Source organism: Diabrotica undecimpunctata, chromosome 3 (assembly GCF_040954645.1).
Source record: "Diabrotica undecimpunctata isolate CICGRU chromosome 3, icDiaUnde3, whole genome shotgun sequence".
In the NCBI taxonomy this organism is placed as follows: Eukaryota; Metazoa; Arthropoda; class Insecta; order Coleoptera; family Chrysomelidae; genus Diabrotica; species Diabrotica undecimpunctata.
Window position 1 is genome coordinate 83254270 of NC_092805.1, and position 144179 is coordinate 83398448.

General features: G+C 33.3%; 3 protein-coding genes, 1 long non-coding RNA gene and 1 other non-coding gene across 10 annotated transcripts in view; 3 read left to right on the forward strand and 2 right to left on the reverse strand.

Moving 5' to 3' along the window:
- Positions 1-10984: 10984 nt before the first annotated feature.
- On the forward strand, positions 10985-11833 carry LOC140435930 (uncharacterized). The gene has a single exon (XM_072524640.1). The coding sequence runs from the start codon at positions 10985-10987 to the stop codon at positions 11831-11833; it is 849 nt and encodes a 282-aa protein (XP_072380741.1).
- A 7668-nt stretch (positions 11834-19501) lies between these two features.
- On the reverse strand, positions 19502-90353 carry mxt (Eukaryotic translation initiation factor mextil). Of its 4 annotated transcripts, none has more exons than XM_072526162.1 (11): positions 90195-90353; positions 89888-90025; positions 89720-89832; positions 75908-76120; positions 73385-73574; positions 70086-70157; positions 62994-63054; positions 57476-57752; positions 57164-57347; positions 30664-30869; positions 19502-24429 (listed from the first exon to the last, which is right to left on the reverse strand). In XM_072526162.1, exons 2-11 carry the CDS (start codon positions 90003-90005, stop codon positions 24331-24333), a joined length of 1533 nt encoding a protein of 510 aa, XP_072382263.1. In that variant the 5' UTR covers positions 90006-90025; positions 90195-90353; the 3' UTR covers positions 19502-24330. The 4 variants fall into 4 exon arrangements, with proteins under 4 accessions (XP_072382263.1, XP_072382264.1, XP_072382265.1 ...); XM_072526163.1 differs by having other exon boundaries at positions 73385-73570; positions 75904-76120; XM_072526164.1 differs by lacking the exon at positions 70086-70157.
- Positions 34994-35100, forward strand: LOC140437937 (U6 spliceosomal RNA). The gene has a single exon (XR_011950419.1). It is a non-coding gene; the product is annotated as a U6 spliceosomal RNA (small nuclear RNA).
- Positions 90354-91214: 861 nt separating the features above from the next.
- LOC140435672 (uncharacterized) lies at positions 91215-92100 on the forward strand. The gene is made up of 3 exons (XR_011950223.1): positions 91215-91674; positions 91753-91846; positions 92012-92100. It is a non-coding gene; the product is annotated as an uncharacterized lncRNA (long non-coding RNA).
- Positions 92101-131298: 39198 nt separating this feature from the next.
- Positions 131299-144179, reverse strand: part of LOC140436975 (uncharacterized) — a 91191-nt gene continuing 78310 nt past the window's right edge. For all 3 annotated transcript variants that reach the window (XM_072526166.1, XM_072526167.1, XM_072526168.1), the window contains 2 exons: positions 141921-142210; positions 131299-140656 (listed from right to left, as the gene is read on the reverse strand). In XM_072526166.1, coding sequence (XP_072382267.1) covers positions 140489-140656; positions 141921-142210 — 458 coding nt within the window. In that variant the 3' untranslated portion in view covers positions 131299-140488. The remainder of the gene's footprint in view (positions 140657-141920; positions 142211-144179) is intronic.

The window sequence follows — 144179 nt, forward strand, 5'->3', positions numbered from 1 at the left end:
ACGCTAATGGTTGTAGGTTTTAATTACAAAAAAAAATACGAGGAAAAATTGCTCTCTTTGTCTGTCATTCGTCTTCTTCTCTTTGTCAATTCATAGAACGCAGTCACCGACCAGCGATTGAACATCGTTCTCATTGGTTACGTTGACGTGTAGCTTCGTTATTATTGGGGGGCGTCTTTTCGGGGGGAATGGGGGGACTGGGGGCGTCTTTTCGGGGGAATGGGGGGGACTGGGGGCGTCTTTTCGTTAATATTGTGGTACGACTCCACCATTAGTCGATGCACGTCTTTCTCATTGGCCGTTGATGCACACCATTGGCCTCCAACGTCACGAGGATGTCCACCATTGGTCGAGGACACGTTTCTGTGGCATCATTGGTCGAGGAAAACGTTCTAACGTCACGAGGAGGGTGTTACTATGTCACCATTGGTCCCTCATCGCTATACCGCCATTTCTATGTTGTTTATTCAAATTCTAAGCTGTCATTGGTCGCTGGGCGTGTTGCTATTCCCACCACTGACGCTGCTATGCTGCCATTGGTCAACGACACGTTCCGACGTCACGAGGACGTCCACCATTGGTCAGCAAGACATTGGGGGACGTTCCTATGCCACCATTGGCCTGCTATTCCCACCACTGACGCTGCTATGCTGTCATTGGTCGACAGCACGTTCCTACGTCACGAGGAGGGCGTTACTATGTCACCATTGGCCTGCTATTCCCACCACTGACGCTGCTATGCTGTCATTGGTCGACGATACGTTCCGACGTCACGAGGAGGGCGTTACTATGTCACCATTGGTCCCTCATCGCTATACCGCCATTTCTATGATGTTTATTCAAATTCTAAGCTGTCATTGGTCGCTGGGGGTGTTGCTATTCCCACCACTGACGCTGCTATGCTGCCATTGGTCGACGACACGTTCCGACGTCACGAGGACGTCCACTATCGGTCAGCAAGACATGGGGGGACGTTCCTACGCCACCATTGGCCGAGGGGCGTGGTCTAGAGACACGAGGTACGTTCCTACGTCACCATTGGTCGAGGGGCGTGGCCTCGAGACCCTAGGCACGTTCCTACGTCACGAGGGGGGCGTGGCCTTGACCCATGAGGATACGTACGCTTGACGATCGACGTGTGACGTCACTTCCGCTCCAGAAGGAACACTATCTATCTACTTATAACATAAAACAGTTGTTTCAGATATCTTCATGGCGTTTCCTTTTTTTATGGATGAATATGCTGCCGTTTTCATCTTCTACTATTTCATATGGAGCTACACAATTAACAATTCCAAATCAAGAAAACTCAAATAACACTCCGAATTATATTATACAACTAATAGTCGAAAAATGAAGAGCAAGAGGTAGAAGCCGAAATCTTAATGACGAACACAAATATAATCGACTAATCAGACAATTAAAATCAGCTCTACATGATGCACGCAATGCCACATTTGAACACTACATTAGTACATTGTCTAAAGAAGATCATTCAGTATGGATAGCTTACTTAAGGAGACCTGAACAACACAACCCACCAATTAAGAAAGATGACGTTAGTTGAGGAAGATCAGACCAGGAAAAAATGTCAACATTTTCAGAATACCAGATAATAATAATCAAGCAATACAACACTGAAAACTTTTGTTTTTAACTGTACGCCCGTGAATGACTTACCATTTTTTAAATAACACTTAATATTGTCTTTTTTATTGTATTTTTTTCATCTTTCAAGATAATTCTTATAGGGATATATTTATTTATAACATACGGTCTTATTAAGGCTTTAACATTATACGACCTAAATGTATCTTGTACCGCACTGCTAATTGAGAATTATGTTTGTAATGTGAGAAGAGGTCCGGATATACGAGACACCAGTGACTCATGCCGCACTGATAAAAATCCGACAGGAATCTGCATTTCTATAAAAAAACATAGATTAATTTGTTTTGTGTATTAATTTAGTTTAGGTCGAACAAGAGTTGCAGTAAAAGATTTTTCTAAATATAGAATGTAAACCATATTTCCAATGCTTTGTGAAAGAGAACCAGTTTATAATATTCCGGACGACGTAAAAACACCTTATTTTAGAATATTGGTCGATGAATTGAAATCATTGTTCAAGAAACGAATTATTCATGTGCAGATGTTTTACTATAAAAACATGTAAAACTAAAATCTCGATTAAAAAAGTTGCAACCAGTTACTCACGATGAAACTTAACCCCATTATTGATTTTACAAGTGATAAAATGGGTCGACAAAAGACCAGTTTTAATCCTTACAACATTTAAACATAATAGTTGTAACTTGGTTTAATCAAATAAAAAGAAAAATTATACACAAGTACTAAAACCACAAACTATTCTCAATTATAACTTGGTGAAAAAGAGTGTTGATTTTAGTGATCAAGTGGCTTCTCACCAAAGCCCAATACGCAAAATTCTGAAGTGGTACCGGAAAGTGGCAGTGGAATTAATATTTAATACCGCAGTAGTCAATGCTTAGTTGCTAAATAATAGAAAACGTAAAAAAAGCGACAACCTATCCTTGAGTTCAGACTGGAGTTCGCGAAGGCATTTGCAAATAAAGAAATTATGTAACCCTCACGACCAGTTACACCCAAAAATACCATCTCAGGCAAAGCGATGTAGATAATACAAAGAGAAGAAAGTGTACAAGATGTTACAAAATTTTAAGAAGAAGCATGACTAGTAGAAAGTCCGATAGAAAAGTTAAAACATACTCTGAAGAAAGTGATGGCAAAACTGCAATATGTCTAGTGTGCTTCAATGAAGCACATTAAAAAACAATTTTACTTATACAGGAACTATTATTGAGTAAAAACGTATTGTGCCTCAACTGGCCTCATAGTATTGGAAGTCGTAAGTTGATAGTTTCTAGTAGAACGTTTTTATTGTTAATTACCTCCGTAAAAGTGAGTTATAGTATTTATAAAAAAATGGATGTAAATAATATGCCTTCAACATCTAAAAAAGCTAGATGTGAATGAATTACAATCATTGTTAGAAGCATCTGGCGAGGACGATGTAGATTAAATGAATGGTGGAAGTGACTCTGATTGACTCTGACGAAATATTTGCACAAAGTCGTTCAGAAAAATCGAGGATTGCGTTTTGGAAAGAGACAACACAAACAGAATTTAAGACTTTTCTCGGGCTTATGTTCCATATGGGGACAATTAAGATGAACCGTCTGAATGACTACTGGAAAAGTATGGGTAACTTCTATAATAGTGTTGACTTGACTAGACAATTGCTCAGAGCCCATATTAAGAAATAACCGAATAGACAATCCTTACTTGTCAAAGAAACTGAAAAAACGTGAAGTGGTCAGTATTTACAGTTCTGAAGGAATATGTGTGACCAAGTGCAGAGATAAAAGAGACATTATACATGATATATTCAGAATTTGGTTATCGGTTGGTTAGAACTAGGTCAAGAAGGGGATTGGTATCTGAGAAACCTAAGTTAATTGCTCAATATAATAAATATAAATGTGGTATAGACTTAAGTGAACAAATGCTGAGCTACTCTTCATGCGAACATAAGAGTCTAAGGTGGTACAAAAAGTTAAAAGTGCATATTTTTCAGCTCATCTTGCTGAATGCATATCCTATATAACGGTAAATATCAAAAGAAGATGTCCCTTTGCGATTTTAAATTTTTCGCCATTGAGAGTCTTTAAGGACCAAATCCCAAGTATCTACCTGTAGTATTAAAAAACCGGTAGTTAACCATTTAGAGATAGTGCAAGCACTCCTGACCACGGCGCAGTAGACGAAATTTGGTTTAGTCCCCACTTTCATGCGAAACGCATTGTATTATGCAATGTATAATTCCACTTACAATAGAACCTTTCTGCCTTTACGTGAATTATGACTGATGAAATGACTTAAGTGTAAAAATTAAATATATAAAAAAATCGAAGTATTCAAAACCGACAACGGTGTCAAGACTAAAAAGATACACTAAACGAATATACACTACTTATAATTAAAAAATGATAGCATTTCTTGGTGATGCTAAATTACTGCAACTTGAAAAGAGTTTAAAATCATAGCGAGATGTATATATATATGTATATATATATGTATATATATATATATATGTATATATATATATATATATATATATATTTATATATATATATATATACAGGGTGTCACCTAAGAAAAATTATAATGTTTTTTGCAATGTATTGAAATATGGCATAATTTTAAACGAATTTTTAAAATATCAATTAATTAGAATAAAAAACACTTGCTCTTTTAACCGAACTAGTATTATCTATTTATTAAGCTTTAAAAGTGTTTAATGCCGAGAGATTTAACTGAATAACATAATTTACAGTAGAGATTACATACAACAGACAACGTTTAATAATTCTAATTTGTTTTTTTACACTACGCTCTGACTATCAATAATTTGTTTACTTGTGAACTAAAATTAAATTAGATACATGTACTTACTTGACAATAACTACATATTATAATAAACGTTCAAAGTAAACTCCATGCGCGAACACATGCATTGATACGACGAATCCAATTGTTAGTAATGCCATAGTTAACTACATTATATCGGATAGTTTCTGCAGCATCAACAATTCGATTCCGTAATTCAGCTTATGTTTTGATTTCATCTCGTTTGTCAAAAAATAACGATTTCAGGTGTCCCCAAACATAAAAATCTAGTACATTGCATTCGGGACTTAGTGATGGACACAGAATGGGTCCATTTCTACCAATCCAACGACGAGGACAAGTGTTATCAAGAAAATTTTTAATAGCTCTGGTAAAATGTGCTGGGACTCCGTCGAGAAGATACTACATTTCACTGCGTGTTTGCAAAGGCAAAGTCTTCAAGAAATTATAATAAGTCTCTCCATTTAGCGTTCTGGGTAATTCATATGGTCCTATCAAACGATTGTTAATTATTCCAGCCCATAAATTTAGGCTAAATTTTCGTTGAAAATTTGACCTACGTATTAAATAAGGATTCTCGTCACCCCATATGTGGCAATTATGAAAATTATACACACTATTTCTCGTGAAACATGCTTCATCCGCACATGACATAATCATCATAACACTTTAGATGGAAGGAAGTTTAGGTTCTCTAAGGAGTTTATCTTGAAACCACCTACAAAATGTTAATCTTCGAAGAAGATCACCTTGGTGTAAATCTTGTACTTTCTGATAGTAGTATAGATAATAGATGTAGAAGTTGTTCCCGAAATGTTATAATATATAATTATAATAATTAAATGGGATACCGATGCACATAAATTTGAACAGCTAAATTACTGTTACACAGCGCTTCTCCATAAATAATCAACATATCATGGTACCCACAAGTCGAAAACATTTTCGCGGTAAACCAAAATATCGGTTTACCAAAGTTGTGACTATCTACGTTTATATCTTCGTTCTGCGCGTAGTTAACAGATTTCTTTTTGCATACCAAATTGTATTTTCGTTTTTTGGTCAAACTGCTGAACTTAGAAAAAAATGTTATAAGACTTTTTGCTATACATGGTGCCTTCTACCTATACCTTTAAGGAACGCACTATTTTTAGGGACACCCTGTATATATGTTATATACATATGAAGGACAAAATTGGTATTTTGAGCGAAGATTATAATGGTTCGAAAACTGAATCTCATGAACAAGATGGTTTGTTTGAAACTGATATTTTCAAGTTATATGTTGACTAATAATTTAGTTTTAGGCATGCGGGTTGAAATGGAAACGCCAGAAAATTCTGCTTCAGAACTAGAACAACCTCAGATGTTCTTTGCAGGAGAAAGCTGAAGTAAAGATCGAAATAACAAAACGTGGCAATGAACTTCACAAGGTTCCAAGAGAAGTATTAAAACAGAACCGAAAGCAAATAAAACCGCACGTGTAAATATTTACGCAGATCTCATCACTGCATATTTAATAGCTTCTTCTCACCCTTATGTCTCTTATTCAGCTCCTCTCTGTTTATTGTGATATAGTAGAGTCAAATATTTATTGTTCCTTTCTTGATATGATTTCTCTTGTGATGTTATGTATCTTTTTGTGTTGGAAATGTGTATTCATGATCATCATGTTACTGCCTAAACAAAATTCAAGTAATAGTTTTCCATTATTGTTGGTTTTGTCCTCTCTGTATGATCCTATAACATCGTTCCAAGTGTATACTTCTTTTCCCTCTCTAGCATTCACATCTCCTGTGATTACTATTGTCTCTATACAATCATTTATTACTTTTTGCAGTTTGTCCCAGAATTCATTTTTTTCGTTTTTTGATACATCTTCATACGGTCCATAGTATATAATAATCATAATAAGGTTTTTAATTGCTTCCTTAACTATAAGTATACGCTCATTAAAATATAGGGTAGCAGCACCATTTTTGGCCACTTCACCGTTAGTGGCCACCTAAACCAATAATCTAATATAATAAGGTCCGAGTTTGCCGCCTTTATGGAAATCGGAAGAATTTCGACTATATTCGTTCTAAAACGATGGCTCTACAATTTGCGACTTATTCTGATTTACAGGTTAGTTTCTACTTATTCTTGAAGTAGGTGACACTGTGTATTAGACCTTCTGTTAACGATATACGTAAGAAAACAGGTAAGTTTATTTAAGCTGTATTTAAGCCAAATATTAAAATTTTGTGATCAACGTATGATTTTAAGTTTTGGGTATGATTTCTTTACGATTTCATCTGTTTTTAAACTCCTTATTTTATCTCGATACATTATTAAATTGGGTGGCCACAAATGGAACACTTATTTTTGTATTCACACCATCAATGGCCATTTGCTGGCTACTATTAGAACACTTCTGACCTATTTGTGGCCACAGCAACTGTTTAATAGTGGCTACTAATGTAACAGTTAAATCCAATTTTGGTCATATGACATAATTTACTGACTACTTTAAAAACACGCGTGTTCCCATAGTAGCCAGTTATACTCTACAGGGTGTTTTACTCGCAACGGACCGTTCGTTAACAAAATGATTTAAGAATATTTTGTAATAATCAAGGTATCCCAAAATGGGGTTGTAAAACAAAAATATAATTTTTTTATGGAGAACCCTGGAGTATGCATTTACTATACATTGACATTTATTTAAAACAAATAAGAAACCTTAGACCATAAAAACTGATAGACACGCCTTGTACCGAACCGATGAAGCAAACACCTTCCGCGAAAGTGACGTCACAATGCGGCAAGAGCCCGCTTGGATTCTTAGCAAAGCACTAGTAAAATTACCCAATTTTAGATTAATTTTAATATAACTTCAATATTTTGTAAAAAATATGAAAGATAAATTATTTAGTAAAGTAATTAATAAATATTTTTGCCTTACATTGTAAATATAAATGTTTTATTTGAATGTATTATATTATTATATTATTATATATCGTTGGTATATCTCTTCTTGTTTGATATTCAAAAATAAATTTAAAGGAGAGTAATTTTCTTTTGGGTGGAAGTTTCAGGTTAGGTAAAAAAAATATGTAGGCAATCTATAAATTTATTGACCACAAAACAAAATAGCTTTTGTTAACTTACTTCTAACTCGTATTACATTATTTAGTTTTTCACCTTCGTGGTACAATCTAATGTTGCAATAATGGAAACAAATGATCTTTATTAGATTAAACAAATGGTTTGTTTCAAAATCATGATCAAACATATGTTCTTTGTATGCGTTAAACACAGAACCATGCACGTTACTCATGACGTTTAAGATCAATTTTGTCATTATTTTGGAATCGTTTAATTTTTTTGAATTGTAAGTACATAAATTTAATTTCGCTTTCAGCAATTTTGCAAATATGAATGACGTCTTTAGAAGGTTGAATAAAAAATTTTTTTGATATGCTATAATTTTTGTCTTTTATGAATGGAGATTGTAAATTATCACATTCAATTGCACACAAACATATGTCACAATCTAATGTTTTCTTAACTTTCTTAACGACAAACCCAGCGATATAGTCAACAACATCACAAACATAAGATGACAATGTTCTTGAAAAACTTAAATTATTTACAGTGTAATCCTGATCCTGGTTACTAGTTATTGTTTCCCTATTATTTTCATCACTTATAAAGTTGTCAATGAGTTGATGATCAACAGTTTTCATTTTCACCGTATTTGTTGTGCTCATTGCTAATATTATGGAAGGTGCCTGTTCTATACAATTAGCCTGGGTAGATCCTGTAACACTTGTGTGCATTAAGAGTCTTTTATATGCAGCTTTAAATTGTTTTGCCGTTGGGTTGTTGTTGTAACCTCCATGACTCCTAATAGAACTAAAGAAAACTTCTAAGTGATCTTGAGAAAGTTTATAGGCCGAAAGATACTTCAGACCTCCATCCATATCCTCCACGTAATTTTTCCAAATTCCCATTAGTGACTTTAAACTAATGATCATACCAATAAAACCCGTCTTTCTTTGGCTTAGATATAGGGGTTCGCCATTTTTGGAGTCCTTAAGTGAACTAAGAGACTTTATAGATTCTTCAGTTTTTTGAAAAATCGCTTGTTTATTATGTTGCTGTAAACTAGATTTTAGGTGTTTTGCCAATAAATTTCGGCTATTTAAAATATCAAAAATATCATTGATATGTTCAATAAAATTTTGAGTAGCTTCGCTATGTACAAATTCTTTTGAGCTTTTATTTCTCAAATAATGTATTGCCTTAGCAACTTTTTGGCTGAATGTTTGGGCAGCTAATTTCACTTTCATTTTTTCCTTATACCAATTTAAATGCCTTCGCGTTATCCTAGTTGCAAGATGAAGGCCTTCCTTTTCTTGAATGTCTACTAATTTTTGCAAATATTCCCATTTAATCGCTTTATTATTCCCGTCAAAAAAAATTTTGTAATAACCTAAAGTATTGCGAATAAGTTTCAACATATGTGGAGGGTCAAATATTACATATATTGGTTGATTTGTTGCTGGATGTAGAAAATATACTTTATTGGAATTAATCGATAAATCAACTCCAAGTTGTTTAACCATGCTAATATTTGATGCTGCACCATCAAACGTTAAACTGGTAATTGTGACATCAGCTTCGTGCATTATTTTTAAGCACATTTTTATTAGATTACTTTTTTGAACACCTGATAACCCAGCGATTAAAAAGTAGCCTATCGGCAGCTTCCATGAATCATTTAAACTATTAATTAAGAATACAATTGCTTCTTTTGCTTTAATGTCGGAAGAGTCGCTTTGAGGTTTACTTCCTATATCAACATACCTAAAATTAATGTTTTCAATTATTTAAATAGAAAATATAATGTTGATACTTTTTATAATTGCTAATAAATATTAAGCTACACTTACCCTAAAAACTTTTCACCATCCCATTCTATTTTCTGGTGTATAGACATTTCATCGACCATCAAAGCACAGATCCTACATGATTTTCCTTTATTTCTAAGTTCAACTACTTTTTGTTTTAATACATTCACTGCTTCTTTTTGAAATCCAGGCTCACAAGCTACTACTTGATACCACTTTTGAAGAGTTCGTGGATGAGGCAACATGTTAGGAAAAGTTTTTCCGACATACAAGTAAGCTTTTGGTGAATAGAAATTAAGAGTGAGCGCAAAGCTTTTTAACTCCGGTGGATATGTTTTAGTGCTCTTAGATTTAAGTAGCTGCTTAAAGATAGTTTTTGCAGAAGCATGCATCGTATCCTAATAAAATAAAAAGCAATAATCAAAACTTGATCGACTAACTACAAACAATATAAAATAATACACTGTTATATATGCCAAAGCTAAATAGATCACTAATAATAAGTATTAATAATTTTCCTTACCGAAAGTTTCAGAGAGGAATCTTCATCGATCATCTGTTTTTCTTTAAGATGTTCTAATAAAGATTTTAAGGTATTTACTTTTTTAATAAGCCTTCTATTTCGTTGTTGCAACATTTTGATTTGTTTGTTTTTCCTTTGAATTAATTTGTTTACTACTACTTTATATCCCAGGTCTCTGTTAGATGATTCTTGTTCAAAGTCACCAAGGTAATGTCTTCGCTCTTTCAAGGGAGGTTCTAAGGTAGTTTCGTCTGAAATTTCTACTTGAGTCTTTATGGTGGTAGATTCACTCGTTACATTTATATTTTCCCTTTTAGATCCTGTTGGTTTGACTGAGACAGTTTCTCTTTTTTTTGGAAATTTTCTAGTTGTAACTTGCTTAATTAAATGGTTTGGAAAATCGAAAATGCTGGGTACAGCATCTTTTTTTAGTTGTTTTTTTGAACTCCAACCGCTAATAATATACGAATCCGCTGTGAAATGTTTGGAACAAATTTTAGAACTCTTTGTTGGTTTAAAATTTTCACGGCGCATCGCTATAATCCATTGTTTTTGCAATGATGAATCTTTAGGAAATCTAAAACAATTTATTTACTGAATCCTTTAGTTTTCAACCTAATTATAAAATGAAAATTATATATAAGACTCTCTCTCATATGTATCTATTTTAAACAATTTGGGAGGAAAAAGTAAAATAATAGGTGCTAAATTTCTGGTATGTTTTTCAAGTTTAATTTGTGAATTTACTTACCCATGAAATGATATATCTGTCCCTTTTTTTTGTCGCTGCGTACAATTAAATGCACTGCAAGACCCCACCATAATTAAAATATTAATGTATCGGAAAATTTTTAAATTGGAACACTTTAAAAAGTTTACAACGCGTATAAACACTTCTAATCTCTACCGTTTCTGCCGCACACTGACGTCACCCACAGCTGTGTGAATCGTTTTATGTTGGCTTCACTCTTCGAGACGAGAGAATAGCATTACGGCGTGTCTATCAGTTTTTATGGTCTAAGTAAGAAACCATACCGTTACCGGTAAAACGTCATGTACATAAAAATATAACTAATAATTTATTTATAAATGTTTGTTATTATTACAGATAATGGCACGGAGTAAAAAGAAAATTGAAATCAAGAAAAAAAATAATAATGTACGACAACGACCAAAACGAACATTTTTTCAATACGAACCTCAGCAAGTAAAGAATGCATTGGAAGCTATTCGAGGTGGAATGAAAGTAAGTACAGCATGTAATTTGTATGAAGTACCCCGTTCCACAATACGCAATAAGTTAAGTGGAAGAGCTCCAGAAACATCAGGCAAAGTCGGAAGAAGTCCAGTTTTAGGGAAGATCATAGATACAGCTAAAATGGGTTTTCCTATTTGTCGAGAAGGCCTTTATTTTTCAATAAAAAAATTGGTAGAAGACAGTCAACTAAAAACCCCTTTTAAAGCAAATACTCCTGGGAGGAAGTGGTTTCATCTATTTATGCGTAGATTTCCAGAACTCTCATTAAAGCAGTCTGAATACATAAATAGAGCCAGATCATTAATTACTGAAGAAAAAATCCGAAACTGGTTCAAAGAAACTTTGGATTTACTTGGAGATGATAAGCATGTTTTGGATGATCCGGCAAGAATCTGGAATATGGATGAGACGTCTTTCTATTTATGTCCAAAAGGCGGTTTAATTTTAGCGGAGAAAGGTCTTCCAGTTTACAATACTTCATCCTCCTCGGACAAAGAAAATATAACCACTTTAATAACAGCAAATGCTTTAGGGAAAATGGCACCACCCCTTACACTTTTTAAATATGATCGGCTTCCTGAGAAGATCTGCAAAAATATTCCAAGAGACTGGGGAGTTGGAAAATCACCCAAAGGATGGATGACATCAAAGTGTTTTTACGAATACTTTTCAAATGAAGACTACAGGGGAAAAATGCTGTAAGTCAATTTTTATCGATTTTTTGATGAATACATTTTTCGATACTTGGATACATGTAGTACAATCCACAAATATCAAACAAAATAAAAGTGCAATAAGTCAAACGGTACAAACGAATAATATAATGCTATACAATGGAAGAGCGCTGCAAGTCAAGGTTAAACTGGGCAACAATGCTGTAAGTCAGATTTAGGTGCTCAATGCGCCTGTCCGTGGGGACGATTTACAACGGAAAATTACAGTCAGTATTCAGCATTCATACAAGTTGTTTATTTTAGTATCATTATTATCATAATCACAGTTTGTTTTTTAACGTTTAGTAAGTTTGAACTATTGTTTATTAATATGGAAAGTGAGGACAGTGAAATTGAAGAGGCTTTACAGTCAAAAACTTCAAGAAAACGAAAAAGTTTTGGGCAAGTACAAGATGTAGCTAAAGCGCTAAAAGTGCAAACTCACGAAACAGGCAAGGACTGCCGTTGCAAACATTATCAGTGTTTTAAAAATATAACGGTTGAACACAGAAATACAATTATTCGTAATTTTAATTCTATGCTGAATTGGACAAGCAAAGAGTGTATTTGGGTAGTGTAATACCAATACTTCATCAAGAGAATATGAAGTCATAGCCATGGACTATAATAAAAACCTCCCAATGCCTAATATTACAAGTAACGACATGTACTATAAAAGGCAGTTGTCTTTCTACTCCTTTAATGTCCATCAACATGTATATAAAAAATTTTTATAGAAAAAGGAAGAATGTATTTTGATCAGATAAAAAAACATGACTTATTTTGTATTTTAAGAATTTTACAATGTTATTGATTCATTTAACAGATAATATTAATGTTTTTAGCTTTAGTTAAGTTAAACAAGTCTAGTTCTGGTTATTTTCTTTTTATTTCTGTTTATTTCTTTCGTTGAATTAATATTATATTTTGTCAATTACAGCGTTTTTGCCTTTTTCCTCCAGACCTTTGGTTGTTTTTTTTTTAAATTTCTCTTATTACCTACTGTACATGACAATTTTAGTTTTATAATATCATACTTTGTATATATGGCTTGTCAAATACTTAATACAACAGTGTTTTAGCATGTTTATTTATGAATTATGAAGTTTTAAATCTAAAAATCGCGTTTTCCAAAAATTTAAAAAATTGACTTACAGCGTTTTTCCCCTGTAGTCTTCAAATGTGTTTATTCCTTTTATTCACGAAAGTAATATTGCGTTGCCGATTATAGTTTTTTTGGACGGACATTCCTCGCATTTAAGTTTGCCTTTAAGTCGATTGTGCCTTGAGAATAAAATTATAGTTGTGTGTTTACATCCAAATACGACACACATCCTTCAGCCGTTGGATGTCAGTTTCTTTTTTCCGTTAAAAAGTAAGTGGAAAACTGAAGTAAAAATGTACAGATTTCACAACGGCAGAGATGTCAAAAAACATGACATTCCACAACTCCTTCAAAAAATTATGGATGAAACTGATTTTACTAAATCTCTACAAAATGGGTTTAAAACATGTGGACTTTTTCCGTTTTCGACTAATAACGTAGATTATTCTAAAATCACATTAAAGAAAGAACCCATAGTAGTCTCTAGCAAAACGAAAACTTGTCTGACACATTTAAAATATTTGGAGTCTAAAATTCATCCCGACGTTTTAAAACAATTCAAACAGTCCAAATACGATGCTTTTGATGAATCATTGTACAATATATGGGTACAGTTTAAAAACGAAGAAGATTTATTACATGACCCTATTGAGAGTGTCAGCAAATTGTCGACTGAGGAAATTCCTAACCATTATATGGTAGACAATTCCATTGTAATTGAAGTGGAAGATAATAATGTACTAACATCAACTCCAACAGTCTCTAATATTGTAGAATTTGACTTTCCAGAGTATAATAATCCTTCCTTTAAAGAAAGCAGTTTCATAGACAATGCTACAGAAATGTTAATAGATAAAGAGTTAGCAAAAAATTCTGATGTGGTTATGGACAATGAATCGATGGATCTATTGGAAAATAGCAGTGTTATTAATAAATTGACGGACTCGCCTATACCTTCAAATGTTGACTTAATGACTTCATCTGTTGGTACTACCATTGTCTATACTCCGAAAAGAAGGCCTGTAGACCTATTAAGTAACATTCTTATTTATCCCAGTGACGAAAACATTTCCAAGAAAACCAGAAAGCGTGAAATCTTACCTTCTGTGCTAACATGTAATACATGGTTGGAACTTGCGGTGGCTAAAGAAAAAGAAAAAGAACTTGAAATGGAAAAAAAAAGAAAAAAAGAAGCAAGACAAAGAGGCGAAAAGAGCCTGTAAAGAAGAGAATCTAAAAAAAACTTCTAGGAAAAATGGAATTAAGATAAAATCTAAAGAGACTAAAAGAAAAACCGAACTAATAAACAAAACAGTTTCCGTGAGTAATGTAAAGGCTTCTGAAGATGTAAAACAAGTAATTGGAAACGGGTTAGAAAAGACCAATCTCACACAAGAATCAGGGGAGGAACCTGTCTGTGAGGAGGCCAAAAATATACAGAATGTAGTTGAAGAGAACCCTCTTGACATATGTACTGCGGACAAAGTATCTACATACGTAATTGTACAGTACGAAAGTAAGTTTTTCCCAGGAATAATTACTGACGAAAAAAATGGCAAGGTTTTAATCAGCACAATGGAAAACTATGGGAATGATTGGAAGTGGCCACAAAAAAAGGATGAAATTTGGTATGAAAAGGATGAGGTAATGGAAGAAATTCAACCACCTTTAAAAAAAAATTCAAGGGGTTACTTTTTTGTTGAAGAGATCAATAAATATTATAAATTTTAGTAATTCGTGTTGATTAAAACTGTTGTAATAACAATTTTTTTTCTTAAAACTACTATCCTTTTCATGTAATTTTATTAACATTTCTAGTAATTAAATATAATTTTTCTACCTTTAGTAAAAAAATGTGTTAGGTAACTAAAAATACTAGAAACTATCATCCTTATCTATGTAGAATTAAACAAATGGCCACAAATGGTTTCTGAATAAACCACATTAGGAGCAAAGTGGTCACAAATGGTACAAAGTTAGTTTTTATATGCTTTCTGAATTAAAAATACCTAACAAAATGTCCTTATAATTTAACTTCAAACGTAAGTGGCTATTAAATCAAACAAAGTTAACGTCATACGTTTGCTCAATTACAAGTCCGCAGCTCTAATTTTTAATGATTTATTAAGGCCAAGAAATTCCTTAAGATGGCCAAAAATGGTGCTGCTACCCTACCCATTCCTTACTTTATTGATGATACTTTTCTTTATCATGCATGCTACCTCTGCTTGAGCTCCCCTTTTCTCTTCTACACCACTGTACATTAGTACGTTTACGTTTTCCAAAGTCATGGTTTCTTTTTGTTTCTGTTATAGCTACTGCTTCAATCTTCTTGTCTTTTATTTCTTTCCCCAGTTCTATTTCTTTTCCGCTTGTGCCTCTTACATTCCATGCTGCATTTTTAAAATGCTCTTCTCCTTGTTACCCGTTAAATATGGTTTCTTTCTGTTTGTGTTATCATCTTTATATTCACTCATGTCCTTATTTCTGTGCTTTTTCGATTTCCTGTTCCATCCACGTATTTTCTTTCACTAGTTTTTTGCCTGCACTGTATTGTTTGTAGCTTTTTCTATCATGTGTGTTTTTTGGTAGCAATTCCATTTCCCGTTTGAGGCTATGTTCCCAAGTTTTCTTTGTATTTCTATCTCTTTTAGTGCCACGTCACATTCTATGTATACTCGGTGTTGTTTATATCTTGTTAATTTACCTTTCGCTTTCAATACTTCTAATTTATCTTCAAATTTATTAAATTCAATAACACAAATTATATTATTTATTTTTTTTTGCTGTTTATTTTTTTTACTAGCATCAATTTTTTGTTTATTAAGTTTTTTATTTCGATTTTTAGTTGTCCTTCATCTGGTGTATCTATTGGTAAGACTCTCACTATTAAATGTTTTCTTCTTTTCTTTTCTTGCATACATCCATAGTTAATTCTGTTTTCTCCATTTGTTGTTTCATGATCGCCATTATCTTTTTAAGATTTTCGTTTTGTTGTATTTTCTCGTTAATTTGTAGTTTATATTTACTATTCCATATTCATTTTTTCAACTATATTTCCTATAATATTTTTTATATTATATAGTATCGTCACTGTCTGACATGTTTTACTTCCTCCTTTTTTGAATATTAATCGCATTAACTCTTAGTTTTATTTTGATATAAATACATTAATTTATTTATAACAAAACTAAAGCATCTTTGGAATTTGTAAAGCGTTAATTATGTCACTCTTCTCGAATTACATCAGATTAAAAAAAAAGGAGTAAACTGCTACATTGGAAACCGAGAAAATACATTTGTTTTACGTTTACCGATTTTGAACTTTGAAATTTTATTTACTTCAACCTAGTCTTTTGATATTTTTCACGCACAATACCGATCGTTTTTATTATACGTTAAGAATATCTTTAAGATATGAACAATGAACATTTTTATCGAGAAAGAGGTAAGTTTAAAGACTACATCCTATTGTTTATAACTTCGTCAAAATCCGGTTAATTTTGACTGGTTGTATCTCAAGATGCTCTTAATGCAACGTTTTTTCTTTTAAAAGAAGCATCTCGCCGAGTCTTTTCCAACGCCGTTTTCTGAATTTAATTTAAACTAATAGTTACCGAGATATTCTATTTGTTTATATGCTAAAAAATTGTTTATAATTTTAAAATATTCCTGAGGCTGTTCAAATATTTCGATTTCAATTCTATAAAATACGTTAGATAGGTGGAGCGTTTTTTTATACAGTGTGGAAACCACTTATGGAATAAAATTGTTTGTGTCCTTATTTTAGAAAATAATAAAAAACGTTGAGATACCTTAAATTTTAAATTCGCGATTGAAACTAAATGTAGAGTGCAGGTCGATTGCAGTGTCACGGTCGATATAAATGATATAAACAAACATAACAGTCGAATGTTTACCATTGCTTTTGCATGTTTAGTTTGGTTTAAGACGAGTTATTTTTATCATTAAAATATGGAAATTAGCCTTAATGATAGCTTTGGGTTGTGGTGAAGCAAAGAGACCATTGGTTGAAGGGGAAGCAGTTTTCAATGCCAACCATATATTTATTTGTGGCATTAAAACAAAAACCAGAACCACAGTTCAAATATCTTTTGTCGATCTTGAATTGCATTGAGGAACAGAACAATATCGATTTTATTTAAAATACTTTAAAGTAGTCATAATGCTGAAATTTACTAAAAAGCTTTAATAATTCTCTTCAAATCAACAGCTGTCTGGTTTGTTTATACCACTTTTAGTAGTTTAAATTTATTCCGCCAGAGGTCAGATACTTTGTTTTCAATCGCGAATTGAAATGTCCGCTTTTAAACATAAATTTGAATGTACAGGGTGATCCACGCAAGTCTGGCATAGCCCATAATCTGTATTTTAAATGAAACACCCTGTATATTTTTGTTATTAAAAGCTCCTTAACAACCTGATCTCAACGAACTATATCATGTAGGGTCTATTATGGTTAATACAAGGTGAAATTTTGAAATTAAGTATAATTTTCTTCAAGACAATTAATTCATAGAATACCCGAGGTAATTGATTGGATTACATCACTCAATTACAATACTCAAAATGTTCTCCACCTTGTTGGGAATAACATAGTCTCCTATAAAACTCGTCCCGAACTTTGTCTAAAGTTTGAGGTGAAGTATTTCTGTAGTTATCCTCTCTTTGAGGTCTTCAATACTAGTTGGTTGTGTTGCATATACTTTGTTCTTGAGATAACCCCACAGAAAAAAATCCAAAGGCGTAAGATCTGGCGACCTAGCTGGCCACTCAATAGTACTCCTTTATCCAATCCATTTATTGAAGAAAATTTCATTCAAGTAATTTCTCACCATTAAAGCATAATGGGGTGTTGCACCGTCTTGCTGGAACCAGACAGTTTCATGCGGTAGGGTCGGATCTATTGGATTGGGATATAAGTTAGCCAACTGAGAAAGAACATCGTCTCTTAGCATGCTTAAATATTTTTGCGCTGTCAAATTACCATCTACAAAAATATAGGACCAAGAATATGATCTCCCATAATACCTGCCCAAACATTCAACTTTTGAGGATACTGAGTGTGTCTCACGCATCCATTGAGGATTCTCCGCTGACCAATATCTACAGTTTCATCGGTTTACCTCTCCGTTCAATGTAAATATTGTTTCATCAGAAAAAGGAATTGTGCCAAGAGCTATTTCATTTGTGTTAATTTTATCCATCATTCTTTCGCAAAAATCCATTCTCCGAACTGGATCTGCTAGCTCCTGCACAAAAATCAATTTATATGGATCAAGTTTTTCTTCATGGAGACACCTTAGGACAGTTGTGTGACTAACATTATTTTGACGTGAACGACGTTGGACTCTCTGCGACACTTAATAAAATATCCACTTTCACCTCATCTTCAATGAAGTTCGGCTTTCTTTTTAATGGTTTGACGTGTCGAAATTCTCTGAATTGTGCACAAATTTTAGACAAAGTACCTTGTACACTATTAGGCAACTGAGGATACCTCTGATTAAATAAGTTTGCTACTTCAACTTGACTTCTACAATTCTCCCCGTAACCCATCATCATTAAAATCTCAATTCGTGGGTGTCTTTTATTTTTATTTCTGCAAGAAATTAGATTTTAATTAGGAATTTATTATTTTAATATAAAATGTCAACACACCAACAACTGATTGATAACAATCCGCATTATTTACCGATTTAGTTTAATTAGCAGACTATCTAGACAGTTTTTACCTATTCATGCATTTAGCTAATTTAAAATAATACCATAACACGTGATAAATTATTAATTTCAAAATTTCACCTTGTATTATTCATTATAGACCCTACATGATATATTTCGTTGAAATCAGGTTGTTAAGAATCTTTTAAAAACAAAAATATACAGGGTGTTTCTTTAAAAATAAGGATTATGGACTATGCCAGATTTCCGTGGATCACACGGTACATTTAAATTTATGTTTAAAAAGCGCACATTTAAATTTAAAAGTTAACGTGTCCCAGAGTTTTTTTACTATTTTCTATAATAAGGACACAAACAATTTTATTCCATAAGTGGTTTTCACACTGCATGTAAAAACATTGGCAAACTTCTATATGATCTAGTTTTTGTTTTGCAAGATTTTAAAGCATTTCAATTTAAAAAAAAATAGATTGTAAAATTATTATGCGAAAACTATTAAATCGATTTTAATAAACTTGGTGGACCGAGTCTTGTTTCCCCCCTTTTTTGTATTGATTTTTTTTGCAGCAAAGGCAATAAATTAACATTTTTAACCAGTCGTATCTTATAAAAAATTAAATTATCGCTATTTTATTGCATTAGACTTTGCTCCACAATGAATCGTTTTAAAGTTATAAGCAAGTAATTTTTTTATTAATTTTTAAATATTTATATTTTTTTATAATATTCCCGACCTATTTGAGAGGGAGATTCGACAATTATTATTACTCACATCCAAATGTAGTCGTTTTTTCACAGAGATTCGCCCTCAATAAATTAATTGAATACATACAGTAAAAAACAATGTTTAAAAAATATTTTTATTGTAAGTATTTGTAACACATGAACAAAAAAAAACAAGCAATGAAATAAACAATACAAACAAATAAACACTGGGAAACTACTTGAACTTTTAAAAACAAAACTTTGCATTCAAACCTTTTCAAAATTTCGCAAGTAGCACTAACAATTTTAAAGCATTTACAACAAATATGTAAATAACATAGGTACATACAAAACAAATTCATAATAACACAACTACATGGGCGCTCATTAGATAAAGTGAGATTATATATATTTTTCACTTCGAATAGACCCTCCGATTTTAAGAAGAGATTTTTTACTAAAAAATATCATTATGAAATATTTTCCATATATATATATATATATATATATATATATATATATATATATATATATATATATATATATATATATATATATATAATTGTATATAGAGCAGTCATAAAATTCAGCTGCATGAATCTTTTATTGAGAAAATAGGTGAAAATCCTTTAAACTAACAGAAAAGCAACATATATTTTGTAAAAGAGCCATTCTTCTATAGTCCGTTGTACGTCAGCGAGATTTTTACTTCGTCACAGTACAAAATTTTAAATAAAATAACATCATAGATTTTTATCAATACCATAAAGCTTTGGGCAATATAGATAAAACATAAAACACTAAATAAGCAATTATTTTTTTATTTCTTAAAATTATTTGTGCTTAAAAATACTACTAAATTTTAATTTAATATCTACGATTGATTTTTATACATCTCTAGAGTCTTAAATGAACGAAAAACAGTTTCAGTCCTATCGTATACTTAAGAATAAAATAAAGTATACGAGATATGCGTACTTTTTTTAGCAATTACGACAATCTTGTCAAGTAGCAATTTATTTTGTATGTAAATTTAATAATACAAATGCTAAATTAAAATTCATTACTTTTGTAGTTACAATATTTCATCATGTACCTAACTCTGAAAACATAAACTAACATTACATTTTACTATTCCGATAATATGACAATACTGTGCGAAAATGACGTAAACTTGTATGACGTGCAACGGATTTAAGAGGAAACAACCAACAAAAGACCTAATCTAAAGCTGCACAACTTCAACTCGAAATTTGGACGGTAAATTATTTTTCATTTTTCTTTTAAATTCAATCCTAAGCCTGATCGAATCGTATCAGTTTTGAAATGGACACATTCAGATTAGAGGGGACAACCAATCCAGTACAAAAACATAGTTACTTTGCCCCCTTCCTTCAGAATAAGCTCTCACTACACGAAAATATATTTGAGTATAATTATTCGAGGAACAATACAACATGCAGATGACACCGTCGTTGTAATACATTGCTCAAGAACAAATTTTCTGCAGCCTTAGTCTCATAAATCTCTAGACCATTTCACTACTGCATTCACTGGTATTGCGTAACCAAATTAAACGGTGTAGACCTATATATATATATATATATATATATATATATATATATATATATATATATATATATATATGTGTTTGGGAAAGTATTTTTAGTATGCATTTAAATATTTTGATTTTAATACCTTTTATTATTTCATTAAAAATATGACCTTATTTAGAATACCCGAACACTTAAAATAAAACATTTAAAAGACAAACTTTTTGAGGTCTTATCTAAATTATTGCATTTCTTGAAATGGGAATGCATTTCGTATTTATGTAACAAAGCTAGGGCTGACAGCTTTATGTATATGTAGTTATGATTGTGTTTTATTTATTGTTTTATTTTACTTATGTTTTTAACTTCATACTTTTTAATTAAACTAGATTGTAATTTTAATTTGAGTTAATAAAAAAAAAACGAACTCGAGTGAGAAGCAGTGTACGGTAACGTGTGTAGTACTAGTGAAATGACCTGGAGGAAACACAACTCAGAAGCTCTGATGAACACTCCAAGAGGAGACTCGAAAGTCGGACTATCAGTTCTCCGTGAGAAACAAGACAACTTTAAAGAAAAATAAAAAAATAAACGAGAGATATGGATAGAAGAAATCCCCCAACAATGTAAGAAAAGTATAATCTGCCCTATTCATAAAAAAGGAGACAAACTGTTGTGTAAGAATTATAGAGGCATCTATGTACTTTGTTCGGGATACAAAATACTAACAAACATCATTAATCGACTACTGCAACCTCTCACGGAAAAAATCATCGGGGAATATCAAGCAGATATTCTACCATTGACCAACTATTTACAGTTAAACAAATACTAGCCAAAGCATGGAAATATAACATGGACGTTTACAATCTCATTGTAGATTTTAAACAAGCCTATGATTCAATAGATAGAACAATTCTACCTAATATATTGGAAGAATTTGGCATACCATCAAAATGAATACGACTAGTGCAAATGACAATGACAGAAACAGAGACACAGGTATGTATTCAGGGATAGATCACTGATGCGTTTACGATAACGCAAGGACTGAAACAAGGCGACGGACTGGCCCCAACGATTTTTAATCTTGTTCTTGAATATGTAATTAGATGGTTGACGGTGAGCGGAAATAACCTACTTACAAACAAATCTACCCAATTAGCAGCATACGCAGATGATATAAACATAATGAGCAGAACAGTGAATGCAACGGAAGAAACCTACGTTGAGTTGAAACAGAGTGCAGAAGCAGTAAGGCTAGCAATAAATACAAATAAAACAAAACTACTCATACAAACCAGATCAAATAGACCAGCGCAACAACACTTTATTGACGATATAGAACATGTGAATAGATTCACATACCTAGGAATGGATCTGGTTGCAAGCAATGAAGAAGAACCGGAAATAAATAGAAGGCTTATGCTGGCAAATAAAGCCTATTTCGCGATGGGACACATATTCAAATCGCGAGACGTACACTGAAACAAAACTCCGGGTCTATAAAACAATAATCAGGCCCATAGTAAGTTGTGGTTGTGAAACATGGGTGGTGACACAGAAATCTGCCAATGCATTAGATGTGAAAGAAAAATATTACGTAGGATACTGGGCCCAATAAGTGAAAACAACAACTGGCGAATTAGGTATAATAGAGAAATATACTAGCAATACAGCGAACCAACTCAGCACAATACACTAAATTGCAGAGATTACGGTGAGCAGGGCACGTGGTCCGCATGCATGAGAATAGAATCGCCAGAAAATTACTAAATACAAGAATGCAGGGAAAAAGACCTGTTGGAAGACCTAAAAAGAGATGGGAAGACGAAGTCGATCCGGATGCCAGGAACTGCATGGGAACGCGTTCATGGAAAAGAACAGTGGTAAATCGAAATGATTGGAGAAGCCTGTTGAAGGAGGCCAAGGCCCAATTTGGGCTGTAGTGTCATTGGATTGGATGGATGGAAAAATGGCGCCACAATGTCATTTGCATTTTGACCTGATTACAGATAACTCAAAATAAGTTATAATTCTAATAATAAACTACTAACCTGACGCTCATTCTAGCAATATACTAGATGGCATTGCACACGAATATCATACTGGATGTTAATTAGCTTCTGGGAAGAAAATCAACAACTAGAAACACAGTAAAAAACAATCAAAATTGTTTTCATTTGATTTCCATCAAAATATACCGTTTGTTAGCTAGCTTCCAGCTTTGTAAGAATAAAGAAGTATAGGCTAAGTCAGTGTATTTTCTTTCTCTTCACCTTTAACAAACTGATGGGGGGGTCAAAACAAGTTTGACATTGCAATCTTCGACTGCTAGGATGTTTTGGTTCACCTATTTTATAACAGCCCACGAGTTATAGAAATGAGCGGCCATGTATATTTCTAAATATCATCAACTATGTAAGTAGACTTATAGTAAATAAACTAGAAAATGTTAAATGTTAACAAAAAATTCTATACTGGGCGTTCCTTTTACCGAAAATTGTTAAAATTGCTTTGGGCTTTAGGAACGTCCAATATACTATTATTCTGACAATTATCACAAAAGAAAAAACCTATCTATTATTTCGAGACTAAATCTCTGTAAGTGCACAAAGTGATATCTACATATTAGGTATCACTCTGCTGACTCAAAAAAATCATAAGAATAATAAATAAAAGTCAGTCAAGTTATAAGTTGAAAAACCTAAAAAAAAATAACCACTAAAGCATATTTTCACTGGAGATATAAAAATATATAAACAAAATGTGAACGAAGGCGTTTGATAAGTAAAAGAAAACCGTTTGTGCCACTCTCAACTAACAAATTATACTGATACAACAAATCTAAAAGTTCGTAAAAATACAGTCAAATAAGTGTACGTATAAGATTTTACATAGGATTGAATGAAGGTCAAATGTTACTGACTCGCAACATTAGCCAGGAGCAAGGTAAAGAAGAAATAAAAGCATTTTATAATCGAATATTTGTGTACGATGCTTTGTTGGGGCCCTATAGGTGAAGACAGTGACACAATTATCTACTACGGTTTTAATTATTTTTGGTTTAGTCTAGTTTGATTACAATTTCCACTCTGGAAAATTCTGTTCTGTATTCGTTTAGTATCGCTAAATGTTAAAAAATTATGTGCTACCTAAATACTTCCTAAAATTATTATTATCTTCAAACGCCTTCAATTACATTTTCATTATTTTTTCTTAATTTTTCTTTCCCATTTTTTGGTCTCTACAAAGATTTCTACGTACTTATTAAACATTCGAAGTTATGACTATTCTTTTTAAACGTCACTCACTGAAAAATATACAAAATATAACCGGACGTTACAATATCCGCTATGTCTTTTTTTACGTTTTTATAATTTGTTTTCGTTTGAGCCTATAAAAGCTGGAGGGGTGTCAAACTTCGCTGGGGTCGATGCATTCGGCGCTAAGAACACCGGTCGGTTCCGTTGTTCTTGTGGACAGGTAGGTCTTGGCGTCGAAGTACTCAATGACCTAAAATAAACGTAGGATAGAATTAGAAAAATATACCCAGTGCCGATCAAATAAATCATAAATGATAAAGTAATTCAGCATTTCATATACCTACAATTCTTATTATTATTATGGATGTTTGCATAACTAACTATCAACTATATAAAAAAACTTTTTTATTGTTTTTCGATGGTATATTTATTAGAAAAAACAACCAGGCGATAAATGGAAGCACATTACACTACTAGACGTAAGTCGAAAATACCTCAAATTCGGTGGACAAAAGTGTAGGCGAACTAAAATTATATTTTCAACTCAGATTTTACCTGGTGTCTCGTGGTGGAAAATTTGTACCTCCCTAAAACTCGCCAAAGTAAGTGTTTTGAAAAAAATCCACAAACTCGTCGATTTTTATATCAAAGGGGACTAATTTTATTACATTTTATTCAAAAATAATCCTTGCAACTCTGTGATGAGGGTCACACTAAAACTTTAAAATGCGATTTGTCGGTAAATAATTAATTAAAAAAAAATAAAAACGGCTACTTTCTTTGCGACAATGTATGTACCAGAGTGTGCCACTGAAAACAGTCCCCCTGATATTTTGCAATATGCATTCATCATCGTCCAACCTTCTGCGTCCAAAGTTGAACATCATCAATCAGCCAATCCCGTCCACTGCTGGACATAGGCCTCCCTCAGTTCTTTCCAGTGTTCTGTACACTGGGCCGCTTGTAGCCAGTTTCCCGCTACTCTTTTTATGTCGTCGGTCCATCTAGTCGGTGGTCGTCCTCGGCTTCTTTTATAATTTCTGGGCCTCCATTCCATAATTCGTCTTGTCCATCGTCCATCTTGTGTTCTGGCTAAGTGTCCTGCCCAGTTCCACTTAAGTCTCGTGGTTCTTTCGATGACGTCTTGAACTCCTGATCTTTGCCTGATTTGTCGGTTTGTTATGTGGTCTCGGAGGCTCACATTCAGCATTGCACGAATTGAATCAAGTTGAACATAGACCTCCCCTAATATCTTCCAGTTCTGTCGGTCTTAAGCTTCCTGCAGACAATTCCTAGCGATTTTTTGACATCGTCTGTCTATGGTGTAGGTGGTCTACCTTTGCTTCTTCTGTCTTCTCGTGGTCTTCACCCTGTAATTTTTTGGCTCCACCTCCCGTCATTCATTTTGGCCACATGTCCCGCCCAGTTCCATTTCAGTCATGTTATGCGCTCTATGACATCTGCGACGCCTGTCCTTCTTATCTGCTCGTTTCTAACCTTGTCTCTGCTATTCAGTCCCAGTAGCACTATTCCATTTTTCTTTGGGCCACTCTGAGTTTGGTTGCTGTGGCCTGGTCATGACTGGAAGCAAAAATTTATCGAACGTCTTCTTTTTCAAATAATTTGGCATGTTGCTCTTGAAGATGTCTAATAGAGCTCCATACGCGGCCCATGCTAAAGTGATTCCTCTTTGTAGTTCAGCGGTTTGGTTGTCCCTGGCAATTTTGATTTCATAACCTAGGTATTTGTATTTATGAACTAATGCTATTTCGTTGCAGCCGACTTTTGGATTTTCGCTTGGTGTCAGATGTCATGTATTGTCTCTTTCCAAAATTTATGTTCAAACCAACCTCCTTACCGGCGGCACATAACTTGGTAAATATAGTTCCAATCTCCTTTAAGATATCTGTTATCAGACTTATGTCGCCCGCAAATCGTAGGTCTGAGAGCATTTCTTCGTCCACATTGATTCCTTTGGAGTCCCACTCCAATTGTTTGAAAGCATGTTCCAGAAATGCCGTAAAGAGTTTAGGAGATAAAGTATCTTCTTGTCTGATTCCGCTTTTGATTCTTATATATTTTGTATCTTTGTGTAATCTTACGGCCATGGTTTCACTATTGTATACGTTTCCGATCAGTTTGGAGTACTGATAATCTATACAACTTTCCTCCAACGCTCTCATTACGCTGTTAAATTCTATCGAATCGAATACGTTTCGAAAGTCTACTAACACCAGGATCAATGATCGGTTGTATTCGGTGGATTTTTATATAATCTCTTTATTCAGAGTGGGTGATCGTTAGCCCAAAAGTGTTTACTAAAACCTGCCTGCTCCCTAGGTTGGTAAAGATCTAAGTTTCTTTCTAGTCTATTTGATATTCTTTTTGTGAATAACTTGTAGAGGTGGTTTAACAGGCTTATGGGTCGGTAACGGTGGAGGTATGTTGGATCGCTCTTTTTGTGTAATAAAATGGTAAGCGCACTGTGCCATTTTGTATGTGTTTTATTTTGATGCAGGCATAATTTGAACAGTTCCTTTACATTCTTTAAAAGCCTGTCTCCGCCAATCTTGGCGGCTTCTATAATATTATTTTCTCTCGGAGCTTTATTTCTTTTCATTTTCTTCAGTGCGTTCCTTATTTCATCTGTTGATATATCATATATCAATTCCGATCCTTGGTCGACTAATCTTTTTCCTGAATTTTATAACTTTTCTGTTGGTTACTCATACGTATATATGTAATATACATTAGATTTTGTAAAAATTCGAAATAGTTTGATTTCTTTGCGGGATTGATTTGAACAAACAGATATCTGTTGGTTGTCAACCCCTTCCCTTTCAGTTCCTCCTCCTCCTCAATCTTTTCTCCTTATTAAGGATGTAGTGGCGTCATGTAATTTGTTGGACTATTTCTGTCCAATTATCTCTCTCCTGTGCGTGTTGTTTTGCTTCGGAGAATGAGTAACCAGTCATCTCCTTTATTTGGTCCCACCATCGTACTGGAGATCTTCCTCTGGATCTTTTACCCGCTACGTTACCTTCAACTATCATTCGCTCCATGCCTTCTCTTCTTTTAGTTATATGTCCAAAATATCTCAGTATATTTTGGTTGATAGTTGTGATAAGTCTAGTTTTTATGTAAAGTTTTGCTAGAATTGAGTTATTTGTGCGATGAGCTGTCCATGGTATGACCCACATTTCAAATGCCATTATATGCTTTGAATCGGCTTATTGTGTAAATTTCTGAAGCATAGGTGGTGACAGGAAATATCAATGCTTTATCAAGGCGTAATTTTATGTTTTTTGTGATGTCAGTGTTCTTCCAAATTTTTGTGAGTTTGACTGTTGCCGATCTGACAATTGTGATGCGTCGACGGATCTCATCTTCGCATCCTCCACTGTTAGTAATAACGGAGCCTGAGTAATTAAATTGCCTGACCACTTCGTAACCTGCCATGAGTCTTATCTCTGCCGGGTTGTTTCTGATTCTATCACTTTGGTTTTCTGTATATGTATTTTCAAACCATATTGCGTACTCACCGTCTCTAGCCTATTCATAATTTGTTCCAGTTCTTCTGGCGATGACGCCAATATAACAGTGTCATCAGCATAACGTAGCTCCACTTGCCACTCCTCAAAAACTTGAAGCATAATATGTTTACTATACATATTGAATAGGATAGGGCATATTATGCATCCCTATCAAACTCTAGATTTTAATTTGAAGTTTTTCGAAACCACATTATTAACTCTTATAGCAGTAATATTTACACATAGTTTTTGTAATAAATAGATTAGATGTTCTGGTATACCCATTTCTCTAAATATATGTCACATTTTATCCCATTTTACGACATCGAATGCCGTGGAATAGTCAACAAAGCGTAAATATGTTTCTATGTTAAACTCTCGAGATATTTCGATAATTTGAAAAATATTAAGAATATGTTCCCTTGGTCTTCTACCTGGGCCGAATCCGCATTGTTCTTGGGGAATTTGTGGTAAGAGAATTGATTTTAGTCTTTCATTGATGATGGTTAGAAGTACTTTGCTCGCGTGTGATTAATGCTACTGTACGGTAATTATATATATATATATATATATATATATATATATATATATATATATATATATATATATAATTTCTGGTATTCCAGATCTCATTGCAAATTCTAAGCATTACTTCCGTTCCTAATTCTCTCATTTCTTTGAGTGTTTCAGCTGTTATTCCATATTCTCCTTCTGCTTTCCTGAATTTTAGCTTTTTAATTGCCGCCTCAATTTCTGATTTCAATATTTGAGGTACTTTTTTTATAACTTCTTTTCTCTGTATTATTATCGGAGTCGTTGTTAAAGAATAGTATTTCCCAATATTGTTTCCACACCTCTGCGATACCGTCTGGGTCTGCGGTTTGAATTTTCTCGCTAGATACTTGTCTTTTGAGAAAAGTTCTCTAGATTCTTGGCGGTCAGCATGTTTCCCTATCTATACGCATATGTTTTTAATATAATTATTTTTGTCTCTTCTGCACAAGTCTTTTAGAGTTGTATTTATGGTGCATATCTCCATTTCTTTTTGTTTTGACTTTGATGTGCCGTTTCTAAGTTTTCGTCTTTCACTATTTAAATGGGAATAAGCCACAATTAAAGGTTAAAGTACATTTATTGAACAAACAGTAATTTTTTTTTGAAGAAAAAAAAAATTGTTTAATTTACTAATGTTTGTATTTTGAGAACGATTTCCGAAGTGGAAATTGAAACGTCAGTAAACGTATTTTAACCTTTAATTGTGGCTTATTCCCATTTAAATAGTAATTACTTTAAAATGCCACAAGAAAATAGCTTCAAAACAATATTTTCGTCTTTCTTTTACAAGATTGAGAGTCTCTTCAGTCATCCGATGTTTTTTCCTAGCTGTTTTGTCTTTGGGATTAGTATTGTTGATGGCTTCAGTGATCCATTTCTTTGTGCATTCCCACGTTTTGTCAGGGTCCCCGGTACTCACTGGTAGGTCAGCTTCTGCTAATGCTTCTCTAAACTTTTCCGGGTGTTTTGGAATCAATTTTTGTCTTGTATTTGTGATTATTTTACTGTGTAACTTAATGCGAAAGTTTGCTTGTAACATTTTGTGGTTGGAACCACAGTCTGCAGCTGGTTTTGTCTTCACGTTGATTATTGAGCTCATTCATCGTTTAGTGACAAAAATATAATCTATTGGATTCTTGTATCGTCCTCCAGGCGAAGACCATGTTAATAATCTCCGCGATTGGTGTTTCAACATTGTGTTTACTATACTAAGATCCACCATCATTATCATCATGCAACCTCTTCTGTCCACTTCTGGACATAGGTCTCTCCCATTTTTCGCCACTCTTCACGGTTCTGTGATAGGATCCATATCGATGGCAATTTGAAGGAGCCGTTCACCTCGTTCATTTCGCTTGCCTAAGCATTGCTCACATATCGTTCCTTTCAAATGGTCATCTATTTTACCTTTTCTTATTTTTGCATTCCAATCTCCTATTATTATCATTGGTTCTTTCAGTTCCATCATCCCTTAATTTTCAATAGGGCATGTGTGACACATCATTAGGGAGGTATTTCGAATTAACTGCATTTTTGTGAAAAAGTATTAATTTACTGAAAGTGACACCTCCTAGTAAAAAATTAAACGCAACGCCTATGTTTCGCCAATGTGTTAAAATTTTTTCGTCACAACAAAAACTACAGATATCCTAAAGAATGGGAAAAACGGAAGAACTATTTAACCTAGTTAACGAAAGTAAAATTAAGTATTTTTGAATTCATCCTTGAAGGGAAAAGCGGTAGACTAGGATCAGGAAGACTACGCAATTCCTGCCTAACAGATATACTACAGGGGAAAAGAAAAATATTGATAGAGTTGTTTAGCTAAACAGAAGGCAATATTGGGCTAAATCTAATTATCAAAGTTTTAATGGATACAGAATCTTAAGAAGAAGAATCATTTATTAGAATTCCAATTATTTACAACCATAAATTTAAATATGATGAACAAGATTTTCCCGAAGATATTTTACACAGTTAAAACTTAACCACCAATTAAATCACCTAATTGAAATTATATCTTCAAAATTTCGAGTTGTTCTTAGAAGTTACTACAGAAAATATACTAAAAAAATAGAGAAAATAAATTGATATTATTGAAAAAATGGTATTGGTATATATAAGACGAACTTAAAATCGATTGTGATTTATCTTAAACTTTGTAGTTTTTTAAAAAGGATATAAAATGATATTTTCATCAAGTTATTCAAATTAAAAAAGTGAGCAAAACAAAAATTTTATATTTTTTAATTTTTAATTATGATTTGAATGATATTTTTGGTTACTTTCAGCCAAAGAGTTATTACCATTCCATAAAAACTCAAAATAAAACCACTCCTAGAATTGATCAATTAGATATAGTTAATCACAACAAAAAACATTAATAGTCTACTTACGTTTCTCATAAGCAAAGGGTACTCCTTACATATTCTCTCCCATTCGCTCGGTTGCGTGAGACACATCGGAGACATAGCCAAGTGCGCCAAGAACTCAATGGAATATGTTACGGGTTTGGAAGAGACATCTTCTTTGTCGATGCTGTTAGATTTACCCTTGAGCATCTCCTCGACAGAGAGGCGAGGTTTGCGCAGTTTTATCTTATCTAGCGGTAGAAAGAGGATGCATATTAACCTCTAAGAAATACAGTAGGGAACGTGGATCTTTACTAAGGCGTCATAACGCTTGTCGAGATATAATACTTACTTTTTATCTAGATCAAGATCATTGTCTCTCAGATGTGACAAAAAAGGACAAACACTAGTTACAGTATGTTTTTAAGCAAATGTTGTTTTAATGAACGTGTGCAGACTCCTTACATCGAAAAGATGTGTCAATACAAAATATACAAAACAAATCTAACTTACTATTACAATGGACTACCTAAGCTCTGACGTCACAATAGGCGGGGTTTTTAAAAACCTCTCCAAACATTTCTAATTTGTGTGAAATTTGTTCCATAAAAAGTTGAAAATATTGGTTTTTTAATTTTTTGAAAAATAAATAAGGACTTTTGGTTAAGAACCTTCATTCTGTGCGATTGGTATTATTTGTTGTTCGTGAATTTGTGTTGTAAGAATATCAAAGTGTTAAAATATTTACTATGAATGTTCATATTTTAAGGTTAAATTTTACTGTTTGATTAAAACTTTAATTGTTTTTTACTATATTTCAAAGTATTTTGTTGTTATTTTTATAGAGATTGATTCAAAATTAATCAATAAATCATTGAATCTATTTACGAAGTTAAAAAATATTTAAATTATTGTTTCATTCTTTTTGAAGTGTTCGTGATTTTATCCCCTAAAAGACTAAATATATTCGTTTTCTCGTAGTTTAATTAGTTAATAGTAGTTTTGTTGTCATGACTGAAAAAATCAGTAATTCTGGATATCTTCAACACATGTTTACTAGCCATCATATGCACAGATCTAAAAAATAAACTCAAAAACTATTGCAACATTTAAAAAACGTTTTTTTAAACCCTCATTAGGGCAATTTGTAGAAAGTTTTCCACAGAATGTTATATTACAACTTAAACTACGAGAAAATGCATATCTTTAGTCATTTACAGGATAAAATCACTATCAACGAAAAAGGAATAAAACATTAATTTAAATATTTTTTAACTTCGTAAATAAATTCAATGATTTATTGAATTATTTTGAAATAACCCTGATAAAAACAACAACGAAATACCTTGAAATACAGTAACAAAATAATTTTAATCAAGCAATACCATAACCTTAAAACATGAACATTCATAGTAAATATCTTAATACTTTGATATTTTTACCTCACAAATTCACGAACATAAAATAATGCCAATCGCACAGAATGAACGTTCATAACCAAAAGTCCTTATTTATACTTCAAACATTAAAAAGACACAATATTTCCAACTTCTTATGGGACAAATACACACAAATTAGAAATGTTTGGAAAGATTTTTAAAATCGCCGCCCATTGTAAAGTCAGACTTTGTTAGTCCATTTAATGACATTTAATTTTTAATTTATATTATGACAATGCGTATATTAATTTATTATTGCAACATTTTTGTATTCCAAAGTACCTTTGGAAAAGTAAAAAGGAAAGGAAATTTCAAATTGTACTGCACATTTTTTTTATTGAATTTATATATTCAATAAATGGATCCAAAGTGGAAACGAAATTTTTAAAATAGTGTTATTTTACACAGAGTTTGTAATTTTTAAACCGACGATGTTCTCTCGACATTTTGTATAGTTTAGGTGATGACGCATGGGTAAAGATACGCAGTCCTAACTGTATATTAAGATAAACTAACATGGAATAAACGTTTGATGTTCAAACAAACGTTTGATGTGTAAACTCATTGATTTCACGTAAAAATCTTATATAGGGATTTGAAAGTTCTAAAAAGAATATGACGGATAGCTGATGACAAATTATTGAGCAGCTGATTTTGCTTTATTTTTTTTTAATCATAAAAAGTTGTAGATTCTAAACAGTTCTATGATTTGCGAGTTTCTAAATTAAAATATGAAAACGATTGACCGAGAAAACACAACTTTGTTTTTTCAATGGTTAAATAACTGTCAATTCAATTGTCAAATAATTGTAAAGTTAAACTTTATAATTAAAAGTTCTATTAGTTTTTAATATTTAGTGAAGATAAAATTGTAAGTAATAGTCAAATTACAGCACTACAGCATTAGTTAAATTAACTTAACAGTCGAGTACGGTCTTTCAAGAGATACAATTGACTTCGTATATTAAACAAGCTTAACTATGATATTTAGAAAAGCCTTTTGGTGTTCGATATTTTAAACAAAATGCCTAAAAACGTTAAAAGTGATACACCAGATAGAGGAAAAATAATATAGATCAGAACAATACAGGAATTATGGTTACAGACGAATAAAGTATTAAAAAAAGACCCCGTTTAATTGATAAGGTAGACACAGATAATTTAAAAAAATCAATTTATAATCAGGAGTAAGACAAATATTATTTCTACCTAAAAGCCGATCAATTTTTATTCTTCAACGGATGCTGATCCATATTATGCCTTTGTACAGAATACCTACTGTAGTTATTATTGGTAAATTTCATAGGATTGGCACCGTAAGGTGGAAATTAAATGCTGCCCCAGAAATTAAAGAATAATATTGTAAATATGGATATTGTAGGTATAAATACAGTATTGCCCAAAATAAACAGAACTGAAACTGAAACATAGGTGTCTCTTTGTGCGCGCTGTCATATTCAAAATAACTACCAAAGACCTGTCAAGTAATCCTTAAACCATTAATTATTAAGGCTTAATTGTTAAAAAGGGTGTTAAGTACAGAGGAGAAAGTGTTTCTTGTGGAGCATTATTTTCGCTCATACGGAATCGGCCGACATAATAGTGCAAGTCTGCAATACGTATGTGATCAATTCACACAACAGTTTAATAAACGTTCTCCAAGTAATGCTGTAATTTTGAAGGTTGTTGAAAAGTTTACAAATACGGGTAATGCATTGTGCCAATGAAAAGGAAACTCAGGGTGTCCCAGGACAGTTAGTGATACAACGATAACCATGAACGTGTTTTCGTGTTTTTGAGCGAGTCTTGGAAAATCCGAAAGCCAGCCAGACAAGACAGCGTTGCAATTTGGCTTAAAACGAATTTCCTTGCAAAGAATCCTGAAGGAGCTGGGTGCATTTCGTATGTGATTCAGGTACATCAACAATTACATCCCAGGGATTATCACAGTAGAGTGGAATATTGTACCAGAATTCTTGCATTACAGTATGAAAATCCTGAATTTTTGAAAAATGTATGTTTTTCTTCAGACGAAGCACATTTTCATTTGTCAGGCCCGTCGCAAAAATCAATTTCTGAACTTTGCCGGACCAGATGAAGTTCAAGAAAATGGTAGGCAAGTCACACTTAATCAACAGAGGTCCATACAAATTTTAACACGCTTTATCCTCGATCTACGTCAATTTTGTCGTGCACGTAATTTGACATGCTGTCGCAGTTCGTCAATTTCTTCAGGGACATTTTCCAAACAAATTCATTTCACGATTTACTGATTTCCCCTATCCTGCACATTCTCCAGACTTAACATCTCCAGACGCATACATTTGGGGCATGGCTAAATCTGCCGTTTTTAAACGGGCACCACAAACCATCAATGAGTTAAATAATGCCGACTTGAGACAACCTTTATTCCATAACATTAGAGAAATCTGGAATATCGGTATGAAGACTGTCTTGAGAGAGGAGGAGCTCATTTAAAACATGTTATACAGTGTCAATAATATGTATTTTTTAAAACAATAAAATAATTACAAGTTCAGTACTGTTTATTTTGGGCTATACTGTAAAATCAAAATTAAATTCTTAAGCAGAGCTAATTTGCTAATAATATCAGAAAAGATAAAAGAAAAAGTCTACATACCAACATTCCTTACAAAAAAAAAAGAAGTTGATATTAACTTATCAGAATTGGAATTAAACCAGATCATTAAACCTAAATTGAGATATAATTTTGCAATTATAAATGTTAAAATAATAATAAGAAAAAGTGGGGAAAAAGAAATCCCTACATCGACAGTTATTGTTATATTTAAAGGACAAATAATCCCTTCGCAAGCAATCATAGACAAACTTATTTATGATGATATGAATATATATACACACACCGGCAAAATTAACGGAACACCTTAAAAATGGGAATGTTAGATGTCTAGAATGTACTCGCTTCGGCGGTACATATACTAAAATTGGAACGATACAGAGAAGATTAGCATGGCCCCTGCGCAAGGATGACACGCAAAATCGTGAAGCGTTCCACATTTTTACAAACAAATATTGGGAGAAAAAACCTTCCCCGCCTTTATGCATGGCATTACAGAATAATCCTATTTTTTTCAAGAAATTTGACACGGTTGACAGAAGCTTAGACTACTATTCTTTATTCCACAGAACTCAGGTTATAATACCCACTTATAGTGAGAACACCATTATGAGTAGCAATCTTCTAATATCTCTATTGCAGGATTATAGGGAAGCCACAGTAATATACACGGACGCATCAAAAACAACAGAAGGGACGGGATGCGCATACTTTTTACCTGCTACAAACGTAGATTTCAAGTATAAACTACCATATGAATTTTCAATCTTTTCAGCGGAATCAATAGCTATACTTGAAGCTCTAAAATATGTTAAAAACACCTGTAATAGACATATCTTAATTCTGTCAGATTGCCTTTCAGTTTTGCAGAGCATAAAAAACATTGAATTACCCTCAACATTTAGCAACCCCTACATATTTGAAATAAAAGACCGATTGTATCATTTATCATCGACTGGAGTCAACATAAAATTTATTTGGGTCAAAGCACATATTGGTCTCAAACACAATGAATATGTAGATCACTTGGCTAAAATGAGTGTAACAACTGGCTCTACGTTGAAATATATGCTTAACACATCAGATGTTACTACGATTTTCAAAAAAAATCAGCAACTTAGATGGAAAGAGCAATGGAAACATTACTGTTCTACAAACTCTAAAAGGTATACCTCTTTACAACCAACTCTACCTCAAACAACCTGGTTTCAGAATTTCAAAGCTCCTCGTAAATATATTACTACTATAAATCGAATACGCTTTGGACGTCTAGAATTTCCTAAACCTCTTGTCCAATTTTAGTGATTTTTTTAGTATGTTATAGTTATATTATTTAAGAATATCGATGTAATAATATTGTTGCTAGACAGGTCAATGTCATTTTATACCGGGTGTAACAATCATACTGTGTTTTTTCCTTAAAGTTCGGAACACCCTGTGGAATATTCTAGCATATATAAAATATTGAAATTAAAACTCAATTATAGCCTCAGGCTTTCTTAACATTTTCTTTTTTGATTCATTTGCTTGTGTTTGATAATAAAAAAGTTAGGTATGTTAACAACTAGCCATGTTTTTCATCAATAAATCCTCATTTTCTGCTTAGTTTAATAAACAAGCCCAAAGTAGGCTATGAGAAGTTAACAATTTAATACACACACCGGCAAATTTAAAGGAACAAGTTATTAATGCAATATTTCTTTATCTTTGTATTTTATAGACTATATCTACATAGCTTTGAATGCTCCTTGTCACAAGAAAGTCTTAAATGTCAAAATGTCAAATTAATTTGTTTATTTGTATTGTGTTTTACATTTTACAGTCGTTCTGTCTGTTGATAACAAGTACAAACTTGTATTTAATTGATAAGTTAATTTGTTTGAGTTTGTTGGATGTGATTTTTCTTTTGATTTGTTCTAATCAGTGGTGTTCTTATTGCAAAGAGTAAGTAAAAATGGGTGATTTAATACCGACTGATGTTGCTAGGGCCGTAACAATGGTGGAAAATGTTCGAACGTACAGGGAAGTTGCTGGAATATTTGGTAAATCACCATCAACCATCCATCGTTGTGTAAGTCGTTGGAGACAAACCGGGGAGTATGTAAGAAGAAGGGGACAAGGTAGAAAACGTTTAACCACGGTTGTAGATGATCGATTTATAACGTTGCAAACATTACGTAGTAGACGTCAAACGGCAGTTCAAACCAAAAACCTGTTGCAAAATGTTAGTGGAACTAGCATAAGTGAGCGCAAAGTAAGAAGGAGACTTAAAGAAGCCGGTCTCAAGTCATATGTGCCAATAAAAGCTCCCAGACTCCAGAGACACCATCGTTTAGCACGACTACAATTTGGTCGAGTACATCAAAATTGAAATGATAACCACTAGAGTCAAATTCTCTTTACGGACGAGAGCCGTTTCTGTGTAAATTACATCGACGGTAGAGAAAGATTGTATCGACGCCAAGCGGAACGAAATGCCCCTTTCAGTTTTACTACGACCGTAACTTCTGGTGGAGATTCAATTATGGTGTGGGGCGGTATATGTTTGGGAGCAAGAACAGAGTTAGTGGTAACTGATGATGGAGCATTAACAGCAGATAGGTATATCAGAGATATTCTCCAAGACCATGTGGTACCTTTTGCACCATATATTGGCAAAAATTTTATTTTAACGCAGGATAATGCGCGCCCACACGTCGCAGGCTGTGTAAGAGATTTCTTATTACAAGTGGGTATAACAACGATGAATTGGCCAGCTTGTTCCCCAGACCTGAACCCGATAGAGCATGTATGGGACATGCTAGGCAGAAAACTTGGGGCACGGGTTCTTGCTATTCAAAACAGAGAGGAAGTCAGAATTGCTTTGATTGAGGAATGGGAGAGACTGCCTCAACAACTGATCGATAACGTTATCAGAAGTATGAGAAGACGAATAACTGAAGTTGTAAGTTCTCGTGGGGGAAATACACGCAATTTAAGTTCAAACTGTACAATAAAGTTAATGTGTTTAAAATCCGTATTTTGTTTGAGTCTGACATCTTTGTGTTTTATTTCTTCTTAAACAGGTTTCATATTGTACTACCATTGTAATATAAATTCAAAATACTTCACGAACATTTGTATTATGATATTATCTAAACAATATTTACAATATATAGACTAGAGAGAAAATACTCAGATTTTATGGTTGTTCCTTTAAATATGCCGGTGAAACTAAGCAGAAAATGAGCATTTATTGATGAAAAACATGGCTAGTTATTAAAGTACCTAACTTTTTTATTATCCAACACAAGCAAATAAATCAAAAAAGAAAATGTTAAGAAAGCCTGAGGCTATAATTGAGTTTTAATTTCAATATTTTGTATATGCTAGAATATTCCACAGTGACACTGGCCTGTCTAGCAACAATATTATTACATCGATATTCTTTAATAATATAACTATAACATACAAAAAAATCACTCAAATCGGAGGTTTAGGAAATTCGAGACATCTAACATTCCCATTTTTAAGGTGTTCCGTTTTTTGCCGGCGAGTGTACATATATATATATATATATATATATATATATATATATATATATATATATATATATATATATATATATATATATATATATATATATATATATATACAGGGTGGTCCTAAAGTAATTGTACAAACAGAAACCATAGATTCTGCACTTTAAAATATTACGATTTAAGCCAACTTGCTTTAATAAAATGTTGATATTAAGAAAGATACAGGGTGTTAAAGTGGAAATTTAAAATTCTATTTTTCGCTATAACTTTTACGTTTGTAAATATTTTTGGACAAAAATTTATAATTGGACGCTTTTAAGTAGGATAAATTATAATTTTATACATAAATTAATGTTACTGATAGATGGCGCCACATATGCCACATGTGTGGCATAGACTTGCGCTTAACTTTTTTGCTCTTAAAGTTACCTCTATTTGTGTTAAAAAATATTAAACATACATTATTTTTACAAAGAAAAGGTATACTTGTTAGTAACCTCAAAATTTAACCGTTTTCGAGATAATCGCATTTTATAAGTCAGCTGCCTCATAATTCTTAGTTGTGATATTTGTGCGGTAAAGCACTCAATACCTGTAGATAAGCATAATTCATAGTTTATTCCTTATTAAAACAACTCAAAGATGATAATATAACATTACAAAATTTTTGTTATGGCTGCTAAATGTCTTATTGGAGAAAATATTCTTCATCTTCTTCTTTAGGTGCCTTGTCCGTATTCAGACGCTGGCCGTCATCATGTATACAATTTCCCTTTTCTATCGCTTCTTAAATTTCTATACCTACTGGCGTTGTATTACTTTTTCCCTATTGTAAAATGCTGAAAAACCAAAATATATGGTTTATGTAAGATGGTACACCACCACATTCTAGACAGAAGGCGTTGAGAACATAGTTAAATATACCTTTTCTGAACGTTGGATTGGACGTGGCAGTCATATTCCTTGGCAATGTGGTAAGATATTGATATAATTATTTAATTTATAAAAAAACCCAAAATAATACTTATTATTCATTACGTAAATTGTTGTTTACCCATTTTTATTATGACAAATGGAAACTAAAGCACAGGTATGAAATAACACACGTGTCTTGTTTCATAATACTTTTGCTACAAATCTTACCTTAAAGACTCAGCATTTTTACAAAAACATCATCGTTGGCCTAATAACCGATATTGTTATAAATATAGTAAACAAACAGGCAATTTAGTTCAGCATAATATTAGTTCGTTAGTTCATAATATTATCATCATTATCATAATAGTCCATTTGTTCGATATGTAATTATAGTTACTCGTAAGCTTATATGAGTGTATATAAGTAACCAATGAATGAGATACATCACAGTTTAATACATTATTTAACCTTTGCGACATAATATACTATAAGATTTGGATATAGATTCGTCCATTATACATTATAGCCACCACGTAGCCCAGAATTTAATCCGCTTGATTTTGGTGTATGGGGCGTATTAAAACAACGTGTCTATAAGAATGCCATAAACATTTGCAACCAAATATGGGAAGAAATAAATACTGCAACAGTTTCTTTAGAACCAATGATGCTATTTAATATGAGATGATTTTTATGGAATATATTGACAAATGAATTAATGAAAATGGTAGACATATCGAACACTTACTTTAACAAAAAGTTTAGTAATTTACTTTAACTATTTCTTAATTTGGTTTGTAAACAAAATGTTTTGATTACGACTTTAATTTAACATAAAATGTTTGATGTAAAATCCTATTATTCTGTTTTTTGTCATATCCTATTATTAATTATCCTGCTGATATATTTATTTTATTTAATATTTCGTTAACTATTAACTTTAGTTATTGGTATTTTATACCAAAATTTAGATTTATTAATGTTTTTGTCTATTTTTCCTTCGTTGCCTGGGGTAATTGCCTTAAATAAGAAATATGCAGCTGATTTGTAAAATGCGATTATCTCGAAAACTATTGAGTTTAAAAGTTATTAACAGGTATACCTTTTTTTTTTGTTGAAATAATGTATCTTTAATATTTTGTATCACAAATACAGTTCACTCAAAAAGCAAAAAAGTTAAGTGCAAATTTATGCCACATATGTGGCGCCCTCTATCCGCTACATCAAAGTGTGCATCAAATTATAATTTCTCATATTTAAAAGTACCCAGTTGTAAATTTTTATGCATAAATGTTTACCAACATGAAAGTTATAGCCAAAAATAAAATTTTTAATTTGCACTTTAACACCCTGTATCTTTCTTAATATCAACATTTTATTAAAGCAATTTAGCTTAAATCGTAATATTTTAAAGTGTAGAATCTACGGTTTCTTTTTGTACAATTACTTAAGGACCACCCTGTATATATATATATATATATATATATATATACATAAAATATATGTAAATTAAAATTCTCGGGAAGAACCGCGTTGAGAATTTAAGACTCGACGTTTCGGCATCCATTTTGGAGACATTATCAAGAGAGATACGGTTCCTATCAAGTTCGGGGTCTCAATCTGCCTACTCCCCTCACTCGTGACGAAAATACGAGAACCGTCAAACGACATTGAGGTATTAATTTGCCTACTCCTGCCTTATTTGCTTTACCCTGTGTAGCTGCTTTTATACTCTCAGTATGCACCGGAACTGTATGCGCGGAAACGGTATGAGAGGGATTGGTTGGGGCGAGGGGTTGTTGAAGCAGCATTTTGAGGAGCGGATAGGAGCGATAGTTTTTGCTTTTTCGAAATCTATTTTGTGACCTGTCTGAATATGATGTTGGGCTAGGGCTGATGATAACTGAAAACATTTCATACACAGAAGGTAAAGAAAAACATAAAAACAGCTACGCAACCGTGGCCAAATATAATAACAACAGATCAGAATACTCAGAACAAATTGGACAATTCAAAAACATACCAACATATAGATGCCAATCTGAAGGAACACAAAATATACATCAAGAAATGACGGATTTTATGTTACACATGATTAAAAATATTTGTGTGAGAATACAGTGAGAGAAGTAGATTTTTGACAGGAATGTCGGCATATGGTTCGACCTTAATGGTTGAAACCTACGTCGAGCAGGAGGCTGCTAAGAGGATAAGCTAGGGTGGTACTGGAATCCCAACCCGCTAAGAGTCCTGCGGCTCCAGCACGACAATACAGTAACTACAGAATGGATTAAAATTGCGGAACGAATTTTGTAAAATTCGTTCAAAGAGTAAAAAAGAGTCGAACACCTATTAAGCACAGTAAAAACCATTAATATTTAAAGAAAAATGCCCATAGAAAAAAGTGTAAAATATGCAGATGTTTTTATTTAGAAAAAGACCCATATGTACAAGCAAAAGTTAGTTTGTAAAAGACGAGAAACCAAACAATAAACAAAAAAAAAACATAACTATAATATTTCATTACTATAGCAAACACAGTATTCGTTATAAAAACATTACATAATATGTTATTTGATACAGTTGGAATGTGCGTAGTAAGCAAGTCCATAAACTTGAAATGAGTACAATATAACTGACCAGGTTAATTATTTTATTATTAAGATCCGTATGTTTAAAATTTTATTCACGATGCAAGAAGAACTAACAAGTATGGAATATTTTTTTGACAGAGAAGAAAAACCGATGAACAGATATATGTTCATGTTTTCCAAAAGAGGAAATCTTAAGACATAAGTTTTCGAATAAACAGTATCCTACACCTCAGAATGCAAGAAAAATTTAATCTAAAATTTAATTTAAAATTTAATTAATAAAAAGTCCAAGGTATATCTAATAAGCCCCGGTTATGGAATTCCCCGATTTATCGAAGAAAAACAAATTTATTTTAAGGATTTATGCTTCAGGAATAGCATTAGGAGACTTGTTGAGATTTTAGCTCACAAATATGAGTGCAGAAGATTATAAAGAAAATGATAATAATGAAAAATGAGAATAAAAAGAGATGACAAAAAAAAGAATCAGCCAATTCTTAATAAAAGACGAAAAGATTAAAAAAAATAATAATTTTTTTTTAAGGAAAAGGTATAAAAATTTGTATAGTACACTTCCCGTCATATAAAACTGGTACACTTTTTTTTCCCAATGTAAACCTGTGTTCATACTGGACACAATGGTTCGTGAATCAATTCGTTGTTGCCATCACAGATAACGGAGTTTCAGTAAATTTAAATAAAACTTAAAAAATAACGTTCAAAAATGTATAAAGTATTTAGATAGGTATTATTTTTATTATTAACAACAAAAAACCGTATCTAATAAATTGAATAACTTAATAAGAGTAATAATTTAATAACTAATAATTTAATAAGAGAGAGGATTAAGTTAATGTCAAAAATGTTGAACGATATTTAAAAGTAGGGTATTGGCACAGGAAACATTGGAATGCATCTACTGTAATTTTATACTTAATTACTTACCGAACACAAACTGTTGACTGTATGTTATGTCAATAAGTTTAGTAACAGGCAAACTACTTAAATTAATTTATTATTTATTACATAAACGATAAATGTGAAAAACTAACATTATACTTTATCCTACGTAGAAAAATGCTTTTCAAAACGTGACAGTATTACATTACAATCCAATGTCTCACTGCAATGTTCCTTATGGAGGTTGAATCTACACCCTAATTGTAATCCGTTTTTATCTATAAATAGACTATTACTTTTTTACATTATTATGTATAAAATGTAAACAAAAAACATTTACCTACCCATTGACATGCATATTTTTTTCAAAATTAAATGATTTACGGTGTATAAATGATAATGAGAATAAAATTAACACGTCGCATGCTTAAAGCCTAACGATATGCTACTGCTAGGTGCCGAGAGTATTTTTTTTGTAAATCGTTATAACTGCAATTGGTTTCTTGTTGGCAGAATACATTTATAAAGTTTTTGCTAAATTTTGTCTTTTTTAACGCGTGACGCTCATAGGCGTCGTCAGCACTAGATCATTAATGTTTCATCCATATGCTAAGTGACTCACATGTGCGTCTTTGATTTTTAAATTGCAGAAAGTCATTATTGTCAAAAGAAACATTTACTGGAAATTTTAATAGAAAACATATTACAATAATAATATTAATAATTACAAATTATTATCATTATGATACTGTACAAAACAATTTCCAACACAAAGGCCAGGTTTTTCAGGACAGAAGCTGCACTCAAATATCGTGTCTTTTCTTAAATTATTCTTTGAACATACCTTACATATTTTTCTCTTTATCCGACCTTTAGTATCAACATTTAAAATTTTTGAAATGTTGTGCTTGTCTGTTGTTTGTTGTTTGTACACTGGAGTAACCAATACTGTTTCAGAATTTTTTAAAAGATGTCTGATAATTTCTAAACGATATTCATATAAATTCATTTTTCTACCAGTGTACGAAGTATAACTTTTGTACAAATAATAGGAATTTAACAACAAAACTTGAAATATGTGAATACCTATTTTTTTATACCATCTGAGCGTCTTTCGCTCACATGGATAGTAAGCGAGCATTTGATCTTTGCGAACAACACCACTCATAAACTCATTATATTTGGATATAGGTGGGGTTTTTTTTTTTATTTGGTTTCTTTTGTTTTCAGTTTCGATAAGATCATTTTTAAATTCCGTGGATATGTACATAACTTCTCTTTTATCTCTCCACTTTCCTACTAAAATGCCATCTTTGTATTGCCCTACTGTCTGTCCTTGTGCTAGTTTAGCTTCTAAAACTTTTTTAGGGTTACCTTTTCTCTTGGAAATTAAAGTTCCTGTTCAGAAAGTATTGTTTTGTAAAAGCGTTTTTGCTAAATCAACACTTCCATAAAAATTATCTATAAAAAAAGAATGCCCAACGTTAAGTTTATCTCGCATTAGTTCTAAAACTACTTTTTCAGAGTGGCCTTTTCCACCTGCAGAGTCATAACGTCCTGTATATAATTTCATACGAAGCGCTAAGCCGTTGGGTTCTGCCAACACATACAATTTAAGTCCGTATTTGTGACGTTTGCTTTTCATATATATTCGAAAAGATAATCTACCACGCCACAACACCATACTTTCATCAAGGGATAGATTTTTTCCTGGTTGATATATTTCAGCCATTATATTATTGAAGTAATTTAAAAGTGGTTTAATTTTATAGATTTTATCTTCTATTGTACCCTCTTCTGAATTTCGGCAAAATGTAGACATCTCAAATTAAGCAAGTAACGATCTCATATTATTATGGAAACATTTCAATTGAAAAAGGGGATCGGTATTCCAGTAGTCCTGGAATCTATTGGTTTTCCATGTTAACATATGCAATGTAAGTCCAAAAAATGTTTTAAGTTCGTTAGCAGACACAGGCTTCCATTGAGTTATACGTGAATGTTCTGCAACACCGGATAAAAATAACGATTCGGCATAAACATTTGTTTCCTGCACTATCATCTCAAAAAAAATATCTTCTACAAGAAGGCAAAAAAAATCATATGGAAGACCAGTCATTCCTATCTGCATTTCCATGTAACGCTTCAACCAATCCAGAATAATCATTTTCTTCTTCAAAATCTAAAAAAAGAAAATAAAGCAATTGTACAAGAAAATATAATGCTGCAAAATAATTCTGTTAATAATATTCTAAAAGGTTGATATTAGAAATAAACATTTCAAAACATGTATACAAATGAAGTTATGATATAATTTTGAATTCATTTCTCAAATCTCGTATTGGAATCATATCTGTACTTTATAATAAACATACCTGTGTCTTCATCTGACAGAACTACACTATTATTGGATTCACTGAATTCATCTTCACTAGATGAATTATTATTTAATATATTATATAATTGATCAGTACTATATTTTGATCTTTTACAGTTTGAATTATTTGCATTCATTTTACCACACGAATCTTCGATCTTTTACAATGTGAATTATTATTTGCATTTATTTTAACAAACGTCAATAGTTTGATAGTTTGACAACTAAAAAGCATGGCAACCTATTATGTAGGTACGGAATTCTGTAATAGGTTTTAATAAATAAATAAAATAATACAATTATTGTAATAGATAGATACGGATTTCGGTTGTTGACTGTGATAATCAGCGTTATCTTTTCTAATAATATAAATCCAAAATAAAAAAGTCTAATAGCAAAAAATAGAATAAGGTTAATTTAAATTTAGAAAATATATTAATTTAATAAATTTGATATGGCAAAATAAAGATAATACAGAATCTAAATTTAAATAATTTTATGAATTAGTTTTTGTACTTGGAGAAAAGATTTTCTTTTTTGATTACCGGTGGAAAACAGAATTATTGTGAGTCCATCTTTGGAAGCCTTACTTGCAGTGCTCATTTCTTCTCTTAGGGCATAAGTTATGTTAGATAATGCTTTCGTCGAAATAAAAATAATCCCGACTCATCTGCGTTAAAATATCTAGCGGTGAGTATCGCTTCAATAAATTGAGCAGTTTTTCCTTTCAATCAGAAACCACTAAGTAATTTTCATCAGCTGTTTTGTCATATACAAATTTGAAGCAACTATTTTGTCGCTTTCAAAATTTCTCAAGCCTAGAAGAACTAGAAGCCTTCATATCAATGCTTAGTTCACTTGAAATTTCTACTGCTTTTTTTTGAATAATTTTACCAGAAACAATATTATTTTTTAACCCCAATTTACGAAGCAAATCGAAAATAATTTAATTCAATACGGCACCCGAGAAGAAATTACCGAAACACAAGTAAAATTGAAGAAGGTAATGGAAACATTCTAAAATGAGAAAAAGAAAAATATAAGTAAAATTGAAGAAGGTAATGGAAACATTCTAAAAGGAGAAAAAGAAATAATAAAGGACATAGACAGAGTATTTGTCATTATGTATATAAAAATGCCGTGGCCTGTCTGCGCTTTTGTGGAGGAAGTATTCTGGACAAAACACAGGACCAACCTGTCACTTCTGGAACAGCTTGATATAAACGACAGGCTAATAAAAAAAGTTAACCGAGAATACCTAAATTACTTCAGCCTAGAGAACGGGAACTATGGAACTATTGGTAGTAGAAGGAAAGGTAGAAAATGTTTTTGAGAACTGCTTGATAAATAGGTTAACAGATAGTTTTCTCTACAAACTTTTCCAAAAAGTAAACTTTTATACACAAGGGTATTTATGCTAGACAATACAAAACATAGGTATCTTGAAAACTCTCATGTGCGTCATCAGCATATGACTGAAGCGATATCTTGACGCTCATAGGCGTGATTAGCATGCAACGTGTTAAGCGGAGTAAAATATCATCGTCTGTCTTAAAAAATCCTATTATAACAGAACTGAAAACTTCCCGAACATATCCGAATGATTAAACATAAAAATTGAACATAAAAAATATTGCTTGCCATCAGTCACATTTGACAAGTTTGTCAAAATGAAATATTTTCACAAATTATAATTAAACACGAATCAATGTATGGGTACTGAGATAATGGAAAATTTCAAAAGTAATAGAATTTTTTGAGATGCATGTTTAAATAAATGTTTAAATATAAATGTGACTGACTGATCGAGAATGCTCGATATTGTTTTAGATTTTATTATACTAAAAACTTGCGACCTGTCGCACAGCCCCGCTTTTAGCTGGTTTGATATATTTTCGTTGAACTGGCAACGTTGCCTTCGAAATTAGAATGACACATGTGAAAAGCTCAATTTACACAACTTAAAAAACACGATTTTCGATTATAAGTGTTGTACCAGTTTTTTATGACGCGAACGGTACAAGATAAACATAATACAAGCAATACATAATATAGTACAAGATAAGCAGGTCAAGAAGAGTTATAATTAACGACTTCCACATGTTACAGGAAAGATATGGAAGAATAAATAGGATATATTAAATACATAAATATAAATTAATTAGTAATAGAAAATAAAATAAGCCAAAACAGTAGCCACATCATTTTTAAAAAAATTTATCTTGAGGTATGGAGTACCCAGAAAAATAATAGCAGACCAAGGCACAGAGTTTATAGCTAAAATACTTAAGGAAACAATACTTTGCTACAATTAGAGTCAATGAATATACTCGTAATATATACATGTACTTTTGAATGCAAATAATATATAAAAATATATTTAAATGAGTATAATGTCTAAATATACACTCAGGTGCAAAAAAATCGATCCATTCCTTATTTCTTATTTATTTGCAGTTGTATAATTTTAGAGACATTAAATTACGTATGTAAATTTCGTTGTACCCTCGTATACGAGAAATAAAATAATATTTTTAATATTGCTTTTTTATATTTCTTAAAACAAATTGGTATTTCACGTTTTTGTCGTAGATAGAAGTAAGTAGATATTTATTGAATGTTGTTTTTAATTCAACAACATACTAGTGTAGTGATTATATCGTTTTGATATAAAAATATATGAAAAGTGTTATATTTTTATTTAATTTATCCTTCCTAAATGTCTCTAACTCCGACAGATGCTGCAAGGGCGGTGACTTTAGTTCAAGATGGTCGTAGCCAAGATTATGCAGCTGAAATGTTGGGTGTTAGTCGATCTTCGGTTCAAAGAGCAGTTCGGCGTTTTAGCGACACCGGTAACTTTACAAGAAGACCAGGATCAGGTCGTAGAAGGGTAACATCCGAAAAAGATGATCGATTTCTGGTCTCATCATGTTTGAGAAATCGGTATCTAACTTCAGTTGAACTGGCAAATCGTCTGAGCGAAGTGAGAAATGTGAATCTAAGCAGATGGACAGTTCGTCGACGACTTGTAGAAGGTAATTTATTATCCAGAAGGCCAGTCCTATCTCCAATACTATCCATAGAACATCGCAGAGCTCGCCTTGCTTTCGCAAGAGGACATGAAAACTGGAGTGATGCAGATTGGAGCAATGTATTGTTCTCAGATGAGTCCAGATTTTGTCTAAGGTCACCAGACGGTCGAGAAAGGGTTTGGAGAAGACACGGAGAGCTATATTTTCAATGTAACATTGCGGAAAGAATAAGTTATCGGGGGGCTCCGTTGTGGTTTGGGCTGGTATCAGTTCAGAAGCCCATACTGATTTAGTTATTGTAGATAGAGGTCCTATGACTGCTGCAAGATACATAACAAGTATTTTAGATCAGCATGTGGTACCTTTTGCTCCTTTTATTGGACCTAATTTTATTTTTATGGACGACAACGCGCGTCCTCACCGTGCTAGAATCGTCAACCAATATATAGAGGAGGTGGGAATTGTCCGTATGAACTGGCCAGCTTGCAATCCCGATCTCAATCCCATAGAACATCTATGGGATATAATGGGAAGACGTCTTCGAGCACGAGTACCCCGTCCAAACAACTTGGCTGAACTTACAGCGGCTCTTCAAGAAATATGGGACCAATTGGATCAATTTGATATCCAGAGGTTAATTACCTCAATGCCTAGACGTGTACAAGCTGTTATAAAGGCCCGAGGGGGAAACACTAGATATTGATTTATTATCAATGTTTTTCTTAATTTCAGAAAGTTTTGAATATTCTTGTATTTTTGAGTTTTGGCGTATGTCTCTATAAATAAATGATTTTTTTGGATAATCTGTAAAAATTATTTTAATCTAACATATACTTTTACATATATACCTGATTTAAAACTAATATCTTCAAACGTTTTCTTTTTTCAGCAAATAATACCCATGGATCGATTTTTTTGCACCTGAGTGTAGTTTTAAGTTCGTACAATATATATTTAAAATGTGTATAACAAAAAGAAAAATGTTAGACTGTATAGTAGTAGTTAAACAAAAGAAATAGGGATAAATGAATAAATGAATAAAACGACAAAACTTTATTGTGAGATGTCAAAGTTATTAATAGTGTATATGAAAAGTGAAAACAGAACTATTACTTGGTACCAAGAATTAATGCAAGAATTAATACAAGAATTAATACAAGAATTAATATAAGATTTTATTATTATAAATTTTTATTTATTATTTAAAATATGTAAAGGTTATTGTAAATATTATGTGCACATAATAGGGGGTAAGATATAATATGTAATCAACCACATATTAGGGGTAATATAATGTAATAATCTAAATGATTTAACGTAAGGTAAGAAAAAAACGTACGTAAAATATTAAATTAATATACGAGTAAGGCATAATGAAGGATACCAGATAGCATATTACAAGGGAACAATTAGGGTAACCTTATAATATGCTGAGGTTAGGATAGGTTAGGTTACTAAATTTTTACTAAATATAAGGAAATATATACCAACATTTGTATAAATATGTACACGGTAGCATAGGTAAACAGTACTTATTTGAGGTTGAAAAATTTCTCTTTTTCCGAAGGAAAAGAGAGAGAGAGAGAGGAATGAGACAGTTGCAAAAGAGAAATTTTTTTCCGTAAGGGGGATGGTGTAATATTATTCCTAAAATATTAGAATTCATTTATATAAAATATTATAATTCATACTTGTGTAACATAGTTTCGCAATTTGTTTATATAAATATGTTTAGTAATTCGAATCGAGGACATTCATAAATAATATACTCTAATTAGAATTTGTAAATCAGCACTATTGTGAATCGCGACTCATACTTGGTGTAGGTCAGAGAACAAACTTGACACGAATAAGTAAAGTGTTGACACAAGCAAGGCCAGGGCTATTAAAAGCAACAACAATCATTATCTAGAGATCAGAACTAATTTAACGTCAAGATGGCAAGTTAATGCATCACGCATTGTCAACGTCAACTAAGTACTATTATATTTAAGATAATTAACATTGTAAGAGTGTACAGTAGTGTTTAAATAAATGGTTACATAAGTCAACAACACGTTATTTACTACCTACAACATTATTTACCATACTGCCAAAAAAATTATATGCCTTTTTTAGATGTAATGTATATTCTATATATGCTAAACCAAATTTGAAAATAAGTGCGAGCGAATGGACTAAATTTTTTGAAAGTCTAGAAAAACTTTTTATTGTGGCATGTGATTTTAATTGTCATTATAGTGTGTGGGGTTGCGGAAGGAATGATGTTGCTGGTAATAATTTACTCGAAGCAGTAGAAAATACTGATTTAGTAATTCTTAACACAGAAGAGGAAACTGATTCTTACTCCATACCAAATTTATAAATCAGCAGTATATTTAACACTTTACTCTACTGGAATTGTTACAATTTGTAATTGGACAGTTACGAAAGTCTAACCTGTCTTTAGGGTCTAACCATTTATTATCATACTAGATATGTTTAATAACATAAATATAGATGAAAATGTAATTTTCATAATGTGTAAAGTACACAAAAATAAAAATTTAATAAAGTCGATTGGTTATAGTTTTCTGATCACTAGAATTAAATACAATAAAGAATTATGAAATTTCTTATGATAAATTTATTGAACAAATATATAATACGGTTATCTACTTTTGAAAGAAAGATATTAAGAAGGATATTAGGACCCATTTGCGACAATGGTATATGGAGAATAATGTTCAACTACGAGTTATAATATTACAAAGAACTGTTGATAAGAGGTGAAAGAAAGAAGAGGTGGGTAGACTAAGTGAGAACCGATGCTAAAGAGATATTGAGGGTAGATAACTGGAGGAAAGCAGCCAAGGAAAGGATGCTTAGAGCTAGATGCTGGGGAAGGTCAGGGTCCGAATTGGGCTGTAGCGCCATAAGAGGGAGAGAGATTCAGTTATCCCTATAAGAAACAATAATCAATTCAACATTTAATAAACATTGGTGGAATCAAGAGTGTACAAATATGATTACGTAATTTAAGAACTGATGTTTTTTACGTTTTTATAGAATTGAGTACAATAGTTGCACAGGCGAAAAAAATTTAAAACACAGTAACAGGGAGTTATATCAATTTCAGTCATATTTCCAACCAACCACACCCACCCACCCACCCACCCACCCACCCACACACACACACACACACACACACACACACACACACACACACACACACACACACACACACACACACACACACACACACACACACACACACACACACACACACACACACACACACACACACACACACACACACACACACACACACACACACACACACACACACACACACACACACACACACACACACACACACACACACACACACACACACACACACACACACACACACACACACACACACACACACACACACACACACACACACACACACACACACACACACACACACACACACACACACACACACACACACACACACACACACACACACACACACACACACACACACACACACACACACACACACACACACACACACACACACACACACACACACACACACACACACACACACACACACACACACACACACACACACACACACACACACACACACACACACACACACACACACACACACACACACACACACACACACACACACACACACACACACACACACACACACACACACACACACACACACACACACACACACACACACACACACACACACACACACACACACACACACACACACACACACACACACACACACACACACACACACACACACACACACACACACACACACACACACACACACACACACACACACACACACACACACACACACACACACACACACACACACACACACACACACACACACACACACACACACACACACACACACACACACACACACACACACACACACACACACACACACACACACACACACACACACACACACACACACACACACACACACACACACACACACACACACACACACACACACACACACACACACACACACACACACACACACACACACACACACACACACACACACACACACACACACACACACACACACACACACACACACACACACACACACACACACACACACACACACACACACACACACACACACACACACACACACACACACACACACACACACACACACACACACACACACACACACACACACACACACACACACACACACACACACACACACACACACACACACACACACACACACACACACACACACACACACACACACACACACACACACACACACACACACACACACACACACACACACCCCTTAATAAGGTTTTTTGAATAATGACATTTAATACAACTACTTGAAATTATGGCAATTAATGAGTTATTGAAGTGTGGTAAATCACAGCTAGATCGACCAAATAGTTTCAAGAAGTTATTCAATTTGTTTATCTCGGAGAGCAATTATTTAAATAATTGTACTTGTCCAAACAGTGACTCTAGAGATATTTAGCAGATCGCAATCGGTTCTTTGAGGCTTTAATTTTAAGATAAATTAAAACAATTTTAACATTTTATCAAAATTTTTATTAAAAAAACCGTTTGAAAAAGGGCTGATTTTTTAGCTAATTATTTATAACTATGAAACTGAACTATTATTTACACAAGCACTTGAAAACTGTACAGAAGGGATCAAGATAAATGGTGAAAATATAAATATCATTCGTTATGCCGACGATACAGTCATTATCGTTGAAGAGGTTAGTCTTTGTATGTGGGTATATTTTATTTTATAAAAACCCTTAAAAGGGCAACATTACAAGCACGAACGTTTTCGGAACAACTGTTCCATCATCATTCGGAACAGTTGTTCCGAAAACGTTCGTGCTTGTAATGTTGCCCTTTTAAGGGTTTTTATAAAATAAAATATACCCACATACAAAGACTAACCTCTTTTGTTATACGTGGTATACAGCCAGCTACAGGAATTATTTTCCTTGTGGATATTATCGTTGAAAGTGAGAAAGACCTGCAGACGATACCAAATACAATTTTTGATACTGGAGAATTGTTTAGTTCAACAATAAACATAAAGGAAACAAAAACCATGGTTATTAGTAAGAGGGGTAGTCATAACAAGGATTTAGTAAAAAATAAAGATATTGAACAAGTGGACAAAATGAAGTACTGAAAATAAATAAAACAAGTCTGGGTTACTGAATATCTAAATCCGAAAGCAGAACTTCAATCAAGAATAGAGCAATCAAGAGTAGCTTTTTTGAAGATGAGGAAATTTCTAAGTAATAAAAGTCTCAATCTGCAAATGATAAAATGAAATATGGTAAAATGTTATATCCGGTATATTCTTATTTATAATGCCGAAGCTTGGACTGTTGAACAAACAAACAGACAATTTTAAAAAAATCAGAAGATAGAGATGAATTTGCAATGGTTATGGCTAAGCTTCATAAGTGGAGTCGGCACTACTAGAAAAAGAAGACTAATTTTGATATTTTTTATGTCACGCGCTTGTAGTAGGCTCACTGAAAAGATGACGAAAAAACACAATCTAAAAAAAAAGAACCTTCTATGACCAATAGGAACCAAGATAGCACTTTTCTTAAAATCATATTCCCATTACATTAAGAGCTGAAAATTGAACAGATTATAAGTGAAGAACCCGATTTTATGATCCAATTTATAGATAACATATACAGAGATGGTGTAAAAAGTTATAAACCGGTAGAATGATCGCACTCGTAAAATACCGCCACGTTAACGTGAAGGGAAAAACTTTATGAGCTCCGTTTTTTAGAATGGAACTAATGGAACAAATTAAAACGCGATTGAAAATTTTGCAATATCTTGCTTTCTATGGTACGCAGTACATTCATTTTTTTTTAAACTGGGATAGCTCGTGAACATAATAAGAACTAAGCTACTTTCACCTCACGAAAAAGTCGGAAAATCCCGGAAAAATAAATAAAAAAATTTTTCCACAAAAAAGTTATTGAATTTTACTATTATTTCGTAAGAAACATATATTTAAATTTTAATAATTAATGTATAATATTTATATAAACATAATATAATGTAAAAAGTTTTTACACTCTCTGACTAAATGGTGGTTTTAAAATAAATTTTGAAACGAATCTTTTTGTCCGTTACAAGAATTAATAACTATTTATATCAATATATATATATATATATATATATATATATATATATATATATATATATATATATAATAAATATTATACAATATTTATATAAATAATATACATTAATCAATAAAATTTAAATATTTCTTTCGAAATAATTGTAAAATTCAACTTTTTATGGAAAAATTTAACTAATTGGTTTTTCCGGGATTTTCTGAGTCTTCCGGTAGGTAAAAATAGCACAGTTTTTATTATTTTATCGAGCTACCGCAATTTTAAAAACATCAAGCTTCGGCGTGCCATAGAAACCGAGATATTGCAAATTTTTTACTGGCGGTATTTTACGTGTACCATCAATTTAACGGGTTATACCTTTTTACTCTTTTTCGGTATGTGCCATCTACAAAATGCATCATAAAATCTAGATCTTCGTTTATAATCTGTTCAATTTTCAGCTCTTAATGTCATAAACAATGTAAATATAATTTTAAGAAAAACAAATTGCCATCTTGGTTACTATTGATCATAGAAGGTTCTTTTAAGATTGTGTTTTTTCACCATGTTTTCAGTAAGCCTACTTACAAGCGCGTGGCATAAAAAATTATTAAAGTTTTAAATTTATTAAAATTATTATAAATGTTTAGTAAAAGTCAGCCCTTTGCTAGAGTCACTGTTTGGACAAGTACAATTATTGTTTAAATATTCGCTCTTCGCGATAATCAAATTGAATAATTTACAAACTATCTGGTCGATGTAGCTGAGATTTAGAATACTTTAATAACTCATTAACTCCCATAATTTGCTCATAGTTATATTACATGTCATTATGCAAAAAACAAAGTTATTAACATTTATAAATTACTGCAAAAATAAGGGTTTTTTGCAATTATCTCGGTCAATTGCTTATGTATTTTTTAGTTTACAAACTCACAGAATAAAGAACTTTTAAGATGTACAACTTTTGTTTAAACTATATTCAATTTTTCTCTAAAATGTATAAAAAAACGTTTTATAGACAAAAAATTAATTTTTTCACTTTTTATAATTGTTTCAAAAAAAGCAAAAATCAGCTGTACGTCTTCAAGGATTTGTCATCAGCTATCCCTCATATACCTTTTAGAATCCTCAAAAACCTTTCTTTCTTTACTGGCCTATAAGTCTTTTGTACTAGATTACTCCCCACAGAAAATTTGTGCCTATTCCTGTATAAGACTGCTACATAAATGGTGAAGTGTAGAACTTGTTTGTAGAACACAAAATTATGACATGTTGACGCCTAGCCTGTACGTTACAATTTTTGTTGAAATGGGGATATTATAAAAAGGTACAAATTAAAATAGATATACGTAGAAAATGTTTCATTTTTTTAAATTGAATGCTGAAGTTCTACTTATCGTACTAATTATTTTGCCGGGAAGGTAAGGTTACCAGGAAGTTTTGGACGGGGAAAATCTAAACCAGGCCAGTGTTAAATGGATTGGTAGGTTGCTCTCGATAGTTTTATAGTAGATAAACGATGTTTGTGCTCTATGTACCTATCTGATAAACAAGATCCTATTTTAAACTAAGAGTAAAAGATACCAAATATATACATCAATGATGTACGTGGGACATGCTAAATAATTTATCTCAATAAATACATTGTGGGAAAGAAAATTATAAAGTTTCAAAAGATAAATGTTTTAAAAAATAGAAAAGGACACACAATTATGTTAACAAATGAAATTTTGGAGAATAAATAAAAGAAATTATTGTTTATCAGTGGCATCACGGCTCGATATAAGGCAAAGCCTGCTTCAGAACAATCCTCCATTCACCCCTATCTCAGACAACTCTTCTCTATGTTCTAACTCCAATAGATTTTAAATCGTCCTCTAGGTTAATACTTAAGTCTCGGACTTCCTCTGTCTCGTACTCCCATCGGCCCTCTTAGGTTAAAAACTTTTCTGATTGTTACACTTTCCTCTCGCCTGATTACATCCCTATCCATCTAAGACGTGCTATCATAATTAATTTTACAATGTCAGGTTCCCTGAAAATTCTATACATGCAACTCAACGTTGTAACGTCTGCGACACACACAGAGATTATTATACAGGACAAATCTAAAAGGATGCAGTATATATATATATATATATATATATATATATATATATATATATATATATATATATATATATATATATAAAATATATAGTATAGTATAAAATTAGTATTTCTTGGTTTTAGGTTCAATAAGTAATATTAAATTTGGAACTAGATTTTATTGTCCATTGAGATCAACGTTTCGGCAGGAAACCCTGGTCTTTGTCAAGATTCTAAAATGTGCAAGATTAGGAACAAAAAGATATTGTAAAATATATAAAACTTACCAAAACGTAAAACGGGACACTGACATTAAAGATTTGACAAGTAAAAACTGATATCTGATATCTCTGTGATTTGTCTTTTTTCTAAAAATATCAACTATTCTAGCTCTTACTTTAGTTTCTTAATCTAGATTAGGTTTAACTAGCTTAGCCTAGCTAACCAGATAATACGTCAAAGTCTTAGCCTGGTGTGATTTTGCAAACATGGACGAAAATAGAGTTGACAGAGCAGTGATTTTCATTTGAAAGACTCTCAACACCAAACCAAATTGTACTAGAGGCGGATTAAAGACTATTGGAATCAGCTACTTCATTTTCAATGATAATAAGTGGGTAACCGAATTTAACCACGGTACTATGAGCACAAATGATGAACCGTGGTACTACCTTGATTTTTAATCTGTTTGTTTCTCTTTTTTCATAAACCAATGCACATTGAACACTAGTAGTCTTTATAATTAATCAGCAAATGCAACTAACTAATAAAACCAACCACCATACGGTTTTTCTAGGAGTTTTTCACCACAAACATATGGAATGGCCAAAGCAAACGTTGTTTTAGAAAGCACAAACTATGTTAAACGGAATAAAATAAATCTTACCTGCTTCGTCCACCTCTCCATTAGGAACTACTTCAGGAGATGGTAGAGACTCCGGCGGTGAAAGAGGAGTGGAAGGGAACTCTTCGGATATAATTGGTTGTGGCAAACTATCGAAACTGTAGAATTGAGCTACGTCTTGAATGGGTTCGCCGGAAAAATATTCGTCTAGAACCAATTTGCTGGTCTAAAAATAATAATTACACTTAACCCAACCGATAAGGGAAAAGAAAGTAAAACCAAAAAACCGAAGTATACAAATGAATTATGAAATATAATAAGTACCGTATAAACACCACATTTCTTAGTACTCACCCTCACTGCATCCAAATTATTTCCGGTAATTTTAATGCTGCACCCGTTAGCGTTGACAGTATAAATATATTCGCCAATGTTGGCGTCGTTTACACTCAAACTGTGTATCAAAGTACGAGGAGCTCGAGCGGAACACGGTATAGCGCTGTCGTCGGAAGCTGAAGAGTTTATGCTTGAGCTGGAACCAGTCAGAGGACCTCCACTCACGGAAATCGAAGAATCTCTTACCGGAGAAGCGTTTCTTCTGATGGTGTCCTCAATTAACTGCTTGGCGTGGCTACAAACGATATTAAATAGTTATATTCGACAGAGATAATCGAAAATATCGCAAACAACCAATAGAAAGAAAAGGAGTCTTAAAGAGAATATTTGATCAGAGTCAAAACGAAGAACTGTTAATGGAAGAATATAATCAATAATTGGCCACTGAAAAGTTACAAGAACTGTAAAATGATGGGCATTGGATTCTACTGTATACACTGTGTTTTGACTCAGAAGACAAATATATAATAAGAAGCTCCTTGTTCATTGCAAAATGGATGGACGTGACAATTTTTTCAGAAATCTCATATATTTTAGAAACATCGTTTAGAGGTACGCGTATTTGACTAGTGCAGGTTTTCTCTTTTATGTCAGCAAGTAATAAACTTTTAATATCTAGTTATAGTTTATTCGTCTTCCGGGTTTGGACCGTGTCATTTGTGAGTGACCCAAAAGTGGGTTCATCTCGACGTTTCGCTACAATTGTATGTAGCTTCTTCAGGAGAACAAAAAAAGAAAAAGAAAAGAAAAGACAGGAAGATGGGTAGTTAGCAACGGTAACTCAGTTACTCAACGCAACCAGAGGCGAATACTAACTACCAAGATGGGCGTTTGGTCACAGTAACTCAACTACTTAACGCAGCCAGAGGTGAAAACCAAATGCCAGGACGTCCAACAGCTCAGAACACAAACGCGTCGAGAGGCGGGGAGTGAATCCGACGATTACTCCGCTACCGCTCTATTTATAGTCGCGGTGACCTGTCGTGTCGGGACGTATCGGCACACTCCGTGGCGCGAACGTCAAGAAGCGCGCGCTGGCCAATCATGTGGCTGCATCGTGGTAGCGGGACCGGACGGCGGCTCTAGACTGAGATTCCAGATGGGAGACAAGTAGTATCCTTCCTCTCGATTGATATTATGTGGATTTTTTCGGATCTCTAGAGATTCGCGGATTTTCCTGGAATAAAAGAAGGGGCTCTTGGAAATAATATGGGTTTTTTCGAACAATATGGAATGACCGGTTTCTTGGCAGTGTTCTGCAACTGCAGAATGGGAGAAAAGACCTGATCGAATGCATCTTTGATGCTCTTGAATCCGAGTTTTGACGGAACGACCAGTTTCGCCAATATACACTTGTCCACATGAACAAGGAATAGAATAGACATCACAGGAAGATAGGGGCGGTAATGGGTCCTTAGGAGAGGGTAGATATTGTGAGATTTTCTTGGGTGGTCGAAAAGTAGTCCTGATACCTTCTTTGCGAAGAATTTTGCCAATCCTATCAGTGACACTTCGAATATACGGAAGAAAAGCCACAGTATTACCCGAAGATTCTGAATTTATCGTCCTAGGGTGTAAAGGTGGATGTAGATGTCGGTGTGTAATATTTTGAATTGTGGACTTGGAGTAACCGTTGGCGACAAGGGTTTTTTGCAGATGGCCAAGTTCTTCTCTAAGGTTGTCAGGTTCAGAAATCGAAATGGCCCGATGGATGAGAGAGTTGATCACAGAATTCTTTTGGACAGGATGGTGGTGTGATGAAGCATGTAGGTAACGATTCGTGTGAGTCTTTTTTTTATAAACAGAGTGACCCAATCGGCCATTGGGCTTGGAGGTGACTAACACATCGAGAAAGGGAAGGGACCGATTATTTTCTACTTCAATTGTGAATTTTATACTCGGATGTTGTGAGTTAAGATGATCTAGGAAGGGAGAAAGGGTATGTTGACCATGGGGCCAGATGATAAATGTATCATCAACGTAGCGGAACCAGACTTTTGGTTTTAAGGGGTAAGATTCTAGGGCTAAAGACTCAAAGGCTTCCATGAAAATGTCAGCAATGACAGGGGAAAGGGGAGAACCCATTGGTGTTCCAGATATTTGTTTGTAGAAATTGCCTCTAAAAGAAAAATATGTTGAAAGGAGGCATTTTTCCGCAAGATCTGTCAAAACCAAAGACTTGTTATCATTGGTCAAGTGATCTCGCAGAACAACTAGAGAGTCATGTATGGGGATATTGGTAAATAGGGATGATACATCGAAACTGACGAGAATGTCTTGGGGATCGACCGTGAGGGAGGAGATTAAGGTGATGAAATGTGTGGAATTTCGGACATAAGAAGAGGTACGACCAGTATAGGTCTTAAACTGATTCGACAAGTACTTTGCGAGTTGGTAGGTAGGAGAGTTGATCGTAGTCACAATGGGACGAAGAGGTACGTTGTCTTTATGGATTTTGGGACCGTAAATGGTCTTCCCAAAATTCGGAGATAAATATCCTCCGAATAAACTATAATTCTGACTCTGGCCGTGGAAGCCTACGATTTCATTTTAATATCTATTTTGAAATTGACTAAAACTTAAATTAAAATACCCAAAAACGTATTTAAATGATTTGATTGGTTGCTTTTTCATTTATCAATTTCAGAAGATATCATCGTACAGTAGAGTATCGACCATTATAAGTCTATTTCGTTATTTTTGTAGCTTCTTCGTCTATACCATCCTTCCATCTAAGTTTTGACCCACCTCTCCTTCTACTTCCCCTAGAGTATGACATAAGGATTCGTCTAGGGTGTTGTTCCGATATGATCTTGCTAGATGTCTTCTTCCTTAGTTTTTCTATTTTTATGAGAGACCACTTTTTACCACCAAATATCTGTTTGTATCTGTGGCATATCTCATAGTTGTACCTCCTCCTTCAAATATCGTTTCGCAGATGGCACCGCTTATTTCTCTCAGGGTCAGCCGTTCAAATATGAGCAGGTTTTCACCTACCTTGTAGATAATCCAGATTTCCGATCCTTATGTCAGGACTGGTAGTATAATCGTTTTGTATATTGTTATTTTTATTTTCTGGTTTATGTTTCTACTTTTTATGTGTTTACTCAACCTAAAATAGCACTTGTTTGCGAGAATTCTCCTTCGTTTGATTCTTCCCATTATGTGTTTTATGAAGAATTATAAAAGATAAGTTATTAATAATATCAACACCGAGAACAATTTTTACAATAGTTTTTTTTTATTTCCCTTTTTCTTGATTTATTAATATTTTCAAGTTTGTTTTGCCTTCTTTCTAAATTTTGGACTTTTTCCTTTTTCTTTTTTCACGTGTGAATGATAGAATATATTTTTTATTATTGCTCTATTGGTTTATCTTTGATTAATACTGTAAAATATAAGGTGGCTTAGGCAATGCCTTATTGCATTATGTTCAATTATAGATAAATATCCTCCGAGGGCACTTAAAAATATTATGCTTATGTTTGGTCCTTTTTCTTTTATGGAAGCATAGCTTTCTTATCGTGGCCAACGGACAGAGCGGTGGATCGCAAAGAGGTGTCAAAAAAAAAATAAAAACAAAAGAAACGCGATGAAACGACAGATCGTGCGACCACACACTACGTGGAGTAGTTAACTCATAGTACAAGATACCACTGCAGGAGCACTACGTTCATAACGTAGGTATCACATTTTTTCTCGGACAATCTTATATCACCATATTAAAAAAATTATTTGATATAATTAATTAATTTGGGATTAATGGAATGGGATCGAATCGAATCTAATGGGATCGAATGGAACCAAATGCAACCGAATGGAAACGAATGGAATCCGAATCGAACTGAATCTAATAATCGAATTAAATAAAATTAAAAACCCTGGCCTTAAAAAAATAAAAAAAAAGAAAGCTATGATTTATCTCTTGGTTCACTCCCCGGAGTACTACATCGTTTTTTTTTCAATTTATTGCTCTTCTGACTTCTTTATTTTCTTTTTGTATTTTTGTTAGAAATCTCAAAAGAATTATAAATTTATTTTGAGTATTTTCATGTTTTTTGTCATTGATAATTGTGTACACAATGTTAATGTGTTTTAGTTTTTCAAGGTTTTTATGTGTACGATAGGTATAAGAGCCACTTTTTAAAACTTTTCGTAAGACTATTAAGTACATACACGATTATTTAAAATATGTGAAAAAGTCAGTGATTGGAGTCAAATTGGATTAAAAAATTACAGAATTGTATAGATCAAAGGGATGTTTTTATCGGTTTCATAGATTATCAGACGATATTCGATAACGTAAATCTCGAACTAATAATAAGATATCTTCAAAAGTTGGGATTGGATGCTAAGGATAAAGAAGTTGAACTTTTTCACATTTGAAGCTAATGATGAACCTTTTTTTTGGAACATGTAAACAATGGAAAATAAGGTCTTTAATTAGACGACTTTTACTATTGCACCAAATTACAGCACATTTAAAATATTAAAATTTCTTAGTAAGTTGATTTTTTTTTATTGGTATTATGTACTATTTCATTAGAAAACGACAGAAAAACCGAACTTTTGTATATACCACAATGTAAACTGCAGCAAAGTAGGACTCGACGGCAGATGTAACACTTTGGCAATGTGGAGCGGGTACGATTATGGGTTAGCCCAATAGTAATGGCAATAAAGTATACGACATTAACGACATTACAATATGCCGAAGACACAGCGATACTGGTATATACCTTCGACGATCGAACAAATTCAAAGATATATGTCACTCGAGTAGAAATCAAAGTCAAAATAGTTTAAATACTTGGGTTGTCTGCTAAACGAGAGTGTGACCTCGAGACTGAAATAAAGAGTAGAGTAGAACAAGCCAGGAATGCTTTCTTGAAACTTCCTAAGTTTCTGACTGGAAACGATGCAAGATGCTCAAGTATTACATTTGACCTGCTCTGCTGTACAAAATGGAAGCATATATTGCTTTGCTGTATATGCAATATTATAATGTAATGCTATATAAGTAATACCAGAGCTTGCGTCGGAGAGAAGTTTTGGAATGTATATAAAGTAAAAAGACTGCATACTTAGTACACATATTACGAGGAGAATACCTTTCAGCAATTAATACTAGGGAGAAGGATAGGTTAAGAAAAGTCTGATCAATGAGTTGTTATCGCTGCATAATTTCAATAATAGACGACAATTCATAGTTATGAAATGCTTCGTAATTTGATAAAATAAAACAACTGCAGCAACATGACTGCTTTAACATATCACCTGATAGGACAATACTGTATTATAGTTATTTTATAATAAGAATTCGAGAAGTTTTAGTTATATTTGCAGACAGTTTTTACATTAAAAAAATTACAAAGAAACAGAAAAAATATATGGCTCTATTTTATTTAAAGAAAAAGCCTATTCAAAACATATCACAATATTTTAAATTTATAAAATGGTTCTTACGGTAACTTACTTAATGCTTTCCTCGTTGGCTCCTGTGATTTGAACCAATCTTTCTTTGGCTCCGGGATTAACTACAAAATCAGATAATAATTGATATAAAAAATGGCAAATCAGATTAGAGAATGCGTTTAGTGTGAAACATTTTTGCTATCTAATGCGATTTTGTGAATATTAATATTTATTAAAAGTAAGGGGGCAAATGTTGTAAATACAACTAAAAATTGTTTAAATATTTTCTGTTTAATTCTTCTTCGTCAAATATAATTCCGTTTTCTTCCTGTCATTGTATGGAATTGATTTTTCCCATCTATTTATCCAGATAATTATTTAAGACTAAATTAAACAACATATATAACTACCAAGACCTTTTCACTTCTAATGAAGTGGTTGCAGCCCTCTTGGGTTTTTTATTCATTTATTGCGGGGTATTGCTGGTCAGGTAGCCAACCAGGCGAATGAATTGTATTCACTTCACTGTGAATGATCTATCGGATCGATGATTCAAACTCTAACCAGAAAATAAAAAGGCTACAGTAGTAATTAAAATCTAAATCAATCTGCTATACTATGCGCTCATATATGGGATATACCTATAGATGAGGATGGAAATCCCTTTCACACTGTAACTTTACTCTTGAAGATCTCAGTCAGATAAGAGAAGGAACAAAGCAAGATTTTACTATTCCATATATTAGCGGAAACGTTTCGTTTTGTACTTACAAAACAGCATCAATCCAAATCTGCAAGAGTAATACTCTTTAAATTAAAAAAGAAGGCCAACAAGTGACCTTTCATGTTGATTGAAAGGAGAATAATAATGTAAAATGTGACTTACATGAGCAGTAATACAATATCGATGGTAATTACAGCTACAAGTGATACAAAGAATTGGTCAAAATTGTTAAAAATTCACATCGTGTATTTCACATATTGGTAAGATTACAATCACTTTCTTAATCCATGAAAAATCAAATTTAAACAAGTATATTTTTTTATAATTATATATGTTACGGTCAATAATATTAATTAGATAATAAAGACAGTGGCCAGAAGCAAACGGCCAATGTTGATAAATAAATAAAATTATCCATGATGTATTATTTTTTATTTAAAACAACTTTTGAAGACTAATCATTTTATTTTGACAAAATAGTGAACCATGGCATTTTGAATTACAAATTTTATTTTAATAATTGATGGATTCGACCGTTACTTGATGGAAATTCATTTTATGTAACAATAAAACAACAAAGTTTTGAAAACAAAGTTTTCAGTGTTTTACTGTTACACAAATTTTATTGTTTGCACGACATGCTCACTGATTATTTTTACTTGCATTGATAATGCTTGTAACCTTGACTGCCTAATATGCTATTTTCCGCTGCAGTTTGTCTTTGGCTTCGAAACCAAACCTTTTCTTGGGTTACTACTCTTTTTTGCACACAAAGTCGTAGGTAAACCATTGTTTCCTTAGTTACATTACAATAAAGTTTATTTATTTCGCAAACCATACGATTGCGTCTGCCATACCCAATTGCTAAGAGCGCATTATGAATTATATCAAATAATTCATCAGTTGTAGCATAATATAATTCTTTAGAATGAGCCTTTTCGTCAACTGGCATAATCAGTCGCTCTTTACGACTTATTGTAATTACATCATATTTGCAAACCATTCTATAATGCTTTGTTGTTTTTTTAGCACCCGGTGTTCTTAAAACTTTGATTTGCCGAAGAAACACTTGAAGAGCTACAGACATTGGTGAATAAGATAGCAGACTGCAGCGAAGAATATGGACTATCTTTGAACATAAAGAAAACTAAATTTATGGTAATATCGAAATCAACCCAAAATGTCCAAAATTTATATTTACACAATGAAATTATCGATCGAGTTAGCAAATACAAATATTTAGGCACTTTTATAAATGAAGACAACGATAGCTCAGCAGAAATCAAAATAAGAATAGAAAAAGCCAGATCCATATTCACTAAAATGAAGAGTGTTCTGAGGAAGAGATTTGAGCCTTGAAATGAAACTTCGCCTGATGAGATGTTACGTACTTTCTGTGCTGTTCTACGAAATGGAGTCATGAACGTTGAAAAAGATTGATACCAAAAAATTAGAGGCATTTGAACTGTGGATGTATCGCAGAATCCTGAGAATATCATGGACCGAGGGAGTCACAAATGTCGAGGTCTTGAGAAGAATGAATAAAGAAAAGGAAGTCATATTTACGATCAAAAAACGAAAACTGCAATACCTGGGACACATTACAAGAGGCGAAAGATATGAACTGCTTCGAATAATTATGCAAGGGAAAATAGCAGGAAAAAGGTCCATAGGAAGAAGACGAAACTCCTGGCTAAAGAATCTACGGGAATGGTATAGCTGTAGAAACAACGAATTGTTTCGGTCAGCAGTTTCGAAAATACGTATAGCCCTGATGATCGCCAACCTTCGGAACGAAGATGGCACTTGAAGAAGTTCTTAAAACATTTTTCGCTTCTTTAATTTAACTTATTCGGCTATTATATTCATCACAGTTTAAAAATGATTCATTGTCTTCACGTTTGGATCTGAATATTGAGTTAATTATTAAAATGAGTGCGCTCATCGTTGATATCCATGATAACACTTTTTATATAAATTTACTACGACTAATTTCAGCATGAGAACAGAAATGAAGTAAACAATACACATGTAACCTAGCTTTTAGTCCAAATTTCAACATTGACCGATTAACAACGGGGAACGTTGATATTGGCCGGACAATGATAGAAATATTATAGAATAGAAAAAGAATTTAAAATTATAATCAATGTTCAGTTTCTATGGACAATAACGTTAATATCCAGCCATTGTCGACAATGAATAATTCAACAGGCCATTGTCGATATTGACCGGTTAACATATAACAATGAGGGTAACATATATATAATATATTATAAATATGCCGAACGTAAAATAAATTGCACACCACAAATATCTTTGAACTTAATTATCTATGAGGATAGGTACGTAGTACCTAATGAAGTTGTGATTTGCTGGCTTAAAAATATTTAGCGATAATTTTGTGACAAAGTTTACAGTTTTTATAAAATGGCTGAATATGGAATACGATTTGCTGAGTAAGTAAATATTTGTTATATGTATATATTGGATAAATTATTATTCTGTAACTAGCATTAGACCATTTGATTTTAGTTTACAAAATATTGTACGACAGGAATATATCATACCATTTATTTTTAGGGGCTTTTCGTTGGATGAAGCGCTTAGTATGTTAGAAGATGATGAACAGGCGAAGACTCTGGTGACGAAGAACTAATCTTGATGGATAATATACATGGGTCCCAATTACCAAAATAATGATGGTCGCGCATTATTATCCGATTTTTAAAATATTATTTCATTAGCAGAACTGGGAGAAAAAAAAACAGTCAAAGGGTCCAAGAAACAAAATCTACCACTGGGTAAAAGAAGACATTCAGATGGAAGACCAATGTAGAATTGAAAATGAACTTCCTGAACAACGGGATTCTAAGAGTCCCCTTGAATGGTTTTCCCCCTTTTTTTATGAAGAAATTATACAGCTGATAACGTCAGAAACGAATCAATATGCTTCACAGAAGAATCGCCAACAGGAAGTTCGAGAATATGAAGTCAAGGTTTTTCTGGGAACTCTCATATTGAGTGGTTATGTTAACATTTTGGCAACGTGACAGATATATGCTAACAATTAACTTGTGAAAGAAGCTCTTACGAGAGATAAATTTGGATTTATCATGTCAAATGCTATTGCTTCTGTAGATGAAGCAATGGTTCCTTACTTCGGAAGATATTAATGCAAACAATCTATACATGGTAAACCGATCAGATACGGTTACAAATTATGGGTTGGTACATCACGCCTTGGCTATATTTACTGGTTTGAACCATACCAAGGATCATCAACTAATATTAGTAAAATTTATACGGATCATGGAGTCGGAGCAAGCGTTGTATTGGAATATTCTGATGTGCTAAGGAAAAATGGCCAAATGAAAAGTCCCATTTAGTGTTTGATTACTCTTTTACCTCTATTCCCCATTATGGAAAAACTAACGAAAAAAAAAAAGATTTTTCTTTCTATTTTATATTCTATTTTATTTCTTGTTGAAGATCCCAAATTAAATGTAAAACAATATATTTACTTACCACAAATAATAACAAAATAGTTGAATTTATAACAAATGTTCAAAATGGCATCCGTCGACGTCAATACATAATTTAGGTAATTTTTATTAATATTTTATAACCTATTTTTAACATGTCGTTTTAATAACTATAAAAATATATTTCATTTTCTTTGCATATTCTGTAATTTTATTTTTATTTGTGCTACGGGAATTATCTAATTTATATTATTATAACGCGTTAATTTTTACGTTTTCGTATTGAAAGAAACAGCTCATTTAATAAGAAAAAAATCCACGAGCTATATCGGTTTATTTTTTCAAAACTATCTTGACTTATCAACACATTTGCCCCCTTGTTATTAAATTATTAAAACACTAAAATAATTGCAGACTAATAAATGTATTTAGTGCAATTGGTAGAGTTATTGTGAATGACCAAACACCTGAAAGCATATAAATATCACACATCTACAAAATGTACTGAGGTTTAGGAAAAATTAAATGCAAAATTCCATTCATCATGACATAAATTAAAAATACAGCTGAAAAAATAGCATTATTATCGTGCAATAGTATAAACAACAAAAATATTGAATATTGCGTGTTCCTTCATGAACTCCTTTTTCAACTGTACCAGGATCCAATATCTTCTTTTTGGAACTGACCTGACGGGGAAGTTGGAATTGAAGTCCTATTTAACGCATTATTTAGAGAATTCTTAGTATATTCAGTATCTAACGGGTATCATAAAAATATCTTACGTCGACAAATTGTGCGAATATGATAAAAATAAATTTAAAATAAATTCAAATGATAAAAATAGAGACATTCATCACAAAATTTACAGGTTTAAAGAACACGACAAGAGACGATACAATGGTAAAACTTTATAAGATAATTGCCATCTATATTCTATTATGAATGTAATGACGCAAAGAGATATCTTGAGAATCAAATGAGATTTCTCGTAAGAGTGCAAGGCATTACAAGACCTGATAGTCAGGGAAAAGAAAACGTAAGACAAGAAGCCAATGAGGATCAATCTACTGGGTCAAAAACATTACAAAACAAAATGGAAATATATAAAAAGAATGGATGACAATCGACTAACTAAACATGTACTAAATTACAAACAAAGCAATAATGGGAAATCTCCAGACTCTGACCAAATACCATCAGACTGACTCAAACTCCTAGATGACGACAATGTCTTAGAAGTAACAATCATTTTTAACTATATATACGAAACTGGAATAATGCCACAAATATGGTTGGAGTCTACATTTATCTCTCTCTCAAAAAAACCTAATACATCATACGAAGTACAGAAACCAATTTATGTGTACTTTATAGATTTTGAAAAGGCGTTTATTAGGGTCCAACATAATAGGCTTTTTGAGTATCTAGAAATCATTGGAATAGATGATAGAGATCCGAGACTTCTGCAACATCGATATTGGAATCACGAAGCTTCTATTCTGGTAGACAGCAAAAAAATAGACAAAATTTTCATTCAAGGGTGTCAGACAAGATTGTGTGTAATCCCCAACTTTGTTTAACGTGTACTTGGAAATAATATTTAAAGAAGCCTTGGAAGGACAATGTGGAGTTCAATTGGGGGAGAAACTATTAACAACATCAGGTATGCAAATGACACAGCGATCATGGCTGAAAGTATCGAAGATCTTCAATTTCTTATAGATCAAGTCACTAGAGAATGCTCCAATAACGGACTTGGCATAAATATAACAAAGACAAAGTTACTTGTAGTTAGTAAACAAGACGTTGGTCCTATGCAACTAATTGTCAACAATGAGCCGATTACAAAAGTTAACCATTTTAAATACGTAGGATATTTGATAAACGAGACACTAAATTCGGATGAAGAAATTAAAACTCGTACAGAAATTGCAAGAGGAGCATTTATGAAACTTAGATCTATACGGTGCAATTATCAGCTGAACTTACAATTAAGAATCAAGTTTCTAAAATGTTATGTGTATCCTGTATTACTATATGGGTGTAAAACCTGATGTTAACTGAAGGTTAATATGATAAACAAATTAGAAGCGTTCGAGATGTGGTCATATCGTAGAACTATCAAAATATTATGGGTTCAACGCATCTCAAACACAGAAGTCTTAAACAGAATGGGTCAAGGCGAAGGTCCCTTGAAGAAAGATGATAAAAATGAGAAAACTTGAATATCTGGCATATAATGCGAGGTAGCAGATACTGGATACTGTTATCTAGTGTAGTTAATACTCAACGAAAAAAAAAAAGGAATTGAGGGAAATACTTGAGGGAAAAAAAAAGAATTGGTAGAAAGAAATATTCATGATATATATATATATATATATATATATATATATATATATATATATATATATATATATATATATAGTGAGAGAGAGATATCTAAATCACGTGTCCTTTTCATTCGTCTAGCTACACAGGTGTTCGTTAAAAAAAATCAGTCTCGATACACTAAAGCCGGAAAACCTCGTATAACTATACAGTTTTAATTAAAAAAGATCAGTTTATTTCCACATTTTCGACAGAGAAACTCAACAGAAATTCAATTAAAATTTAAAAACCAAATTTTTTATCTATTCACACAATTTTTCGATATACACATACCTGTGTACTGATCCAAGTACACTTTCATTAAAAAAACTTTACTATAATTTTGTTCTAAAAAATGTTAATAAATTTTGTTATTTTGGGTGACAGTTAAACAGTTTGGTTCATTAGCTCAAAAAATGCTCTACAACGGACAAGAACCAAATGATAAAACACCATACCTAGGACAAAATTACAAACTGACGAAAAATTAGATCGAAAAGCGAGTGCGCGTGTGTGTTAAAAGAAGAGAGCGAGTTATGAGACGATTAGCTTTGTCACAACACCATCTTTTTACCTCTTTGAAACGAAATAATAGTTTCGCTCAACTCCTCTATCATATGTACTCGTCTTCCCTTGATACCCATAACTACAAAACCAAAATTATACTAATGAACATTTTTAAAAATATTCCACAAGGGAGTATCGAAAATTTATATTATTATTTCTTAACTACAAAAAATGCTCAAAGAATATAATCTGTTCAAAAAATGAGTGCGCTGTGTAACGTTTTCATTTTTCTAGCCATAACTGCCGTAACGTCTAATTAGCTATAATTTTAAATTCCCATATATTTATTTCGTCTGTGTTTGGTCTAGCTAATAAATAGGTATTGCTTCTGCCGTGTAACCAATTTTGTATTATAAACTCAGAAGCACTTTCTTTCTCGAAATACCTATACCATTTATAATATTTTATAATATAACATGTTTATAATGTTAACATTTAGTTCCAAGTTGTCTGGCTCTAGGGTATAAATAATACGCAGATGCCAAGATTTGAGGCATATTATGTTTAGTATGTATATTGCGTTTGAAATCATTTTTTCTTTTAACAACTCGAATTGTTCTAGTACTGCTGATTGACACATTTAAAACCCTTTTTTATTCGTGTACTGATTATTTATTCGTGTGATGATTCAAATCAAGAGTTATCTGACTTTAATTTAGATTAAATGCCTTTCAGCTATAGTCCAGTCAGAGAATGTTTCACATGGAATAACGAACCAACCAGAACACCATATGACGACAAATTGCAAAATAGTTTCGGTGATACGTAATCAGATTCTCAGTAAATACGTAAAATATAGTTTTATCTTAACGTTTAGTTAGACTACCCGATTATTCACATCACATCGGTTAGGGATTTGATTCAAAATGTCTCTCAATGGATTTGGAGCATAAAATGAATTACTATTGTCCGTCCTTACTTGAGCCTTTGTGTACTATTATCGAGGCTCCTGCTTTTGCCTGGCTGCTTTATCTACTCCACTGTAACAAATATAGTTTTTTTTTTATGTTTCTACAACCGTTTCTCTTCTTTTTGGTTTCTGATAGTATTGTCACGATCAGTTTTCTTTGTTCGATTTACTTCAATACTTCTTGTTGTTTGTTTCTAATATTTTGGTGATAACTATGCTCGCCATAATGGACAAACTCTATTGAGTTAATATGGACTCAACCAAAAGGAAATATAAGCAGAAACGCGGCCCCTAAATTTTTGTCAGTCGTTTTTCGGTTGATTAGAAAAGAAGTAAAAAAAATTACAGCAACAAGCTGGAAAAATATAATACTTGATGTATCTAGATGTTACCGGACGTATCACCCGTTTTCTAGAAATTGATTGTCTACCAGCTTTTTTAACATGAAATTAATGTTGGAGAACAATGACGTAGAAACCTTATTAGATTTGGTCGGAAATAGATCTCTACAGCGGGCCAAAACCTAAGGGACGGCACTCAAAGCCAACGTCATTTAATTAGAAAATCTTGTATGTATACGAGGGTGTCCGTTTTTTAACAGCCCTTAAAAAAATGCACGTTTACAGGAAATATATTAACCATTGTTTCCGACAGAACAAAGTCAGAAAACATTTATAATTCAACAATATTTTTCCATCAGACGCAACGCTTTTTCCACTGTTTTAAAAATTGCAAAAAAGTGAAACAAGTGACGTTTAATGATTGGTTATTCCTAAATCATGTTAATTTGTTATTTATTGCGGCAGCAATGTCTGTCACATTACTAGTTTCTGACTTAGTTTTTATCCATTGTTTACAAAATCATGCGAAATCTATCTACTTTGCCGTACTGTCAAAAACATATTGGTGATTTAACCTATTAAATGATGATGCTATAGAGCGACAAAGAAAAATTCTTTTATATTCATTTGAAAGAAATTATACCCCCCTTTGCGAAAATACCCTCAAGTTTTTTTTTCAGGTGTATGAAACTTACGTATGAAAGTGTACTATTGTTTTATAATTTAAAAAATTGGGACGATTCAGATGCGAATGAAGTGACTGGTTCATAATTTCGGATCATTGAACTGAAAATTCTTATTATCCATATAATTTTCGATACTCCCCCTTTATAAAACTAAATACTTAAATATTGAGCACATTTCTTGAATTGTTATAGTGTAATGACAGATGTATGTTTAATTTTGTATAGATCATACTTAACTATTAGCCGTTCGCAATTACTAAGAAATAATATGTCTAATAAGATTATGCATCTTTCTCGAACAAGTTTATGCTTCGATTTGATTCTCATCACTTTGACAAAAATCGAAACGGGGTCCTGGAAAAAGTGCCAAGGAGAATCCAAACTTATGAAGTTGATTGCTTCACATTGTAGACATTATAAGTATTTTAAATTTTAAAGATATGTTCTAATAAACTTTAGGTATCTTAGAACTGTTGTCATAATTGCCATTGCTGTAAGCTGTGATTGATTTTAGATGCAGTCTAACGCAAGGCTACCTAATACGGTAACAATAAGACGTGACTTTGAGAATAACGGTATTACCCTTCTGCCGTGACTAGCACAGTTGTAACACATTAATTCTATCGAGTACGTATGGGATATGCATCTGTATTAATGTTCATGCTGACCAAGATCTTCATATACAAGGCTGAAACTTGATTATCTTAAAACGAAATTGATAATTTAATTTTAAGTACGCCACCATATTGTCCAGCCGTAATTAATGTTGCTGGAGAAAATGCAGGTTATTAGAAATTTTGCATATTTGGTTTAGATTTTCGTGTTTTACAATGTTATGATAAATTAGTAAAATTAAATTAGCCCACTTTTTACCGTTTGTTTGATTATTTCGTCAAAGAGGATGTTTTGTTTGATTATTAATATCAGAAAGTATAATATTATGCTACTTTTTAAAATCCGGCTAAAATTAATGCATTACCTGCCATTTATAATATTTTCTACGAATTTAAATTCTCCCAAGCGTAATATTTGGGGCTTTCATGGGCAAAGTCATAACTATAAGCAATGATTAGTCTTCCGTGTTTGGATTGTATCTTGATTATCTGTTGTGAGATGAACCCACACACGAATCATTCAAACAAGATACGGTCGAAACAGGAAAAAAATAATTGATTAAAAGACCAACATAGTTCAACATTACTGATTGGACCATAAATTGGAGAAAACATACACCTGCCACCTATCAATCACACTAAACAAGTTCAAGAAATGAAGACTACACATTTCAAACTATAATCTACAAATATTTAACAGTAAAGCCCTTCTGTCATGCTTTTTACATACAAAACCGATTATTTAAAAAACTTACCTTTTCCTGAATCGGCATTTCTGATAACGACCTCATCTTTACAATATTTCTTACCGGGGATTCTAGTCGGTTTAGGGAATTTACCGGACGGTTTGATCACTTCACCAGGTCCCAATAGGGGCGGTGGTGAAGAAGTCATAGCAGAATGTAGAGATTCATTCAAACTAGATATCGATTCTGACATATCTACCTATAAAGCAACACAAACGATTAAATTTAAGCAAACATTTATATTTATATTATTTAATTTAAATGAGTTAACTGGAAGCAAAAAACAGCAACGTTTGATGATTATGTCTGTTACTGTCCCGGCCGGCAAGTATATCACACAACACACCACTCTCTTCCTCCCACTTCATCCAACCCTCATTACTCTGTAATACCGATCCTAGATACTTAAAACTATTACTTTTCACAATCATTCCACCATCCAAAGTTATCAGATCATTTGTAGTAACTCCACCTTTGAATGAACACTCCAAATACTTTGCTTTTGCTCGACTAAGTTTTAAACCTTTTCCTTCAAGAGCTTGTCTCCACTGTTCCAGTTTTTATTCTAAATCCCTTTCAATATTTCCTACTAACACTAAATCATCATTGAGCACCACGGAATGTTAACCTACTATCTGATCTAACACTAATGAGTATAAATAAGGACTTAAGCACTGAGCCCTAATGCAATCCTATTTTCAGATTAAATTCATCAGTCTCACTCACATCTGCCCTATCACTAATTGTTACTTCCTCATATATGTGTCTCACAATCGGCACTTACCGAGAACTCATTTCTTAATTTCTTATTGAGCGCCCACCACAGAACCTCTCGAGCAACTCTCATTTGTTTTCTTAGGGTCAATGAATACCATATGAGTATTTGTGTTTCTTTCTGTATTTTTCCAATATTTTTCCTTGAAAAAATCCAGCCGATTTTCGGATACTTCTGCTTCTTCACGTATCCGTCTATCAACTACCCTCTCCCATATTTTTATGTTGTGAATAAGTAATTAATAAATAATTTTATGGCGCTGTCGTTTTTGCATTGTTGTATATCTCCTTTCATTTTGTAAACAGATACTAATATACTGCTTCTTCGTTCGTCTAGTATTTGCCCCACTTCTATAATTTTATTTAACAAACCTGTTAGCCAACTTGTTCCTGTCAATTTTAAAGCTGTCTGGACTTCCCCAAGGATATCATCTGGTCAACTGCTCCTTTAGTATTTTGGTGACCAATGCATTATGTCAGATTTTTCATTTATTAAACAGTCAACATACTTTTTCCATCGCTATTTGACATTCTTGTCGTGAAGTAGTATTTTATTATTTTCGTCTCGGATACATCTAATATGATTAAAATCTTTTGGTTTCTTTGATCTTTGTTCTACTAATTTATATATCTTTGCTTCACCCTCCTTGATATCAAATTAATCGTATATATTTGTATGCGCTTCTGATTTAGCTTTGCTACTGATAGTTTCGCTTCCTTTTTGGCTACCTTATAGGTTGGAAGATCTCTGTCCGACCTATTTTCTTGCCACTCTTTATATAGTGTTCTCTTTTCCTTTATTCGTTTGGCCACCATCAAGACTCTTTATATTTAAACTTCTTTCCCAAGTTTTGTTCAAGTATTTCAATAGCAGGATCTCTAGTAGTAAATACTCGCCATCTTCCTCCAAATTGTATAAGGACTTCCTTTCATGATCCAGCTCATTTTTTCTACTATTTTTGCTCGGAATAGACCTTCTTCACATCTTTTAATATCCACCATTTGATTTTTTGTGGGTTTTTGGTTACATTTCGCTTTTTTTTTCGCTGTCGAGCACAAGTAACTTATGTTGGCATACAGTCTTACTATTACCTTGCAGTCCTTACATTCACGTATATTCTTGTTAAGAAATAATCTATTTGGGAGTGATTTTAGCCACTTTATTGGCTCACCTGTGCATTAAAATCACCTCCTATTATGACTCTCTCCTCTGATGGAATATCTCTAATTATGAAATAAATAATTTAATTAAAAATGGAAATACTCATTAATAAAACGAAAATTCTGCAGCAAATGACACGAAAATAATATGTAAAGGAAAAAAAGTAGAAAGACTACCTAAGAACTAATATTTTGACAGAGTAGGAAAGAAATAAAGACACTGAAATATCCAATATAGAATTGTCATAAAAAGAATCTTATTACAAACAAAACTTTTTATATATCAAACAAAACGATACTGAGGCATCAAGAGATAGAAAAAGTAAAAAAAAACCGTTATTTTTAAAAATGGTTAATTCTGAAAAAAAAACTTACGTCTGAAGAAACTCCATGACGTTGAAAAATTAAGAATTACAGGGATAGGGATACAATCAAGAACGAATGATATCAAAATAAAACTTAAAAGGAACGACAAGATAAATTTTAGAGATGTGAGCAGATAAAAAAAATATCAGGGAAAAACTGAAGAGCTCACTCAAATAGCGAAATATAACTGTATCCTTGGGTAAGTAACCTTATAAATAAAATCCTACTTGCCTGTGAACTTCCAAACTGATTGATCTTTTTTCTGTAATACATGTTCATTCCGTCGGTGCCCTTCCAGCCTTTGGCTCGTAGTTCGATCAGTTCGAGTAAGTGAAGCCTGGATAACATGTCGACTTGGATGTCGTCCTGGGCTTTATCGCGGAAAATCTTGAAAGCGTGGTCAAGTTGCTCTTTGTACAATATTTCTAGGTAAACACCGTAAACCTAAGAGATGGCAAATGTAAAGTTATTCGTAATTGTGATACATAAAAAATAAATGACAATATTATGATGATTTTAAGAAGTTTGAGCGTGGATTTAAAAACTGAATACTGGTAAATGGTGATAAATTTTACTTAGAATCTCTTACAAACTCTAAACATATTCTGTAATATTCTGGTCAGGTTTAAGGATAAACCCCGCTTACGGCGCTATAATTAACTGGTATAGTACATTGTACACGTCGTACCTTCGTACGTTATCGTCGTATTTCGACAGGGAAAAGCCTAGGTCATTTGTGTTCGGGTTTTATAGAAATAAACTTTATTTGTCAATTGTTTATAAATGAGAGTTATAAACAAAATGTTGAATGACGGGAAATTAATAAATTTCAAATTTAATCCCAAAATTTGTGAATAGAGTGTGTTTATTAAGGGGAGGGGAGTAGGGTTTATTTTCAATATTTTAAATATGCTTTTAAGATTTTTTTTTTGAAAAATTGTTTAATATTATTTACATAGTACATTATAGTACAACATTTCAAGAGTATTATCTAAAATTTTGGTACAAAAATATCAAAAATTAAGAAAACGACAAGTACTTTTCCAAGATGTTTCCCTAGGTCGCAACGTCGAGATATATTGTTTATTTTATTGTTTTTTTCAAATTTTAGAAGTAAAAAAGACGAAAAAGATTTTTTAATTTTCGAAAATTTGTTAAAATTTGACTAATTTGATGTTTTAAAATTAATTATAACAACAAACTGGACAATATCTCGACGTTCTGACCTAGTAATTTATCTATAAAAGAAGTGTGCAAAATTTGAGAAGGGTTGATCAAGTAGTTTTTGAGATACACCGACTCGAAAAAAATTATTCCGAGAAAAAAGCGTTTAAAAAAAAGCTTATTTTTTTATACTCACACAGTATTGTCTATTCCAAGCCCTTATAGCGAAGTGCTTCCTCACTCACTCACTCACCTCACTCACTCACCTAACTAACTCACCCCAATCACTCACCCCACTCACTCACTTCACTCACCTACCTCACTCACTCACCTCATTTACTCACCTACCTCACTCACTCATAAATGCCTATGTCTCCATTAATTTTGCTCCGATAACTCTGAAATTTTACCTGGATACACTTGAAGAATTATACTATCAAATCAAAAAATAAAAAAAATGCAAAAAAACCCTCCCCCCTTTTAAAAGGCTTGATCAGTATTATATAAGTAGACAAATTACAGACGAACTACAACAATCTGTAGATTTGAAACGAGCAAACAATTGAAAAGAGCAAAATTGTATGGTGCTTCTAAATCAGAAAATCAAATTGTATAACTGGAAATTGTCAATTTCAAGAAGAATTTCACAGGGTGGCCAAGCATGTTCTAAATTTTAATTATAATAAGAAATAGGACACACTAAGAATTTATGTAAAATTTTTGTTATTTTTCAAAAATGTAGCTACGTTTGAAGAAAGAAAAATGTACTTTTCTACCAATTTTTATATGAGAAAAGTTCAATTTAATTAGAGATAACAGGCCATTAGTATCAATTTTTGACCCTAAAAATATTTAGATTAAACTAAGTTTGAAGTAGAGGAAACTGTAAATTTAAATTATTTAGCAGAAAGCGAAGAAATTCCTATTAACGAGAGTGATATAAGAAAAGAAACATAATATCCGATTTTTTCTCGTGTACCTAAATATGTTGTGGAGGAATGGTTAAACAAAGGAGGAATTAGGAATTAAACAGTACTTCCTTAAACTCAATAAAATTTCTATTGAAGGCGGCGTCTTATTTGAGACAAAGAGGAATTGTTCTGAGTAAACTACGAAATAAATTACTCAATGAACTGCTTTCAGCCCATGTTTGTATTTACGATGGCTGTCTTTTTAGTTTAGCATATAGCCATAAAGCCAAAAAATATATTGACTTAAAATACTTTATTGTTTTTCAAAATATATCCCACCACGATCTATACACTTTTGCATAAGTTCAAACCAATCGGTAAAACACTTTTTCGTTTTCAGTTGACACCTGCAAAATCGCTTTTTTAAAGGCATCGATGGCTTCTTCTGGCGACTGGAATCGCTGCCCATGCATTGAATTCTTGATCTTTGGGAACGTGAAGAAGTCGTTAGGACTTAAGTCGGGGCTATACGGTGGATGGTTTAACAATTCGACGTTTTGAAGCTCCAAAAACTCTATTGTTTTTTGGGCAGTGTGAGCACTTGCATTGTCCTGATGTAGGATGATTCGCCGTTGTGTATTGCTTTGTCGGAGTTCGCGATAACTTCTGGTAAACAAACGGTTATATATGAATCAGAAGTAACCGTTCTTCGATCCTCTAAAGCAATTGTTGCTACATGACCAGATTTTAACACAAAAGTTGCGACCATTGTCTTTGACACATTTCGAGAACGGATCACATTTGTTGGTTTTTCCTCATCATAAAACACCCACACAGCGGGTTGGCGTCTATTTTCCGGTTCACAGGAGTAAATCCAAGATTCATCGCCACTAACAATACCATAAAAATTTTTTGAGGTTCCTTTAGTGATTGAACGAATGAAATTAGTGATCTAACGGGAAACCAACTTCCTAACACCGAGTTCTTCATGTAGGATCTTTTGGACCGAGGTCTTTGAAATGTCCAAAGATGCCTCTATCTCACGGTACATTACACGGTGGTCCTCATTAATTAGCTGACGAACCGCATCAATGTTTTGCTGTGTGACTGCTGTTTTGGGTGGACCTGGCCTGGATTCGTGGCTAAGACTGTAGCGACCGCGTAGGCAAGTCTCAGCCAGACTTGCTAATTTCAAAGATTCACTGTATCTACACGACTTGTATCGCAATGAAGCTCTCGATTTATGTCAACAAAATATTGAGGTTACATTTGTGTGGGAAGGTTTTATTGCCGGCATTCTCTAAGCGGCTATATGCAAAACTAAAAAAAAAACAAACCTCGCATAAGTTTCAAAAATTTGAAAATGTTCCGTTCACAAAAAATCTATTTTTGGTTGTTACCAACGTTTTTAGAAATAAGTCAATATAACCTTGCCTTTCTCTGTGCGTTGTTGTTTTCACAAGAAAATTCTTAAGTTTGAAGTAAAACAGCTGATTTTTTCGCCACTAAAAATGAAAAATAATAAAGCGGCTGGCCTGGACGAAATACGAACAGAACACATATCGAACTTTGGACAAATAACCGTAAAGTGGCGTGTACGAATAATGAATTGCTGCATCCGTATATTACAAATCCCCAAAATCTGGAGGAAAGCCAGAGTGGTGGCCCTCTTAAAACCAGGGAAGAATCCGGCGGATACATAGAGTTTTAGACCTGTCTCTATTTTGTGTCACCTTTTCAAGGCGACCTTTTTCGAAATAATGATACTCAACCAGGTCGCTGAGTTTGTGAAGACTAAAATTATTCCAGAACAAGCAGCGTTCAGACCCAAAAAGTTAGTTTTGAACGAAAAGAAATAACAGAAGTAGAGTTCATAGACCTAGGTGCCAGAAGGAAGTGTCTTCTTTTTGGCACCTCTCTTTCAATGGGAAAAACCTTCAATGAAGTCAAAAAAAAACTGATAAATGTTTTAGAAAACTAGTAATATAGTATGATGAAAACCATCTGAAACCCAATCCCGTTTTTGTAGGAAAAACACAGGTATGTGCTTTCCAAATTCGAGCATGCTCAAATGACGCTGGAGGTAGAATTGCGTAGCCAGATTCTGAAACACAACGAGACGCCACAATATTTTGGCACCGTCTAGGTAGAACTGTCTTACCGATACCACTGTCAGAAGTCAAGAAAACAGAGCAAAAAATAACATCATCCGCAAACTAATACAAAATGGAGAGCACAACCACATATTCAGCACCTCTGCCTTAGATTAACTCTGTATTATATTTTGCCGCCACAGAATTTGCCTCCCCATAGTTGGAATAGCTCCACCACCTATTACGACAGATCACATCAGAAGTAAAACGAAAGAAGCAGAAGATGGATCGAAGACACCCCTTGTACGACTACCAAACTCAGCCAAGCAAACTTAGTTCTCGGAACAGCTTTTCAAAAAAATCAAGATCCGTCCCAGAAGCGCCTGAACCGCGCCGAATAGACCTATGGCAAGCGTCAGTTACCACAGTACATTGTGACCCTTTAGAAAAAATGGCTCCTGGGCACAAATTACCTTACCCGACATGGAGAGAAGATGGGGATACCAGCAGGCTGATATCGGAGACCTAATTTTAGCAAATAAGAGTCATCTATGTGGTCAACCATTGGAAATATAGGGTTTAAGTTCTGGACACTAAAAGTATGGTGCAATTTGTTATGAAACTGACAAAAAATTACATTAGAAAACGAAACGTAATTCAGATAACATCACTAAGAATTGCTCTTAGCGCTTTTAGAACTAGACCAGCCTATAGCCTTTAAGTATAGAAGTTAGAATTCGGACATAGACATAAATACGAGTAGAAAGCATAAGAAAAAGTTAATTTTTTTTACAGAAAATAGTTATTTAGCAAATTTTACATATATATTTTTTTCAAAATTATTCATTTTAAATTGTTTAAACCTTTGGAGAACATTACTAATGCTTAAATGAAGTGAATTTGAAATGGATAACGTGTCATTGCAATTAGGATAGAAACAGCAAGGGTAGTATTGTTGTTTTTTCCTCACGAAAAAAATATAAATCGACAGTCCCATTTTAAGACTTTAAGTAGATGCATCAAAAAATATATTGAAAATGTCTCCATTAAAAGTGACCGTTTTCCTTTCCTGTTATTCTATGTTTTTGAGTTATTTGCGGAATATTGATTGAAAACATAAGAAACTTTTTTCAATCACGAACTATTCAAAAAGTACCTATAGATTTTTCTAAAAAAAGAGTGTTTTTTGCTTAGAACATTTTTCTACCGATTCTTGAGTTTATTTTCAATATTAAGGTATCAACTCCCTAGTTGGGGTGGATTTCACCCGAAGGTAAAACTCGGCATAGGGTAGATTTTGAAGTAAGAGTAAATGATGTTAATTCCCAAATTTTATCAAAATCGATGTGTGTTGATGTAAATTGGAGGTTATCCCATATTTTGACCGTGGTACACTGGACTATATTTATATATCGACATTTAAAAAAAATGTAGAAAAAAATTTTTACTTTAAAATAAAACTTAGTTTTTCAGGTCTATCTGACAATATTAAATTTGTCAGGTTTAGTGATAAACTGTTGATTTCGTTACCTTATTTTAAGCCACTGCATTCGTCCTAATGGGCCGGTGATCACCTTTACTGTAGTTTAAAAAATTTTTAAACATTATATACATTTAATTTGTGTTTATAATATACATTTACATCTGATTGCCAATAATGTGTGGCAATAAGAAAATGAATTGCAAGTCAAATATAATAGCTCTGAAGGTTTTCCCTCCTCCTTTAATAATATTTTGTCATATACAGGAAGTGTATTCTAAAAATTTGAAATATATATTGTTCATTTTAAATGCTCAAAACACATCCCCATAGTATCGATCTGCTACTTTTAATTCAACATTTTTATTGTATGATTTAATGCAGCATTAACAAATTCCTTGTTTATTCTACACCAGACCATGGTTAACTAAATACAGCAGTCAAGGCTTGACAATGAAACCAACTAGGTCATGGTTAATAGGGAAGTAAGAATCATGCCTACACTATTTAATCAAGACCGTTTAATAATGCAAAAATACACAAAATAAAAGTTCTAAAAATATATACGCCAGATTAAAAAAATTTAAAGACGAGGTAATGACATACTTCATTAATTTTGACTATGCTAAAAAATTGACCTAGATGATAATGTGAATACCAAGATTATATGGTATATTTAAGCTTTAAAATAATTATCCGCTTTCCACAACATTGGCGATATCAAAATGCATAATGAGTACTAGTTATAATTGATTTGTATATTCGTTTATTATTAAGCAATGTTAACAGCAAAACGACAATTGTTGATTCTTAAAAGACCTTCTTTTTCAGGAGCACTCCATTACTGGAGGTTTGTCTACTCTAGTGAGGTACTCGTCCAAGCCCTGATATTGCAAAGCCTTGACATTGTTCTTCTGCCTATTTCTCTTCGGCCTTCTATCTTCCCTTCAATTATTATTTGTAGCAGGTTATATTTGTCAATTCTCATTATATGGCTTATGTGCGAAGTCTTTCTTTTCTTAATCGTTGTTATAAGTTCTAACTCTCTGTTAATAGTGTTTATTACTGTTCGATTCTTTATGTATTGTGTCCATGGCCTTCTAATCATTCTGCGATAAAGCCATGTTTTTTAAGCAGGAGGGTCAACCAAGATAAAGAATTGCTGACTATTGAAAGATGGTTAAACACCGGATGGTTATCTGGTAAAATAGAAGACCGTAGAGGTGTAGGAAGAAAACAGGTTTATTGGTTACAAAAAACATTCGTGAATGGACTCAGATATCAAATGCAGGACAATTACTCCATGTGACGAAGATCGAGAAGCCTTTGCAATGGTGATCGCCAACTTCGGATAACTCTGATATGGTACATGAAGAAGAAAGATGTTTTTGGAGTAAAATAAGTGAAGTAGAATTATTTTTTGAATTTCTGCCTCTACGGTTCCTTATGTACATAATACAACTCTTAGATATGAAACTCTTTTTACTATTTAAATATCGTCCTTAACTCTAATTTAGTTCCCATTTCTCGCTGTACTCGCCTGTTTTTTGTCTTTTGTTTTTTTCTTATCTGATCTCCTTGGCCTTTCTTTCCAGATGTGTATATATTTTTCTCCGCCTCCTCCGCTCCGAGAGATATCATGTTAACGCCATCGACATAGACCACACGCTGAACTGTTGTTTATCGCAGATTAGTTTTCTCGATATGCATCTGTCTTGTCACCTAATTTCAACAGTTCAGTAAGAAGACTGTCGATTCCTGATCGAGAGTCTGGGGTCCTATATCTTCATTTAGTCGCTTATTTTTGTTAGTAGCAAAAATTATTCTTCTCTCCCTGCTTTCCTTTATGAAGTATCATCTTGCAGGGTGCCTTGCTCTGTGACGTTAGATGTCTAAAAAGATTTCCCCCGCCGCTGCCTGACAGAATTCAATGGATACCTTCTTAGGCTCTTACTAGAATATGGCAATAGGGCAATTAAAAAAAAGTACCATCTCACAAAAAAGATTGTGATTTTAAAAAGTTACTTATTCTTGGTAAGTTCTCAAAATTCCTAGAGTATTGCAACTAAAATAAAACTCCGCTAAAATTGGTTCGTGAAATTTTGGTACAGTTAAAAATGCATGTTACAGTGCCTTAAGGGGTAGTAAATTGCTAAGTATTCATATTTATTTCTTATACATAGTCTACAAGCCTATGGGAGATTTTTAATGGGTCATTTGACCGAGCATGAATCACATATAAATCTTTATAACAATATGTAATAACAACTTTAGAAACTATGCTTTTATCGGTACATGTGAGTCACAAGTAAAATAAACTTACCACTAAAGGGGGTAAGTTTTTATTTGGCCAAACATTTTTGTACAGCATTTATAATTTACGTAGGTAATACGAAAATAATGATCTGCGACCTAATGCTGTACAAAAATATTAGTACCAGGTGCAGGGAAACTTAAATATGGATTTTTTGAAGAACACCACTGTACAACCGTCAAAGAGCTTTCCATTTCTGAAGTATCATTTAATCAGATCCGGGAAATCATAGACAGCTTAAAAAACAAAAAAGTTATGATATTATATATATATATATATATATATATATATATATATATATATATATATATATATATATATATATATATATATATATATATATATGGCTTAAATGTTAGCATTAATAAGATGATAAGAAATATCATAAGCCCTGTTATACACTTAATAAATCAATGCTTTAAAGAGAATACATTTCCCTCAGTTCTAAAAAGGGCTATTATAACACCCATATTTAAAAAAGGAGAAATTGGTTTCCCTGAGAACTATACGCCTATCACATTGCTCCCAGTCGTCTGTAAAATAGTACGAAAGGCATGGCTTTGCGAATCACAAGTTTTTTTCGAAAGTAACAATTATTTTTCAGGATCACAATTTGGTTTCAGGACGGAAAGGAGCACAATTCTAGGCATTCTTGACCTAGTGTCCCACATCTTGGAATCCTTTCATAGGATGCAATTCAGACCATGGGATACTCCTGAAAAAACTGCAGAAGTACAACTTTTGTCCACAGAGTGTCAAGTTGATCCAATCATACCTTGAGAACAGGGTACAATCTGTGAGGGGTATCTGAAGTGTTGTCAGGTGAGAGTGTTTTTAATATTGATGTTCTTCAGGGCTCCGTCTCTGGACCCATACTATTTCTAATATATATTAATGACCTTACAAGCATTGAATCAAATGTAAGATATTAAAGAGTGGTTCTATGTTAACAAGCTCCTGCTTAATGAAGTAAAGACCAATAGGGCTGTTTTTGCTCTTTAGGACACCCAGGCTGAAAATGCAGATGTGACAAGTGTGAAGTTCCTTGGAGTTCACCTGGACCTCAAGCTTCAATGGGGTCAAAATATTGACTATCTGAGTAAAAACCTATCAAAGAATTTATATGTGCTCAGAAATTGAGCGATTGAGCAAACGATTGCAGATTGGCCTATGAGACTCTGGGAATTCTTACTGTGCCCTCCCTGTATATCTATGAGAACCTAATGTTTGTTAAGAGGAGGGGGTCCGCTTTGGGGCACCCATGAAGAGGTGCACGATCATAACACTAGACATAGGGGTAATCTTGTTCCAGCCTACTAAAGAGGTGTCAAATTGGATCAGGATATTGGGCAATTAAATTTTATAACAAATTGCCTGATAACTTAAAGGATCTTCTCACTACTCAGTTTAAAAGTAAAATTAAGGAAATTTTAATAAAAACTGTATTTTATAGTAGCGAGGAGTATATGAAATTTCAATTTTAAACTAGTTTAACTCAAACTGATGTTTGTTTTTAAGTAAGTAGAATTTAAGATTTTTTAATAGAACTATTATTCTGCTTTTATTTTGATGTGTGTTGGGCTACTAGCAAAATTACATCAATAAATGAATTTGAATTAAAAAGCTTCATTTTTTCTGCGAATAATGTGACTTCTACTGTCTTGATCACACACTTCAAATCTGGACATATAACTCCACTGTATTGCATGCCATGATGAATGTATTCCATCTTAACACTCTTTTGACCATTTTAAACTATTTTTCTTTTGTTGTAATGTTAAAAGAGGATTTTCCTTAGCCTGAGATAAAATGATATTTTTCAAAAACAATTCATACTTATCTTTTCTATTATATAACTTACTTTGTAAGTACCAAATTTTAACTTGTGGACCTCTCGGTGACATGTTGATATAGAAACTTGTCTACCAAGAATGCTACTCTGCCAAACACTTAACTCTAGATAAGTTGCACATCGTTTTTCACTATAATGCATCTTAATGCTCACTATACAGTGACAATTGCAATATATTGCATTTGTCACGAATTTCGAATAGGATTTTTCACATTTAAAAATCTATAGTCGGTTCACAATTTGTTGATAGCTCACTACAAGTTTAACCCTAATTAGAAAACTAAAATACAGAGAGGATAGGTAATACGATATAATAGTAAAAACCAACCTAAAACTGACGGTTTAAGACGTTTTCGACTAACCCACCTTATATCTGAAGGAATACAATACCTTATAATCCTATTACGGGGGTATTTTGAATGGTTAGAGATGAACGACCAGTGTCGTAGAGTATATGATTGAAACATTTATTTGAACTAAATAAATATATTTCTTAAATTGTACTTATGTAAATTGTATTTTTTAATAAAACTTATTTATTTTATTCAAAAATAAAAAGTTTCTTGCCATTTGTAAAAGATACATTTATTTAATTAAGGAAAAAGGCGTCAAATGTCGCCTGGCAAAATTTCCAATGTGTTTTAAATGTATCCATTATTTTCGAATCCGGAGAAAACTAATAAATATTTTTGAAAAATTTAAACGCAGAATGAAAGATTACATTATTACTCAGGGCAGAAAGTCCCTGAAAACTTCTACAATGTTTATTTTAATATGTTATGTAACAGGGGTGAAAATAAAAGAGAAAATATAGTATAATTTTTAATTGAAAATATTTCATGCAAAAGAAACTTTTTATTTATTCTAAAAAATATTTTATACTGCCTTTAAATTATTCAAAAATGCTTTTTAGTTTTCTCAGGATTTGAAAAAAAAATGGATACATTTAAAACATATTGAACATTTTGACAGGCGACATTTTGCGCCTTTCCCCTTTAATACCCTACGATTACAACTACTATTACTTACCTTATATAATTACGATTAGAAAACTATTCAAATTCAAAATAAATAGGATCAACTTCGGAATCCGAGTCGTCTTGAGGGTTAATAATTAGGTTAATAATCTCTACGGTCGCATCAATTATGTTATCAAGATCCCACATTTTTTGTTCTTCTTCTATTACATGTCTTACTGCATCTTTCCAGTTTTGTTTTGTAATATGTTATAAAGACTCGTATAACAATTCACGTACAGCTTGTATTTTATATGACGTATTTTTTCTAGCCACATAACTTTTCATTTGTGCCCAAATGAGTTCAATTGGATTTATTTCGCAGTGGTAGGGTGGAAGTCTAAAGACTGTGATGTTTCGCCTTTCCGCCATTTTGTCAACTACGTATTTCTTGAACTTAGATTTGTGTTGCAGGGCAATTTTTAAAAGTTCTGCTTTTACCATTCCATCTTCGTAAGGCAGGTACTTATTCCGCAGCCAGTCAAGAATATACTGTTTCTTCCACGCATTCGTTAGAAGTCTTCTACGCCAGTCATGTTGGCACAACTTTCGACTATGTTGCAAACAGTGTTTGTGGGATTCTGAGAAACCAGAGCATCGTGAACATTCAGGACAATAGTCTTCTCTCTTGGTGAATAGACAGACTTACTGACTGTACGCAACAGTACCGGTGTAAAACTTGATGATGAAGCCATCACAAACAATCCAACAAAACGAGCACAAGCGAAAGGTACGTATATGTTCGTAGGTATATGGAATAAAAAATCACTCACGCACTGCATATAATTCGCAAAAGAAATATTCGATACGCTAATTACTGCCGTAGACGCGGAAACACCGACGAGCCGTAAATTACATGCGATCAAAAACGTACTAAACAAAAAAATTGTTTTCGTTCGTAATAACTTCACCCTTTCAAGTTAAGTTTCGAATATAATTATATTATTAAAAATCTGGGGAATTCCATCTTAATTATCTTGCAACGAATAGTACCTTCGGATATGAATTCCAGGTTTTCTAGTAAAGTGATTAAACGCGAAGATTAGTATTGAAATATCCAAAGAGATAAGGTATTCTTATTTACAAAATTGTTAATGGTTAAATTCTTATTTTTATTAATATAATATAATAACCAACATTAGTCGTGAAAGTTTTAATTTTTTTTTGCTAAATATATTAGTATTAAAATATTATCAATATTATATATAACAGTATTAAAACATTATATTATTATTTAATGAATAAACACCTTAGGAACGCCTATGATTTACGACCGTTTTATGAGTTTGAGGCATATTTCGTGCTCTCAACAATTTGTGAACGAAGAATAGTGATTGAATAAATTTTTTCTCTTTACTTTACCTCCACCCATTTTTAAACTCACAAATGGCAATAGGCTTTATAATATTACAAAATACATTAATTCACAATTGTTTTAATGTCAATTGACAATTTATGTCTTACGATATGTGGTCTATAGTTTTAATATAATTATGAAAAAATCAACATGTTGATATAAATGAATTAAAATCCACAATTTAGCGATTTTTTTTTATTGCTGAAAATAAATAAAGGTAATGTTTTATTAAATATTAATAAAAAATGCCATAGCAATTAATATGGGCACTAAAACATGTAGATTATGATTTGTTTATGGTAATCACCATAAACTGCAAATTCCAAAGGTGAGCCAACTGATATGGAAAGGGGCTCCTATTTTTGTTGCTTTTTTCCCATGTTTTTATCATTTCTACTGATAATTTGTCATTACCTGTTTTTTTGCTTCCTTTAGTTAATGGATGGTTATCTATTATTTACCATTTTCTTCTACTATTTCTTCAGTTTCACATTCTCTTCTTGTCCTTCCTCTATTAGCATTTAACAGACCTTGGAAATATTCACTGTATCTCTTCATTATTTCATTTTTGTCTGTTAATATTTTGCCTTCTTTACTTTATGTTATTTGTTTGTAGTGTTTCATCTTTTCTTAGTAATTTTAAGGCCCCACAAAATAATTTCTGATTCTCTTTACTGCTTTTTTTTTCAAACTTCTTCCATTTATGTTTCTTTGTCTGGCCAACTCTTTTACCACTTTTATTTCTTTTCGCTACTTTTCATAGCTTGCAACTGTTTTATTATTTAAACATCTTTCAATTATTACTTCCCTTTTTTTAATTTTTTTGTTTGTCTTGCTTGTCCTCCTGCATAATTATTTAGCCGTATTTAAAATAATTTCATTGAAACAGTTGCAAACAGCTCTAGATTATCCTCATTTGTTCTTTAATTAATAATTTTCTTTTACTTTACTGTTGTCTCATACTTCTGTGCAGACTCATTGTTTGTTAGTAAATCATAAATATGCAATTATACGAGCCCTACCAACTAAATGTTCGGACAAACGAAAATTTATTGAAAACATTCATTTCCATAACCTTGCTTATTATACCTTGCCAGAATATTATACAATATTTTCATTTATTTTTCTGTTAACACTGCAAAAAGTTTGTATAAACCAAGCCACTTCAATATTTTACTATTAATGATATACTTTATTTTATTGTTCAGCTCAGTCTTTATTTCAATAACCAAGGTTGTGAAGATGAATGTTTTCAATAAATTTTCATTTGTCAGAACATTTAGTTGTTAAGGCTTTTAGATTAGTAGTAGGTAACCATTGTTTTTTATGACATAAGCATATTACTTATGTTAAATGTTTATTCCAGAGACTAGAAATTTAAATAATTGTTCTTAGTGAGTTAATACCCTATATAAGTTTATAAAAGTGAAATGTGATTCTCTAAACTTCAAATTTTAAGGTTAGTTCTAAGCTAGATAAAAATATGCATTTGCTAATAACTAAACTAAGTGGTTAATTACATGGTAATATTGTTTTATAAATCAGGTGATGTGTCTATTTCTGAAAGTTGTTGTCTTAGTTGAATATCTTTAAATTTTTGTCAGAAACTTTCACCTTTGCCTAAGACAGTACTGCTTTTGAAGATACTTCTTTAACTAGATATGAGTACATCTTCTTATTGTCTAATATTGATAGGTATCTAGAGTAGATAATCTGCAGTGTAATAAAATCATGACTTCTGTTTCTCAAACCTATATGACAAGATTGCCCTTTTGTATGTAATGTATGTATTTAAATGATGTACATCAGTACATCAGAGTTTCAAACAAATCACGCTACTTTACTATTTTTCTTACCTTTAAGTGTTGACACAAGTTAATGACACTGTCCTTGTAAGAGAGGTGACTATCTGCCAAGTTTGAAGATAATAAAGCTGCCACTTGATCAACAGCATGTAATACGTCTTCCACTGAAATTAACGCTACTATACTCAACAAATATGATAAGAGTATTAATTTTATTACCTGTAGATAGTACCCCATCCTGCCTTAACTTGTTCACTAGCAGTTGGGCCTGACTGTGGGATTTTGATAGTTCATGCTTTTTTGGGTGTTTCAAACGCGCAGAAAGGCTAGAGGACATTGTCGTTTTGATAGCTATCCCTAAAATAAATCATTAGACAACAACATTTTATTACGATTTATCTCAAAATATACAAAAGGATATTTGCGTGAGTCACCAGAGTGACATCTGGTTTTAACCTCATTTATTTTGAGGCTATAGAATGATCTTTTAGAAATTAAATTACTTGAATATAAAATGTACACTTACCTTAAAATTAGGATAGTCTTTTGAGCAAAATCCAAAGTTATGGAAAATGTTAAATTCGCAACTCGCTACTCGCTCTTCGCGTTCGTCTTCGTGTTCGTTTTCGATTATGGTCGGGTCGTGTCGTGGGCACAGCATAAAGCATAAGGAACAAACAGCAGTGACACCTGACACCATCGAGCAAAAAGACAAAAGAGGGAATGTAAAGGTAGTGGGGGCAAAAATATTGTTAGACAGGAAGTGCCATCTTGAGAGGCCAAATTAAACAAGGAAAGAGAGTCTTTCCTTGTTTAAGAAATCAAATTTAGTTGGGTTATGTTATTATTTGTCCCAACTGTCACATGAAATCTTATTTATATTGAAGTTTTTTAACAATTGCTTCACATTTTAGACTGTTATCGTTAATATTTAATTAAAATTTTCTTGGCTAAGACACTTTCTGAAAACTATTTTATAGCTACTGTTAATAAGTGTCGGAAAATTTAAATTTGGCGCATTCGCAGTTCCGGATATGTCCGCCATCAGAGGCCACTTTTTTGGTCGCCTTTTCATAACGATTAGATTCCCTCTTTTGTCTTTTTGCTCGATGAGTGACACTCACCTCGGCGGGAAAAGTTCACGCGTCACGCATTGTTATCACAGACCACTAATAGGTTAGGTGATCTGTGATTGTTATTGCACAAATCCTCGGCCATTTTGGGAGTTAGGAACGTATCATTTGTCGGACTTGTCACGTCATATGTGTTGTTTTGTTGGTTGCAGAGCATTGAACCTTTTATTTGAATATTTTTTATTCCTACCTTATTTTGATTTTGTATTATTTTTTATAAGATACTTAGTATTTTGATGGTTAACATTTTTGTAATTATTTTAGAAAAAAAAAACTGGGCAATACCACAGAACAATAAACAATCAGAATGACCACTCTGCTTGAAAAGATAAGTACGCGCATCTCGTTCGCGCAGATGGAATCAGCCATGTTTTAAACGGAACCAGTGCTGTTCAGTGACGTTTTATCTGGTGTGAATAGAAAAATTAACCCGGTTTAATTTATTCACGGCAACTATAGACATAATATGCACTATTTTATTCGTACTTTTAGTTGAAGAATAGATTAAATTATTTCAAATTTAATAAACTATTAATCTCTAAAAATTTAAATTACAGTTCTGTCGTAGCTTGTCACAAATTTCTCAATCCGAGTCTGTTTCCGTTTAAAATATGGCTACAGCGTGCTGACACACTTCAAAGGCGGCATCAGTGAGTGGGCATTCTGATTGTTATTTATTATGTGGCAATGCTTTGTAGCCGTGAAGAGCTATAGAGGACTGTGTCTGTGGAGGACATTTCGAATCAAAATGCTTTCTATATGATATGCCTAATAAGCTACAACCAACTGCTGTTCCAACAATATTTCCTGGATTAATAGACGAAAGCCCATCAGATCACACTTACTGTGCATTTGCAGTAAAGGAAAAGTTTGGTAAGCACCTGATAATTTTTTAAAGTTTTATTTTTCTACAAGACACCTTATTTATGATACCCATTTGATTTTCTCCAGATATTGAAGTTAATAAAGACTTACTATCCACACAACCTTCTACATCAAAAATTATCATTCAAGAAGATATTATCTAATATTATTGTAAGAGAAGGTAATCTATTTTTATCTACATATATATTAAGAATTTATAAACAACAATTGTTGATAAAATATTGTTGATAAAGTTGATTGTTTTTTGGTTGTTATTTATGTTAATAATATTTTCAATTGTATTGTCAGTCCAAAAGAATATAATGTTTATACTTCTATTGTTTAGGTCACAGTTTTCCACAGCTGCAGCCTTCATCACCTCAACACCCTTCTACATCAAAAATTGTCATTCAAGAAGATATTATTGTAATAGAGGGTAATATATTTTCATCTACATGCATATTAAGAATTTATGAACAATAATTGTTGATAAAATATTTGTTTTTTGGTCGTCATTTATATTTAAATTATCTTAACCTAGAGATTTCTTATTTCGATGGATTATATTGACAAAATATAATTTTAATTATGTTGTAAATTAATATAAATTCTAGAAAATAATAAAGCCGTTCCTGTATTTTGCGTTGAAGCCAACACGGTTTTGAGTTCGTTCCTCCCAAAATGGCGGCTCTGTACTTTTATACTTCAAAGGCGGCATCGGAGACTGCCCTGCTGATTGGGTAAATCGTTGAAGCAATGACAGTAGTTATAATATATGCACAGTATATGCGGTAAATTTAAATGAAAAGTGAAGCATAAATAATTTAAATAAATCATTCATCCATGAAGGTGATAGGATAGTAATATACCATATGATTTTCACAATGGTTTAAGTTATATGTAATAAGGTAGCGATAATGAACATCAAAAAGTTAACTTTATATGCAAATTAAATATTTATCAGCTTCATCTTTGGCTCGACAATCCTCTGTGGATCCTGGCGGGCTCTAAGATTAGTTGGCAACGTGTCGCCATCTTCTGATCACTAATATCCCCAAGACGGTCTCTTCTTCTTCTTTCTATAGGTGTTCCTGTCGTTAGCTTTGTCGCAATGTGATAGTATTCATTCACATTATGTGTCCGGTCCATCTAAATCACTGTGTTTTAATGAACTTGGCGACGTCTGGTTCATTAAATAGTTGGTATAATTCGAAACTAAATATTTTGCGCCACTGTCCTTGATGGTTTATAGCTCTAAATATTTTGTGGAGTATCTTACGCTCGAATATTCCCAGAAGTCTTTCATCCTTCTGCGTTAGAGTCCATGTTTCTGTCCCGTATGTGAGGACCGGTCTTAGCAGTGTTTTGTTTATAATAATTTTAGTTCTTCTTTGGATATTTCTTGAGTGGAATTGTTTTTGGAGTCCATAGTATGCTCTATTTGCAAGGTTTATTCGTCTTTTAATTTCTTTGCTTGTTTTATTGGTAGTAGTCACTAGCGAGCGAAGGTATGTGAAGCTATCAACGTTCAAAGATATGACTTCCAAATGCTGTTTCCCGTTCCTCACTTGCTATAGGATCCTTAGTAACCAACATGTACTTGGTTTTGTCTTCGTTGATGACTAGACATACCTATTTCGCCGCTGTTTCCAATTCTAGAAAATATTGCTCAATATCTCGCTTTCTACGCCCTATTATATCAATGTCATGAGCGTATGTCAAGACTTGCATCAATCTTTTCTAAATAATACCGCCGTCTCTAGGCAATGTTAAATAGAAGGCAAGCCAGAGCATCCCCTTGTCTGAGTCCATCCTTTATCTCAAAGCATCGAGAATTTTCTCCCTGTATCCTAACGCTGTTTTTTAAGTTAGACATTGTCATTCTCGTTAATCAGATAAGTATTGCTGGTATACCAAACTCACGCATTGATTGGTATAGTACTGTTCTCTTGACACTGTCGTATGCGGCCTTGAAGTTGAAGCATGTTTAAAATTTCTTTAAATTATTCCCCTTAGAAAATTACTTTCACGCCACCTATGTCTATATATTTTGTTAAAAGCCTTAAAAATAACCCAAAAGCAACGAGCGATTTGTCACGCTTTTTTTTTAACAAAGAAATAATTCGCCAAATGTTCTCTGCTCTTTTTATCTATCATTTGCTAAATAGAAACCCTGCCTAGTAACAAATAAATCAGCTTCTATTGTCAAATACCCTGCCTACCTAAGAAAATCGGACATGTTGGTTTTCGATGAAATTATAATTCCTGTGGAGAGAGAGTGGTCATGTTACAATAACGACCACACCAGCCTTGCCAGTTAAGTATTATTTTCGCGTGGTACTCTTCGGCCAATACTCCCACTCTTTTTTTTTATCCTTAGCTTGCCTAACATCAGAATTTGAATTCATTTTCGAGTTGGTTCCTGTGGCAAGCAGTTTGTCTCCATCAAACGGCGGTAAGTGTATTTTCAATTCACCCTTATCTATATGTCTTTACACAGTGATTCCTATATTAACTATTTTCTCTTTTGTCAAACAGATGTCTTCCAATTCGAAGAAATGAAGTCACGTCTCTACCGTTCGTCTCTACTATTCATCTCTACTATTTACTACTACCTGTACTGCTACCTGTATTACTTGCTGCTTCTCTTTCTTTCTTTTTACCTATATCAATTTGAGAGATTGCAGATTGAAACACCGTAATTCTTTACTGTACCTGAATCATCCACGACTCTTGAGAAGTCTCTAATGTACCTGTTGCAAGGACAACACGTCAAGTGCCTTTATTATTGAGGCCGATTTATGAAAGACGTCATTACTTGTGCCTTCTGACTGTCGGCTAAGTACAATGCAGATTATCCAATTGTGAGTACCGGCAATTTTTACCTAAATCGTATAGAAGTTGATTTACGACTTCTTCAGTTCAGTGAACTTTGTCTATTTATGGATGTTTACTTTAACTCCAACCGAACTAATTATCAGTATAAAACTACCGTATAATATATACGTATAAATTACGAACCATTTGTTTTATGTGTAGGTTATATTCATGATAAATTTTATGCATATATTTGAGGTGATCACGATCAAAAATTTAGTAAATGTTTACGTATTCTCAAGGCATGAAAATCATTTATTTGACGAATATCGACGTAGATACAATTATAATATTCCTTGCTTTTTTTTTCTATTCTTGAGAATACCAAATTATTTGTAATTATTTTCAAGAAAGATATTTTTTGTTGTATTCAATAATAAATTGTGCAATAACTTACCTCGTGCTAACTGTTCAGTAAAAATTGTTATAGTGTATTTACTTTAACTACTATACCTCAATATAACTTTGTTGACGAACTATTTGCCTTTTATTTTTTTTTGTTATGATATAAATTTATATTTTTGTGCATGGTGTATCTCTTTCAGGCATTGTTATTGATTTATATTACTATTTGTTTTTTCATATAAACAGTGCATATGTGTCTAAATATTAAGTATGTACCGCACAATCATAATACCTTTTCTCTCACGGTTTACTTTATTCTCGCGTGATTATCTTAACTGTACCTTACCTTTCTTGTTATCTTATTCTATATGTCTTAAGGTTTCCCTGTTCCTCTAAAAATAGGGCGGTGCCCAAATATTTCCCTTTTCTTATCTTCTAACATCTCTTCTCTTTATCGTCTAACTTCTCTTCTCTTTATCTTCTAACTTCTCGTCCTTGTATCTTTAACCGATTCTTTATATTTGAGCCGTAATAAGAGCCCCGACCAAGAGACCTCTACCAGAATGAAGCCTGAGCCTAGTACCGTTCTTTGTATAACCTCTAATCTGTCATTAAAGAGGGTACAAAGTCGACGAACAAAATTCTAATGTTTTTTCGAGGATCTGTCTTATTGAATGAATCTGGTCAATTGTTGATTTTTCTGAAGTAAATCCGGCCTGGTATTTTGCAACTATGCCAACCGTGTAAACTTTCGTAGAGAATATTTTCTAGTATTTTGTAAGCAGTTGTCAACAGGGTTATATCTCTGTAGTTGTCACACTGGAGCTGATCACCTTTTTTATGTAACGGGCATATCACGCCTTGAGACCATTCACAGGGCATGGTCTCATTTTGTCAGACAAGAAGTAAAAGTTTATGCAGTGCTTGTAGCAGGGCCTCGCCACCATTCTTGTAGAGCTCACTGCAAATTTGATCAGTTCCTGCTGCTTTATTATTTTTAAGCTTTTTAGTGGCTTGGGAAACCTCGTCAGTGGTAGGTAGTCTTTTGTTTGGGTTGAATAGATTCCAATCATTTCGATCTGCTACGGTGTTATCTGCTTCTTCGATATAATGGCCGTTAAATTTTGAGTCGAAAAATTCAACCCATTTTAAGATTGAGGTCGTATCACTTGGAATATTTCCTTCTTCATCCTTACAGCCTCCTATTCTTGGCTTAAACTCTTTACTCAATTCTGTTTACATTTCTTTATAATTTTCGAGTTTCGTTTTGATTTCTTAGCCATACTTGTTCTCTAACTGCTTTTCTTCAAATTGCCTTTTTTTCTTCTATGTAATATTTTTTCTTCCCTTCTTAGGGTCTGGTATTCCTCCATTGCTCTTCTTGTATACCTAGCTTGATTGGTCTTAAGGTATGCTCTATTTTTGTTATCTGCTGCTTATGGCACTCCTCATCAAACCATTCGTTTTGTCTAAGTGGTTTGGTTTTTCCCAATATTTCCGATGCCTTCTCAGTTATTGTAGTTCTACATTTTGTCCACAATTCCTCCACATTTTTCCCCGCTTCCAGGCTCTTATATTCTCATCCATTTGTCTCCTATACTCTCTCGCAATGCTTTCAATGTGCAGATTATCAACATTAATTCTGTCTTGTTTCATATGTTTATCCTTCTTTAGGTTTGAAATTCTTCCTCTGATTTTTGCCATTACAAGAAAGTGGTCACTATCTATGTTTGGACCTCGGTAGCTTCTGAGATCCATGAGGTCGGAAGAATGCCTCGCATCTATTAGCATGTGATCTATCTGGTTATCGGTTTCGTTGTCAGGTGATTTCCATGTTCCTTTGTGTATTATTTTATGAGGAAATCTTGTTCCTCCTACTATCATGTTTTTGGTGGTTGCAAAGTTTACGAATCTCAACCCGTTATCATTTGACTCTTCATGCAAACTTTCACATCCTATAGCTGACTGGAAATTACTCTTTACCAATTTTTGCATTAAGGTCCCCAACAATTATTTTCACGTCATGAGGTGAACATCGATCATATTTTTTGTCTACGGTGTCGTAGAATTAATCTTTTTCGTCGTTTCCTTCTCTTCCGTGGGTGCGTGTACACTAAATAAGCTATAGTTAATGAATTTTAACGTAAACAGTCCGGTTTTTCTTCCTTGTGCTTTCATAAGAATAAGTTTTTTCAAGGCAAGAGGTCGTTAACCTTTTGCCCAACCCCCTAATCTTCGAAGGACCATTTCTGCCTCTCTCGTTTGCCCTAACTCTGCTTTGCATTGGGTTCATTACCATAATCTTCCATAGGGTTCGTTATCACAATCTTCCACAGAGTTACTCAGGTTATCGGGGTTGACCGCGTGGAGGTGAGAGTCATAATTCAGTAGGAGAGGCTAGTGATGCTAACAGGATACAGCGTCATATTTTGCGCATCGCTATTCCATTTAAACCTCAAAAATTAAATACAACATTATATAAATCTCCAAAATATTTACATTCTCAAAAATCTGCTTATTCGTCAATCTGTTAAATATTATAACATAATTTGAAATGTTGACAAAAACCCACGTTAACGACTTATCCACAGACCACTAATAAGACTTATCGTAAATAAAGTTTAATTTGAATTGTACTGTACATTTTTATGTAAACCATAGCCCGCTAAAATAATGACAACCGTGTATAAACAATATTAATCTTATAGTTTCTGACTACTTTGAGATAATAGTTACATGTTCAGAACAGATTTCATCATAAAATAAAATATAAACCATTTTTTGAATTTATTGAAGTTTTTAATAATTCTGTTTCGTTCATATTTGAAAATTTGCGCTATTTTGTTAAAAAAATCATCATATGACGCAAGTAACAATTGTCTGTTTTCTGGTGTTACTTTTTAAATAAATTATTACATATTTTATAATATACTAGCTGCCCCTACTAATCTCGTATCGGCTTAGAATTAAATACATAATGTGTCAAAGTTCAATAAGCTCTTTTTTCAAGTCTGTTTAACAAAAATCTCTGGGTAATGAAATAAATCCGGTCGAGGGGTCAATAGCGACTTTACCGTTTCTAATATCTAACAACTGCTTGGAAAACACAATTGCACTTTGATCTTATTGCAAGCAAAAACAATAGCATGTTAGTTGTCAATTGGAGTGTCTTTAGTGCTGCCACAAATTGGATAATGATAGTGTAATATTTTTATTAATCTAATTTATTGTCTTTATTTATTATCAAAGGTTCTACATTTATAACATTACAAGTTTATTAAAGTCTTTATTACGATATTCACTAATTTATTTCACAATATTTATTTATATTTATATCCGGCTTACAATTTAAACTCGATATTCAAAACTAGAACTAGAACTAACTATTTTTAACAAAATTCCCTCCTTAAATATAAAATACAGTTATTCGAGAATCCCTTCGAATTCGGACGGCGACCTTCTCGAAAAGTCAGGTTGGCAAACAGGTTTTTCAGCTGAGCGGCGAAATTACTAGAATAGAATAGAATTAGAAATAATATGTTTACAGTTTAATATGAATCATATATTTATCGTAACATTGCCCCCCTCTTAAAAGATGGTTCCTCCTGGAACCTTGTCGCGACTGGAACTGGAACGGTATGCTGGTATCGGCAACTGCACCCTCTTTTACAACTTCCAGTTGTATAAAAATGACAAGGAACGGTTTTCTCTCCGCACCAGTAACTATGCAGATTGCAACAGACTAACACCTGGACTTCGGTGTTTTTAAAGATCTCTTCCACCATACTTCGGATAACCCTCCAATCTAATTGGTGGCACTCTAACTTTGGCATGGCTAACTTTTGCACGTCGGACTCTAGTACGTGCTCTCTCAATTGAAGTAAGGTAAGGCAGCCTGAGGTGCCCAAGCCCCAATGGCCACAGCCATTCTTTAAACTAAATCAAATGCCCTTGCAACAACAACCATTCAACAATAGTCCAAGAGGAACATTTCAACCCCCTAGATTCCAACAAAATCATCAAATCACTCCATATGCACAAAATTCTAGGGCTAATCAACCCAATTTTCATAAACCAGTTCCATCTCAATCATATAAGCCAACACCTATGAGCGTATCTACACGCCAAACCGGCTTTAATAGACCCCAATCTCAAAGAAACTTTGAGATTGGGTCTATTTTAACTAATTTCAACTAAACGCTTTCAACTAATATCGAACAAGAGGAAAATAATTACGATGAAGGTATAGACAATGACACATACCCAGATTACCCTTATTATGAACAAGAAAGCCAAGAATATGACGAAGATGTAAATTTTCAAACGTTCCAAGACGAAAACGAAGAAATGTAGTAGAATTGCATTCCTATGCTGACAAAAGAGAGCTTCCTCACATTAAAATTCAAAATGCCCCTCTTAAACTTCTTATTGAAACAGGAGCCACTAAATCTTTCCGTAATTCTGATATAGCCAATAAATTTTACAAGAATAATATTAAATATGAACCATTTATCGTTACACCAATTTTTCAAAATCATTCACAAGATTATTGTGTAGAAATTTCAATGTTTCCCGAATTTAACTCAGATATTAACCTAAAATTTTATCTTTTCAAATTTCACAAGACATTTGAAGGTCTTATCGGCCTCGATAATCTTAAACTTCTAAAATCAAATCTCGATTTTACCCAAGCTACTCTTACTACAGAGCATTCTATTCTTCCTATTAATTACTATGTCACAAACAAAGCCCAATTCTATACAGTCCAGCTAGAGCCCCAATCAATTACCCAAGTCCGATTGCCAGTAAAGGAAACATCAGGTACAATCGTCATCACAAGACAAGAAGTCGAAGGTGCCATCCTAAGAGAAACTCTCACCGTTGCCTGTAATCAACTCCCTTGGACCGAGCTAGTCAATAACATCGATGAATACATCCAAGTAGCATTAACTGATCCCATCAAAAGTCAACCCATAAATCTCGAGGAGTATCATATATATATATATATATATATATATATATATATATATATATACGTCAGACATCATACCTACCGAAGACAGTAATCTAAGAGATGTCGATCCTCTCATTAGAACCGATCATCTTAATACACAAGAAGAATCTCACCTAAGACGACTATACAGGAAGTTTGCAGAGATATTTCATCATCCAGACGATCCTTTAACATTTACTAACCAAATAAAGCACCATATACGAACCAAAGACGAAGTTTCAGTTTATACCAAGTCATATCGGTATCCACACATCCATAAAGAAGAAGTAAGTAAGAAGATCACTTCGATGCTTGATCAAGGAATTATCAGACCGAGTCAATCACCCTGGTCATCTCCAATCTGGGTCGTTCCTAAGAAACCAGACGCCTCAGGAAAAATTAAATGGAGAATAGTTGTCGACTACCGGAAGGTGAACGAGAAAACCATCGATTACCGATATCCAATTCCAAATATAACAGACATTCTGGACAAACTAGGACGCTGCCAATACTTCTCAACCCTACATCTAGCCAGCGGATTTCATCAAATTGAAATGGCCGAAGAAGATATCCAGAAGACTGCATTTAACGTTGAAAATGGCCACTATGAATACATGAGAATGCTGTTCGGACTCAAAAATGCACCCTCAACATTCCAGCGAGTAATGGAGAACGTACTAAAAGGACTAATAGGAGAAATATGTCTGGTCTACATGGACGACATTATTGTATTTTAAACCTCTCTTCAAGAACACATGGTAAATCTTGTAAAATTTTGAAAGATTAAGAGAAACAAGATTTAAGATATAAGTTGAGAAATGTGAATTCCTTAAGAAAGAAGTCGATTTTATAGGCCATGTCGTAACCTGCGAGAGAATTATATCAAGATTAGAGCCATCATAGACAATCCTGTACCAAAAGCAGCAAAAGAAATTCGAGGATTTTTAGGATTACTTGGTTACTATAGAAAATTCATAAAGGACTTTGCCAAAATTACAAAACCACTTACCATATGTCTTAAAAATGATGCAAAAATTGAACACACCGAAGAATTCTTAAACTGTATCAAAACCTGTAAAAGCTTATTGATTAATGAACCACTTCTGCAATATCCAGACTTCACTAAACCCTTCAACCTTACGACTGATGCAAGCAACTTCGCTATAGGAGCCATTCTCTCACAAGATCCAATAGGAAACGATAAACCTATCATCTATGCATCCAGAACTTTAAATGAAACTGAACTGAAATATTCGACTATCGAAAAGGAGATGTTAGCAATTGTGTGGGCTCCTAAATACCTTTTCCCCATACCTTTTCGGACGAAAATTCAAAATTTGACCATCGACCACTACAATGGCTATTTTCACTTAAAGACCCAAACTCAAAGCTTGTCAGATGGATATTAAAGCTGGAAAGAGGAAAATGATTACGAAGTAATACATAAAAAAGGCAAATCCAACACCAATGCAGATGCTTTATCCCGTGTCGAAATTCACACGAAAAAATTAAAGAGTGTAGACGAGAATATGGAAGAAATAATGAAACTCCTCTCAAAAGATGACGATGATATCTCTATGATTAATCACCCCAGTTCCTAATCCGATCTAGAAGACTTTCTAACCGACCGAGCCGAAGAGTCTCAACAAATTTTTGAATCCGTCAACCCCTTTAGGCGACTTAGACAAAATCATCCAAAAAAATCAAATTGCAACGTTAACTCCCGAAGAAATAAAGATAACAGACGAAATCCTACATGAAGACAGCAAACAGCAAAAATCTAAAGCTCAGCCATCAAACTCCCAATGCTTACAAGAATATAACGATACAGATGTAACCAAACATTCCACGGAAGAAAATTAAATAATGGGAATTCCAATTAGCGAGAAACCACTAAATTGTTACAATAATCAAATAATTTTCAAGATACTAAATTACAGCCCGGCGAAACCAATCATAGAGCAGTGTTTTGTAATAAAGAAGAGAATGTATTTCCAATTGGGAAAAAATGATCTTCACAACGATATTTTCCAGTTTTTCAAGAACTATATAGATCCAAAAAAGAAATACGCCATTCTGTTTGAGAATGATGAATTCTGCAAATCCCTATGCAATATTCTACGAGACACTTAAAAATTCCGCATTTGATCTTGTCAAATGCAACAGCCTCCTAGGAGATATAAACAACACAGAGAGACAAAAGGAAATTATAGAGAACTACCATCAAGGGAAGACTAACTAGAGAGGAATTAACGAAACCGAAGCTCAAATAAGAAAACGCTACTACTGGCCTACGCTAAAGAAAGACATCGAAGAAGTTATCAACCTTTGTGATACGTGCCAAGCTAACAAGTATAACAGAAATCCAATTAAACCGAAATTTATGGTAACAACAACTCCAACGAAACCGTTAGAAATCATTCATATGGACACATTCCAAGCTAACGGATAAAAATTCCTTACAATAATTGATGCATTCTCGAAATATGGCCAAGCATATCCCATAGAAGGATCCAACGCAATAAATGTCCTTAATGCCTTCATGCTCTTTATAACCCACCATGGACTCCCACACATGATAATCGCAGATAATGGAACCGAATTTAAGAACGCCCTTGTTCAGGAATTTGTCGATACACACAAAATTTCGATTCACTACACAACACCAGATAATCCACAATCGAACGGAATGATAGAACGTTTTCACTCTACAATTTTGGAACACCTACGAATACTTAGAGAAAAAAGGAAGACTCTGGATATTAAAGAACATATGTTATATGCTATTTTAGGATACAACAATTCCATTCATTCATCAACTAAACAAAAGCCAATCGAAATTCTCAATGGCCATATCGATCCTCAGGATACATTTGACATCGATATTAACAGAACCCTAATAAATAACTATACACAGGGCCACAAAAGAAATCTACAGTGAAATAAACAAAAAGCTACAAGAAACCAAACAGAAAAATATTGAAAAAATAAATCAAAAAAGACAAACACCAATAACTTATAAACCCAGCACAAGTTTACAAACTTGAGTTACCAAGTTTACACTAGAAAAACAGTAAAAAGAAACAAACTTCTTCCGAGATTTTCTTCCCGCATTGTGAAAAATATCAATCCCGTAACAATAGACACTCAAGATACGTTGATACACAAAAAGAACATCAAACACCAGCCAAAGACTAACGCTAAAACTGCGAGGATACAGAAGAGATTGAATCCATGGAATCTCAGTATATCACCACCAACAGAGCAATAGAAAATGGACTTAGTCAACCATATTTTGAAAGCCTACAAAACTTAGATAAAACAGTACCTCCTCCAAACAGTAAAAGAGAAACTCGACACAATATATCCAAAATCCAGAAGCAAAAGAGGACTTATAAACGGATTGGGGAGTGTAATAAAATCTATTTCTGGTAATCTAGATCAAGAAGATGCTGAAAGATACAACGCCTCCATTAAATCACTTGAAAATAACCAACATATCATTATTACCAACATCACAATAGCCAACTCAGTCTCAATAAAAGAATAATGACAAATTTTAACCAAACAATTTCATTACTTACACACAACCAAGAAATCATAGCTGAAGAGACAAACAAAATTAGCTTAGAGATGAACCAATTCGTTTTTGATTTTAATGATTATATGCAAGTTCGAAATATCCTTGACCAGATAAATCTAAATTTACAAACAATTATACAAATACTGGATGATCTACAAACAACAATTACATTTGCAAGAATCAAAACTTTACACAACGGTCTCATCAAACCTGAAGAAATAAAATGGACCAAGCAAAAGATGCTTGAACACCACCCTGCATCACAGATTCCCTATATTCAAGAAAAAGACTTAACCAAATACTATGAAATCATAGACATTGATGGTTATTACACGAATCACACCCTTGTTTTCATTTTACATTTTCCTATCCTTCATTCCAAGTTGTTCACATATTTCCATTTATACTCACTCCCAACTAATAATCACACAATAATCATTCCATCTGGTCCATACCTAGTCTGCAACTCAGACCTTTTTCAATAAGTGGATGTACAATGCAAAAGAAGCGAATCCAAATCATTCATCTGTCCTGAGAAATTTCCAAAAGAGAATGACCAGACTAATGACTGCATCGTCCAAATTCTCCAGTTAATCAATGATGCTGCCCTATGCCAAAGTGTTCCCGTTACTGTCACTACAACGGTCATTCAAAAAGTATCCGATGCATACTAAATTGCCATTTTTCCAAAGGCTACGAAATTATCTACCCATTGCACCACCACTGAAATAGAAGTACTCGAAGGGACCTATCTAATTGAGTTACCGCCAGGATGTGAACTACGAACCAATAATGTCAAACCAACATTACCAAAAGTCAAGACCACCACTATTCTGAAGAACCACCCAATAGTCAAACCCCTAAAATTGAACAGAATTCCTTTAGACGAACTACACAAGTTATCACAGGAAGAAGAAAGGTTCCAATCCATCTTCCCAATACAAATGGACCACAGCTACATATGGACACCACCAATATATATCCTGGTAGCAATCCTTTTAATTATTTTTGGTTTTCTCAAGCTACGCAAACTGAAAAAAGACAAAGATTATCAGAATCCAACCACAGCAGAAGACATCCCTGACCAAAGCCAAGAGTCCTCAGAAACAGTTCACAGAGTTTTGTTCATCCCTCACAAAACTTCCCTAGGGGAAGGCGAAATTACGATACATTAACCCCGATTGTCAGCGGTATTGCAGTTCAATAGTCCAGCCGATCAGCAGTTTTGATACATATTGCAGACAGGTCGTCATCAATTAATTTCTTATAAATACCGTAAATTTTTATTTTAAAGTCAGTTGTAATTATATTAAATAAAGTGCTGTAACTCTGTTAGTTGTACCTCGTAACCTCGTTGGTAACAGTTTCTTACGGCTGTTTATAACTGTCGGGCGTATAATGGTTCTGATCGCTCCGGTATTCACCAACAACGTATGCCTTTTACCATTTATTTCTCCATCTACATATACACTATCTTTACGACATTTCAAAAAAGCTATTAGTATTACAGGGTTCTTGGAAAAGTTCCTGGTCGAAGCTGCCCCCCTAAGGCCGACCCGTTCTAGTTTTCCTGATGGTGATTTTCTTGATTTGCATCGTACCTAGGGTGCTTACATGAACTTCGTACGTGTCCTATTTGGCCACAATTCCAGCATCTTATGGTCTTCGTTTTCTTGTATGTCATACTTTTCATCATATTAACGAACTGGTCAAGTTTATCTTCATCTCCTTCCTTTTTTACAGTCCTAACTTTACTGTACCCGCCAGAGGCCTGCGTAGCTGACTCGTATTCGAGGGCGGCGGATAAGACATCAACCAACGTCTTGTGACGAGCTAATCGCAAAGTTCTCTGCATTTCATGATCACGTTGGATTGTATCCTCTCTCTGCTGTTCCTGTTTCCTCCATCTTCCTTTCCATCTCTTTCATCTTTTCTTCGAAGGCCAACTTATCGGCAGCAACTTGGTTTTTTAACGAAGATATTCTATCGTCCAGGGCAGACATCTCAGAAGTGACTTTAGAGATTTCCGAAGAGATGTTAGCAGAAACTTGCTAACATCTTGTTGTTCGAAAAGAACGAAAGACAAACAGGAAAAGTTTTCGTTTAGGGCAAACAACAATCAGGTTGGAACAACAGTAGCATTTTCCAACTATTGCAACAATACATCATGATTTCAGGAAATCAAACAAAACAAAAAAAAGGACATACAAAAATCATAATCAAAAACTATTAATAATAACTCTCTATGGTACTAACATAATAACACTCAAAATAGAACTGGATGCTCGACTTGAAGAATCGGCACCAGGTACAGTTCGTTGGCTCTCAAGCACAACGACACATGGCAGATTTCTATAAACATAGAAGCTCCTTTCTGGGAGCGAAAAGAGGGGTGCTTCGCTATGGTTATCCACTAGACAGATAACCAAAATAGCATTAAACAATAAGGTAGTTGACTACGACAGTCAACCACTGAATTTCCAACCACTGGTTAAAAATCACACTACACAAACAGAAGAAAACAGGATGGCCAATAGTTCCATGAGAATATCCTTTGGGATCGACACAGCGAAAAATTTCCAAGTCAGGAAACTCCCAAAAGGACAAAAGAAGAAAATAAATCCAAAACGCTAATATACAATCTAGGAAAAGAAGAAGAAAAAAGCGGCACATGGCATACAGACCATAATCGATACACAAATAGTTCAGTCTCAAACTAATATTTCCAAAAGAACAAAAAAATCGTAACAGTTTTCCAAAGAAAACAAAAAAAGTTACGACAACACTTCAAAAGAACAGAAGCATCATTACAGATCTCCAAGGGGACATAAGAATCGCTATAATCTTCCAAAAGAACAAAAAAATCATTACAGTCCGTCATCAATAATCAAACTTTCAACTGGGTACAAAAATCTCAAAATCAATGGCAAGAAGGGAAAAGAACAATAATATATATACACAATGCAAAAACTAATGCTTATCTTCCTTAGAAGCTCAACAGGTCACCTGGCGGATGAATCCAAAACTCATCGCCCTAGCCGTACCTCTCGTGACAACTAATAAGGTCAAAGACATAGTCTGGGAAGGGAATAAAGGGGCAACATCAAGAAATAAACCTTATCATTTCACGGATAATAATCAAATACAATATCATGATACAAATCACAAAGAAACGTTGATCATTCCTCTACAAAACTCGAACAGGGTCACAACATAAAACTGGGGAATTCTTAGTGGGTCATTCAGCGGCAGTACTAAAACTACTTCAGATCTTTCACGAACATGGTCTCACAATCGACATACAAAATATTTTCACGATAAGCGGCCAGGTACTTTCACCTTAGCAATCAAAACGTCTCAATGGACAATGCAAGTATTTGTACCTCCGCTTCTGCAAAATCATCTCACTCATCACAAACTCTACAACAAGAAGGAATGCTATTGGGACTAGGCCAATAGTCTTACTTTAACACATAGAAAGGCTTATCCTTTCTAATAATTCACGGAAAGGGGATGCTGCTACGCAGTCTTACACAACAACAGAAATATCCAAGGATACACAAATCCAGGTCACGCCTGTACGTCCTATATGACATTTCAAAAACATTATACTCAAATCACAAACTAATACATTTCTGACCACTAACATACCTCCACTACAACATCTGACCACACAAAGACATGGAAAGACACAAATTTAACTATCAGAAGAAAACATAACAATACTTCCGCTATATATTCTCAACAAATCGGCCTTAGCCAGGAATACACGAGGTCGTATCATTACTTCCTCCTACTTGTAACACAAAAAAGAACTAAGGAAAACATGGGGAAACACGGGACTAACAGACAGAAGGAAAATAACAATACTGCGCCTTGTCACTAACAAATCGGCCTTGGCCATGGACAAGCGAAGTCGTATTATCATTTCCTCCTACTTATACACACAAAAGAACCAGGAAAAAACAAGGGGACACAGGGAACTAAACATGGACTATAAACAGCTTTCTCGGAGGTTAAAAATTTTCATCACAGCACCCGTGCTATGAAATCTTTCACGAAAATATTTGAAATATTTTTTCGTACGGAAAATACTGCTGATTTAAAAAGGCAACAATTGTCTACACTTAAAATAAAGACGAAATAAATGACTTATAAACACTTCAAAGAACTAAACAAAATTCATTGTTCACTTATGGGATGTTTACTTAAGACGGACTGGGAATAAACAAACTATTATCTTACCATTCAAAATAAGACCATAAAAATTCGTATTTAATAAACATTCCAAATACGTATTAAGTATTTGATTCACAAAATTAAAAATACGGCGAGAAAGAAATTGGAAAATAACTTGGGAAATAAAATGAAAACTAGTAGCAGTGGACTTGATTTAACGAAAAATTGAATAAAAGCAAATACACAATTTAACTAAAAAAATGGTTCAAAACAAACCGACTCAATGAAATACACATACAGGGGGATACAAAAATACTAAAACAATGTATTAATGAAAGCAAATACACAATGTAACTAAAAAAATGGTTTAAAACAAACAAACTCAACTAACTACATATACAGGGGGTACAAAACAACAGACTCGATAAACTGCACATACAGGGTGGACAAAACAACTAATAATATTGAAAACTTGACTTTTGAGTGAGCTACACAAAATAACAAAAAATAAAACACCTTGCTCTTGTTCTGAAAACTAAATGAGACTGCTCCTAGTCAAAACTAAACAGCACCTCCGATCACGAGTATACACTTGTGGTCATTCAGATACAAGACAGGAAACACAAAAGGGGGCACAGGGGAACACAATCTCCTATTAACCCGTGGCATTACAAAAACACCGTCAAAGAGGGTTAATTAGGAAACAAATGGGGACACAGGGGACTACTTCTCTTTCACAATCTCCTACTAACCCGTGGCATAACATAAACACCGTCAGAGAGGGCTTAATTAGGAAAACAAAATGGGACACAGGGGACTAACTCTCTTTCACAAGCTTCTATTAACCCGTGGCATAAAAAAACGCCGTCAGAGAGGGTTATTTAGGAAAACAAAAGGGACACTGGGAACTACTTCTTTTTCACAATCTCCTACTTACCCGTGGCATAACATAAACGCCGTCAGAGAGGGCCTAGAAGGAAACAATGAAAAACAATGGACAAAGGGCATAACTCAACTATACACAGCTCAAACAAAAGTCACTCGAACAATACAAACATCTACTCAAAATGACCGAACAAACTGAAATTACAAAAACCGATTATTCTGTAAAGCATGTGAAATCAATTAAAAATAAATGCAACAATAACGGTATTATTTGTTACTGTTAATAACTTTTAAAAATCAAATCAATATCAATACTTCATTTAAAATTCATATTTGAATATTCAATCTCAAAATATTTGCTTTTATTTACCAATACACATAAAATACATATAGAAACATTTCCAGTACATTACATAGAAAAACAACAATACATGTCGATACAATATACATATATCAATACAAATACATAAACAAACTGTTTGTGGGACACTCGAGGCACTATCTGAAAGACGGGGTTTCATATACATGGCAAAAAAACTCGGGGAAGAATTGAAAAAGATATCTGGCTTCGGGAAAAGGGACTCAAATCTAAAAAATGCCACACGTTGGGGGGCGCCATTTTTGTAACGAAATATTTTGCCTACCACACGGGGCATTAATACAGGGGTAGAAAATTGGGGGAAGAAACTACTGGGGGTGGAGAAGGGCAAGCAAAATAATCGAAACATATGCGAACGGCACTTAGGTTTTGGTAGGAGAGCTGGGGTCGTGAATAAGTAAAAGACAAGGGGGTTGGATTGGGGCAACTACAGAAAAATGAAATAAAGGGTCATGAATCTCTTGGAACAAATAAAAACAAAACGAAACAGGGAACACCTCTAGTAATTTATAAAGAGCGCCACTTCAAGGTGCCTAATTATAACCATCACAACAGCTAGTTGTAACTGGAGATATAATTATTAAACATAAAAAGCATATCTTTTCCAAATGGAAACTCAAAAAAAAGGGTTAGTTAAAAAAAAGAATAAACAAAATGTTAAGAAACAAAATTTAACATTTATTTTTGTGTCGCCACAAACAGTTACAAAATTAAGACAATACAAAAATATAATAACAATAGCTGCAAAATACAAAGATACAAAAAAAAACTTACATGTGCCATCTGTTTACAATTTCCAGGAGTTGGAGATACTACAAAAACTTACAAAATTTACATGTAAGTTAACCTTTCTTTTAAAGAAAACAAAACAAATCAATATCAAAAATAATAAAGCTAGCTGTCATATGTTAACATTAAATTTAAAACAAAACTGAACAAATAAAATGACAGCTAAAAGTCAAACCATAAAATTTACTACTTTAAATATTACAATTTTTTTTTGTATGAAAGCAATTATTACGTTTATTTAAAAAATGTCTGCTTTACTTTTAAAATCTGATCACAAAAAAAAGTTACCTGAGTTTCACTGTATAACTTTCAATAACTGGAACAAAAAACTACATCTTCAAACTGTAAAAAAAATATCCCTAAACGGCTGCTTAGGACATTGAGGTTTGAGGTGGAAACTGGCACATTGGACACACCATGTAAACGCTTCTTAAAAACTGGACAATGGAAATGTTGATATCTTTATAAACACATCACTTGAGTAATATACCACTTCTCTAACATATATGTCGGCTTTCTTTTTGACCGACCTCTAAAACGTCTTCATTCTTCTGTTACCTCTGTCAACCTCATCAACTGCACTCAAAACTCAACACTGCTACTATACTGCACATTTTCGCATGACAAAAGACGAAAAAACAAAAAAAACATTACGAATTAAAAGAAAAATTCGGACTAACACCGAAACCACTGCCTCTAACAGCGGCTCCACTGAGAGTGACGAAATTATCTTAGAACAAAAGTTAGAACAAACGAAGCACTTAGGGTATAAACTAAACACAACGGAAATTAAGACGTAAATTAATTTGAAAACGCAATATCGGGTGGTTTGAACAAAGAAATATCGAAGAATTTGCGCCTGTGACATAAATAAACAATAAAATGATTTATTATCGACGCCGGCGACCTAAAAAGAACGAAAGATTATATTGGTTTTAAATTGAAGGATACGAACTAAGAAACATTAAAAAAATTCTTCGTTATTATAATGCATATATAAGGGGATTTCAATTAACACATATACGAGGGGATTCCAATAAATTTCAAATGCTACAACATAAAGAAGAAGGTTCAAAACTAGAACTAGAACTGTTTTCAACAAAATTCCCTCCTTAAATATAAAATACAGTTATTCGAGAATCCCTTCGAATTCGGACGGCGACCCTCTCGAAAAGTCAGGTTGGCAAACAGATTTTTCAGCTGAGCGGCGAAATTACTAGAATAGAAAAGAATTAGAAATAATATGTTTACAGTTTAATATGAATCATATATTTATCGTAACAATAGGCATGCCTTTAGTTCGTCCACTGCAGTTACTTGGAGTATAATTATTAAATAAGGAATAGTTTGACACTAGAATCATGACTCCACCAAAAATGTATTTTTATTGTTACAGATATCTTTCAGAGTTCTGTTCAGTCCCTGTAGCCAATGTACATTTACCCTAAACGATTAATTTGCATACCTGTAAAATCTTCGGCATTGCGCTATTTTTGGCGATGTTGCAATTTGGTGTTTCATTGATTTGTATGTTTATTAGTAATTTTAAGGCAATAAGTGCAGTTCGTCCGCCTTCTAATAAAGTTGCAGATATTCCAGATTAAGCCAATACTAGAGCTACTGTGATCTGATCTTTGCTAACAAAATTAGAACTGCTTTTTCTGTCGTTCCCGTAAAGTAAATTCCTTCAGATCCAATGTTCACAGCTTCTATCAAGTATCATACTTCATAATTTATTTTAGTTTATTATATTTTATTCTGTTTTACTATATTTTATTTTATTCTAATTTATTCTATTTTAGGTGTACTCTCCCTCATACATATCCTTCACGAGCCTTAGGTACTTCTTAGGAACCAATTTTTTTCTCATACATCCCCATAGCTCTTATTTAGGAACTGTGTTGTACGCCTTCTCAAGATGTAAAAAATCAAATGTAGCTTTTCTTCTCGCTGTATTTCTCTATTAACTGTCTCAAAGCAAACAAGGCATCCGTTGTCCTCCTTTCTGGCATAAACCCAAACTGTTTTTCTCCTATCTATGTCTCTCTTCTTAACTTCCGCTCTACAGTTATCTCCCAAATATTCATTGTATTATATCAACTTTATCCCTTTACCATAAAGCTTACAGGCCTGAATGTCCCCTTTGTCTTTATACAATGATACCATCACACTTTCTGCATCCATTGAGCATTCTTTCTTCCTCATATATCCTACTCATCATTTGCCACAAAATATTAAATCCTTCCTGTCCTAGAGCCTTCCAAACCTCCACAAGTATTCGATCAGGTCCTACTGCCATACCATTCCTCGTCCTACTTAACGCCTCGACTTCATCTCTCGCTATCCTTTGTTTCTCCTCTGGTGTTCTTCATTAAGAAACTTTTTTAAGTATTCATACCATAAATCCGTCATCCGTTTCATTTTATTCATACCATCTTTGCTTTATTTCAACATCCGTTCTTAATACTCTTTCAACGCACTGGTAATCTACCGCACGTGGGTCAAGTCCTTTCATGACTTGTCCCTTGCTTTAGCAATGCTGTATAACCTTTTCATCCCCTCAGGTGTTTTCAACTCTTCATACAGCTGCGCAGACGGTCTTCTCTTAGCAGTGGATATAGCGCGCTTCGCTTCCCTCTTTACTACCTTCTTATACATCCTTATTTTCCTCTATTTTAGACCTGTCATACCTCTTTCTAGCCTCTTTCTTCTCTCTATACTTGGGTTGCACATCGTCGTTCCACCACCAAGTTTCTTTGTCTCTAGGAGGCCCTTTACCAGATGTTTTTCCTAGTACTTCCTCTGCCACTCGCACCACAACTTTAGTGTACGCTTCCTACCAGTCATTTACCGTATCTTTTTCCTCAAGCTCTTCCAGCACTCTACTATTAAATACTATTGCCAGATCCTCATCCTTTAACTTCTACCACTTTACTTTCTAGTGTCCTAGTGTAAAACTTAACTGCTAAACTGTACATAATCTATACTATACCAATGATTAACTAGTACCAAGCAAACTACTTTTTTATGGTGTTGAATCGTGGACCTTGAACGAAGATATGTACAGAAAACTGGAAGCGTTTGAGATGTGGCTATATCGGAGAATGCTTAAGATCCCGTGGACTGACTGAGTTATAAATGAGAAGGTCCTCAGAGGAATTAATAAGAACCGAGAGGTACTGACCACCATCAAATCTCGAAAGTTACAGTTCTTCGGACATATTATGCAAAATGAATCCAGATATGCTCTCCTTCAAGCCATCCTGCAAGGAAAAATATTTGGAAAACGAGGTCCAGGAAGAAGAAGAACATCTTGGTTAAAGAACCTAAGAATCTGGTTCAATACAATATCTGTGCAGCTTTTCCGCGCTGCTGCAGATAAGATAAAGATTGCCATGATGATCGCCAACATTCGTAACGGATAGGCACATCAAGAAGAGAAGAAGAAGCAAATTACCTAAAACCATATCTCGAAAAAAACAAGGGTGCTCCTTCTACCTTACTAACAGATAGACATTCAGAAAATTGAACATTCAATGGTGTGGATAAGCACTATCTGTGTATTAAAGCATTATTTGAAATTAAAAGGCAAAATAACAACCAGTAACTATACTCTTCCCAAACTTGTTAACGAAAAGTGGGGACAAATTTTTCCACACTTAAAGCATCGGCGCTTGCACTATGCGTTTCAGCCGGAGGATATGTTGTACCAGCATGGAAAACATTAGAACGGACTTACATGATTACGTAAGAATAGGTATAATGGTCAAAGGTGCAGCAAAAGTAGCATCCTCAAACTAAACAAGGCGCAAAGACTTAGCTTGCCTTAGAATCACAGGAGCTCTGAGGGACACACCAACAGTAACTGGCACCAATGCACCTTTCCATGTATATATATATATATATATATATATATATATATATATATATATATATATATATATATATATATATATATATATATAAGAAAAAGGATAATGCGAGTTAATAGTAAAATAAAGGTAAAAGATATCGGCATAGCTCGCAATAAAAAGAGAAAAATATAATAAAATATGTGTATAAGATGGAAGGCAACCGTATATACGTATTTCTGACTATTGGTCGTCTTCAGTACGGTGCAGCCAAGTTAGAAAAGGAGCATATTAACTTGGGAAAGGATCACTACAGGAGCAATGCGACCAATTTGTGGCAATAATGTTAGAAGACTCTGAGGTTTCCAGAGCAACAACCAACACATCCACGGAGGAAGCTAAGCTACCTGAGGAAAGAAATGCCAAACGTTTAGAACGTTTCAAACAATAAGAAAAAGGATAATGCGAGTTAATAGTAAAATAAAGGTAAAAGATATCGGCATAGCTCGCAATAAAAAGAGAAAAATATAATAAAATATGTGTATAAGATGAAAGGCAACCGTATATACGTATTTCTGACTATTGGTCGTCTTCAGTACGGTGCAGCCAAGTTAGAAAAGGAGCATATTAACTTGGGAAAGGATCTTGAAAAAACTTGAGTCTTCTAACATTATTGCCACAAATTGGTCGCATTGCTCCTGTAGTGATCTTTTCCCAAGTTAATATGCTCCTTTTCTATAGTGTATTTTTATGTATGAGAGAGTAATAAAACAATAAATTATGTATGCAAATCCCTAAACTGTTGATACGGGTGACTCAATGAAAAACAGATATTTGTCAACAAGTTTACAGAAGTATATAGGAAAACAATTTTAAATTGACTATGACCACCAGGTATAAAGGTTGGAGCAGAATAGAATACAATAGTTGTAAGCGTTACTAATCCCTAAATAAGGTTGCCAGTGTCGGAGTGATGGAGGTTAACAGGTACTAATGAATTTGCAAGAAATGTAAGATGTTTATTTTATTGGTTATATATAACCAATAAAAGTTTAATAAGTACCTACCTATTTGCAAAATAAAGTTTAATTCTTTAAATAAAATAAAACGTTTTATTTTATCTGAAATGAGTGCATTCCACGAAGTAAGGGTTTCAACAATCAAACATTTAATTCTTTAATTCCAGGAATCTACGACAGTAATTGACTAGATAATTACCTTCTAAACTTATTCCACAGAAAATGTGATAGTGGGTTTTTCCATTTTGTAGGAAGGTCCAAGTGGCGTATTCAAAATTCTTAACAGTTCACTAAAAGTAGCTACTTCAGTTGCAAGGTGCAGTTTATTGTGTATACTAGTCTTATGGAAAATTTGGAAGTGCCGTGTAAACGCCGAAAAATTGGTCCTTTAACAGTTAATGAAAAAACATTAATATTTAATTGTTTTAAATCATTTACAGACAAACGTTTATGTGAAAGTGTTGATGAGACCGTTGAGTTAGTTAGCAGTACACTTGGTGTTGGGAAATCTACGATTTACAGAGTTATTAAAGAAGAGAAATGTGGTAGTTTTCAAATGCCACGTAATGCTCCAGGGAAACCAAAATTTCAAATAGAATATCATTTTAAAGAAGGACTTCGACGGAAAGTGCATGAATTCTTCTTTAGACAAGAATTTCCAACATTGGATAAAGTTCTTGTCTCAGTTCGAGATGATAAGGATTACCCAGAAATGAGTCGAAGTACGTTATGGAAACTTTTAAAAGAAATAGGCTTCCGCTGGAAAAAGAATCCCAGAAAGTCTATTTTATTAGAAAGAAGCGATATTGTCATATGGAGAAGACATTTTCTAAGAACCATAAAGGAAATGAGAAACCAAAAAAGAAAAATATTTTATCTTGATGAAACATGGATCAACGAGGGTCATACACCAAATGAATTTTGGCAGGATGAAACTGTTACAAGTCAAAGGCACGCTTTTGTAAATAACTTATCTACTGGTTTAAACCCACCATCAGGAAAGGGACGCAGGCTGATAATAGTACACATTGGCAATTTAGACGGTTTTGTTGAAGGTGGTTTATTAACTTTTGAATCAACTCGTACCGGTGACTACCATGAAGACATGAACGCTGATGTCTTTCAAGAATGGTTCGAACAAATGATAGATCTTCTTCCTAAGAACTGTGTAATAGTAATGGATAATGCAAGTTATCACTCCAGACTTATAGAAGGACTGCCCACAACCAAGTGGTTAAAAAAAGACTTGCAGAATTGGCTGAGTTCAAAAAATATTACGTACCATCCCGGATCTATAAAAAAGGAACTTTATTCGTTGTGTGCCCTTCATAAAGAAAAATTTAAAAAATACGAAATTGATGAAATTGCCAAAAATCGTGGAATGACAGTACTTAGATCCCCACCATATCATTGTGAATTAAACCCGATTGAACTGGTATGGGCACAGATAAAGAGTGAAGTTTCAAGAAAAAATACCACTTTTAAAATTCATGATGTTAAACAGTTGTTTTTGGAGGCCGTAAATAATGTAAAACCTGAAAACTGGGAAAAGGCAGTAAATCACACTATTAAAGAAGAGGAAAAAATGTGGAAGCTGGACAATATTACTGATAAAATGATCGAGCCAGTTATTATAAATCTTGGTTCTGAAAGTTCATCTTCTGAATCTGATTTGGATTTGTAACAAGTAGCTGTAAGTTTTATATTAATATTTTTATTCATCTATTTAACATACCTTAGACGGTTTTAAAAACTCTTTTTCTCTTTTGTAATTTTTAAAAATTAAAAAAAATGTGAATTTTTTAAAACCCTTTTTAATGTAGGCCAGTCAGTTCTAATATAGTATGTGATAAAAGAGGTCACTTTTGTTTACATACACATAACACTTTATAACACTGAAATAATTCATTTATTTTTTACAATTATTCAAAGTAATTTTTCAATTAATCTTGAGCACGCCCATGGAGTGGTCGGAGGTACCAGTTAAAATTATGCTAATTACTCTCTCGTTAATAAAAATAAACTATAACTTGGCTGCACCGTACTGAAGACGACCAATAGTCAGAAATACGTATATACGGTTGCCTTCCATCTTATACACATATTTTATTATATTTTTCTCTTTTTATTGCGAGCTATGCCGATATCTTTTACCTTTATATATATATATATATATATATATATATATATATATATATATATATATATATATATATATATATATTGTAACGGGTAGCTTATTTAGACAGCAGATTCAGTAAAACACAGGTTTAAATTAAATAGAAATATATTCGAAATAAATAAATAACAAAATAAAATTAGATCCTAGGTAATATAGACAATGAAAACTTAAACTTAATCGATGGCGATATGACCCACTGTTTAATATCTACCAAAAATAAATTACAATTAATGACATAAAATCTAAATAGCAATTACGGTGCGTTAATGCACACAGACGGTAGGGAACGGGTCGAAGGAATAGAGATGAAACGGTCCAATCAACACTCGGCCCGGCGAGAAACGGACGGTGCCAAATCAGTACTTGGACACAGGAGAGAATAGGTATATCTCAGATCAATACACCAAGACATGGTACGGAACTGCCACTGGATCAATACTCTAGCAGAACCGGTTGACTTTCAGTCGAAACCCTAGGGACAAAGGAGTGGTTGTCAAATCAATACTCCGATGGACCGCTTTCACTTGTGGCGGCTGTTCTTTTATACGGTCGATGGCCTTCCATCTCCTCTAGCGCACATCTATGGAGAGGAACTTGAAAGGAACCATTATTGGTCCCCTTTCCACCAGTTCTTTCGGGATGATTTCCGTTAAGTCGGAATTGTTTCCTAGTTGTGGCTCCCCCGGAGTCGTCGTTGCTGCGGCTTCGGGTGCTGTCAGTGTGTCGTCAGCGCGGCGCTTCGTTGGTGGTGATGGTGGCCTACTAAATGACTGGTGAAACTTGTTGAGGATGCATTCTGCTTCCTTCTATGGCGTGACAGGCAGCCTAGGTCTCTCTAATGTTCCTAGTGGGCTCATCTCTTCAGGAATGTCTAGTATGTCTTCCATAGCTGATTGCTGGTTGAACAGAGATCTGTTTTCAGAATTTGCTGCTTAAGTACTGTCTGTCTCAGGTAGGGATAGGATTTTTTTGGAGGTGCCTTCCCCCTCGCACGGTTTTAAATCTTTGACATGCGCTGTAACCTGTTTGCAGTTGCTACTATTCGACAATTTTAGTGTTACCATTACCGGTGGTATAACTGATACTACTGTGAATGGATCTGAATATTTTGGCGTCAGCTTGCTAGTGAAAGCTTCACTTGCCAAGGATAGATGGTGCTCTTTTTCCATTACCTGATCTCCTTGTAGGTCTGGTAAGGGGACTGGACGCCAGTCCCTTCGCCTTATATCGTATTGCTTCTTCTAGTCTTCAACAGCATGTTCCATGTGTACTTTTGCCAGGTTCCTTAATGCTTCTAATTTATTTAAGTTTTCTGTGTACTCCTGTATATCTTGGCATTTGGCTGCATCTGATATATCTAATTCTCTTCCGAAATTAAGAAGTGCTGGTGAAAATCCAATCGAATTATGTTTTGACGAATTTATGGCGTAGCAAAATTCCGGTATAAATTTATCCCACTCTTTATGGTTACCCTCCATGTATGTAGCTATCATTGTTTTCAATACCTTGTTAATTCTTTCTACTGAATTGCTTTGTGGCGAGTAAGGTGGTGGTACGTGATTTATGTTGTATGTTTTTAGGAATGTTTTAAAATTGCTACTTGTGAATTGAGAACCGTTATCCGAGATGACTTTCTTTGGGATCCGAACTGCATAAATACTTTTGAGCGTAGAGTGTCGACGATAAACTATTTCGTAAACCGGTCTTGGATGACTACCAAGAAAATGTTCCATTTTGTAGGTCTTGAAAATGGTACCATTAAATCGATTGAGACAGTATGCCAAGGCTCTTCTACAATGGATGGCTGAATTTTTCCTGCTGGTTTCCATCTGTCACGGTTTATACTGAAGGCACTTCCTGCAGGCTTCAACATAGTCTGCAATTTGTTTAAACATTTTACGTCAGTAGTATTTTTGCGCTATTCGCCAAATTGTCTTCGCAATTATTAAGTGGCCTGCTGTAGTCGTGTCGTGATTCTCCTCTAAAAGTTCTTTCCTTTTATACCCTAGTACGCATAATTTCCACGGATTGCTAAATTCTGGGTCTGCTAAATTTTGGCTACTCCAAATATGTTTATACAGTTTGGCGTCTATTTGTAAATGCGGAAATCTGTCTGGGTTTCAGAGGACCTCTCTGTATAAATTATCGTACCATTTGCACGATTCTAGTGCTGAATAGTTCCAGCTCTGATTCTTCGCTACAAGTTTCTTGTTGTTGCCGGGATAAAGCATCTGCTACCTTATTGAGGACCCCTTTTCTGTATATTAGCTCAAAGTCGTACTGTTGTAAATCTAAACTTCACCTAGCTAATCGACCCGATGGATTTTTTAAGTTCTTTAGCCATTTCAAGGACTGGTGGTCTGAGATGACCTTAAAATTGTATCCTTCTATGTAAGGCCTCATTTGTTTTAGTTCGTATACGATCGACAGGCATTTGTTTTCGGTTGTGGAGTATTTTGTCTCAGCCGACGTGAGAGTTCGACTGGCATATGAGATCACTTTATCTTGTATGTCTTACTTCTGTGTTAATGCAACACCAAGTCCATAGTTTGACGCATCTGTTTGCAGGTAAAATGTTTTTGAAAAATCTGGACATGCTAACACTGTTGCCGATGTAAGTTTCGATTTAAGCTCTTTAAAACCTTTTTCCTGTTTATCGGTACATTTCGATTTTATTCTCTTTTTCAGAAGCATGTTTAGTGGTCCTGTTATTGTTGAATAGTTTTCTATGCATTGGCGGTACTATGAAGTTATTCCTAGAAAACGGCGGAGTTCACGTACATTTTTCGGTGCTGTAAGTTCGGTTATAGATCTGGTTTTCTCCGGATTGGTTTTTATTCTTTCTGTCCCAACAGCGTGTCCCAAGTATCAGAGTTCTGGCTGGCAAAATATGCATTTTTAGAAGTTTAGCTGTAATCTAGCCTCTCCCAGTCTTCGAAAGACTTCTTGTAGGTGATTTAAATGCTCTTGGAGTGTCTTCGATATTACCACGATATCATCTGAGTAGGCGAATGCGAACTCTGTATCGGGAGATATTACTTTATCCAGTAGGCGTTGGAAAGTCACTCCAGTGGAGTGCAGACCAAATGGAGTGGTTCTAAGTTGAAAGTAGCCTTTTCCGGGTACGCTAAATGCTGTTACTGGGCGGCTTATCTCTTCCAGAGGTATTTGAAAGTAACCTTGTTTTAGATCAAGGATCATTGGTAGAAATAAAATTTGCTTTTTAAGTCTATCCAGAATTTCCGATATTTTGGGTAACGGATATGCGTCTTTATCTGATAGCTCGTTGACTTTTCGAAAGTCGATACAAAATCTGTACGAGTTCTTTTTTTTAACTACTACAATCGGTGAACTCCAAACACTTGTGGAGGGTTCGATAGTTCCTTTCTTTAACGTCTTGTCCACTTCTTGGTTGACGATTTGTAACATTGCGGGTTTATACGGCTGCTTGACGGGATCGCATCTCTTCTTAAACTGTATTTCGTGTTTTATTACGTTGGTAGGTCCTGTTACTTTCTCGATTTCCCTTAATTCTTTTTTTAGGAATCCTTCTAACTCCGTATTTTAAGTAGTATCCTTCAAAGCGTTACAAGTTTCTTCTCGAAGCTGCATATGTTGTGTACTCATATCTCGATCTTAGCGTCTTCTGTTAATCCGGGTATTATAATGAATGTCTCTCGGGTCTGTAAATTATCGATCTCGCAGTCGATAGCTAATTTCTTATTTAGATCCATCGATGAACCGTTCGCTAGTTTTGTTCTTCCGCTATAGTTTTCTAAAGAGTCCTTGTATGCCAGTGCTATTGTGTCTCCGGCATAATTTTTAATAGTCTCTGTATCAATTAGTGCGTAAGTTTTATGCCCGATTTTTAATGATGCAAAAAGTCGAAAGTCGTTGTTCGCTGGTTGTGTAACGGCGAGAACGAATGGAGTCGAATCTTGCTCCACATGCTCTGACGAGTCCTTATTTCTCCAGTCTGTTATTCGTTTCCCTAACGCCTTAGACAGCAGTCACTGCAGTAACGTGAACATAATTTTTTCCACGGGTTTTTGCGGATGTGATCTGGCATTTTGCATCTAAAGCACGTGCCTTTGGCATCATATTCTCTTGAGGGTGTACATTCCTAGTGTCTTTGAAGATTTTGATTTTCTCGGATCTTTTTGTTTTAAATGGCTTCATATTCCTGGGCTAAGTCTTGTAATTCAGTTATATCTTAAAGGCTCGGCGGCGAATATAAAGTTTATATTTCGGTAGCATATTCCTATATATTCGTTCCAGATCTTGATCTTTGAAAAAAGATCCTTCTCGTCTAATTAACATTTAAATGTCTGTGATATATCTATCCGCTGATCGTTTTGCTTTTGATTTCTATTTCTGATTTGCTGCTCTAGTTGTAGCGAATATCCCTTGCGATAGAAAGTTTTCTTAAAATCTTTACTGAAGTCCCCGTAGCAACGCATGGTCCCCTAGCAACTCGGGAATTGCTCTTAGAAGATCTTGTTTATCGATCTCTTAGGCTAGGCTTAATTCGTCTATCCTTTCTATAAAGTCTACTGCGTCCGAATGTTTTTAATCGAAGTGCGTGTTCGACTTTCGTACTGGGTTTAATAACTCTGTTTGCGACATTTGTCTCGGTATTGTAATTGTTTTCTGATAATTGACATTTCTTGAATTAGTGCGTCGGGTTTAGATTCTTTTGGGATCGTATATTGAGATCGATGTTTAAAAAAGTCTCTTAGCCCTTATCTTAGATCTTCGGCGGTTCTTTTTCTTTGGAATCTAAGCCGACCTTTTTGGCATCGCGCTGTAATTCCCCTTTAACTGGCGGTATATCCACGACGTACCTGTCGTCCCAGGTTTAAATTAAATAAAAATATATTCGAAATAAATACAAAATAAAATTAGAACCTAGGTAATATATAGAATAGAAATTAAAACGTTAATCCTGGCGACGACGGCATCGATGGCGATATGACCCACTGTTTAATATCTGCAAAAAATAAAAAACAATTAATGACATAAAAACTAAATAGCAATTACAGCGCGTTAATGCACACAGACGGTAGGGAACGAGTAGAAGGAAGTTCCTCTTCCCGGCGAGGAACGGACGGTGTCCAATCAGTACTTGGACACAAGAGAGAATAGGTATGTCTAGCAAAAGCGGTTGGCCAAACAAACGGTTGGAAGGTCAGATAAAGAAGATGGGGTAAATTTGAGAAGTGTGGGTTATGAGAAGAGTTGTCGGTGTAAGGGTTGAAAGTCACGGTTGAAAGATACATGGCGATTAACGCAGTTGGGGCTTCTTTGCTTTTCCTTGACTAGAAGCCCCAACTGCGTTAATCGCCATGTATCTTTCAACCGTGACTTTCAACCCTTACACCGACAACTCTTCTCATAACCCACACTTCTCAAATTTACCCCATCTTCTTTATCTGACCTTCCTCTATAAACGTCAACACCTTAATCCTTCTCAACAATTTTTGCTTTTTAAAACAACCATTCTCTCTACACTACTGTCACAACACTCCCTCCAAAAGAATTTTTCAGCCCCCTATTGTTAACATATCTTTTATACCTCACTATTTCATTATTTTACAATCTTCACGTTTACATCATATTCCTGTCCATTCTTTTTTCTTTTGCTATTTCTCTGTCTTTTCATGTATCTACCATCCACCCATTAGTTCTAAACTCAGTAAACATTTAAACACAATCCAGCAATTCATCAGAATTCACTTTCTCCCACTTTACCTAAACCTTTAATCAACCATTGCTCCCCCCTCTCTTAGTCAACAACTTAGTACACCATACTCACAAATAAAATTTCAGGCTTTTATGTATCGAATTTAATATAACCAAAATATATTTTGTTCAGGGTGCTAGATGCTTTAAGCATGAAGGACCTCTATCATCTCTAATTTTGTTGATTAACTCATTCTTTTCCCTTTAACCCACTCTCCTTTATTCTTTAGTCATTCCATTTACTTTTATTCCTGCCAGGTCTCTGAGGATCTCAGTCTTTCCAAATAAAAATTTTTAAATTTAATCACATATATTATAACTTTAATTCCTTCAGCCGGAAGATTTTCAATCCCTTTTCTCAATCTATTGGACTCACTTATATTAAAAATTTTTACGATACAAGCAGTATTAAACAATCTCATCTACATACGAAGTCTTACATTAGCTACAAATATATACTATTTATTTTTCCTTGTCCTAGATGTAAGCAACATAAAAGGACATTTCCATATATTTCAGCTAATTCTTCACAAATTACACCTTTTAGACTACACTCCATACGATAAAGAGTAACATAAGCTGCCTAATGCATACGTCATCCTCTTAAACATGACCTTCAACAACACCAGTAATTTACATCTTTTATATCCAATATTAAATAATTATAGAAAAATTTTTTAAATCCCAACACCTGGATTGCTGTTATCATTTTAACATCATCAAAGTTTTTTAATCTTTTGGCTGTAGTAATATAATGTTTAATTAACACTTTTTCATGGTTCATTGTCAATTTGTTTCTGACACCGTTCATGGGTATTCTGTCAATCAGTTGCCAGCCGTAGTCCGTTTGAAGAGGTTTACTCTCCGGACACTGGAACTCACTTAAGCATGGGTGTATGTTACCTGAAGTAAAATCTAATTAAAATATTAAACATCATATAATATTATCAACATCATGTACAATCTTTGGTAACATTTTTCATTTTAAAGGGTTTTTGCCCAAATATTTTGGTGGCTCAGGCATGGTAACCTGTAAGTATAACCATTTTATTGTTTTTTAACCTTAGTCAAAATTTTAAACCATGTTTGCTGTAATTAAATGGTTTATACTTATTTTAGGTATTTTAACCTGATGATGGAACAGTTGTTCCGAAAACGTTCGTGCTTGTAATGTTGCCCTTTTAAGGGTTTTTATAAAATAAAATATACCCACATACAAAGACTAACCTCTTTTGTTATACGTGGTATACAGCCAGCTACAGGAATTATTTTCCTTGTGGATTTTATTAAAACTTAACTTATTAAAATTATCTAGTTATGTAAGTACAATATTTTAATTTTATTTAATTTTGTACAAATTCATTATGACATTGATTATGTTGATGTTTGATTTATGTCAGAAAGACACTCGTTTCTTGTTATAGTTATATAACACTAGTTATCAACAACAAAAAAATATAATAAACAGAAACGAGTGTCTTTCTGAAATAAATCAAACATCAACATAATCAGTGTCATAATGAATTTGTACAAAATTAAATAAAATTAAAATATTGTACTTACATAACTAGATAATTTTAATAAGTTAAGTTTTAATGTTTTGTAAATTTAAAAATTTAATGGATTAACCTCATGTTGTAAGTTTTTATACTAGTTTTATACAATGCTATTTAATTTTAAGTTCATTGTATTTACTGATACCATATTTTAGTATATCCTGAAGAAGCAAATAAATTTTGCGAAAGCTAGATAAAGAACAAAGAGTTTCACTTTCCTGCCCTATTAATGACTGCAACCCCAAAATAAAACTTTGTATTATATATATATATATATATATATATATATATATATATATATATATATATATATATACATATATATATATATATATATATATATACATATATATATATATATATATATATATATATATATATATATATATATATATATATATATATATATATATGTTTGGCCAACCGCTTTTGCTAGACATACCTATTCTCTCTTGTGTCAAAGTACTGATTGGACACCGTCCGTTCCTTCTACTCGTTCCCTACCGTCTGTGTGCATTAACGCGCTGTAATTGCTATTTAGTTTTTATGTCATTAATTGTTTTTTATTTTTTGCAGATATTAAACAGTGGGTCATATCGCCATCGATGCCGTCGTCGCCAGGATTAACGTTTTAATTTCTATTCTATATATTACCTAGGTTCTAATTTTATTTTGTATTTATTTCGAATATATTTTTATTTAATTTAAACCTGGGACGACAGGTACGTCGTGGATATACCGCCAGTTAAAGGGGAATTACAGCGCGATGCCAAAAAGGTCGGCTTAGATTCCAAAGAAAAAGAACCGCCGAAGATCTAAGATAAGGGCTAAGAGACTTTTTTAAACATCGATCTCAATATACGATCCCAAAAGAATCTAAACCCGACGCACTAATTCAAGAAATGTCAATTATCAGAAAACAATTACAATACCGAGACAAATGTCGCAAACAGAGTTATTAAACCCAGTACGAAAGTCGAACACGCACTTCGATTAAAAACATTCGGACGCAGTAGACTTTATAGAAAGGATAGACGAATTAAGCCTAGCCTAAGAGATCGATAAACAAGATCTTCTAAGAGCAATTCCCGAGTTGCTAGGGGACCATGCGTTGCTACGGGGACTTCAGTAAAGATTTTAAGAAAACTTTCTTAAAATCCTCCTAAAACTATACAGGCTGTTTCAAAAAGGTAAGTCATAAATTAAATCACGCATTCCGGAGACAAAAATAAATTGATTGAATCCAACTTACCTTAGTACAAAAGTGTACACAAAAAAAGTGTACATTGTTTTTTTTACATTTTCTCCTAAACTACTTGACATTTTGTAATAAAAATGGACACGTTTCTTGTTCTGAAAGCATTTTTCATACAAAAGAAACAACATAATCTAAGCGCACATAAAAATTGTAAGGGGCGTGTGCAGCCATAAATCTCACCAAACTTTTGAGTACGTTCAAATCATATGAATTTTGTGGCATCATGTGTTCAAATAAACACATTATTTTTAAAACTTATTTGCCTCTTATCATTTTTTCGAAAAACTAGTTTTTTCCTAGTTGGCCATAAAATTACAATTAGTTTCTACGGATACAATAATTACAAACAGTTCCATCAATAATAGTCAATAATTTGAAGCTATTATTTATTGTGTGAATAGGATTAATATTAAAAATTTTGATATTACAATGGCCTACATATTTCAGGAAATGTCAGATATGTATTTAACTTTGGGTAAGTTGGATCAGATTAAATTATGATTTCAATAATCCCATGGACCTTTGCTTTTAGAGGTTTATGAAAGGGAAAGTGTATTCTGTAACAATAGAGGACGAACAACAATTAAGGGTTAGAATAATTGAAGCTGCAAATCAATTTCGTCAGAAAAATATGGTTTTTTAGCGCATTCGGTTTTCCTTATTAAAACGATACCAAATGTGTATTGAAAAAAATGGGGGTCATTTTGAACATTTATTGTAATATCATATTTATAGAGGTTGTAAACATTTTTGTACTTGTTAATTCATTTAAGCCATTTATTTAGTTGCACGTAATTTTTTAAAGGTTAATGAAAAGGGCCGTAACTCAATAAAAACTGTTTCTTGAAAAAAGTGATACGAGGAAAAAATTTTTAAAAATAATAACTAATGATGCCACAAAATTCATTTGATTTGAACGTACTCAAAAGTTTTGAGGGATTTAGGGCTGCACACGCCCCTTAAAATTTTTATGTGCGCTTAGATTTTGTTGTTTCTTTTTTATGAAAAATGCTTTCAGAACAAGAAAGTAACGTTCGTCAACGTCAAGTAGTTTAGGAGATAATGCAAAAAAACAATTTTTATTTTGTAACTTCAAAGGGTTGTAACTTTTTTGTGTACACTTTTGTACTAAGGTAAGTTGGATTCAATCAATTTATTATTGTCCCCGGAATGCGTGATTTAATTTATGAAATACCTTTTTGAAACACCCTGTATACTCGCATTAGAATTTGAAATATTTTTACTTAAAATATAACTATAAAACTCACAATTAATAATAATCTATTTTTTCAAATAGTCCAACAACCTAGTTCAATTACACAAATATAATAAATTCATTTTACAAACACTACTACTTCACTATGAATCAACAATAACGAATTCCAATATCTTAGAAAATAATATCCAAAATAATATTCCAATATCTGGCTGAATACATATCGATACAGATTACAGAGGAGAATCGTGCTATCACTTACACAGAAAACAGACGCAGGTGTGCAAATGTGATGGGCTGACTAATTCTCTATGTTGCCAACTCACTCAGTTAAGTTCGATTTCTTGTTATAGATCATTGATTTTAGGTGATTTTAGTAATTCCAATGTGACACAAAATCTAGGCATGGGATAAAAAAGTTTATTTGAAGAAAGTGTATTTTTTTGTTTTTCTTAATGGCGGTACGGACTCGTTTTTGTAATATTTTATTTAGTTATAGAGTAATTTCCACAAACTAACATATTTCTCAAATTGGGCTCCGTACCGCCATTCTTTACTATATCACGTATATGTGTGCCAAATATCTCGAAAAAATATTCAAAATTAAAGCTGTAATCTTGGAACGCGTTTTCCGTCTTGATGACGCGCTGATGTAGCCTCTTAATCGACCTTATCTTCCGAATTAATTTCCCCAAACCGGAACCGCTGTCACCACTCTAATAATTTAGGATTGAAACTGTAATAAATCTAATAAACCACTCTAATAAATGCTGTCACCATTGTAGAAGACGCCTGTCTCAATATCCTTATCAATGCATCTACAATTCTTAGGGGATACTTATTCCTGCGAGCGGGGCAAGGCTTACTGGTTTCACTAGCCTGAACTGACTGGTTTCGCCCTCGCGGATTTACAAGAGGGTGGGGAGATTTTGGGAGGAAGGGGATTAAGGACTTCTCGGTCTCAGGTCCTGCAAAGAGTGAGAGGCTATGGGCTTGCGTTAGAAGCCCGGAAGATGTACAAAGCAAAAATGCGTTCCCTTCTTGTCTCTATCTAACAGTAAAATAAAACAAGCCACTTTCAACTTACTGTATAATTAACAAATCGTAATTTTACAACTACTACACAAAACGGACAATGAGCTATTAGTGGTTATTATTGTTTGCGAAGGGAGACGAGAAGAGATTTTACTAAGGGAATTTAAAAGGCGGACAGCCTACTATTAATTGTTCCCAAAATGGTTAGTAAAAATTGTTCGTTTCCTTAGCGTACTTAGGCCCTAGCTAATGAATACGCCTTGTAGTCCAAACTGGAACTCTGGAATAGTCTGGACGAACGCTGGAATTCACTGTACGTTATGGCGGTACTGAGCGAGACGAAAAATTCGTATTTTCGAATCTCTACCTTCCGTCGCACATGAATATCACGATGATTTAGCTAGCGCTTGCCGCGCTGACTGCCGAAGTACCACTGGCACCGGATGCGCCCGGATACCCTCTGGCTCCGGTTGCCAGAACGCTACTCCTGCCTGGCTCGCTCGCGCGAACCTTACTCCTCGTTTTACCCACTTCTGTTTGTTTTTATCTATTGCCAACTCGTACCTTAGATTTTTTTGTCACGTTGGAAGTGGAGATTTGTTTCTACGTTTTCGCTGATTATGCCATCTATTCCATGTGTTAAACTGGATCACGCCATGTAAAACTTCTTAGTCAGCTCAATTCTTATCACTTGTTTAACAATTCGTACTTTGTATTATTTTCCATCAAGGTCTAAACTGTCGTAATTTTTTAAACATTCAGGCATGTGTTAAACTGGGTCAATTGTTTTGTTTTTAATTTGAAATATATACGTTAAACTGTGTCGAATTTATTCTTTATTAATTTGGAATATATAATAATTACTTAAATAATTATTACTCTTTTCTAGGCTAACTACCCCTTATTTTTTCCTTCTTTATTCCCTTGCTATGTTTACATTACATTATGTCTTTTCCAAAATTTAGAAATACCTAGGCCTTTACTTTTCCTTTTGTTGGGTTTTCCAACAACCTTTTTGGTTATTTGAATTAAGATTCTGCCTCTCCGTTTGATTATGTGCTTCTTCATTTTCAATAACTTCACTATCTTCACCCTCTGATGGTTGGTATTCCGCCCCAGAATCCACAAAAGGGTTTTCGGTATCAGATGCGGATGCCTCTTGAACCTCAGTGTTAGCTTGGCTGAACTCCCCATTCAAAATACTACTATCGCTATGGAACGCTAGTTCCAGATTTTAACAGATTTTCGTTCGGTATAATTGTGGTGGAATCTTGAACCAAATCTGACTTATCGCAGTTGTCGCTCTTTGTACTGGAAAAAATAATTTGGTCTATCATGCTCGTCGAAATATTCATGTTCTCTTCAGGATCTGGAGTGTCGAACTAGCTGCTTGGAGACACAGTTATACCATGCGCCTAGTAGTTCTATTTCCTGCATACATATTACTAAATCTGCAACAAAAAAAATTAGCAATATATCGTATGTCAAATTAGTGCACTTTAAGTTAGATAACAATTCATCTTATGTCAATAACTTTGATCAAATAATGAATACTTATTATTGTTATATATAGATTTTCACATAGAAAATCATCTGTTGATATGTAAAAATGATTTTTCTATATAATTGATATATTTAAGTAAAAACATTAGGCTAGAATTTTTAGGTTAGGATGTCTAATTCTTAATCAGGCAAAATGTTATGTAAAATATTCGTAAATTAGTGACTTACCTTCTATAACAAAATGATAAGAACTTTTAAAGTACTAAATGCAAATAGTACTAGTATATTTATGTTTTACAATTAACAAAAACACTTAAAAACAAACCCAAGTGACTTTTTGCTCTCAGATGTTTGACATACGTTTGATTGCAGCAACCAATTGAACACCATAACTGCATAAGAAATATTAGTTGGATGCGCGTGCTCCATTAATATGTCGTATTCACATATACTTCATCTAATTTACTTATCGTTGCACGTCATAGCCCGTGAGATCACATGTTACCAACACGAAATATTTAGGCGGTAGGTGTGTTCTTTTTTAGAATCACTTTGCCGAGTACACTGGCATTACAGCCACTAGATATATTTTATTATATACGCGTAGAAATAATATTTAAAGATTTCTATTAATGTTAACTTGAAGAAATACACAATAATATGTTTCATTTAATTTGTATAAATGCATTATAAAGCGTTTTTATGAAGAAAATTTGTTCGGAACACACTGTAACTGTAATCGAACGAAGGTGATATTTTGGCATAAATTGGTAACACTTATTTGACAGTTGCGGTGTTGACACTTTTTGTACTTTAATATTTTGAATTTTAAAGTGAATACCTCTTGTTTTATATTTTTACCTATTTAAGAAAATCTGTTCTTTTTAGAACAAAATTAGTGTGTTTTATTTCAATAATTTGTTTTGTTGTATAATCCACTTTTGCAATAATAATGTGACCCATTTGATTTAAAATGGATTCAGGACTTTTTTATACTTTGACAACTATGTCAACTTCGATCTCTGTCGATGATAATGACGTGCAACGGTAAGTAAATTAGATGGACTGTATGAGATTTTGGAGTATGCTAGAACAGATGATTTTGGTTCGGAAAATGACTTAAACTGAAAAGTGAATAATTTTGACATACAACCTATTGCAGTAACAGCGACGATAAAATAATACATGTTTAGTTTGTTTCCAGACACAATTTCACTTTTTTTATTTGTTTGAGAATTTCAATTATATTGTTTATCAACAACTGGTTTATTGATCACGACTTTTTTGTTGCTATAAGTGAAATACATCAGTACTATAGGTGACCTGAAGCGGTTAATACGTTTTTATAGATTTCTGACAAATATGTAAGACGAAAATAGTCAAAGGAAACGGAGTCAGCAAAATTTTTCAGAAGGCGAATAAACTGTTATAGGTAATGGATTTTGATAAGAGCTATGACCTTGTAAATAACAGGTAAACTTGTGTACTGCATCGGCATGACTCATAGCTCTTGTCAAAATCCATTACCTCTATAATACAACATGTATTGTGAACTCCGTAAAAGGAATGAAAATATGTTGGTTAATGGCGTTGTTATTATGTGTAGCGATTTGACTAGTGTCTACGAGAAGTGTTCACAGAATTCTAAGACAATTCAAACGCGAAGGTAAGTCGGATACGTCTGTTTAAAAAATTCAACCAGAGGAGAAAACGTATTATTGTATTAAAAAAATATATTGAGGTACCGTAAATAAATAAATATATTTGTGTTTGACCCAAATATTTGTTTATTTTCCACCTAATTTCAAAAGAAAAAATCTGTAAAACATATGTTGCTTAGGTGGATAGGTCAGCTTATATCTACGAGCATATATGTGGAAAGTATGTATCCATACATAAATACAAAAGAAGGGTAAGTCGAGCCTATCCTAAGAGATTGGCGTACTTAATTACAACATTGCCAATTTTAATAACACGGCTTGTGAAGTAGAGACAGCTTTGCTTAAGCATATCCGTTACACTATTATCGGCTATCCAGTGGGAAGAACTACTTCCCACTGGATAGCCGAAACTACAATAAGTTATTTTTGTTTGCAGATATTAAAAAAGGTAGATACTCATATATAACAAGGTGGAGAACTTAAATAGTTCAGTTGTAAGCGGGTGCGTGATTCCTTATAATTAAATTCTTGCAAAAAACTCACTCAGGAGAAAAAGGAAGAAATTAAAAACAAATTTTTAACAAATAAGTTTATTTGCTAAAAAAAAAAGAAAAAAAAAACATTTTCAACTATAAATTTTGAATAAATTTATTGAAAGTTTCACTTAAGAAAACAAATCAATACTTTTTACCGATTTGATAAAAATGTTTTTTTTTTTATAAACATGAAACAATATTACAAAATATTTTTTCTCAAACAGATGGTTTCCAATTTTAGGACTTAGATCAACTAAGTACCAGAACAATTTGAGGTGCCAAATGACTTTGCAAGAAAATATAAAAGAAAAAGTAACGTTAAGGCACCTTCATACTTAAACAGCACCTCTGCTGCCCTACTTTCAATAAATACTTAAGGGCGTTATAACAGTATTATGACCAGTTTCACAAACATCCGTTAATTTTGCACTTAACCAAGAGACCTTAACTTTTAAAGCCAGTATAACATTTTTAATATATCGACACGAAAAATGTCAATTAATTGTCATGTATTTCTTTTGAGTTTATTTAAGTATTCTTCGATTATCATAGTATTGTATGAATAGTAAATATATATGAAAATCAAACAGGAATGTATGACAGTTAATAGGTATATGTATTGGCACTGGCAGTAACTAGTAAAGTTAATGCTTTATTAGCTACGCGTGTAATTATCAGAAACTTGTGAAACCGGCTATTTATGTTGGATCCACAGTAAAATTTATTTTTGTATAAGTTGTGGGACTTTGTAATATTGAGTGTTATGAAGAGCTAGTGTTAAAGTAAAGGCTAAAAACGTGTGTTAATTGGGCGAAAACATTTGCATAACTGTATGAGTAACGTAGCAATCTTCTTTTTTTTTTATTAAATTCCAGCCCATCACGCAGGTTTGCAACCATTTTTACTATTCTATTCTTTGAGGCTGCTGTACAGAGTTTTTTTTACATTTGAAACCAATTACTAAGGTTTGGTTTTCTTATACTTCCTCCATTATGTTTACTCTGTATTTTCAACTGCATTACAGTAAACACCAATTATGGTGAAGTTTCGATAAATAAATATATTTTAAAAGTATTAATTACGTAAATGATGAAGTATAACAGTCTAATACTTAGTAGTAACGTAACACTGCTGAGTTACACCATTGAATTAATAGCGATCGTTTCGCCTGTATGAGAAGTCGTGGTAACTCTGGGCGAAAATAATTTATTTCGCGCATCTCTCCATAAATAACGTTTACTATCTGTCGTGCAACTAGGTGTTGGACGTTTTCTGACATTTCAGACCGTTTTAGTATTAACGTTAACATATAAATAACCGAAGAAATTGATTGGCGGAGAACCTTGTCAACTCTGCTAGATGCATGACATTGCTCGTATGCGTTGGAAGTATTTCTGCGAAGTTGTATAGTTAGAGAATTTATTCAAACAGCAAGCACTTCACAACGCTCAGAGCGAATAAAACGATACAATGAAAGGAATGCCTGTTTTCGGAGAAAATTTGTTCATATAGACAGTTATCAGTAATGTGTTAAAAATATGAGGTACTAGCGGTTCATAATGTTGTAGTCTAGTATAAATTGAAACTAAATTAAAGAATAGGAAACCGATAAAAAACCATTATTTGACAAATAGCACAAATCTCAAGGATTATGATTTGCCAGAAAAAATCAACATCAGTAACGATTGTACAAATTTTTTTCCTAAATATGTTAAGATCTATGAATGAGGATCATCAATTAAAATATTAAACATGGTATGTATTTACGCCTAGAGAACCATTCTTGACTTATTTAAATTTAAGTTGGTGTTTTTATTAATAAATTTCAACAGGAAGATACACAGCAAAACTTAAAAAATCATCTTTGGCTCCACAATCCTCTGTGGATCCTGGCCTGCTCTAAGGTTAGTCGCCATTCTGTTCGGTTTCTGGCATCGTGTTGCCATCTTCTGATCTCTAATATCTCAGTTGGTCTCAACTCCATCTAACCACCTAATTCGCGGTTGGCCTCTGCTTCTTCTTCCTATAGGTGTTCCTGTCGTTAGCTTTTTGGCAATCATGTCAAGCATTCGTATTATGTGTCCGGCCCATCTAAGTTGCTGTAGTTTAATGAACGTTACGACATCTGGTTCATTAGAGATAGTATAATTCGAAATTAAATCTTTTGCGCCACTGCCCTTAATCGTTTATAGCTCCAAATATTTTCCGGAGTATCTTACGCTCGAATATTCCCAGAAGTCCTTCATCCGTCTGCGTTAGAGTCAATGTTTCCGCTCCGTATGTGATGACCAGCCTCAAGAGTGGTTTATTTATAATAATTTTAAGTTTTATTTCAATATTTCTTAAGTGGAATTGTTTTTGGAGTCCATAGTATGCCCAATTTGTAAGGTTTATTCGTCTTTTAATTCTTCGCTCATTTTATTGGCAAACAATCTTACAAATCAACTTAAAATTTATATTCTTGTCCCAACATCGCCCTTTATTTTACTCAATTAAACGATTTTAATTTCAATTGAACGATTATGATGAATTACTAAAAAAAAACTGATAATGCCTAATGTCACGAATTTTTGACAATTTGTTTTATTATTTTGCAGTACATATATGACTGTTAAAAATATCTAAGTACTTTCATTGATTATAAGTAAAATAATTCAGTCAAATCACATCAGCAGTGTTCATCACATCAAACACTGCTACTTGGCAAGAGGAGTTGAAAATTGTTTTGAATTAATAGATACATAGTTGTGCTGGTAGGGCGTATTCTTATTTTAAGAAAATGGAAACTGAATTAGTTGTAGAGCCTTCTGTCCATAAATAAAAAACGGTATTTTACAAGTCTGGGAGAAAGCAGAATAATAAAGCATGTGTTGGAAGATATTCGCTTTCGAAATCTGAATATACCAATGTAAGATTTTGCAGAAAGTGGAAAATTACCGAAAGTTTCGTTACTGAGTGTTTTGCAAATAATTTATGGATTCTATTTTAACAATGAAATAAGGTGTAGGTAGTTATTTATATCTTTAAGAAATTATTCAATTACGAATCAATCACACTTTTGAATAACTCGATTTAACATTAACACTGACTTATTCAATTTGACGGAAATTTTGAAAATTACCTACATTTCCTATAATAAACAAAGTTTCTCTAGAAAAGCATCATCAGTTAAACCACCAGCTAAACATTTAGTAACACAAAAGTGTTACTTTTAAAACAGTGCGTTGAAACTTCACGTTAAGATAAAATATATCTTTTAGATCCCCGATTAAAATGAAATACTGTTTTAAAATGCATGTTTTCGGTTGATTCCCCTACTTTTTAGTATGCGTACTTGTTATATTGTTAACAAGTTTCATTTACTAGATTACTAGCTTGTTTCGCCTTAGTTACTGTGGATCCAAGAACAATGGTGCCAATAGCTTTCTGAATACATATTCATCATATAAAAAGTGAAATGAAAGGTTGAAACCAGACCCTGCTGGCTGTTCTGCAATACTGTATGATAAAACGTTATGAGAACAAAAACAGGAGTGATTACTACCTTATGGAAAAAGTGTTTAAAAATATGGAATGATATAACCACCAAAAATAGTTTCAATGAATTCACTAGCAGAATAAAACGGGCATTAACAACTTGAAAAGAAAATTAACCAGGAGACGTCCGTTTCAGCCGTTTCCGGGTTTTTAATTTTTATCACATATCCTAGGTATAGTAAAAAAATCCTACATAATCTATGCGATCGTCTGTCTGTTTTCGAAGGACCTGGCATATCTGATAAAAACTTGTAAAAAATCAACATAACCTACAGACAGATTAGGTAAGGTGTAATTTTGATGACCTTATATATACTTTTTTTTTCTAAGTTTAGAAAAATAACAATTAACAAAATTAAAAGATTATAACAAAAAATAACAATTTTTTGAATTAAATGGTGTCTATGATGGTACTGAAAATTGGCGCTGTTCTTGGTAAATATATTTACAAATATAATTATTATGAATGAAATTTGAATATAATCAAAAAGTTGCAGAGGTAACAAATAAATCCACTACAATGAATTTCAAATAGCAAATACTAAATCCATAATTATGATTTGACTATATTTATATCCATAATATGAATACAATCAAATAGTTGCAAGATCAAACAATTAAACTACTACAATGAATTGTAAATAGCAAAGTTCATAATTAAAAAATATAATATCTGCCTTGTCTGTCTTCTGTTTATGCTATAGCGACAACAATATAACTTAATTTTTGATCAAGATATGGACTGTCTGAAGTCAAAGAAGAGAACATAGATCTAACATGATGATTGGATGCTATCATTAAGATGGGACAAAGAACACACTTTATATCGGCAACAACGCTACGGTACATAAAGGAGCCAACACGACAACAGGAACCTTATATTTTCACCCTGTTTTGCCTTTCAATTAACAACGAATTGATCAAATACTCTGCTGAAAATGGTATTATCTATCTAGATAACAGTTTTTAGAGTTAAAAGAACAAGTACTCGAAAATTTTGACTTTTAGTTTGAAAATCGACTGATTCCCAGACGTACGAAAATTAGTCAAATAAAACAATTCTATATATTGCTTAGATGATAGGACTATAATATTTGATCTTGAGGAACGTTTAGAACGTTCTAACCATGTTCCAGTAGTCAAAAAAGCAGATCAAGCATGAATTATTTCATACAATTTTTTTTTCAACGCCGAGCAGAATATAAAAACAGTTTATTATTAAAAGAGAATACGTATTTAAATATCCCTGTAAAAACACAATTTCATCAGAAATTAAATGTGTGGCGTAGTATTCTCGGTCCATTTTTCACTAAAGCAAATTTGGATGCACCGACAAACTTATATTTACAGACGAATAATGTTATTACTGCCTTCCAATTAATTGATTTTTCTTGGTAAAATTATTCCTCAGTGGATAATACCAGCAACAAATACATTTCAGTGTTGGGATATGTTGATAACGAAATTTATGGTCACTTACATGACAGCTCAAAATTTAGACGAACTTCGATTGAAGATTACCAAATTTTTGAGATCGATCGAAATTCTTTTTATTTATTAGAATTATTTTTCAATTTCTAACAGCTTATGCACGGGACGAATAGTTGACGAATATTTGTGACAACGAAAAAATAAGTTTGCCAGGGCAACTGTCAACGTCGGATTAGCCTATTATTTCATTGTAATAGACATCAAAATCAGAGTAATTTTTTTAATAGACGCAAAAACTGCAACAGTTCCCAATTTTATTGTTTAAAGACTTCTAATTCTTTCCAGTTGATCAAGAACTTAGTTCACTTTGTACTCACATGACTTTTGACACCTTTAAGAGTCTTCTCTATATCCTAATGCGAAATGCATACTTACCACTCTATTACCACTCAAATCTACACTTTGGCCGACAAATCTCCTAAACCGTATCCAAAGGACCGAAAATTTCTAAACATTAATATAGCACATAAAGAAGACATATGTATATATCGTTTGGAAGTCCTTGTAAAATAATATGCTAATTACCAAATAAATAATTTTTGTTATAAAATATTTTCTCGTGTATATGTAATTTTCTTATATAAAATACATTATTTAAAATGACCCTCCTGTTTCAGTATTAAATCAAATCCAGTTTTGCCAGTCAAGCTTTGGGAATGAGTCGAACATCAGGACTTATTTTGACATCATAGTCACAGCTCAATTTGCTACAAAACTCATTGTGAATATATTAATGAAATGTATAGTGAGTGTAGTATAGAAGTGATCTGGGAAACCAGCAAACTGAGATCTCAGAATGAGTCTTGATGAAAACTAGAGTCTAAAACTAGATGCGATCCAGCATAGAAATAGTTTTAATATTGATTTTTATTTTATTTATCTTGATGATATTTTCTTTTGCCATCGGTTAATAGTAAAAACGCCAATTTCCAATACTATCGCTACTGCAGAAATAAGTGAAGGACCAAACAAAAATAATAAAAAAAAATTAGACAAATAAAAAAAAAACGATAAAATTTAGACGCATTTGCTAAGTGTATGTGTGTATTTACATTCACCCTAAATATGTTACTTGTATCGAAATGTTAGATCACAGTACAGTTATTTATAACAAATATATTTTTAGAGAGATTCACGCTCAAATCACGCTCAAACAGACAATTAGTTCTTAAGGTTTCACAGATTTTCATAAATAATAACGTATCTATTAAGTGTGGCACGAATCGAGTACTCATTAAACTACTCACCAAGGCGAAGTAAATCCGCCAGCCCGTTTAGTTATCGTGTCAATAACAAGAAGAATAATAATTACTACTAAAATAATCACATATCAAGCCAGAATTGACTACCAAGTTCATACTTCAGCGTACAATAAAAATACTGTTAAAAACCTTTAATGAAATGATAAATTATGTTTATAATCAAATGTAAGGTCTAAATAGAAGTAAAAATTATCATTCCACGCCTTAGGAACTCAAAGGTAACAAGAAATCTCAAAATCATCTCATTTATATAATCGTTGTAATAAAGCAGAGCAAGTCTTACAAGGATGTAATTTGACTTAAATGAACACCGCAATAACGTTACCAATAACATTTTAAAAACAGAAGATATATTTAAGTATTTTGAGACTAACTTGGATATATATATATATATATATATATATATATATATATATATATATATATATATATATATATATATATATATATATATATATATTGTTATAAAAACGTGACCTGTGGATACATGACAATAGTAAAATGGACAATTAATGATAAGAAATTTAATTATTAAAATATGTCTCCATTTGTCTTTGACAAATAAATATTGGGACTGGCTGCAAAATAGCGTGACAACAGTTTGTGAAGGGAAAAAACACAAAGCAAAGATGAGTCTGTAACAAAACATAGAGTCAATAGGTCGGTCGTATACTCATCAAAAATATTACTAAAAGGTATAAAATGGATATTAAATAGATAAGTCCGGCTTAACCTTACAAAATAAAAATACGGGAATTTAACTAAATAAAAGCGCACTGGGAATAAAAAAAGCGATCATGGGACCTGAAATTTTTTGCGAGATTCGCAATAAACAACATTTGGTTAAACACATAAAAGTTTTGTCACAAACAAAATACTATATGGAAGGAGACAATCAAAAACTTTCGAGGAAAAGAAAAGATTCATTTATACATAAATGAGTCAATACTCGGCGTACAGTGCGTGTCTAGTGCTGCCTTCCTTAACTATTTTCTGAAGCATAAAACTTAAATTAATAGGTTGTTGAGTAATTGAAGCTACCTGTACATTGTTTTTGTTTTAGTGACGGATGGGCCATTCAATTTTGTAAAATGATCTCAAATTGCAATACATTATTTGAGATTTTTGTCGTGCTGTTTCACAATAGGTATTCAATCTTCAATTTTCTACTGTATAAAAAACTATGCCTAATAGTTTGGTAGTCTCCAGCTTTTATGGACACACTCGACGACATTAATTTATTTTTTCAGTTTCTTACATACCGATAGAATTAATTTTTAAAATCTTTTAAAAATATATCATCATCGACATTTTTCATGCCATATGATCCTATGTAAAATAATTTTATAAAATGGCGCCTGTCCTCCATTTTTAAATGATTAAGTCACTAAATCAATATTAAAACAACGTCCAAGTGTTAATTTACTTACAACATATATTAATTTAAGTATATCAGACTCTTCACAAAACAAAAATTTTAATCTTTAACTTTTTAATCAGAGAGCAAATCGATTTTGTAGGTCTATAACATATTATCTTAAAGTTGTATAAGAGTGACAGTATCATATCTATAAAACTGTACATTTTTAACATTCCTTTGTCGAATCTTTCTAAATTTTGTCTAAATTAGTCGGAGATCCTCTCTAGTGCGCTTCTGAAATAAAAATCCGCCCCTACCACTTCTGTTGAAAAATCTAACAGTCTGTATCATCATTACATAAAGTATATAATACTTCTCGTATACCGGGCTTTACTTAAACATATATAATAGTGAAGATTTTAGAAAGCTCAATGATACCCTCATGCCGATTGGAAGTCTTGGTTGAATACTTTTTGAATATTTGGTCCTGACAATTATTGTTCGCAATCTATTCAGCATTTCGTAGTTAATATTAATGAAGGATGAATACATAATAACTTTGACCAAAGTATTAATAAATTGTACTCAATTCTTGTCGAATCGATGCAGACTTTTAAATTCTCGTCTTTGATTCTTTAAATACGTAGGTAGCCAGCCATACTTGTGACTTGTACACGTAAATTGTCTTATACATGTCTAATGTCAAAAATTTAGTGTAGTCTGCATCTTAGGTATTTATTTAAATTTATCTTTTTTGTATTTATATGGAGATATATGTACCACATTGCAGAATGTTAGCAATATGTATTACTTTCAGTATTGCGGCCCTATCAAAGCAAGCCCAATCCACTCATACTATATATTTACATTTATTATTATCAAACAATGCCTCATTATTTCCATCTTGACGAAAAAACTATTTTTTCACATTATATTTAAATATCTTTTCATATCAGTATACATCTAACTCAGACATTCATGCGTTTTATAGCGATATATTTATAATGAATGATCATATTCAGTATAAAAAAGGGAATAATAACATTATATAGCAATTTTCTTTTTTCTTTTCTTCCGTTGCTTATGTGTAGATGCTTTACATTTCTATAAATGTAGTATATTTTTTAAAAATATATAACCCATTTCTACAGATCTCTTTTCACTCACAGCATCTTCTATAATTCTCTTTTTACACTCACCTCCCTTCACTTCCATATCTATCTTAACTTGTTGAATTAGAAAATTGTAATGTTCAGATTATACTTGAAAAGGTTCCTTTTATTATAATCTGTTTTCAAGTTTTCCTGCAGTTACACAGTAACCAAAAAAATAATCGTCGATAAATAACCCTATCATCAAACAATTTTTTCTCTCCAATTTTTAAATAAAAAGTGTTCTTTACCATTCTTAGTTGACTAAACCAAGAAAACCTCCAATACGTGACGCGACATACTTCCTTCAACAGTTTAAAATAACGTAAGGTTTTGATAACATATTTAGGATATAGAATGTTACACACTTGCACGAAGTCGGCGTCTACACTAATAATTATAAATTCTCCTAACACAACAACCACCGCTAGCGCTAAGGGTTGGGTCCATGGGGGTTCCCTTGGCCGGGATGTTGGTGCATCAAAACCTGCATCGGGGGTTGAGGAGGTGGCGGAGCTTGCGGCAAGTACTGCATACTCTGCATCATGTGCGGCTGCGCGGGAATAATCGGATGGTACATTAGAGGGAACTGGTGATGACTCTAAAAGAAAAAAGAAATTTATTTATTTTGTCATTACTCTGTTAATACTGTTTCTGTACAAAACGAAATTAATGCATACTATGTATGCATATAATATTCAACAAATATTTTATATTATAAAATATTTTTTATTTATGTTTTATTGGTAGACATATTTTATAATTTGACATAGTAATCAGAAAATAAAAGCCATATTAACCCATTAGTGCCTAGAGTTACATATATGTAACGCAGGGCAAGATTTAATTTATCCATTATGGCTGCACGGTTCACACGGCAGACATTACTGTTCACTCCCACACAAGTTTTGTTTAGTCTAGTTAACGTAGTTGGTGCTAACAAGGTGTCAAATTTATACTATTCTTGTTTACAAAATGAAACTTCTTATTTAATTCAAGTAAGTACATTAAAATTGTATTTAGAATAATTACTATAACAATGTTTTTAGATTTGGTTAGTAGTTTAGTCATATATTCATGTAATTTAGAAACAATCTCATACTTTTAAATATTGGGTGATTTATACTGATCAAAAGTTGAGTGTTACATATATGTAACGCTAACGCTAGGCTTTTATGTGCACGTAATTGCCCATTTATTTTAATGATTGATTTATTTATAAACTCTGTAGTATTTATTTTTTAATTTTTTCAATCAATCTAAAGCTTTACTTCTTTATAGGCGAGGATTTACTTTACAAGAGGCCCTTGGATAATCATGTCATGGACTTTGTTGATCATTTCTGGCGTGGTGACTTCATTTGGCCTCCCGGGATGCTCATCATAAAAAACACTCGTACGACAACGAACAAATTCAGCTTTCCGAAATTTTACTGTTGCTAACGAAGGTGCAACCTTTCTTGTGGAGGAACTTAATCACCGAACCATACTCGAAACTTAAAATTAATAACTTAATAAATAAATAAAAAAAAACTAATAAATAACTTAAAATTTTGACAGACGTCATGTCATGAATAGCAAATGTCAACACCGAAACCAATTCGGTATCAAGCAGCGTTATCTATCAAAGGCTAGTTTAATATCAATCTATCCTCGTATCACCGTTTTTTGACTTCAATTCAATAAATTTTTTTATTATACCGTAAAATTTATTATATTTAAGTTATTTAACAGGCATTTATTTCATTCAATCGAAAACATTCAATATAGGACTCGGCGTTTAAATATTACAAAAAAATTAACTTATTATAAGTACATATTAATTTAATTAGCAAATATTTCACAAAACTTGACAAATTAGCTTACCTGTGGTGGAGGAGGTGCTGCCTGACACTGTTGAGGTGGCGCCTGAGGTCCCTGCGCAGGATTATACTGAGGCGGTTGGGCAGGCGAAGGGGTTTGCGAGGGATGTGGATTGGGAGGAATATACTGTATTTGGGGAGACGTTTCGTAAGTTCTAACCATATGCATCGGTTGATAAGCCTGGTTCATTGCCGGTGGATAAATGAAGGGTTGAATGGGGGCCGGAGCTAAGAGCGGCTGTCCAGTGGCTGCGGCTACTTGCATCTGCGACGCCATGTCCGTCCTCATTGGTACTAAACAAAATATGTAAAAATTGATTGAGACATTCAATATAATAGTCAGAATAACAGAATGTTATTGGGTCTATAATTGCAAATCATCAAAATCGATAGACATATAATTACTACCTTTCTTACCACTATGGTTACAGCATAAATTTTCGCAGATACTGATAGCAGACTCTTATATTGGTGTCGTAATGGTACATGGTTACAGTGTGCTAAGATGAGTAGCGACTAACTGATAACAAACAAACTTGTTGATCCAGAGTCATAGTCTTAAAACGCATTGAGCTGGGACTACATCATCCTTTCGTCTCTGACCATATTGTCCTAACCTTACTTAGGTACGATTCGTACACAACATGATGAAGTGACTTGTAGTCAAAGAAAAAAAGTTATCGTTTACCGTGTATAACGCTTAGAGCAAGTTGCGCGGAGTGTTCTCCCTTTTCCGTACGAAACGCTTACAGCGTATACCCAATATCTTTGTCATCTGCCGATAGTGATAAAACACTAGTTTCTTTATGCTCTGTCTCTATCGCCGACGTTTATATACTATGAATAGAATATTCGTTTATACATAGTGCAGAAAATAAAAAAAAATGTTTTATTGACAACTGCTAAGTTACATGACAGTAAAAACTTTCTTTTTGTCTCATAATAAAACACTGAAAACTTGTTTTCTACAGTTCCACAAAATGTATTACAATTTATTTTCACTACACCTGTTCCCACACAGTGCCTTTCTTAATCAATGTATTTTTACTATGTATCTACACTTCATAGTCGTTAACTGAATAAGTTCAGGAGTGGAAAGCTGTTTGTCTAAAGTTGGGCTAGCTTTTAATAAAGATATCTTAACGCCTTTATTTACAATATGGAGAATTTGACATTGGTCGTTAAAGAAAGAATGATTATGACCTAGAAGATGAAGTGCGTACATAGAATCTGTAGAATCTGTTTTTCTATTGAACGCCGTTTTGTATTCTGCTATATGTTTGTTAAAGGTTCTACCAGTTTGACATATGTAAGTTTTTGGGCAGTCACCACATGTAAGTATGTATACACCACTGTGTAAGTGCTTTTTCTATTGACTCTTGTATTTGACATCTGAAATAGTAAAATTCTTTGCTGATGTTTTTTCTCTATTAGTTTTAACCCGACTCTTGCATCAATGATAAAACGGTTTAGATCAGATCCAATATCTGCTCCAAAGTATGTCATATATCTACTGATGGAGTTCCTATATCTTTTATTATTAATAATGGAAGAAAGACGTAGGTATGTAAAAAACAATTCAATTGAAGAATTGAAGTGAATTAACTCCTCTGTCCAAGAGTTAGTCAGTTACACAGATTCTTTCAATTCCGGACTGGCATCCGGAGAGCAAACAAAGAGGGTTCCGTAATTATTAAACCACTTGCATCAACTTAACCTTCGTCAAGACGATCGGCACCCTCAGACGATGTTTCATTGTACTGTACAATACAGAGAAGCGCATTTCCCCTTTTGGCAGCAAGTCGCTGTGGGATGCACTACTGTGGGATATGAAATAGATCCTACTGGTTGCACATATTCTGTTCTTGAGGCCACATTGTAGTGATGGAGAAAAGAAATCATATGGCATCTGCTTAAATCCTTTCAGTGGAGGCGATAAATCAACGGACAACCACACAAGTGATGAAAACTTACATGATCCTTTATCTTACTGACTAGGTACCAAGAGTTTGCTTGTGATTTGAAGGATTGGACATAGTCAATACACTCCTCGAGCGGCAACAGCAATTCCTTTGTGTATTTAATCACTTGCAAGACATATTGTGATTCACCGACGTGAATGCTGTACCATGTCAGATTAGGTTATGCTGGATCCTACAAGTTATCCTATATTCCGTTGAAACATCATAGTTGTCAATTTTCACGTTTTTTTTTTAAACTTTTGACGATATTACAGTATGAATTCAATATAACTACACTGTCT

What these genes read in the sequence shown, in the direction of transcription:
- LOC140435930 (XM_072524640.1), top strand. Translation starts at nt 10,985, where the DNA reads ATGGCACGGAGTAAAAAGAAAATTGAAATCAAGAAAAAAAATAATAAT.
- mxt (XM_072526162.1), bottom strand. Translation starts at nt 90,005, where the DNA reads ATGTCCTCTAGCCTTTCTGCGCGTTTGAAACACCCAAAAAAGCATGAA. An exon ending in GCCAACGAGGAAAGCATTAA is followed by an intron (nt 57,753 to 62,993) that starts GTAAGTTACCGT and finishes TATCGTTTGTAG; the next exon opens with CCACGCCAAGCAGTTAATTG. An exon ending in TGGAGAGGTGGACGAAGCAG is followed by an intron (nt 30,870 to 57,163) that starts GTAAGATTTATT and finishes TTCTACCGCTAG; the next exon opens with ATAAGATAAAACTGCGCAAA.